This window comes from Giraffa tippelskirchi, chromosome 2, assembly GCF_054371585.1.
Source record: "Giraffa tippelskirchi isolate mGirTip1 chromosome 2, T2T-mGirTip1v1.2.pri, whole genome shotgun sequence".
Classification (NCBI taxonomy): domain Eukaryota; kingdom Metazoa; phylum Chordata; class Mammalia; order Artiodactyla; family Giraffidae; genus Giraffa; species Giraffa tippelskirchi.
In genome coordinates this window covers 164,356,930-164,487,344 of record NC_137276.1, presented here as the reverse complement: position 1 = coordinate 164,487,344, position 130,415 = coordinate 164,356,930, and the positions used below count along the sequence as shown (strand labels likewise).

General features: G+C 45.9%; 2 protein-coding genes and 1 pseudogene across 3 annotated transcripts; 1 reads left to right on the top strand and 2 right to left on the bottom strand.

Annotated features, from left to right (window-relative positions):
- Positions 1 to 6,316: 6,316 nt before the first annotated feature.
- MUC20 (mucin 20, cell surface associated) lies at positions 6,317 to 18,665 on the top strand. The gene is made up of 4 exons (XM_081571613.1): positions 6,317 to 6,423; positions 11,970 to 13,343; positions 15,709 to 15,800; positions 18,301 to 18,665. The coding sequence occupies exons 1-4, from the start codon at positions 6,345 to 6,347 to the stop codon at positions 18,367 to 18,369; spliced, it is 1,614 nt and encodes a 537-aa protein (XP_081427739.1). The 5' UTR covers positions 6,317 to 6,344; the 3' UTR covers positions 18,370 to 18,665.
- A 9,787-nt stretch (positions 18,666 to 28,452) lies between these two features.
- Positions 28,453 to 81,626, bottom strand: MUC4 (mucin 4, cell surface associated). The gene is given in 30 exon segments (XM_081573659.1): positions 28,453 to 29,027; positions 29,883 to 30,045; positions 31,700 to 31,935; positions 32,021 to 32,085; positions 33,558 to 33,631; positions 34,024 to 34,110; positions 34,113 to 34,199; positions 35,128 to 35,287; positions 36,805 to 36,986; positions 38,531 to 38,668; positions 39,777 to 39,986; positions 39,989 to 40,009; positions 40,650 to 40,751; positions 41,265 to 41,432; positions 41,850 to 41,940; positions 42,834 to 43,042; positions 43,595 to 43,714; positions 44,486 to 44,598; positions 44,759 to 44,960; positions 47,183 to 47,271; positions 49,157 to 49,287; positions 50,619 to 50,774; positions 51,497 to 51,661; positions 52,550 to 52,680; positions 53,715 to 53,863; positions 54,114 to 54,222; positions 54,505 to 54,753; positions 55,229 to 56,218; positions 75,798 to 76,014; positions 81,514 to 81,626. Coding segments are annotated over 29 exon segments (4,860 nt in total). The 5' UTR covers positions 75,880 to 76,014; positions 81,514 to 81,626; the 3' UTR covers positions 28,453 to 28,846.
- Positions 81,627 to 113,852: 32,226 nt separating this feature from the next.
- LOC145538843 (ferritin heavy chain pseudogene) lies at positions 113,853 to 116,190 on the bottom strand (annotated as a pseudogene). The gene has a single exon (XR_014077275.1). The product of XR_014077275.1 is annotated as a ferritin heavy chain pseudogene (transcript).
- Between the last annotated feature and the right edge of the window lie 14,225 nt (positions 116,191 to 130,415).

Here is a 130,415-nt window from a genome sequence, read left to right as displayed (position 1 = left end):
GGGCCCAATTCTCCCAGTTCTTCACTGCTGTGTGTGAGGGCTGAGTGGCCCCAAGAAGCATCCCAAGCCTCGGTATCAGGGAGGTCCTAGAACAGAGGCCGGATAGCACGTGGCAAGGCTCTTCCTGCTCACTGCTGGGAAGCTGGTCCCTGCAGCAGTGGCTGGAATAGGCAGCAAGGCAAAGAGGACTTGAAATGGTGCATGAAAGCTGTCCCACCTCCTGGCTCTATGGAACACATGCTTTATGCCTCAGCTCTTCCTGCCACAGATATCTTTTCCTGACCAGGGATGCAGGAACCTGAGGGAGAGACAGCCCTGGACCCTGTTTGGGAGAGCCCCACCCACACCTCCAGAGCCTGAGATCTCCCTTCCTTGCCAGGAAGAGTTTTTCAGGGCAAAACTCTGTGGAATGTGACCTCTCCAGTGGGGATCAGGCTGTGGGCCTCACAGAGAGCCCAACAATGCTTATTTGCAGGCTCTTTCTCTTTTCTTGAGAAAGGGCATTCCTTTCAAATGCCCAGAAACTCCATCTCCTTCTTTCCTGTCTCTCCTACATTATCCCCCACCCCAACCAGGGCCCCCACAGATGTTCCAGTACTGGCACATGTTCCTCGTTAGTTGAGTGTACAGGTGATGCACGTGTGTAGTATAAGTGGGCACAATTAATTTAGAAAACTGTTTGATGCTGTATACTAAAGCTAGACACGTGACCCAGCAATTTCACTCCTGGGTGTATGTATCCATACTCGAGACATATACAAGATTGTTGATAGTGGTATTATTCAGAATAGTGAAAGACTAGAAATAACCCAAAAGTCCATCAATAGGAAAATAGAAAAATTAATTGTGGTATATTTCTACAATGGATACTACCTAAAAACAAAAAAAGAATGAACCACTGTTATATACAACAACATGGGTGAATTTCCCAGGCATAATGTTAAGAAGCCAGATGCAAGAAATGTATGCATAGTCCCATTTATATGAAGTTCAAAAATAGGCAGAAATAGTTTATGGTGATAGAGGTGAGAATGGTGGTCCTTGGAGGGATATTGACTGGAAATGGACACAAGGGAACCTACTGAGATGCTGACAACATCCTACATCCTGATCTGAGTAGTGAATGCATCCTAGGTGTTCAGTTCAGTTCAGTCTCTCACGTCCAACTCTTTGCGACCCCATGGATTGGAGCACACCAGGCTTCCCTGTCCTTCACTATCTCCCGAAGTTTGCTCAAACTCATGTCCACTGAGTCGGTGATGCCATCCAACCATCTCATACTCTGTCGCTCCCATCTCCTTCTGCCCTTAACCTTTCCCAACATCAAGGTCCTTTCCAATGAGTCGGCTCTTCACATCAGGTGGCCAAAGTTATTGGAGCTTCAGCATCAGTCCTATCAAAAGAATATTCAGGATTGATTTCCTTTAGAATTGAATGGTTTGATCTCCTTGCTTTTCAAGGGACTCTCAAGAGTCTTCTCCAGCACTGCAGTTTGAAAGCATCAGTTGTCTGGCACTCAGCCTTCTTTATGGTCCAACTCTCACATCTGTACTTAACTACTAGAAAAACCATAGCTTTGACTATATGGACCTTTGTTGGCAAAGGAATGTCTCTGCCTTTTAATACGATGCCTAGGTTTTTCCTAGGTTTCCTTCCATGAAGAAAGCATGTTTTAATTTCATGGCTGCAGTCACTGTCCACAGTGATTTTGGAGCCCAGGAAAATAAAGTCTGTCACTGTTTCCATTTTTTCCCCCATCTATTTGCCATGAAGTGATGGGACTGAATGACATGATCTTAGTTTTTTGAATGCTGAGTTTTAAGAATTCACCAAGCTGTATACTACTTGAGATTTGGCGGAGCTAACTCTATGTGGGCTGTACCCTAATAAAAGAAATGAAGGAAGAGAGGTCTCCCTGGAAACAGAGGTTTCCGTGCTATAACTCAAGGAAATAGGGGTTAGGGTATGGAGGGGTCTGTTCTCAGGGCTTTGCAAACTTAGATGCTTCCTCCCACCTCTCTTTATCTACACATTTGGTACCTGTGGGGACTCACTCAGACCCACAGAGTTGGTATAAAGATTAATATTTTTAAAATTCATTTATTTGGCTGCACTGAGTCAGGATCTTAAGTTTCGGTATTGGAACTCTTAGTTGCAGGGATTTACTCCCCTGACCAGGGGTCGAACCTTGGGCCCCTGCATTGGGAACTTGGAGTCTTAGCCACTAGACCACCAGGGAAGTCCCATAAAGATTATTTCAAAGAGGAAACATTTGACCTACAAAAGATGCAGAAAGAAATGTTATCTGAACTTCTCTTATCTGACTAAAACAGAGCCTTCTAAAAATACAGCTGCCATTAATCCCTGTCCAAGGGATTTTCCAGCCAATTTCAGCTGCCATGGAGACAGACCACCAATGGTACTTTCCATATTTTCCCACAGAAGTGCTAAGCTCTGTGCCTTTGTTAAGGGCGGTGTAGAAACCTTTATCGCTGGTTATTCAGTGAGTTACTCTTTACTGAACAGCTCCGTGGTACACGTGTAAGTAAACTTTGTCTCTTCTCCTGTTCATCCCTCTTTTCTCAGTTAATTTGCTAGCCTCCAGTCACTGGACCCAGGTTGGAAGAGGAAAAAGGTTTGCCTCCCAACAAACACGAAACTTGTTTGCTGCGGCCTGTGGGGCTGTACTATAGCTCAGTGGCCTAGCAGATCTAGAACTTTATGTTTCAACGAAGTTTTACTGGATTAACTCTTTTATCAGACCCTTTGCAGGCCAGTGCTTAGGCTTTACTGGATACCCTTGTCTTGAGTCGAATTCATCCCTAAAATGTGTAGTGACTTTTTGAGGGGGAGGGAGTTCTAAATACTCTTGATGAGAAAGCCAGACCCAAATGACAACTCCATCCTTCCATTGGTTCAGGTTGAGAAATCTGTAGCTTTCTTGACTTCTCTCTTTCTTTGACAGCCCACATCAATCTAGCAGGAAATCATGTCAGCTCTACTTTAAAAACATATCCAGCATCTGATTGACTCTCACTACCTCCTCTGATAGCATCATGGTCAGAGCCACCCTCCTCTTTCACCCGGGCTAGGGCAAAACCTCCTAACTCTCAGATTCTGTTTCAGCACAGGGCTGCCAGAGTGGTCCTTCGAAATCCCAAGTCAGATTTCATCACTCCAGAGCTCAAAACTCCCCAGGGGCTGCTCCCATCTCACTCAGAGACCAGCCCCCGAGGCTGGCAAGGCCCTTTATCACCCCTGCCTTATCACCCTACTCCCCTGACCCCCGACTCTGCTCTCTTATGGGGCTCCAGCCACATGGGCTCTTTGCTGTTTCTTGATCTAGGACCTGCCTTAGTCTCTGGATCTTTCTCTATGAGTTCTGCTGTCTGGAGTGTTCTTCCCCATGTATCCACTTGACTAACTTTCTCACCAACTTGGAGTCACGGCTCAGATCCCATGGTGTTATTTAATACTGCAACCTGCCCCTCGTCTCTGCATGCCACACACACTAGGTTCTTCTTACCTATCTTTTCCCCCCTTTTTTCCATAATATTCATAATATTCCATAATATTCATCCCTATACCATTCACTTACTTATTATGTTTATTGTTTGAACTCTCTTGGTTCACCAGGGAGTTAGTTCCGCAAGGGCAGGGATCTGTTTTACTCAGTGATGTATCCTGGGTGCCTAGAACAGTGTCTGACATCTAGTAAGGTGCTTCACACATGTTTGCTAAATTAGTAAAACTAGCCTCCTATGCTGATTCAGGGTGAGACCTGAATTGGGCTGAACAAAATGTTCAGGAACTTTCTGGTTAAGACTGTTATGGCCTCAAGGTCAACAGTCATGTGTCCAGCCTTGGAAATTCCCCCAGGTACAGAGGAAGATGGACTGACAAAATTCAGCAAAACCCAAGAAAGCATTGAGTCAGGCTTCCCTTCTAGTAGATTTCTGGTTAGATCCCATCATAGGCAACTGGGCTGGAGCTGAACTGTTATTAGATAATGAAAAGAAAAAGGAAATGGAGAAGGAAATCCCATGGTGGGGGGGTGAAAAGGGCACCTGGAGTACCCTGGTCTGTAGTTTAAGCCACCAGCTGCTGGAATGAGGAAGTCTCGTTCCTTGCTGGGGTGGGGCAGACAGGTGGGTCAGGAGGAGAGGGAGGTGGCAGAAAGTAGCACATTTTTGCTGAATTTCTCCTCTGTTTTCTCAAGGGTGAAACTTTATACTAAATCACTCACTCGTTGCTGTGTGTGTGCTCAGTCACTCAGTCGAGTATGACTCTTTGAGACACCATGGACTGCAGATCACTAGACTCATTACTAGATCTGGTCAAATAGAATTCAGGTCTTTGCTGTGGCCCCAGGGCCTCCTAAACTCCCTCAAGGGGAAATTCATTCTCCCGTTTTATAAAGTGAAGGACTGAGGTTGAGCAGGATGGTGGAAGGGCTCAGCCTGGCAGGAAGATTCTACAGATTAACAGTGTGGTTGGAACTGGGGTCCAAGATCCCTGATCCCAACTGCTGGGCTGAGTCCCAGACAGACCCTCTTGGTCTCCTCTCGTTGAGTCTTCCTACCCACCCCCTTCACCCCAACCCCATGCCCTAGAATGACTTCCTTCTCCTTCCAGGCCACAGAGCCCTTTATCCCAACACGGGGGAGGTTCTGTTTTTAGTTTACTTTTAAAAATCTTTTGGCCATGCTTCATGGCATGTGGGATCTTATTTCCCAGTCACAGATCCAACTCGAACGCTCTGCATTGTAACTGAGAAGTCTTAACCACTGGACTGCCAGGGAAGTCCCCAGGGTGAAATTCTAGAAGCCAGTGTCTTACATGAAGCAGAATCTCAGCCGTCATGGCCAAGATGACCTCAGAGGCCCTGACAGAGGCCCAGAGAAGCCAAATAACTTGCCCAAGATCACACAGCCCCTAGGCCATAATTAAGGAAGGAGTTGGAAACAGAACCTAGACCTTCTGGATTCCACTTTAAAGTTCCTTCCAGCCATGAGATTTTTGTGGTTTCTTGATGCTTGTCCAACAAGCTTTCCTCTGCTCTAGAACTGCTTTCTCCACAAAACTCTGGCCCTGAGACCTCCAAGGTACCTTATCTGGCCTCTGGCTATGGCCATAAGAGCCTACGTCCTGGGCCCTTTGAGGGGATAAGATTCTCCACTGGGGCATTTGGAAATATATTCTGCAGCCTCATTCCCCTTCTTATGGCCAAATCCCCAAACTTCCCTCAGTCATTACCCTCAGTGTCCCCCTTCCCAGGCCTGGGGACTCAGACCAGCACACTTACCCTTTCCCTTCTTCAAGGTGTGCTCTCCCTGCCCTGCACCCACAGGCTGGCCCAGGACATGATCCTGCCTCTGGCTGGGATGTAGAATCCCAGGATGTAAAGACAGAAGGATGTTAAGGCTCAGAGTCCTTCCCCACACTAGAGAGTTGTCTCCTGCAAACCTCAGGGGGCTGTACCTTCTATGACTTGAGGATCTGAGTGGACATCAGGGTTCATTTGTTGAGCACTTAAAATGTATATGTTTTCAATAAGCACCAAGTATGTAGGCGCTATGTTAGAGCCTTTCGATTGCATGTGATCCTCAGAAAACAGCCCAGTATGGTAAGGATTAGACCCATTTTACAGATCAGGAGGTTGAGGTTCAGGAAGCTCTTTAGTTTGCCCTTGACCATAGAGATAATAGGGCTTCCCTGAGGCTCAGCTGGTAAAGAATCTGCCTGCAATGTGGGAGACCTGGGTTCGATCCCTGGATTGGGAAGGTCCCCTGGAGAAGGGAAAGGCTACCCACTCTAGTATTCCAGCCTGGAGAATTCCAGGGACTGTATAGTCCATGGGGTCTCAAAGAGTCAGACACTATTGAGCGAGACTTTCACTTTCATGTTCAGAGAGGTAATAAGTCCAGAATTAGGAATAAAACCCATGTCTCTCTAACTAGAAGTCAAGGTCCCATGCACAAGGGGAGAGGGAGGGGGGAAGCTTGTGGGAAGGGGGAGCGTGTATGAAACACTTTCTGCCATGGTTTCCCTGGCTGCAGGAACCAGGGGGTGAATATCACTGTGGAAAGGATTCCGTATCTTCAATTTTAGGGAGGAGGAGTCGGTGGGCAAGGAGGGCAGGAGGGTTGGCTCCTTGTCAGTCCTGACACACAACCTGCCAGCTCTCAGCCTGTGCACTTGTGATCACCTGGTTGCATCCTGGAAACTAGCCAGTCACACCTAGGCAGGTGGCCCGCCCATCCTCCGCAGGTTGAGGAAGCAGGAAAAGGCGGCAGTGAGAGGAGTGGGCAGAGCTGCTGGCAGTGGTGGCCGGAGTCCCAGCTATGATGAGGTTTCTCTGGTGCCTGGCTCTGCCCCTTTTCTTCTGCTGCTGGGAGGCTGGGGCCCCCAGGAGCTCTGCAGGTAAGGAGGTGAGAGGGTGCCTGTGGGCTTCTCTCCTGACTCTGGGTGGGAGTTCCTATACTGCAGCTCTTTGTGGGTGGGAGTAGCTCTCTTGGGTTAGTTACAATCAATCAAAAAGCTATACAGCCTTCCCAGGTGGTGCTAGTGGTAAAAACCCGCCTGCCAATGCAGGAGACATAAGAGATATGGGTTTGATCCCTGAGTCAGGAAGATCCCCTGGAGGAGGGCATGGCAACCCACTCCAGTATTTCTTTCCCATGGACAGAGGAGCTTGGTGGACTTCAGTCCCTAGGCTCACAAAGAGTTGGACATGACTGAAGCGATTGAGCATGCATAAAACTATACTTGAAGTATTGCGTGCGTGTGTTCTCAGTTGTATCTGGCTTTTTGTGACCCCATGGACTCCTCTGTCCATAGGATTATCCTGGCAAGAATACTAGGGTGGGTTGCCATTTCCTTTTCCAGGGCATCTTCTCAACCCAGGGATCGAACCCACGTCTCCTTCGGCTCCTACCTTGGCAGATGGATTCTTACCACTGAGCCACCTGGGAAGCCCCACTTGAAGATGACTGTCATTGATAAAGAGTACACAATGGCAAAGGGTCAGCTTAAGTGCATATGACACTGCAGTCCATGCAAAAGTGAGGTTGCTATGGGTTTGTCTTTATGCCTGTGGTGGTGTGAGTATGTGTGGAGGGAAGAATAGAGAGTCAGAGGGTGCAGGCTGGTGATAAATCTGATTAAAGCCAAAGAATGTGGCTTGACAAGATTCCTTCTCCTTCAAGTTAATGTTTTAGCACAGATTTCCTTTAAAAGTCCATTAAAGTTTTAAAAATTTTATATTGGAGTATAGGTGATTGAGAATGTTGTGATAGCTTCAGGTGCACAGCAAAATGACTCAGCCATACATATACATGTATCCATTCTCCCCAAACTCCCCTCCCATCCAAGCCGTCACATGACGTTGATCAGAGTTCCCTGTGTTCTACAGTAGGTGCTTGTAAAAACCTGTTTTCATTTGAAAAGTCTGATTGTCACAGACAGCTTGTGGAGGGTGGATTCTGAGAGAGGCAGGGCTTTTATGAAAGAAAAGAATGAACACTGACAGAACTGTTACAGAACCTGTAACAGAAACGGTGCCAAGCTTGTCACATGCATTATCTTTTGTAAAAATAGACTGTATTTTTTAGAGCAGTTTTAGGTTCACAGCAAAACTGAGCAGAAAGTACAAAGATTCCTAAAGAGGCCTTGTCTCCCACCTTCTCACCACCTCCTCCATTATCAACGTCTCTCACCAGAAGTATACATGTGCTACAACTGAGGAATCTACAGTGATACATCATTATCACACACTGTCTTTCGAAGCTTTATTTTTTAGAGCGGTTTTAGTTTCACAGCAAAATGGAGAGGAAGGTACAGAGATTTCGCATATACCCCTGTCATTAGCTTTTTAATCCTCACAATAACCCTGTGAGAGATACATTCTTACCCTCATCCATCCCCTGCCCCCCAAGTGAGGAGACCAAGGCTTCCTACCAGCATGAAGTAACTCCCCAGAGCCAGGATTTTATTCCACACACCATGCGTAACCACTGGACCACACTGCCTCCTGCCCTCATTATCTCCCAGGCGTGTGCTGCACATTTAATGTAGTGTTCCCAACCAAGTGAAATAGATATTTCAAGCTCCATTCTACAGATGGGACAACGCAGGCGTGGAGCCAGGAGACTTGGCCGGGTCACAAGTTTGGTAAGCGGCAAGCAAACAGCAGAGAGGGGACTGGAATTCAGGGTCCAAAGTCCACATGTTTTCCTTTCCCCAAGTTTGATTTGAGGAATGGTTCAGGAGAGCTGCAGCACTCTAGAGCTATCAAGGGCCAGGGAGGGCTTTGCTCTGTTTGAGAAGACCCTGGGCAGGTAAGAGAGTTGGGTTGGGGGTCATAAGAGCCCCGAAGACAAACAGGCAATGGGTTTGGGAAGGCTGAGGAGGTTCCACAGCAGGATAACACCACGGGGTTCCCAAGAAAGGAAGAAAATGTGTCAGGGGAGGTCAGCATCAGACCCCATGGTTGGGTTTCAGGCTGTGTGGGCTGCCGCAGAGAAGCTCTGCCTCCAGCTGTGGAGACTGAGGAGCCTCAGAGAAACTGAAGTGAGGAGAAGCAAGTATATTCCTGCAGAAGTGTGATTTGTGTGTGTAGGTAGACAACACTGAATGGGCAATGAGAATGAGGGCCATGACCACATAATCAGCACGTGGTTGCAACCTGAAACTCTCGCTGTATGAAAGCAGGTTGTGTGCTCTCAGGGGACTCCTTGAGAGGACATAGTCGGGGAGGGATGCTTAATGACTCCCGGAAGGCTTAGGAATGGAAGGGCTTCCGTATTTCCCTTCCTCTCCGGTGCTCACCCCCATGACAAGGCAGGTAGGAAACACTCACTGGTAGGAGACAGAGTCAGGATTTGCACCAGTAAATCATCAGACTCCAGCTAGCAGGCAACACAGCTATGACTAGAATGCAGTCTCTTGCCTCTTAGCCCGGTGTTCCTTCATCATCCAGTGGGAGACACAAGAGGACAAGCCAAGGGCCTGTTCTGATATCCTGGGTAGAGATGACCAAATGGCCCTGGCCCTCCTGTGGGTCCTTGGGTACTTCTGGGACAGTAGGTCTCAGAAAAGGTCATCTTAAACCATCAGAACCCCCCAAAAGTGTGCATATGCTTTTATCTTTTCCTTCCAAGAGTAGGGTTACTAGATAAAACACATGGTAAATTTGAATTTCAGGTAATGACTTTTTCAGTATGTCTTAAACATTACGTGTACAGGAGGCGGTGATCAAACCGTCCCCAAGAAAAAGAAAGGCAAAATAGTTGTCTGAAGAGGCCTTAAAAATAGCTGAGAAAAGAATAAAAGCAAAAGGCAAAGGAGAAAAGGAAAGATATACCCATCTGAATACAGATTTCCAAAGAATAGCAAGGAGAGATAAGAAAGCCCTCCTAAGTGAACAATGCAAACAAATAGAGGAAAACGATAGGATGAGAAAGACTAGAGATCTCTTTAAGAAAATTAGAGATACCATGGAAACATTTCATGCAAAGATGGGCACAATAAAGGACAGAAATGGTATGGACCTAACAGAAGCAAAAGATATTAAGAAGAGGTGGCAAGAATACACAGAAGAGCTACACAAAAAAAGATCTTAATGACCCAGATAACCACAATGCTATGATCATTGACCTAGAGCCAGACACCTTGGAGTGCGAAATCAAGTGGGCCTTAGGAAGCATCACTACAAACAAAGGTAGTGGAGATGATGGAATTTCAGCTGAGCTATTTCAAATCTTTAAAGATGATGCTGTGAAAGTGCTGCACTCACTATGCTAGCAAATTTGGAAAACTCAGCAGTGGCCACAGGACTGGAAAAGGTCAGTTTTCATTCCAGTCCCAAAGAAGGGCAACACCAAAGAATGTTCAAACTACCACACAATTGCACTCATTTCACACACTAGCAATTTAATGCTCCAAATTCTCCAAGCTAGGCTTCAATAGTAAGTGAAACATGAACTCCCAGATGTTCAAGCTGGATTTAGAAAAGGAAGAGGAACCAGAGATCAAATTGCCAACATCCACTGGAGCATAGAAAAAGCAAGAGAATTCCAGAAAAACATCTACTTCTGCTCCATTGATTACGCTAAAGCCTTTGACTGCGTGGATCACAACAAACTGTGGAAAATTCTTAAAGAGATAGGAATACCAGACCACCTTACCTGCCTCCTGAGAAATCTGTATGCAGGTAAGGAAGCAACAGTTAGAACCAGACATGGAACAACAGACTGGTTCAAAATTGGGAAAGGAGTACATCAAGGCTGTATGTTGTCATCCTGCTTATTTAAATTTTATGCAGAGTGCATCATGCAAAATGCCAGGCTGAATGAAGCATAGCTGGAATCAAGATTGTCAGGAGGACTATCAATAACCTCAGATATGCAGATTACACTACCCTTATGGCAGAAAGCGAAGAGGAATTAAAGAGTCTTTTGATGAAGGTGAAAGAGGAGAGTGAAAAAGCTGGTTTAAAACTCAACATTCAAAAAATGAAGATCATGGCATCCAGTCCCATCGCTTTATGGCAAATAGGGAAACAATGGAAACAGTGACAGACTTTAATTTCTTGGGCTCCAAAATCACTGCAGATGGTGACTGCAGCCATGAAATTAAAAGGTGCTTGCTCCTTGAAACAAAAGCTGTGACAAACCTAGACGACGTATTAAAGAGCAGAGACATTACTTTGCCTACCAAGGTCTGTATAGTCAAAGCTATGGTTTTTCCAGTAGCCATGTATGGATGTGAGAGACCATAAAGAAGGCTGAGTGCCAAAGAACTGATGCTTTTGAACTGTGGTGTTGGAGAAGACTCTTGAGAGTCCTTTGGACTGCAAGAAGATCAAACCAGTCAATCATAAAGGAAATCAACCCTGAATATTCATTGGAAGGACTGATGCTGAAGCTCCAATACTTTGGCCACCTAATGCAAAGAGCCAACTCATTAGAAAGGACCCTGATGCTGGGAAAGATTAAAGGCAGGAGGAGAAGGGGACACCAGAAGACAAGATGGTTGGATGGCATCACTGACTCAATGGATGTAAGTTTGAATGAGCTCTGGGAGATGGTTAAGGACAGGGAAGTCTGGTGTGCTGCAGTCCATGGGGTTGAAAAGAGTCAGAAACAACTGAAGAACTGAACAACAACAAATATTACCTGAGAAATACACATACTAAAAAATATTTATCATTAGCATTATTCCTTATTTATTTGACAAATTTAACTGGGCAGCCTGTATTTTTATTTGCTAAATTTGACAACCCTCCTCAAGAGATACCTTGGTCCCTCCCCCTTGACAGACAAGAGACGCATCTATCAGCTCATAAATAATCCTGCTGCAGCCTCCCCTGGGGAACAAATGGCTGCTGGCCCTCCACTCACATGACCTCAGAGGGTCATTCAAGCGAGCAGAGACGTTCTGTCTTATGGAGTTGTTGTTCAGTCACTAAATCGTGTCTGACTCTGTGACCCCATGGACCACAACATGCTAGGCATCTCTGTCCTCCACTACTCCTGAAGTTTGCTCAAAAGAATCAATAGGAAGGTGACAAGGATTCTTTCTGAAAGTTCTGAGAGTTGTGGTTCCTGCTCCACAGTTCTTGGCTTACTTGGATCTTCTGCTTTTCTTTGCTCCCCCTTGAATTGGGATCCTGGTCCACACATTCACTTTGATGGCTTCAGACCAATAAGCATCTTGATTCTGGGGCTGGCTTGCCTCAAGTGGGTCATCAGAGGACCTCAGCCAGGGCAATCCCAGTTCCATGACAGCTACATGGGGCTGTCTTCCCAATATTGTCTCCTCTTCCTTGAAAATATAGTTGAAAAATAAGGTCAAATGATCCCTCCTCCCTGCTTCCTCCCAGCAGTGCCTGGGGATAAATCTAAGAGCCTGTGTCAAGTCAGTGCCCTGGGCTTCACAGTTCACAGAGTTGTTCTTACCCAATACAGGCCCCAGTGGATCAGGCCACACAGAAGTGCCCGGTGTGACTCCGGAGGTCTGGACAAGCTCAGAGGAAGTCTTTCAGGCTACTGACCTCACTGAGCCCTCTGTGCCAAACCATGTCTCTTGGGAAACTCAAACCCTGAGCACCGAGACCTCTGATGATAGGACCTTCATCAGAGGCGGCACCGTTTCAGAAGCAGAGACCAGGGAAGACAAGACCATGGCTCTCATGACAAGAAAGCCTTCCAAGTTCACGGCTGTGATCACTACTCCCATGGTGACATCATCCACAAGTGGCAGCCCCCTGGGACGTGTAAGGACCACAGTTGACACTGTCACAGGCAGTGAGCTCTGGAAAGTTGTCTTTGAGAACCTTTGCACTTTTGACAGCTCTGAAGAAGCAAAAAGAATCTTGAAATTCACTCCCATTTCTGCAGAAGCCGAGGCCCTATCCTCAGAGAGCAGTGCCTCCTCTGACAGCTCAGTTCCAGGCATCACCACCTCACAAGCCCTATCAGCAGACATCACTGCTCTGACTAAAGCCTTGGTTACCTACATCACCAACATCAACTGCAGAGTTATAGAAACAGAACCAACTGCTGCCATCCCTGGGACCTCACACATAGATCACAGCTCCGCGGGAAGACAGGCCCTGTCCACCCCTGAGGGGTCAGCCTTGCTTGACTCCACTGAAGCAAAATCACACTTTACCAGGAACACAACCTCTGTTGAGACCTGGACAATAGCCCACGCCACGGAATCAGTCACGCCTGCTGTCACAGTCATCCTCAGTAGCACCCCAGAAAAGGAAATGACAGCAACCAAGGCCACCACCCCAAGTGGAACCTTGGTGACAGTCAGCAAGAACCTCTTGGAAGAAAGCTCAGCCCTCTCTGTTGAGACAACAAGCCACACCAGTATCTCAGGGATAATTACAGTCTTCTCAGAGGATGCGACAACAGTAAGCAAAGTGACTTCCCCGGCTGGGTTCTCAGCTGTGGTCGACAGCTTCTCCGAAGAAACCTCCACCACGAGTTCCACCTCCTCAGAGACTTCTACCACACACAGCACGTTCAGTGAGCCCATTCTCACTATCAGCAGGAGCTCTCTTCCTTCTTTCCATCTGCCTATGGTTGACAGCACCCCAGAAACAAGTGTTACCTCAGCCAAGACCACAGCCTCATCCGACAGCACCCCAGAAACAAGTGTCTCCTCAACCAAGATCACAGCCTTGACCAACAGTAGCTCAGAAACAAGTGTCACCTCAGCCAAGACCACAAACTCAGCAAAGACCTTGAAAACAGCCAGCGCAGGTGGAGGGAAGCCCTCAACAACCTCGGCCACCACTGCTCAGACAAGATGGACAGATATTACTCCAGGTGAGTGGCTCCCCCGTGTGTAATCTTTGGGAATTTGGAGTTTGGTGTCTGCGTGTTTAAGGAGATGGGAGAAAGGAAAAATGAATCTGGAGGCCTCTTCTGAGCCCTGTCTCAGATGTCACCTCTCCATGATGTTCTAGTAACAAAACCAGTAACAAGCAGAATTAAGGTAGGGTATGGAGAAAGTTCAGCGCTGGAAGTGTGGAGAAATGGTTTGGGATCTTCTCTTTGCCCTGAGTGATGTAGGACAGGTCCCGGCCCAGGTCCCTCCCTCTCTGAGCCTCAGTTTCACTGCCAGTAGCTGGAGGGGGTTGCAGTGAGGTCCTTTCCAGTTCTGCCATTCTATGAGGTTAACTGTTGAGTAACTACTGTGCACCAGGGAGGGGCCAAATTTTATTTAAAAGACACAGCCCTCATGCTCTGAAAGCCTCTGGTTCAGCCAGAGCCACACCAAGTGGAAATAAGGCCCAAGGGGCTGCCCTCTGAGCAGCTGGGTCCCCATGTGAGTTTGGCTCACAGGATGCACTTCATGGGATTGGTAATATAAATGATGGCGGCTTCCCAGGTGTCAAGCAGGAGAAGCAGGTTAGATCCCTGGGTCAGGAAGATCCCCTGGAGAAGGAAATGCAGCCCACTCCAGTATTCTTGCTTAGGAAATCCCACAGACAGAGGAGGCTGTCAGGCTACAGTCCATGGGTTCCAAAGAGTCTGACCTGACAGCAGTTAAACAGCACTTGCAACTGTAAATGATGACTTAAAAATCAATCAATAAATTGGACAAAGATTTGGGAGTTGAAAGCTACATCTTGAGACAACTTCTTTAGGGAAGAAGTCCCTTGTCAGCAGTCAGCCCAGCTTCTGGTAAGCCTGAGGACTTCACCTCCGCTTCCCATCATCTTTCTTCACGCCTCATCCCAGCAGTATCCTCTGCTTGCCAGGCCTTTTAGGGAAGGTGAAATAAAAATATTAATCACAACCACCTTACTGAATATCTTTTGGATTTCAGGCAGAGGTGATATAAAAACATTTCACAGCCAGTAAGCATGGCAGCAGCTGAAGGTTCTCTCTGATGGCAGGCTTTGGATGTTATCTCTTCTAACTAAACCTTCAAAACCGTTTTATGGAGTGGGTGTTCTTGCTCTACCTGACAAGTGAGGAAATACATTTAAAGACGGTTAAAAAAGTAGCAGTGGAATTCCAAATGAAAGTCTGTTTGATTCCAAAACTCAGGGTCTTCTGTTGTGCTTTTATTTTTAAAGCTTAATGTATTAATATTTTTCTTTTAAAAAATTTCATTTATTATGTGTTGATTAGATGATACATTGACATTATTTAAATTTCAATAAGTACATAGATTACATCTTAAAATGTCTTTCTTCTATTGCTGTCTTCTCATTACCCAGTTTGCCTTTCACACATATCTGATGGTATCACTTTATTGTGAATCCTCTTCTGGATATGCAATATGTGCATGGAAGCATAAAAAGGAAGAGGGACGATATCTTTATATTATAGCAATATAATATAGATATTGATACTGTATCATATAGCTATAGACAATATCTATCTTATTCCTTTGTATGCAAACGGAACATGTGATAAACACAGATCTCTTGAAACAAAGCTATCTTTTGGCATGGCTTCTCAGTATTTTGTTTTACCATAATTTATTTAACCAGTGTTTTCTGGATGGACATTTAGGTCATTTCCAGTATTTTTGTTATCATGAACAGTGCTGCAGTAAATAATACATTTTTCAGTTGTGTTATTTTCTGTAGGATAAACTTCTAGAAGTGCAATTGCTGGATTAATTCCAATAGTATTCTGATAGGAAGAATTGACTAAAAGGTGGCAGGTGAAGCTTAAGGCTCAAGGAAAGAATGAAGTTGTCTACAAAGCCTCTAAGTCAGGAAGGCTGGATTGAAAGACAGCTGCCACCTTACAGCTGGAAGAACTGGCCGAGCACATCCCCTCAGAGACCAGCTTTTCTGCGGCCTTTCTCTGGCTGGCCCCGTTCCCAACAGCTTCATCCAGAGCCCCCAGGCCTTCAGAACATTCTAGATCCACTTTCATTTCTCCTTCCTCACACTACTCTTTTGACTTCTCCACATGTGAAGGGGGCCTTTACTCCTCATTTTCTTCCCTCTTGTTGGGAAGACATTATGCTGGGTCCAATTACTGGAGAGAAGGAATCCTCTCTTTGTAATGAAGAGAGGGAACACTCTGTGTGAACACGGACACACTTATACATGACAGTAAGCGCACTTCTACAGAGCAGGGACAGAAGCTGGGGACCACAGTTCATATCTTGATTCTGGAAATGACTTACCCACGCTTTTGTCTTCTCACGGTTCTCAACTTGCAGGCGCAGACGGAGGCTTCCTGCTCCTGAGGCTGAGCGTGACCTCCCTTGAAGACCTCACTGACCCCAGAGTGGCAGAGAGGCTGATGCATCAGGTGAGCAGGCACTCTTTGTGCCGGGGAGTGGAGGAGAGCGAGAGGTTCGCGGAGATGCTGTGGAAGATCTGCGGGATACAGAAGAGCTGCTGCTACATTAGGGAGGATCTAGTTTCTTGTGGAGTATTAGGAATGTAATCTAAGAATCTCTCCCTAGCTTTGTTTCTGCCTTTTTTTTCTGAGTATTAAATTCCCCTCTCTGCTATATAAAAAAAAAAAAAATTCTTTGCCTCACTTCAATTTCCTTAGGCCCTAGGAAGATCAGGCAATGGCACCCCACTCCAGTACTCTTGCCTGGAAAATCCCATGGACGGAGGAGCCTGGCGGGCTGCAGTCCATGGGGTCACTGAGTCGGACACGACTGAGCGACTCCACTTTCACTTTTCACTTTCATGCCCTGGAGAAGGAAATGGCAACCCACTCCAGTACTCTTGCCTGGAGAATCCCAGGGACGGGGGAGCCTGGTGAGCTGCCATCTATGGGGTCGCACAGAGTCGGACACAACTGACGCGACTTAACAGCAGCAGTAGCAGCAGGAAGATCAGGCTTTCTGGCCCCTGGGAGAAGGTTAATGTTATTAATGGACAGATAGTCAGGACTTTAGTTGCACATGGCAGCAACCCAATGCATTGGAGCTTATTTAAAAGGCAGGGAATTGGCTGAAAAACCTAAAAGTGGCTGTCCAGCTTCAGTTCTGGCTGGATCCAGAAGCTCAAACAGGATCATCAGGATTTTCTTTTTCTTTTCCCCTTAGCTCTGCTCCCTTCATTCCTCAGAGTTGCTCATATGTAAGGAAAGGCAGCTGTGACAGCACCAGATTCACAAGGCACTTGTCTCTCCCAAGTGCCTCCTAAGGAAGGACTGATCTCATGGATGTGGAAGGGCTACCACAACTGATAGCCTGACCTGAACCACATGGAACGGAATGAGAGACCACAAAGGAAATAGGGATGCTAGACAGAAGGGGAAAAAAAAATCATAGATGTATGCTCTAGATGGACGTCAAGATTGTATTTGTAGAAGCTGGGAAAATTCTCCTAAAACCCAGATCCCTGGACAAAGCTTCTAGTGCTGGAATTCTGGGATTACAGTTTGGGGGGATGGTGTGAGTCACTGGAAGGTTAGAATGAGTCAGCTCAGCCTAACTCTTATGTCCACATCTTGCTGCCAAGGAATGATGGGAAGAGGGAATATTTGGGCCCAGTAGGTCTGTTAGTGGAAGGGGGGCCTTAGGACTCCCATAAGAAAGTCTCTGAACATGGCTTCCCTGTGGTCTGCAGTGAAAAATCTGCCTGCCAATGCAGGAGACACAGGTTCGAACCCTGGATGGGGAAGATCCCCTGGAGAAGGAAACAGCAACCCACTCCAGTATTCTTGCCTGGAAAATCTCATGGACAAAAGGAGCCTGGCAGGCTGCAGTCCATGGGGTCTCAGAAGAGTCAGACATGACTGAGCAACTAAACAAAGAACACAGCATGGGGTTTTGAAGAGGGGCAGCCAAATAAACGACAGATTCCCAGGGCACATGATAATTCAAGCAGCAAGTGTGAATCCAGCCAGAGCTATGTCAGATTTGAACCCCTCAAACTGGAAACTATTTCAGAGGTCAGAAAGAAGGTGTGGAGATAGGAGTAGATCAGTTGAAGTGTAGGAACCAGGCCATGCAGGTGTTGGGTATCAGTTCCTGTTGTGAGCTGGTTACTGGTGAAAGCTCAGAGGTCAAACAAGAAGTTTTGCAGTTAGGTAGATCTGAGTATGCGCTCCAGTTCCTAACTGTGTGAACTTCTGTAAGTTACTCCATATTACTTTCCTCCTTTGTAAAATGAGGCTAGTACTACCTGCTTTATGGGGCTTCCCTGATGACTCAGCAGTAAAGAATCCTCCTGCAATACAGCAGACACAAGAGACGCAGGTTCAATCCCTGGGATGGGAAGATCCCCTGGAGGAGGAAATGGCAACCCACTCCAGTATTCTTGTCTGAAATATTGTATGGAAACAGGAGTTGGTGGGCTATAGTCCAAAGGTTTGCAAAGAGCTGGACATTACTGAGCACATACACACACACACACGTGTGCGTACACACACCCCCACATACACATAGTCTGCTTTATAAGGTTTTTTGTTGTTCAATCACTAAATCATGTCCAACTCTCTTGCGACCCCCTGGACTATAGCCCACCAGGCTCTTCTGTCCATGGAATTTTCCCAGGCAGGAATACTGGAGTGGGTTGCCATTTCCTTTTCCAAAGTTTCTTCCTGAGCTAGGGATGGAACCGCGTTTCCTGCATTGGCAGGCAGGAGCTCCCAGAGAAGTCCCTGCTTTATAAGGTTACTGTGGGATTTAAATAGTAGGAATGACATAGCCTATGTCCAGCCTGCAAGAGGCTCAGGAAGTGCTACTGGCCTCTTCATACGTCCTCTGTCCCTTCCTGTCCTTAGCCTGTGGTGAGCTCACGGGCCACAAGGGCTGGAAGTACCTCCTTCTCCTTTTGCCTACCAGCTCAGCCATAAACTGCACATGCTTACGTTTCCTGTCCGAGTCTCCCTGCTGCGTGTCAGGAGTGGCTGAAGAACACCAGCTGCAACCAAGCACGGCTGCGTGCGGAAGGGAGCAGTGCTGCCTATGACCTGGGCCCCACCACATCTGGAGCCATGTTACCGAGCAGAGATGTACCTGGAAGGTTCCCATGTAGATCAGCAGATCACAGCTTTACCCAGACCCAGTAGTGGGACCCTGGCTCACGTATGCCTGGGGGTAGTGTGTAGGGAGGGGGTGGGGTCTGCCCCTTGTTGCAGAGATGACCTTGGGCTTCCGCTGGCATGTGTGTTGTGCTTCAGTAAAGAGTGAGCTGATCACCCATCTTTCACCTGTTGTGTGCTTGCATCCTGTGTTAAAAGTATATTCACTGTGGCTCAGGGATAACTTTATATGGTACAGGAATTCTGTGCACCTTCACCACTACCTCCCTCCTTCATGCTCATCTGGTTCTTGGCTTGAAATTTGATTACAGCACTGGCCCTGGAGGCTGCTGAACTGCGAGCTCCTTCAGAGCAGGAACCACATCTATTTATCTCAGGATTCCTTGAACCTAGCAGAACACCTGGCCTGGAGTAGGATCACAGAGAATGCTTGGTAAATTGACTTGAATTTCAAGTTCTCGACACAAGCAGTGTTCAATCATTCCTCCCCCATAACTCACAAGTCATACTGTATTTTAAAAATCAAATGTGGACTTTTTTTCTATTATAGAAGTAAAACATGCTTTTAAAGCTTAGAGAAATTCAAAAGGACTGAGGAAGGAGAAAAAAGAAATGAGAAGAGGAAGGGAAGAGAAAGAAAGAAAGAAGTGTCTAAAATCCCACCTCTAGTTGTCTGGAGTTGTCTAGTTGTATCTAACAAAACCATTGTTAATGTGTTTGTTCAGCCTCTCCACGTGCATGGTTCTGAGTAGATCTCCACCACGGGGCACCTTACATTTGAAGTACTCAGCTTACCCCTAAACCTGCTTTGCCTGCATCTTCTTCATCTCAGTTAATGTCAATTGCAAGGAACTCTTTCTTATTTCTCTGGGTTTTTTTTTTTTTCACATTATAAATCCAGTTCGTGAAGAAATTCTTTTGGCTCTAGTGTCATCAAAATGTGCTCAGCATGTGATCCCATCTTCACTGCTCTCACCCTGGTCCAAGTTGCCATCATCTCTCACCCGGATGACTAGTATCTTCCTAACAGTTCTCCCTACCTCTACCTTTACCCTTCACCCCTTGTCTAGTCCTAGAACATCAGCCAGAGCTGTCCTTCTATAACGTATGGCAGACTCTGCCACTCCTTTGCTCTAAACCCTCACATGTTATTCACAGAAGAAGCCACACTCTTACAATGGCCTGCAAAACTGTACGTGAGCTGCACACCTCCTCCAGCCTCTTGAACTTGCTCACTGCATATGAGCCCCACTGACTTACTTGCTGTTCCTCAAATGTGTCAGGTCCTGAATGCATGCTCAGTCTGCTTAGAACGCTTCTCCTCCAGACATCCACGTGGTTAACTCCTCCATTTCTTCCACCTTCTCAGTGGGTCTAACTGACCACTCTCCTCTGCTTTTTCTCTGTAACACTGATCACAACCTGACATAATACATACTGTATTTGTCTTGTTTATTACGTCTTCTTCAACTAGAATGAAGAGTTTATACATTGCAGTATCCCTGTGTCTAGGACAGTGCCTGGCACATAAAAGGCTCTCAGTAAATATTTGTTAAGTAAAAGAAGGAAATGTAACAACTAGGAAATGACTCTGAATAAGGGGTGTATGTGTACTTAATTGACCCACTTCCTTTTGCAGAGTGGAGTTTTACAAAGTAGATTGGACAAAAATAATGTAAACTTTCATTTCAGTGTATTTGTTCAACGCCAAAAACAGAAGAAAGACCTTGTTGTGTGCCTTGGGGAATTCAAAGATATGTCTTCCCACATGGATTAAAGTTAGCAGGGAGAGGAAAACTCCTATTCATGCTTAGAAGCCCAGTCCATCCAGTACCTCCTCATGGTGGCTTTTCTCAAATTCCCTACAGAGGAGTTAGTTTCTTAGTCTCTTCATTTCTTCTTAACACTTAACATGCTATGTCATGATTTATTTATTTACAGTTTTGTTAAATCAGGACAAAGCACCATATAGTACCCATCTCTGTAGCCACAGAACCTAGCACAGAGCCACGGAGAGCACTTAGATATTTGCTGAATGACTTAGGTGATGGGCCATGTGAGCAGATGACCTTGAAATATGAGCACTGGGCTTTAAAAGGTAAGAAAATGGCATTCAGTGTTGAAGTAAGAGAATGTCTATTTAATTTCTTAAATTTGATAAATTTAATGATATATTTTTTAAAATGATATAATTAAGCTGCACTATAGTTAAGCATGAATGGAGAGCAGCTTATATAACACTGATGTTGTATAAATCCAATTTTAAAATCTTTTTTTTCCCTCTCTTTGATACCTTTCTTTGAAACAGATGATACCTATTAAAGTGGATAATCTTAATTACATAAATATAAGGACATACATGTACATACAGTGGTGATTTCTAATATCGAAAGCCAAAAAAATCTGTAAAATATAGGCTACACCAACTATTGATAGACGTATTTAGGAATTAAGGTGTAAGAGTTTAATTATGCTTCTCTGTGTGTGTGTGAAAGAGAGAGAAAGAGGGAGGGAGAGAGAATTACTGGAGATGACCAAAGTTAGCAGAAGTAATGTTACCAAACTGGCAAGAACCAGCAGTGCCTGGAGAAAATTCTCCAGTTATTTAAGATTCAAAGGTGTGTATATGTGAGATGAAGATGCCACATATTTCATAAAGACAAGGGTGGGTGGGGACTAAACAAGACAGCTTGTCTAAAGTCTCCTGTGACTCAGCGCAGACTCAGAAGGCAAAAACGCAAGGCCACGATGAGGACAACAGCAGGTGGAACTTTTCCGATGAGAGACGTCAACTGAAGCCTCTGCCTCGGCCTGTCCTTCCTTCATCCCTTGTGGGGGGACCAGCCACCAGTCAGCAGAAAGCAGTGAATGGTAACTAATCCCGTGGATGTACCCCAAATTCCAATGAGTGGGCATGTTTTTGGTATCAATAAATAAGTACATTGGTATATCCTGTCTGTGATCAATCATGCATCATCCTGGTCATTAAAAGCTGCTTTCCTCAGGCCCACAGGGAGTTTTTGGAAGGTTCCTTGAGAGCAGGGAAGGCTGGGTAGGGATATCTATGCTCAAGCCTTTCCCCAGACAGCTTCCTTTGACCCCTAGTCCCCCCGCACTGAGAGTGTCTCAGCTGCCTGCCGCCAACCAGAGGTGGGGGTGAGTGGTCTGCTCCCTCTTCTCTGCCTGCAACCCTGAAGAAGACCCATCAGTTCTTTATTTCAGGTGTATAAGTGACAGAATCACAGAGCCAGGAAGCTGGTGGAAATGTGCAGCTGTGTCCTTGATCTAAACCTGTTCTTCCCAGGTGCCATCCTCCTTTGTCATGACACCCTCTCTCTACAAGCACAGCATCCCAGCCGTTTAGACCAGGTTGCCAGATAAAATATCGGACAACCAGTTAAAGTAGAATTTCAGATAAACAATGAATGCTTTTTAAAATATATGGATGTCCCAAATAGTTCACAGGCATTTTATGCTGAAATTTTATTTGTAAATAATTCAAATTTAAATCAACTTCCTGTAATTTTTTTGCTAAATCTGGCAACCCTACTTTTAATGCCTCCTCTCCTACCAGTGTCCCCACTTCTTCCCTTTTCCCAGTCTGTGAGTTTCCTTCTGCTGTGGCAAGCCCCCAACCTTCTCTTAGGCTTTGGACAGGACCGCTGCTTCTGATAGGATCATCCATCACACACATTCTGTCTTTCTTCTCCCTCTTCATCTCTCAGGGGGAGAAGAAGTTTGGTGTCTGAACATGGATGAGAGGAGGCAAGACTTTAGGTCTAGAAGCCTTGCTCCCTATTTCCACTTTGCTTTTGTTTTATCAAGTTTCCTCTTAGCAGGTTTGATGACATGTAGTAGCTATAACAATCATGTCTTGATGTATTTAAAATGAATAACGAGCAAGGATATCACATGGAACCCTGCTCAATGTTATGTGGCAGTCCTGATGGGAGGGGAGTTTGGGGGAGAATGGATACTTGTATATGTATGGCTGAGTTCACTATTCACCTGAAACTATCACAGCGTGGCTTGTTAGTCAGCTATACCTCATTATAAAATAAAAAGTTTAAAAAGGCAAAAAAAAAAAAAAGAAACCACTAACCCAAAGGGCTTTTCAGGTGCCCCTAGTGGTAAAGAACCCACCTTCCAATGCAGGAGACATAAGATCAGATTCAATTCCTGGGTTGGGAAGATCCCCTGGAGAAGGGCATGGCAACCCTCCAACATTCTTCCCTGGAGAATCCCATGGACAGAGGAGCCTGGCGGGCCTACGGTCCATGGAGTTGCAAAGAGTCGGACATGACTGAAGCAACTTAGCACGTAACCCAAAGATGGCTATGGGACAGATTCTGCTAAAAGTGATGTACAGAGTAATTTTCCTGCCCTAAATATCCTCTGTGCTCTGCTGATTCATCCTTCCTTCCCTCTTAAGCCCCTGCACACCACTGAATTTTTTTTAACCAATGCCAGTTTTGCCTTTTGCAGAATGTCATATATTTGGAATCACAAGGTACGTAAACTTTCCTTCATGTCTTCTCATGGCTTAATAGCTTGTATCTTTTTAGTGCTGAGTAGTATTTAATTGTCCCAAGTATCATAGTTCATTTATCTATTCATATCTATTCATATACCGTTTTGTAGACTGCAGCCATGAAATTAAAGGAAGAAAAGCTATTGCCAACCTAGACAGTATATTAAAAAGCAGAGACATTACTTTACCAACAAAGGTCTGTCTAGTCAAAGCTATGGTTTTTTTCAGTAGTCATGTATGGATGTGAGAGTTGGAATATAAAGAAAGCTGAGTGCCAAAGAACTGATGCATTTGAACTGTGGTATTGGAGAAGACTCTTGAGAGTCCCTTGGACTGCAAGGAGATCCAACCAGTCAATCTTAGAGGAAAATCAGTTCTGAATATTCACTGAAAGGACCGATGCTGAAGCTGAAACTCCAATACTTGGGCCACCTGATGCGAAGAACTGACTCACTGGAAAAGACCCTTATGCTGAGAAAGATTGAAGGCAGGAGGAGAAGGGGACAACAAAGGATGAGATGGTTGGATGGCATCACTGACTCGATGGACATGAGTTTGAGCAAGCTCCCGGAGTTGGTGATGGACAGGGAAGCCTGGTGTGTTGCAGTCCATGGGGTCGCAAAGAGTCAGACAAGACTGAGTGACTGAACTGAACTGAACTGATACCAAAAGACAATTTTGTGGCTTCCAAATTTTGTAATTATGAATAAAGTTACTATAAATGTACATGTATAGGTTTTTGTAGTGGATGTAAGTTTTCAGTTCATTTGGGTAAATACCAAGGAGTGCAGCTGCTGGATCATATGGTGAGAGTATGTTTAGTTCTGTAAGAAACTGTCAAACTGTCTTCCAAGGTGGCTGCACAATTTTGCAATCCCCAGAAGCAGTGAAAGAGAATCCCTTTTGCTCCACATCCTTATGGCATTTGGTGTTGTCAGTGTTCTGGATCTTGGCCATTCTCATAGGTGTGTGTTGTTTAGTTGCTCATCCATGTCTGACTCTTTTGTGACCCCATGGACTATAGCCTGCAGGCTCCTCTGTCCACGGGATTTCCCAGGCAAGAATATTGTAATGGGTTGACATTTCCTTCTCCAGGGGATCTTTCCAACCCAGGGATCAAACCCGAATCTCCTGCATTGGCAGTAGGTTTCTTTACCACTGAGCCACCAGGGAAGCCTCTCATGTGTAGTGGAATCTTATTGTTTTAATTTACAGTTTTCTAAAGATGTGTGATGCTGAACATCTTTTCATAGCTTATTGCCATCCATATATCTTATTCTGTGAGGTCTATGCTCAGGTCTTTTGCCTATTTTTTAATCAGATTGTTTTCTTATTCCTGAGTTTTAAGAGTTTTTTGTATATTTTGGATAACAGTTACTTATCAGATGTTATCTTTTGAAATATTTTGTCCAGTCTGTGGCTTGCCTTCTCATTCTCTTGATATTGTCACAGAAGTTTTTAATTTTAATGAAGTCCAGCTTATCAATTCTTTCTTTCATGGATCATGCCTTTGGTGTTGTACCTGAGAAGTCATTACCATACTCAAAGTCATCTAGGATTTCTCCTATGTTAACTTCTAGGAGTTTTATAGTTCTATGTTTTACATTTATGTCTTGATCCATTTTGAGTTAATTTTTGTCAAGGGTGTAAAGTCTGTGTCTAGATTCACATTTTTGCATGTGAATGTTCCATTGTTCCAGTACCAATTGTTTAAAAAGCTATCTTGTTTCACTGTGTTGCCTTTGCTCCTTAGTCAAAGATCAGCTGACTGTATTCATTTGAGTCTATTTGTGGGTTTTTTTATTCTGTTCCATTGATTTGTTTGTCTTGTTTGTTTGATTTGTTTCCTTTAATAATAGCACGCTGTCTTGATTACTGTAGTTTATAAAGTACTTAGCTTAAAAGTCTCAAAGTTGAGTAATAAAGGTCCTCCGTTCTTGTCCTTCAATATTGAATGGGCTATTCTAGGTCTTTTGCCTCTCCACAGAAACTTTAGAATCAGCTTGTCATTATCTATAGAAAATCTTGCTGGGGTTTTGATTGGGATTGCATTGAATCTATAGATCAAACTGGGAAGAGCTATTAATAACTTCTTGACAATATTGAGTCTTCCGATCCATGGACATGGAGTATCTCTCCATTTATTTAGTTCTATGATATCTTTCATCAGTTTTTATAGTTTTCCATATATAGATGTTGTACATATTTTATTGGGCTTCCCTAGTGGCTCAGTGATAAAGAATCTGCCTCCTGTCAACGCAGGAGATACGGGTTCCATCCCTGGGTTGGGAGGATTCACTAGAGAAGGAAATGACAACCCACTCCAGTATTCTTGCCTGGGACATCCCATGGACAGACGACCCTGGTGAGCTACAGACTATGGGGTCACAAAAGAGTCAGACACAACTTAATGACTAAAACAACAACAACGACATATTTAGTTAGATTTATACCTAAGTATTTAATTTTATTGGTTGCTAATGTACATGGTAATATGCTTTTAATTTCAAATTTTGTTTGTTCATTGTTGGTACATAGGAAAATAATTGTTGGTGCATAGGAAAATAATTGACTTTTGTGCATCTTGTATCCTATAATCTTGTTATAGTTGCTTCATAATTTTAGAAGAAAATAGTTTTAGAAAAAATTCTTTCAAATTTTCTATGTAGACAATCATGTCATTTATGAACAACGGTAGTTTCATTTCTTCCTTTCCAATCTGTATACCATAAAATTTTTGTGTGTGTGTCTTGCTGAATTAGGACTTCCAGTACAATGTTGAAAAGTAGTGGTAAGAAGGGGACAGCTCTGTTCAGTCGCTCAGTCATGTCCAACTCTTTGCGACCCCATAGACTACAACACACCAGGCTTCCCTGTCCATCACCAACTCCAAGAGCTTGCTCAAACTCATGTCCATCCAGTTGGTGATGCCATCCAACAATCTCATCCTTTGCTGTCCCCTTCTCCTCCTGCCCTCAATCTTTCCCAGCATCAGGGTCTTTTCAAATGAGTCAGTTCTTCAAATCAGGTGCCCAAAATATTGGAGTTTCAGCTTCAACATCAGTCCTTCCAATGAATATTCAGGACTGATTTCTCTTAGGATGAACTAGTTGGATCTCCTTGGAGTCCAAGGGGCTCTCAAGAGTCTTCTACAATACCACAGATCAAATGCATCAGTTCTTCGGCACTCAGCTTTCTTTATAGTCCAACTCTCACATCTACACGTGACTAATGGAAAAACCATAGCTTTGACTAGATGGACCTTTGTCTGCAAAGTAATGTCTCTGCTTTTTAATATGCTGTCTAGGTTGGTCATAGCTTTTCTTCCAAGGAGCAAGTGTCTTTTAATTTCATGGCTGCAGTCACCATCTGCAGTGATTTTGGACATTCTTGCCTTAGAGGCAAGAGAAGCTAGAGGGGGACATCTTTGCGTTATTTCTGATGTTAGCTGGAAAGTTTTGAGTTTCTCAGCATTAAGCTTGATGTTAGCTGTAGGATTTTTTGGAGAGAAAGAGAAAGGAGATTTTATCAAGCTAAGGAAGTTCCCCTCTATTCCTAGTCTGCTGAGAGTTTTGGTCATAAAATGGTGTTATGCTGTGTGCTGTGCTGTGCTAAGTCGCTTCAGTCATGTCTGACTCTGTGAGACCCCATGGACTGTAGCCCGCTAGGTTCCTCTGTCCATGGGATTCTCCAGGCAAGAATACTGGAGTGAGTTGCCCTGCCCTCCTCCAGGGGATCTTCCCGACCCAGGGATGGATCCCACACCTCATGCCTCCCGTGCTGGCAGGCGGGTTCTTTACCACTTGAGCCACCTGGGAAGTCCATAAAAAGGTGGTGAATTTTGCTGAATGCTTTTTCTGCATCTATATACATGATCATATTATTTCTTTCTCAGTCTTTTGACATGATAAATTACATTAATTTATTTAAAAATGTTGAACCAGCCTTGCAGACCTGGGATAAATTCCACTCAGTTGTGGTGTATAATACTTTTATTCATAGTTGGATTTGATTTGCAAATTTTTTGTTGAGAATTTTACATCTATGTTTATGAGAGATTGATGTATAGTTTTATTTTCTTCTGATGTGTTTTTCTGGTTTTGTTATTAGGAAAATGCTGGTCTTACAGAATGAGTTAGGACGACTTCCTCTGCTTCAATCTTCTGAAAGAGATTTTATAGTTGGTAGAATTTCTCCCTGAAAAGTTAAATAGAATTCACCAGTGAACTCATTTGAGCTATGTGCTTAATTCTTTATTTCTTTTGTTGACTGCACCATGCAACATGCAGGATCTTAGTTCCCCTATCAGGGATTGAATCCATGCACCTTCTAGTGGAGGTAGTGGAAATGCAGAGTCTTAACCACTGGACTACTAGGAAATTTCAGTGTGCTTAATTCTTGGCACATGAATGCTGTGATTAAATGAATGTGATTCTATATGGAGACTTGATTACACTATGGGGCATTTGAAGGTAAAACAACAGCCTTGTACATATTGGCAGGAGCTTCATCTGCTGGGAGAAGTCATTCTCTAATGAAAAGCAGTTTGGAGCCTTTGCTCAGATCAGAGATCAAGTTTCTCTGGGAACTTCCTTCAACATCACTCACACATCTACAAGTCTGAGTTTGAACATCAAGTTTGTATCATGTGACCACCTTTTGTACCCTATGCTACACTTGATTGGATCAGGGATGGATCACTGACATAAGCTGGACCAATCAGATTCTCTCTCTCTTCATGGGATTGGGATAAGACCAAAAGACAACTAACTAGTTTCCGCACAGAGTTGGAACTGAGGTGCTCTAGACACAGGAGGTGTGGACCAGTTGTTGTTGGAGTTGTTCTACCAGATATGGATAAAATTTTGCCTGCTGAGAGAGAAGGATGGGGTGGAAATTGATCAGGTTCCTAGGAACAAGCAGAATGAAGCTAAGGAACTATGGGATGGAGCAGCTCAAAAGCTCTGACTGGGGCCCAGGAAAGGACAAAGAAAGTGTATCATGGGTTGGGGACCTCAGATCTAAGGATGGAGTGGCTCCTGGAAAGGGAGCTGTCATGATTCAATCCTTCCTCCAGGGAACACAGTCAGCAGCAGACCAGAAAGGCAGGGAGGGGGTCCTCGGAGAGAGTTGGAGATACTCCTTGTTGGGATATCTTCACCATCCTCCTCAGAGGGCCAGGCCTTGGCTTGTGTTGTGGGGAGGGGAAGAAAGTGATGTGGAGGCTGAAGAAAAGATCCAAGTCTGGGCTGGAGCAACCCAACTTCCCACATGGGGTAACTGAGGGCGTAACTGAGGGCTGAAGCAGGACTGAGTCTAATTGCCCTCTGCTCCCTCCACCCTCAGTGCCAAGGTCTTCAGCCACCAGAGGAAAATCATGAATGAAATGCATGACTTTGGAAACACAAAAAGCCAGAGGGGTTTTATTTAAATAGGCTTTAATTAGAAGTGAACTGGAGAGTTTTGTATGCAAATGTTTTTGGTTTTTAATTTAGAGCCATCACCTCATCAACTCTGATATGTGACTGCTGTGTTTCTGTAGGTTGATGTCCTCTCTGCGGGTAGGTCTGCGTGAGAAGCCATCTATTTATATAGTAGATCTTTATGACCTCTTCCTGTCAGCCTCTGTGTCTTCTGCCCTGACAAGGTGTGGTCTTGACTTTATTATTCATTCCCATTAATCATTCGTCATCAGTCACCTTCCTTTTTCCAATATCCCAAAAGCACGATGCCTGAAAGTGTGTGCAGGTGAAGATAGTGTGGGTCCGGAGGTATCCTAGGCCACAGCCGCCCGTGTTCGTGTTGGGGCGAGGCCTCAGCTCTCAGAGTCCAGCGGGTAGGAGCAGCCCCAGAAACGCAGGACCACAAACACCGCGACCCCCAGCAGCAAGAGGGCGCCCAGGGTCCCGAAGAGGATCCCGAAGAAGGCTCCACGTTTCATGCTCAGCTGCTCACAGCGCTTGCCCCAGGGCGTGTAGATGGAGGAGGGCACACAGCTGGGTACAGAGAGAGGGGACGTGGTCAGCAGGGGAGGAGGCTGGCGCTGATCCTCCCCATCCCTCCTCTCCTGCCAAGGAGGAGGTTTTCCAGGCAGGCTGGGCCCCCCCTCTAGGGGACGAGTGGAGTCAGCCCTGCTGCTCAGCTGATGGAAGACCACTGGGCAAACCAGGCAGCCGTGGGGGTGAATTTACAGAAGGTCCGTCCTACCCGGACCGCAGGGAGGGGGCGGGGCTGGCCGCAGGTGAGCATGCGCAGACACAAACCCAGCCCTGCCCCTAGCCTGGGGCAGCGGAGCGGGCTGGGTGTATCTGCAAGTGTAGTGGGGACAAGCGAAACCGGAGGGCGCTCTTGTGCTAGAGGGCCCAGGTGGCGCTGCCCTTCTCCTTAGTAGGGCTTTGGCTCAGTGCGCTGGGCTCACTACTGGTGATGAAGCAACAGGACAAAGGGCGCAAGTTTGAGAGACCACCCTTGAGTGATAATCTTAAGGAGGGCCGGGTCTAGACCCAAGACAGAGGGTTCCATTTCCACCAGGAGACAGCAGTCTGTCCACCCAAAGAAGTAAAATCACGTGTAAGGGTTTGGCTTTGGAGCCCGGATCCTGCTACTTAACTTACTGGGTTTCTTATCCTCTCTAAGCTGCAGTTTTCTCATCTTTAAAATGGGCATAATACCCCCCCCCGCCCCCCAGTAGCTGGTCTGAGTTGTAGAGGTAATATACTATCTTTATATACTATCTTTATTCTCCACCCACTGTGGGCACTCACACATTTTTTTCCATTTCCCCTTTTCTCTGATCCCCGTTCTCTCAGTGGCAAAGGGAATCATCCTAATTTTCAGACACCATGAGGTACCTGCAGCGGGGCCCATCTGGCAGGTGCTGGCACTGGCCTCCGTGCTTACAGTAGCCCTGACTGCAGGAGGACACGCAGGTGAAGCCACCCCGGGGGCTGTAGACCAGGTAGTAGTCCTTGTAGCCATTGCATTGCAAGTAAGTTGCCAGCATGCTCACATTCACTCGGGTAGGACACAAATGAACATGGGAAACAACTGATTAACAGCAAGCTTATATCTTTTTGATGAAGAATTGCATGTTCAGGCACTTAATCCTGAGACATAACTGGAAACCACAGGAAAACTACATATGTTCATGAAGGTTCAGAGCAGCATGGTTTATAAGAGCAGCAATGTTTCATGAGAGTGGTTTTGTTAAACAAAGCATATTGTGCAACTGATAAGCTCTAGATATGCATCGGTTAAGAGCATATGCTTTGAAGTCAGCCAGACTGAACTGAAACTCAAACTCTACTGCTAACTAGTTGTGTGATTTAGAAGATATTTCTTAACTCTTTCAACCTCAGTTTCCTTATTTTTAAAAGGAAACTACCTTGCTTAGATGTTTAAATGAGATAATATATACAGAGTACTCAGTAGGTGCCAGACACAGTAACCCTCAATAAATGGTCACTATTAGTATAACATTCTGTTTAAAATATAGCATGTATGTTATAAAATATCAAATGGAATGTGTATACAATAGACAAGGCATTATGTTCACAATTACTTGAGTAACGAGGAGGTTATCAAATATTAGGCATGACTTGATCCTTTTATCGTAAAAAAAATAAATAAATTGCTATGTGTGAATGTTCCTACGCATACAAGAAAGTTCAAAAGAATATGTGCAAATGGATTTGTCTCTGGGGTTTGGGATTATAGGTGATTTTTTTTTTCTTTTTGTTAATCTGTGTTTCCTGAAGTTTCTATAATAAACATATTGTATTTGTATCATAAAAATTGTGGGGTTTTGTTTGTTTTTGGTACTAAAAGTCAATCAGGTCTGGAGTAGTTATTCCCTTATCCCCAGTCCTACTTCCTCCCATCCCCAAACACACACATAGTAGTTTGGAGGATTTCAAATTTTTGCTGCTGGGAGGGAGGAAGCTTAGCCTGGATTCTAGAAGAAGCTCTTGTTTGATCCGAGTAACAGCAGCTTCTGTTGGGTTTGGCATAGTCCCTGCCGGTTCTCTGCCTGACTTCAAAAGATAGGGTGAGCTATTTCTTTCGTTCTCTGGCAAGTTTGCCAACCTATCTTATTCCTGTTCCAGCATAATTAGGGGCTGTCAGAGTTGAAAGGGACCTCAGAAATCCCATCTCATTTTCCAGGTGGGAGTACTGAGACCTGGATTGGGGATGGCTTTTGTAGAGGGTCACACTTTTTCAGGAAGGGAGTCTCTCTGCCCCTGGGCCAGGTCTCCAGCTTTCAACTTACTATCTCCAGTTGAGGGGCAAAGGCAGAAAGAATGTCTTCATTTATGTTTATAAAGTGCAATGGCCTTTTAACCAAATCATTAACAGTTTTAGAGAGAGAAAACCCTTGGCAGCAATGGAAAGCAGCAGTTGGGGATTATACACATGGGGACTCACCAAGTAGTACTTTGTGCTCCTGTTCTTGAATCTAGAAGGCTAGTGGGTAAAATGTTCACAATTTCTCTTAAAAATTACAAACAACAACAACAAAAAAAACGAAATTGACTTGCTTCTTATCTGTGGCCCACTGTAGAATACATTTCAGCCACGGGTTTGTGTGGGCTGCAGACCTGTGACAGGCTCCCACTGTCTACCTTCCCCCTCACCTCTCCCAGGAGCTATCCCCCAAATAGTGACTCACGAGCCATCACACTGTACACGTCCTTCCTGGAGATGGAGTGGAAGGCCACGTTGTTCCTGGGCCCCCCACTCTTCCCCCTCATCTGGGGAGCCGGGTATAAGAACGCCTGCACCACTGCATCCAGCAGCCGGTTGTTCAGGAAGTCAATGACAGGGCCCTCAGGGTGGTACTGGAACTCAGAGCTGATGTTCCAGTGGTGATGAGAGCTTCCTGAGGCTGGTGCTGTTGAGGGTTTACTGTATGGGAGGGGCACAGTGAGGGGCCAAGGGGAGAGGAGTTTGGGGGAGGACCCGGGGACCAGGCAGGGACAGTCCCGCTTACATTTGATCCACTTGTCTGTTCCAGAGAAAGGCCCGCACTTCCAGGTTCTTCAGTCTATAGGCCACCTAGGGCAGAGATGGGGGTTGGGTGGGGAGTGGAAGCAAGGGTGAGGCCCAGTCCACAGAGAAGACCCTTCCCACTTTAATGAATTTATTCATCCCTGTCTCTCTCTCTCTCTCTTTTTTTTTTTTTTGCGGAGCCCCTCGGCTTGCAGGAACTCATTTCCCTGACCAGGGATTGAACCCAGGCCACAGGTGTGAAAGCTCGGAATCCTAACCACTACGCCACCAGGGAACTCCTTATTTCCTTCTTTGAATATGAGGACACTGGACCACCAGAATGTTTCTTATCGCTTCTTCATCCCCACACCCCAGCTTAGTCTGGTGACTGGCACACATCCCTGCTTAATAGAAGTTTGTTGGTGAGTGAAGGACTTTCAATGAAGAGCCCCTAACTTGCCTCTAATTCCTGACTTACCCATTCATTCTCTCCCCAAGTGTATATTGAACATCGATCATATTTAGCCAGACCTAGGGGACAGTCAGGTGCGGGGGATGTCAGTATGACTTAGGAACAGTCCATTCTCAAAGGCCATAGTGTGGCTCAGTAGACAAATGTCAACGGAGTTTACCAAACAGTGTGTAGAGTGCTGTAGTAGTAATAGCAGCAGTAATAATTATTTGGATAATCTTTTTTTAACACATTGTGTTCTAGGCACTGAAACGAGCACTTTACATAATCATTAAACCTTCATACAAACCATTGACCTAAGTACTATAATCATTTCTATTTTTACAGATGGAAGGTCAAACAATTTGTCTCATCATTATACCTGCTCTAGTGAGTGGTAGTACCAGGATTTGAGTCCAGCTAGGATTCTATATGGGCTTCCCCGGTGGCTTAGCGGTAGAGAATACATTTGCCAATGCAGGAGACGTGGATTCGATCTCTGGGTTGAAGATCCTCTGGAGAAGGGAATGGCAACCCACTCCAGAATTCTTACCTGGAGAATCCCATGGATAGAGGAGCCTGGCGGGCTACAGTCCATAGGGTCGCACAGAGTCGGACACGATGGAAGCGACTGAGCAGCAGTAGCGGCAGGATTCTAGAGCCTCAGTAATAACTACTGTGCTACTGTGCCTGTGATTGGGCAATGGACTAGGGCATGGGAGCCAAGAAGAGGAAGCCCCTCAGGGAAATCAAGGAAGGTTTCCCGGATGTGAAATGCCCTCTCTGTTTCTTCCATATAATATCCAAGTGCAGGTCCCGAGGGATGCTCAGAAGGAGAGGCTGTGTTGACCCGGTCACCCTGGACTCTACTCATTACGAGTTGGCCATTCCACCCTTCTTGGAAATCTTCATCCTGGGCCTTCCTGCCTTCCTCACCCTCAGGCTTCCCTGGAGCAAGAGGCTCCTGCCTCCTCTGGCAGTAGAATCCAGATGGATGTTGAGACTCAGAAGGCACAAGCCAGGGCTAAAACCTTGCCTGAATCTGCCAACGCCCACCCCCCACCCAGAACTGGCCTGCAGCACTGACCGAGATGTTGACATCTGCTTGGGAGGCATTTTCATCTTCAATGAGGGAGAGCTGGATGATCCTTAAAGGAAGTTCTGGAGATGGGAAAAGCAGATTCATAATCACCTCACAGGTTTACCCAGCCCAGGGAGACCACCCTATCATACACTGACAGAAGGTCACAGAAGAAGCGGCCAAGTCTGCTGACCCTCACCCTAGTGCATGCTGGACTACGGTCAAGGGTCCCCTGACTTGTGCTGAGCTGTGAGGTCACCTTCAATCTTTTCTCAGCAGACCGCTCAGGCGGCGATTCCCGCTGTGACAGTTGCCACACAGCCCACTAGCTCCCATATCCTACAATCTACCACCACCTGAGGGAAATCTGGAGCTCTGTCCTGTGGGTTTGAGGGACTTAGCCTGGCCTCTGGAGTCTCCCAACTTCACCCAAGGCGAGAGAAGTGGGAATGGCAGAGGATCTGGTCTTAACCTCGATGGATGGTTGGAGTGAAATTGTTCCCAGCAAGGAAGCAGCGGGCATCGGTGAAGGCTGGGGGGCAGGTGCAGACGGGCTGGCCAGAGTGTGGGAGATGGAGCAGAGGCCATTGTTGTAGCAGTAGTTGTCAGGGCAGGACTTGTTCTGACAGAGGAAGGGTTTTTCCAGAGCTGCAGGAGGAGCCGAGAGGTCAGCAGCACCACACTAGTTAGCAGGGGGCAGGCCCCAGCCGAGGGAAAGCTGCTCCCAGGACAGGCTAGGTTTCTTTCTCGCAAAGCCCGCTTAAACTGTGTTCTGTTTGTGGGCCACTCTGAACCCCAAACTATCCTTCTTTTTCCAGACATTTCTTTGCCAGGCAACCCTTTTTTTCTCTGCCAGGTAAGGGTTCTCTCACTTCCGCTGAGGGAATGGAGTGTTTATCAGACCCTCCCTCGGTCCCCTGAAAGGACCGTCTTTCAGGAAAGCCCACCAGCCCATTTTCTGCACCTCAGTCCCCTTTTCTGCAATTGTGAGGCTGTGGTTCTACCCTCTCTGGTCTTTGCTCCAAAGATGTAGTGGTCTCTAGATTTCACTGGGGCACTTCAGGGGCTTAGTGGAAGCCTCACCGTGATGTCTGTAGTGACTCTGGTGGCTCAGAGGTCAAGGAACAGATGGTGGAGGGAGGACTCAAAGGGAAGATGAGGCACCCATGCTGCCAGATGCCCACAGCAGCCCCTGCCCCTGACTGGGGAAATGCACAGACCCTGGGCCTGGCATATCTGAAAATTCCCAGGAGCCTGAGGGCCCACCCCCACTGGCTTCTGGTTCTCTGGATGCTGCTGGAAGTCTCCTCCCCTCTCCAGGCCATCTTCAGTTTCTTGCCCTGGGTGTCCCCCAACAGTACCTCAGAGCTGCTCTGCTCTGATGCTTCCCCCATGCTTGTACAACCTCTTCTCCTTCAGCTTCACACCTATAATACCCACCTCACCTCCTACCCATACCTACCTGCACTAAACATGCTAAAGACTCACTGGAAAGTTGCCCAGCTGTGTTAGGCCCACCGTCGAGACGTCACCCATCCCCAGACCTCCTCCTGCCAAGGCCTTGTTCCCAGCTCACATGCACAGTGACGTCCATCCCCCGTCAGGTTCGGGGGGCAGGCCTCACAGCCCTTTCCAGAAATGCACTTGACATTCAGGAGGCACTGCTCGTCACAGGGGTCCTTGGAGTAGTTGCAGTAGCGGCCAAAGGTATTCTCATCACATTTGCAGTCTGCTGTCTGGAACGAGTTGCTGATCACTGGGTGGCCAGGAGCTGGACCATTAAGGGTTTCTGGGGTGTTGCTGCAACCCATCCCGCTGGTCTGAAAACCCATGGATCCCGAGTCCTTGTCTTAATTATGTTGGTATCCACTGACCACCTTCTCAAACAGGCCCTGGGCCCACCCACCCTGTCAAAGGCAGGCTGTCCTCCAGGCCATGCGGCCTCCCTGGGCCATCCTGAGCTCTGTGCCCGGCCCCTGCCCCGGCGTCCCAGCCTCTTCCCTCTCACAGCAAATCCCCTTGCCTGAAATCCTGTCTAGAGTAAGACAGTGGCTAAAAAAATATTCCGCTATCTCTGGAATACTGGATCCCATGTAAGCCAGTTTGCTGCTCTCCCTTCCCTTGCTGACTCCCAACCGAGAAGACTTGTTGCTGAGCATGGTGAGAGCAAGCAGTAACTAGAACAAGGGCACAGGGAGGGGAACCAACCAGACTGTCATCAAGCTCACATCTGTCTTTTCTATCTCCTCTACTAGATGATGCTTAAAAACTCCCTGAAATGGAATCCTTCAACACTTTCTACTGCCAAGACCATGTATCTTGGGATATCTAAAATACTGTAGGGATTTTAATCTCTTTCCCCTCCCCTCCCCACCACAATCTGTATTTTTTTCTTCTTCTGCCTTCTGGACTCCTCTACCTCGGTCCTTTCAAGTGGGGATTCTCTGCTCATGCTTCAGGAGGAGGGTGTGTATGTGTTAAGACGTGAAAGAGATAGTGGGTGGTGGGGTATTGCCAGCCAAACACTTTCCTTTCTGGCTCCCCTCAAAAGTGACAAGAAAAAACAAAAGAGATGGGGCTAAATTCATGACTTAGGCCAGATATCTTGGCTAGAAACTTGCATGGAGAAGGATTTTCTCCAAACTGCAAAAGAGATGCTTCTTTCAATTGGAGGAAGAGAGTAAAAGTGGAAAAGAAGGGTTTGGGGGGACTAAGAGGGAATTTGTACTTCTCTTCCCAATATTGTGAAAATGACCCACCCCCCCAAAAAAAAGTGGCTATGCAGTGTTTCTATGCAGATGGGACCCTAAGCCAACTTACAGGAGATTTCTTGTGTCTGAGCAAAGCACAGAAGCCACGGAGCCTGAAGGGAGGGCCCTTAGAGCTGGGATCTGTGTAGACTCAGGCCCAGGGACTACATAGGCACCTTCCTACCTCATGTTTCACTGTCTTATTCCAGAACCATGGAGCTGGAAACAACTGGGAAACTCCAAGAAAGCTGGAGGTGGAAGTTTCCTACCAACCTGGCAAAATGAGAGCTGGGAGATAAAAATTCAGTTGAGCTACAAGCTTTAAAGAAAGTTCTTTCGAATACTTTCGTAAGTTTGTGACCCGAGATTGATATCTGCTCTACTTACTACCCCCCTCCCAACACACACCTGACACAAAGGGGCTGAAGGACAACATCCTTTCAATTCCTACTTCCTTTCCCCTCCACAGGGAAACCGCCCCTAGTCCATTCTCTAACACTCACCTCCAGGGAGGAGTTGCTCACCCAGCTGGTCTGGTTGTACAAACACTGGCTCTCTGCTTTGCACTCACAGACCACTGTCCTTGGCTTGAGTACAGATGACAAGCTGCCCTGGGCACTGCTTGCTAGAATCTCCAGAGTAAATGGTTCTAGCAGCTTTGGTGTCCATAGCAATGTCCCATTCTCTGTCCCAAGGAAGATGAGATCGTTGAGAGTTGGGAGCCCCATTTGCTCTGCTGTCTGATACCTCAGGTGCGGATGCTGGATTCCCCCACCCCTCTCAGACCACCCCTCTGATCTTCTCTGGCGTTTCCTTGAGCAAGGCTAGTTTCCTGGGGTGGTCCTGATTACACTCCAAACTGGAGTGTAACTCCAGCCCAACTCAGTGGTTGTGGGGCAGCACTCCACAAGGAGAAGGCAGTTGCCCCACCCCTTGAAGGGACCCCTGGGCTTGCACCAGAATGGTTCATCAGAAGGGGGTTGGAGGATGAAGGCCAGGATCCTCCCAACTCTTCCTCCCAACCTCCCAACCCTTCCCCAGGCTAAACTGCAGGCCAAACTGACTTCAGCTTCACAACAGCCCCACCCCCACCCTGATTTCACTGCCCTCATCCCCTAGAATTTTGGCCAGCCAGCTTTAGACAGCAGACTACAGTGAAACACTGCTACTTTTCAATAAGGACTCTTCTGATCCAACCTGTCTTGTGTTTTTAAGAACGTCTCCTGAAAACAGTAGATTGAGAAGAGTTGACAGCAGGGAACAGACAAGTGTAACTTCCAGGCCATCACTCTTCAGGACAGGAGCCAAGTGGACGGGAAAATTTCCTGGTGCCATTAATCTGACACCTGGGAGGATGCCATGTAGAGCAACAGGGTGCAACCAAAGCAGTCCCTTCTTAGGCATACAGAAAGCAAGTGAGTCAAAGAGGTGTTCAGAGTTCAGAATAAGGTCCCCAAGGGCTTTGGTTTAGCAAAGAACAGTCACCAGCTTAATTAGTGCTGGCAACAGAAGGCAAGCTGCATGCTGTGGGCTTTGACTCTTTTTGTTTTCCTTTGGCCACGCACAGCTTGTGGGATCTTAGTTCTCCAACCAGGTTTGAACCCAGCCCCATGGCAGTGAAACACCGGACTGCCAGGGAGTTCTCTGGGCTTTGACTCTTGAGCCAGATCATGGTTACAGGCCTGAAATGGGGTCTTCACACCATTCCGGTGAGAGAAAGATGAAGCTTTCCTTGACCCAAGCACAGAAAAGCAGACAAGGAGAGACAAAGTGAGGTAAACAGGGTTGACAAACATAAAAATAGTGAGAAATGGACCAAATAAAGGTTTTGTATTTCTTTAAATCTTGTTCCATATGATATCCTTCTTTTAATAGATAGGCAATGTTTTAAATTTAGTACCTGTTAATTGATATATTTATTCTAATAATTTGTTGATTACATGAAGATGATAACATATTTCAAGACTGAGATGAAATGAGTCTTTGAATAAGTTGTATATGCCCAGAGGCAATCTAGCTAGCTGGCCAAATCTCCATAAGCCCATCACTGTTATTCACTGGGGATGGGGGGTGGGGCACCTATCTGAATTACAGCCTCATTCCTAAGAAATGCTGGTCTTGGATATTCCAGTGAAGAAGTGACATGAAGTTGCACAGGATATAATAATGCAAAATTACCCTAAGTTTGACTCTGACCTTATCCGCTAACCCCCAGCCAAGCGTTCTTACCAAAGAGCTTGAAGTCCGTACAGTTTTCTCTGAGGGTGAATGTGATGTCCTTAGCATTGCTGGTGTAATTAACCAATGTGGTCTGTCCCATGTAGGCTTTTATCACATCAGGACCCTTGATAGAAGGTGGGTACCGATCTGAGACACAAAGAAGGGATGTGGGGTTTAAGGTGGGATACTCCCTTATCTTCTGGGCTATCTCTTTCCAGTCCTCTGGCTTGTGGGAGACATTCCTCGGGCTGGGACCCATCTACAGAAACAGGAGTTACTCTGTGCACTGGCTCACAAACCCGTGAAGATCAGGCTGCAGTTGTATTACCCAACCTTCTCCCCAAACAGGATTTATTTCAAGTTCTTTCCTGATCAGAATGCTATGCTGGGCGTGATACGAAGTGAATCAGAGGACAGGGTTGTTCAGACTATTGAGGAGTTTTACATTTGGAAGAGGACTGAAAACCATGAGGGTAACATCATGGGCATTGTGTTTGTAAGGAATAGAGAGGGAGTGTAACCTTTCAACTGGTCTCTGTGTTTTGGAGCCCTGCTATTTCCATTTCGTTGTTTATTCATTCATTCTTTCAGCCAGTCACTTAACAAATATTTATTGAGCACCTACCCTATGGTTGGCACTGTTCTACGTAGTAAGGATGCTGCAACAAACAAATAATAAAAAAAGATTCCTATGAAAATTAGAAAATATGTTATTAACTAATAGACAGTTATAGATGTTAAGGAGGAAAAACAAAACAGGGAAGGCAAATAAGAAGTGTGGGTGAATGTGAAATTTTAGACAGATTAGCCAAGAAAGGCACTGCTGAGAAGGTGACATTTGAATAGAAACTGGAAGGAGGTGAGGGGTACCAGGGACCTGGGGTAGCCTGCCAGGCACCCTGGGGCAAAGTGTTCCAGGCAAAGAGAACGGCACATGCAGTCTGAGTTGGTAGGGAGCCAGGCATGTCTGAGGAATACAAAGAAGCCAGTGGGGCTGGTGTGGAGGGAGTGGGGCTGGAAGTCCTAGGAGAAGAGTTCGGAGAGGCAATGGGGTCAGACTGGATAGGGCTTTGAAGGTCATCATTAAGGACAGAGTGAGCTGAGGAGTCATAGGAGGGTTTGAGTGGAGCAATAGCTTGAGCAAAAGAATCTGTTAAATTTTATGAATGTGTCGCTCAAAGGAGTGTCATGGAAGGGCGTCCCCTTATCTGTGCCCTAACTCTGCACATGCCTCCCCGGGCCTCACACCACTTACTCAGGGTAGTGTTCATTTGCTGGTAGTTTCTAAATATCGCCCTAGTGTCCTTTCCAAGGTTTTCGCTTCCTGTAGCCAGGACATCGAAGATGCATTGATCATCTCCATCACAAGAAGAGGTCAAATTTTTATTCAAGGATGTGTTTCGCAGCAATTGTGAAAGGAAGACAGGGGTGAAGCTGGAAGGCAAATGGTCGTCCCTCTTGCCAAAAGGCTTGTTCCGTTGATTTTCCCTAAAACATATTATGTGATTCAATAGTGGTGGCACCAGGGTGGGACTCCAGCTATATACTGTTGTGTCTACCCCTTGTGTGTGCTGTGTGCTAAGTCACTTCAGTCACGTCTGACTCTTTGTGACCCTATGGACTATAGCTCACCAGGCTCCTCTGTCCATGGCGTTCCCCAGGCAAGAATACTGAAATGGGTTGCCAGGCCCCTTCTCCAGGGGATCCTTCCAACCCAGAGATGGAACCCCCATATCTTACGTCTTCTGAACTGGCAGGCAGATTCTTTATCACTAGTGCCACCTATGTCTACCCTTACCCTCACTTTATATAGTTTGGGATTGGGGAGGACAGACTGACTTCCAGATTCTAAGTCTGGAAATCCCCTCTCTAGGGAGTGAGGGCCACCCACCTCCCTCATCTTCTCTTCTGGGTAGAAAGACGATGGGTGGGATGGGAATGGAGGGGACAAATCTGGGGTGGAGGGGACAAAGCTGAGGTGGCACCAGCATCCCGAGGTCTCTTCCCTTCTACTCCTCTCTCATGAAGGACAGAGGTCTCGTTTCCACAGGCCTGAGGGAGACGTACAGCAGCTTCCTTCAACTGAGACCCACCCCATCTGCTCAAAGACCCTGAGGCCCAGACTCACAGGTCATTCCATAGTGAAAAAGCATCTCCTCGGAGCTCCCTTTCGGTATGGTGGAGCCATTGGGCATCCTGAAGTCGTCATCTGGGTTGCCGTTCCAGAAGCCTGAGGGGCAGAGCAGGACTCAGCAACCCTGGGAGGTGGCCCTCCCTTCCCCAGGGAGCATCCAACAGGGCACAGGGAGATGTGGGGAGGAGTAGGGGGCCTGGGAAGCCTCTTTCGGTTGCATCTGCTCTCTGCTCAGGAGGAGGGGAGAGGACTATAACCTCAGAGCCTGCCCTCTGCTTCAGGGAAAAGAGGAAGTGGAGAAAGAAGGGAGGGAATGAGGGGGATGTAAGGAGGGTGTGAAGCCCGAGGGAGGGAGGGAGGGAGGGGAAGGGTGGCTGCAGGCCCAGTGCTCTCCAGAGCCCATCCTCAGTGGCCCCTCAGCTGCCCTGGGCCTGCAGCTTAGGGAGGATAGGAAGTGAGTCTCAAAGGCCCCTGAAGAGGTCCCACCTCCTCCTCCACTGAGAAAGGAAAACTCTACTCGGGATGTCCACAGGTGTACTGGAGGGGAAGCTGCCTGTGGGCTGGGGATCTGAGCTCTGCTGCAGAGGCAGAGTGCTGCCCTCTCCTTACCCATGAGGCCCTCAGTGTGGTTCTGATACTCCTTCGAAAGGCTGCAGGAGATGTGGAGGATGTTGGAGATAGCGAGCACGGAGACGGCCACAGCACCATCGAAACTGGCTGATACCGTGGAGCCGTAGTGGGTCATTATGACTGCAGAGCTGTTGAAGATCTCCTTGTCTAGAATGTTGGGAGACAAATGAGGAAAAAGCCAGCGCTGGAGCCCTAGAGGCACAGGACTTGTCAGCAGTAAAATTTAAAAATGCAGAGAGGAGACTGAAAACAGCTGGGAGATGCCCGGCACCATCCTTCTCTAGTGACCACAAAGCGCACTCACAGGACATGCTCGTGGCCCATCCCACCCTCTTCTCCCTGGGAGCTGAGGATGAGGCCCCAGAGGAAGGAGAGACATGAAGAGGGAAGTTTAAGGCCTAACTCCAATGAAGAAGTTGCTCCGGCACGGCTGCTGGAGGGACCGTGGGGTGATGACCATGCTGCTCCGCCCCAAGACCACTGCCTCTCCACCACAGCACCCTGCTCCGCAATGCTGGGCCCCCCTCGATCCTGACCCAGGGAGGCAGGAGAGGCCCAGCCTACATTTTGCATCTTCACCATTAGTCACAATTCCTACGATCTGGTTATTGAGCCAAACCTGGATTGTGTTATTGGGCTTAAGGAGCCATTGAACCTGGAAGGGAGTTGGTAGAGACCTCAGCCCAACCTTCACGGGGCCGGAAACAGAGGAAGGAGCCTGGGGTTTGGACAATGGGTAAAGTGATGGGGAGTGTGACCATGAGATGATGCTAGCTACCATGCATGAGGGTGTTTGGCTTGGGCCAGGCTCTGAGCAAGGTGCGTTTCAGAGATTAGCTTTTAAATCTCACAACAGCCCTGTGAGGTAGATAATATTATTATCCCTATTTTACTCTAAGGAATACAAGGTGCTGGACATTGTTTCTTCAGTCTCACAGGACCTTAAGCCTATGTTTCCAGGGTTGACTCTTTATTTATATTGAAATACAGTTGATTTACAAAATCATGTTAGTTTCAGGTGTACAGCACAGAAATTCAAACATACATACATATATAGAATATATATATATATGTAATTCTTCCGATTCTCTTCTCTTACAGGTTATTACAAAATATTGAGTTCCCTGTACTATACAGTAGGTTCTTGTTGGTTATCTATGTAACCAACTTTTGTGACCCCATGGACTGTAGCCCCGCCAGGCTCCTCTCTCCATGGAATTCTCCAGGCAAGAATACTGGAGTGGGTTGCCATGCCTTCCTGCAGGGGATCTTCCCAACCCTGGGATCGAACCCGCGTCTCCTGTGGCTCTTGCATTTCAGGTGGATTCTTTAACGCTGAGCCACCCAGGGAAGGCCTATGTTATTTATAGTAGTGTGTATTTGTTAATCCCAAACTCCTGATTTGAACCACTGTACTGGCAGGATGCGTCCTCACTGCCTCTAGCCCTTCCCTTCCTCCTTCTCTTTTTCCACCTGGGCCTCAGTCTCCAGCTGAAGGTCCCTGAGTTAAAGGCTCCGTGTAAGAGGAGTGACCCCGCTCCATCTCACCATGATAGGGTGCAGGCTGCTGGAACGGTATTCAGCGGCAAAGCCAATGAAGTTGGTGGCATTTGCTGAGCGGGTCTGGGCGGTGCGGCCCTGCAGCAGGAAGGAGGAATTTCTGTCCTGGGTCCGGACCAGCAGGAAGTCTCCCAGGCCATTGAAGGTGTAATTGACACCATCCAAGGTGGTGATGTGGGGGTCCCCAACCATCCAGGCTGGAAAAAAGGAGGTACTGCATTGGCGGGGTGATAAACAATCTGCCTGCAACTCAGGAGACCTGGGTTCGATCCCTGGGTCAGGAAGATCCCCCTGAAGAAGGGATTGGCTACCCACTCCAGTGTTCTTGCCTGAAGAATCCCATGGACAGAGGAGCCTAGCAGGCTACAATCTATGAGGTCACAAAAAATCAGACACGACTGAGCAACGAACACATTGGCGGGGTAGACAGGGAAAGAAGGGCCTGGGAGACTTCAGCCTGGGGAGGTGCTCGGGGAGCATTTAACTCTCCCCCAAAGTCCTCTTGTGCTTGTGTGCCCCTATCCCATCCACTTCTTCTCATTAGCCCCTGATCCACCACACCTCCCCCTTCCCCAAGGCCATGGGTGAAGTCCCTCCTCTGCCACACTCCGCATACACCTCCATCTTCCCTTGTGACTACAGCCCTGCCCCAGGAAGCTTGTGCTGTCCCCGTTCAGACTCCAAGAGTGTATCGCTCTCTAGGTCTTCCACTTAGGCTCTGCCCCAGGGCTGGGCCCCAGCAGCCTCACCGAGCCTTGAGGGCTGGTACCCAGCGCAGCTGACGGGGGGCCGCCTTTGCTGGTACAGCGCGCAGAAGGAGGGCTTGCTGTTGAAATGGCAACACCAGTTCTGCAGCTCCAGTTCTTGGTCTGTGTAGAAGAGCAGTGTGTTAGTGGAGATGGAGGACCTGCAGGACCCAGCTGGGAGGTTTGGGCAGGATGATAAGGGCAACAAGGATGTGGTTTGGAAGTCAGGCCCACATGAGTTCAGATCCCACTCTGCTCAATGACTTTAGGCCATGGACCAGTTACTATCTCCCTTGTGGGCTTGGTGGAGACATGTGTAGCAAAGCCCCTGGTGGGCAGGCACAGGGTCCTTCCTTTCTTGAAGGCTGAGGGCTGAGACCCACCACTCTCAAAGTGCTGGGAGCGAGAGGCTGTGGCTGGTGGTCTGGGGACTAGGAGGCGCTGTCTTTACAGGGAGGAGGAGGGGAGCACGCATGTTCGCCTGGGCCCCATCCCCACCCCCAACTCCATCACCTCTAGCTCCTTTGGAGGGTCTCCGCAGGAGATGACTCCATGTCTTCCCCCAGACAGCCTGCTAATCTGGATCCAGGTTGACGAGGTCAGACCAGGCCTCTGCCCCTTCTCTAGGAAGATGCCCCTACCAGCTGGGGCTATGGGCCAAGTGGAGACAGGGCAAGAGGAACTCAATCAGAAATCCCTAGGATGCCAGATGGAAGGGATGCTGGAAACTTCCTGGTGTTACAAGATCAGGAAATGGAGGGGAGGTAGAAAATGGGGACGAGAGGTTTCATCCTGCTAGTCCCATTGCTGGCATGGAGCCCAAGCTGGTCCCTGATAGGGAAGGACAGAAAGCTCCAGAAAAGGCGGGGTTGAGTTGTCTATGGACACACTTACCAAGTTGCCAAGGACTCCGCACTCTCCAGCCTTGGAGCAGCTCTCCCCAGGGTCCGTAGCGGCAGCACACGCCCCCACGCCAGGAGGAGGAGCTGCACAGCTGCCTGCTGCCTGCAACAAGCCCAGACATTCTCAGGTCCAGGATGCCTGTGGTGGGGGCAGCTATGGCGCGGGGGTGTTTCTGGGGAGGAACGGAGGGAGCCCCAAAAGGGAAAGATCAGGCATGGCCAGAGGGAGGGTGAGTGGGCTTATGGAGACAGTGGGAGTGCTGCAAGAGACCAGAAGGATCTGTTACCTCTGCTGATGGACTGAAATCTTAAGTCCAGTACTCCCTGGTTCCAGGAGCAAGGGCAGGAGACCTGGTTCCAGCCCCAGCTGGGCCACTGAGGCTGTCTCTTCAACCACTGCAGACACTGGAGACGGTAATTGGGCTTTTCTTCTCTGTGCAGCTTGTAGATCTGTAGCCCCCGGAGGCCTGGGGAAGCAAAGGAAGAAGGGGATATCCCAGGGCATGGGGCCACGGGCTGTTATTTAGCTTTAGGGACAAGCAAAACTCAGTGCATCCTCTGTGTGCCACTTCCTGCACTCCGGACAGTCTTCCAGGGATGGGCCCAAATGCAGATTGGCTGTGATTCTTCCCCAAAGGTCCCTCTGATGTGAGCTTCAGAACCCTAAATTTGGATCTTAGGGTGAGATCCTGGGACAAGTGCTGGGCAGAGAGACCTCATCTGTACCCAACTCAGAGCCAAACCCTGGCCCAAGCTTCAGTGTACTCCATTCTCCGCCCTCCTGCCTGCTACTCTAAGCTCCAGTTCTTCCAGTCCCCCTAGACCAGTTCTTCATTATACACCCTGTATCTCAGTTAGTGATGCCACCAGCCACACGCTCAGACACTTGCACAGACATACCAGTGGCCAAAGCAACCGGGACAGAGGCTGATGTTCAGAGGCCAGCTGGGCAGCCACAGGGGAGCTGGCATGTGAAGCAGACACCTGCTCCAACAATATGAAACTGGGGGAGCTTCCCCTGTGCCCAGATGCCATCCTTGGAAAGGGGAGGTAACTGGGAGAAGAATCCCTGAAGAGCATTTGAAATTTAAATAGACCTTTAATTGTGCACATGAGTGCTAAGTCACTTTAGTTGTGCCCCACTCTTTGCGACCCTATAGGCTGTAGCCTGACAGGCTCCTTTGTCCATGGGACTTTCCAGGCAAGAATACTGGAGTGGGTTGCCATGTCCTCCTCCAGGGGGTCTTTCCAACCCAGGGATCGAACTCGAGTCTCTTATGTTTCCTGCATTGAATGCAGGTTCTTTACCACTAGCGCTACCTGGGAAGCCCAGACATTTAATTAACTGTAAGTTATTTACTGCCCCCCTAGCTGCCATGAGTGAGAAACAGAGCTCCAGAATACAGTAGAATTCAATAGGACATAATGTATTAGATTTTGATCCTATTCCCACACAAAAGAAGAAATCATCAAGATGACTATAGTTTGATAAGGTTTTGAAAAGGATAGTCATTTTTTATATCTGTTTGTGTATTTTCTCCACAATCAGGAGAAACACACCAGATACTCTCCCCCAACACACACACACACACACACACACACACACAAAATCACATTACACCCCCTATGTCACAAGCAGAGGCATCTGGATAGAAGGCCCTTAATCTGATAGGATTAAGGCCTCATAGCTCAGTCAGTAAAGAATCCTCCTGCAATGCAGGAAACCCAGGTTCAATCCTGGGTCAGGAAGATCCCCTGGAGAAGGGCATAGCATCCCGCTCCAGTATTCTTGCCTGGAGAATCCCATGGACAGAGGAGCCTGGCGGGCTACAGTCCATGGGGTCACAAAGAGTCAGACACGACTGAGCGACTAAACCACCACAAATCTGATAGAACAGCTTTCTCCACCAGATGGCACCAATGATCTGACTTGGCTTATGTTTACCAGAATTTCTTGCCACAGAACAAACAGAACTGGATTTATGCTTCATGGTCCACATGGCTAATTTCTAATGCTAAATTTCTAATTTCTAATCTAATTTTTAATGCTAAAATGTCTTTTGTTCTATCACACTTTGGAAACTGTCATTTCTTTCCCTTTGGCGCCCCCAGACAGTACAAGTCATGGAGGAGGCCCATGGAGCCTAAATTACTGGCCTTCTTACCAAAGTGAGAGCTCTTTGAGAACAAACAGAGTTGGTCTTTTTCGAAATTTTTCATACTTCTGGCTCTTAGCACAGTGTCCAGCACACAGCAGGTACTCAATAAATGGTGATTGAATGGATGTCAGACCCCCTGGAACTCCTCTTGGTAGATCCATTAAGGGATCTCATGTGGTTCTCATCCAGCTCTGGGACAGGACACTTGGAGACTTGTCCTAACTGCCCATTCATGTCCCCGCCTCCTGCCATACCCATGTCCTCACGTCCAGGATCTGAGCCCCCACTCATAGTCCTGCTGGCTTTGGGCTGATTCCAGGGAGGACACTCTGCACTGGAAGAGGGTGCAGAAGGTATGCTGCTCCCTGGGCAGTGCCCAGTCCAGATCCCACCTGTGGGAGGTCAGATGGTGTGGAAACACCCTTTTGTGGACATGCACGGGAGCTGCCTTTTTAGGACTGTCATGGCACACAGAGTGGGAGACGGAAGAGGACTTGAGTCCCTCCAGTCTGATAAGGTGGTGCTTTTACCTGAGTTGGAATCCAGGAATTGGTCTGGACGATACTTCTCCCATACTGGATGGAAGGTCAACTGGCTGTTTTTGAAATACCCATCTCCACTGTGGGCAAAGAAAAGAATATCTGGCCTTCATCACACACAGAGTCCTTCCCCTTAGTTGGCCAGTTGCTCATTCATCCAGCAAGTCAACCAACCAGTCACCCACTCTGTCCAGCCAGTCATCAATCATCAGTTGGCCCGTCAGCTATCGGAGCCAGGTGGTCAGTCAGCCAGCCAGAATCACTGACCCACTGTGCTAAGCAGGAGAGGGGAGGAGGCACATGGGGCAGGGGTGGGAGGACCTAATTTATCCCACATCTGAGCTCAAACTGCAGTGAGCTGGTCCTGAGACAGGGATTGAAAGCAACATCTCAGGCCTCCTTCCTGTTAGTTTTCCTTCAACTAGATGTTGGAGAGACGGTGCTATAGGGGATGGTTGGTGGTGCAGATTAAGAGCTAGTCTTCGAGTTAGGAGGACCCTGTCAATGTGTGTGCCACCCGACACCCACACCACACCACCCCTCTGCCCAGGGGATGGTGCTTAAACCCTGCTCCAGGAAGGAGGAAACCCCAGAGTGGAGCCTGCAGACTCTCTGGGTCATGCCTCAGAGCAGCCACTCGGATCCTTTCTCCTCTTTGACATGGGACAGATGACGCAGGTGGGCATGACACCTTCCATGCGTGCCCTCAGAATGGTTCGAAATTCCTAGCTAGTTAGATAATTCCACTCCTTTCTCCTTCAGGGCACATTCAAAAGCAAGTGAAAGCAATATAATTATAGGGACAATCCTGAACACATTCTAGGAGAAAAGCGTATACAGCAATTACCAGTAACAGATTACATGGGAACTTCACAACTGACAGCACAAACACCATGGTTGAAAACTGTCATGTTAGAGAACGAGCCATCCCCACACTTGGGAACCCACGTCCGCAACCAGAGCCCATCCATCTCTCTGCTCTCCCTCTTTGCCACTGACCCCACACAAGCTGTTGGTGCTGTTGGGTGAGAGGTTAATTCTCAGCCCATCAGAAACTAGAGATTGTCATACTGAGTGAAATAATTCAGAGAAAGAAAAATATTGTGTGATATCACTTGTATGTGGAATCTAAAAAGAAATGATACAAATGAACTTATTTACAAAACAGACTCATAGACTTAGAGAACAAACTTATGGTTACTAGGGAGGAAGGATGGGGAGAAGGGATCGTTAGGGAGTTTGGGATCGACATGTACACATTGGTATATTTAAGATGGATAACCAACAAGGACCTACTGTATAGCACAGGGAACTCTAGATGGGAGTTCCTGGATGGGAGGGAAGTTTAGGGGAGAATGGATACGTGTTTATGTATGGCTGAGTCCCTTTGCTGTCTACCTGAAACTATCACGATATTGTTAATTGGCTATATTCCAATATAAAATAAAAAGTTTTAATGAAGTCAGGAAGGCAGATTTCAGCCTTATATTTCGTATTCAACGTCCTGCTTTGCCGCTTACTTTCCAGCTCTTTGGGCAATGACTCATCCATTGGTACCTCAGTTTCCTTACCTGCAGAATGGGTAATAAATAGTATCTCCTTCATGGGGTGGTTGTGATTGTCGAATGAAATAATGTCTGTTAAGTACTTGGTGTAATAAATGTTGACTGATACTTGACAAGTCAAGAGTGGTCAGCTAATGTCAATGGAAATCCTAGAAGTCAAAACTCTGGGATTTATTATCACCACACACAGGAACTGGGATAGGAAAGGGAATGGCAGGGTGAAGTGGGATCTTTTCATTTGAAACAGAAAGAAGTGGAAACCAGAATCAGCATGAGTCAGAAGCATTGGCAAGGAAGAGTCCTGCCCAGATCTGGGGGACAGAGTGAGTGCGCAGTGCAAGCCCTGCTCTGCACCACCTCCCATTATCTGCTCAGGGCTGCCAGCCCATCCCTGTCCTACCTGGAGAAGCCCATCAGGACGGGGTTGCCTGGTCCCCCAGTCGCATTCCACCGCATACCACCGCTTTGGTAGAGAAACAGGGCGTAGGACCTGCTCCCGTCCGTGGAAAGGATGGCCTGGTAGGTGTTGGTCTGGGGGTTGGTTGGAGACAAACAGGGATGCCTGTGAGAGATCTGGGGTGTCCCATCACCCATCCCACACCCCCGCTCCAACACCCACATCACATTTTCCTGACCTCCGAGAGCAAAGGCATGAGCTTAAAATACAGGCAAGTTTGGAATTCTGCAGAGATTCCACCCTGACTGTCAAAGCATCCGCTGTGGTGGATTTGCCTTCTTTGTGACTTCTTTCCAGGGAGGAAAGGTAAAGGATTCTGGGTTGGAATCCTGTTAGAAGAGGGACTGTCTGAAAAAGCTTCAGCAACCAGAGAGATTAGCCAAGACTTCAGAGAGCTGAGAGAGGCCTGAGGAGCTTCCTTTGGGATATTTAAGGATATCGTCCAAATGTCCCCTCACCCTGAATAGCATAGAGGACCATGCAGGTGAGACTGGAGATTCTCTGAAGGCAGGTGTCGAGCACTGTGCTTCTACACAGTGAGTAAGCAATGAACTTGCTGAGCCAATAAAGAAATGGGTGACTTTAGACCAGACACAAGGAAGAACTCTGTGACTGTCAGAGTGGTGAGGCCCCAGAGGGAAGGCTAGGGGGAGCACGAGGCATGGCCTCTTTCTGTCGTGCATTTCATTGGATGCTTTTCTGCCAAGAGCCAGAGTCTGGAGTCAGAAAAACCTTGGTTCCAGGCCTGGCTTTGTCATTTGCTAGCTGGGTGACCTCGAGCAGTTGCTTAACCTCTCTAACCATCATCTTCTTCATCTCTAATATGTGTATAATAACATTAGATTGAGCCATATAATATTGCCAATAGCCAGCCATTTGGGGGGCTTCCCAGGTGGTGCTAGTGATAAAGAACCTGCCTGCCAATACAGAAGACATAAGAAACGTAGGTTCCATCCCCGTATCAGGAAGATTCCCTGGAGGAGAGCATGGTAACCCACTCCAGTATTCTTGCCTGGAGACTCCCATGGACAGAGGAACCTGGCAGGCTACAGTCCATAGGGTCGCAAACAGTCAGACATTACTGAAATGACTTAGCACGGCCACCTTTTTACTTACAGAAATTGCATGCTCCGTGTTTCAGTCTTCTAACACCCAGTGCTCTGGCTGCTGTGAGGTACGTAAGCAAAGCCCTGACATGTGGTAAGTGCTCAGGAGACAGAGCAGGGGGGTTTGGAGGTGGTGGGGATGGGGGATAGGGAGCCAGGGAGGTGGGCTGGGAGGGAAGTGCTCTAATCAGCCATTGGTCCTTGACTCAGACAGGAGTTTAGAAGAGTGGTCCCCATTAGGATTCTAGGATGCCTGACTTCCAGGTGATTCACAGGACACTGCCCACTGGTCCACTCACCCTGATGGTCACCCGGGCAGGATAGGCGGGGACATGGACCCACGTGATCTTTAGTGTCCACCTGGCTTTGTAGTTTCTGGTCTTTGTTAACATATTAATTGAAGACTCCACCTTCTGCACTAGTGTGTTGTAGTCATCATAGAGAGTCTCATATTCCTAGGAAAAGAAGGCAGATATGGAAAAGGAAATAAGGATCCCATCTCAATACTCCTGAGGGACCCCCCATTTTCTGCTCACTTTAGTCCACCCATGTCTCTCATCCTTCCCCCGCTAGGCTTATGTTTTCAGTTAGTGACCTGAAGATCAATCTTCAGGGAAATCTGGGGTTTATGAAGTGAATAGTTAAGACCCAGAAACCCAAGTCTTCTAAACTTGAACTTGTGCATCTCTTAGCATAAACTGGCTCTGATGGTGCAACTACCTGCATCCATTTGTACCTCTCTGGGTCCAACAAGAGGCTCTTTAAGACAGGTGTGTGCTTCTCCACATTTGGACCTTCTACAGTGTCTTGTCCATGGCCAAGGCACAATCAGTATTCGCTTGCAGTAGCTTTCACTACATTGAGAGCTCTCTCTGAGAGGAATCATTAACCCAACCCAGGAGCACACGTAGGGGCCCTGCTTGACTTGGCCTTATTAGGATGAACCCCCTGCAAGCTCATTCTAAAATCAAACAGTGGATGGCCGACCCATACCCACCACCTGCAGTCTTCCCATGGTTGTGTCCTAATCTGTTTCCTCCCCAACCTCATATAAGCTTCAGTTCCCACCCACTGAGGGTTCTGACAGCAGGAACACTTGCAAGGCCCTCCACACACGCCTTTGTCTCTCCTTGCTGGCTGCTGGAAATCCCTGTGTGCTGAGCTTTGAAAGGCCCACCTGGTAAAATATGGTTCCCTGGCTGCCGGAGAAATCAGCATCATCCCAGAATGGAGCCACCATGGCCACAGAGTCCCAGCCTGAAAAGCCTCTAAGGGGAGGGTTGGGGTAGGAGAAAATCTGGTAGTCTGACTTCGGGAAAATGATTTGGCCATTATCGGTGAACTGAGCACAAAGGTTCCTTCGGTTAGCATTCAGGGAGGGAGCATCCCAGCCTTGGGCCAGCTCCTGGGATTCGTGAGGGTAGAACTTGGAGATGTCAACAACCCCTGGAAATGGATGGTCTCATCCATCTCCCTGCCTGCTAGGAGAGCCCCGGTACATAGTTTTCCCACAAAAACTCTTCATTCTTAGGCCAGTTCTCACATCTTAAGAGCTTCCTAAGGTGATAGATTTTGTCCTGCTTCAGTGGTAGACCCATCCATAGACCAGCCACCAAAGAGCAGAGGCCTCTGGGTAAATCCCCTTGGCCCCCGCCCCTGAAGCTTGTGCCATATCAGTTAGAGCTGAAAGAATTTATAGTCTCACTCCATCACTGTGTGGCTCTCTCATAGCGTGTCCTGGCTCAGCCCCCTCATTGAGGGCCAAAACTACCATTCAACCCTCTTCTGTGAGACATGAAGTACTTGGACCAGGGAACCAGGAAAATAATTACAGAAAATTTGAACAGCATCAGTCGAGTTTCCCCAAGTAGGGCTTCCTACTCAAAAAAAAAAAAAGGCGGGGGGGGGGGTGGTACCATGAAAACAGTGGAGAGATTACTGGGCCCCAGGACCTCTCTACTGAGGTGACAACACTCTGTCCACATGTGTGTGTGTGGCAGGGGTAGGGGGCAGGGTGTCGCCTTACTCCTTGTCTTCCTCAGCTGGTGCCTTGTCATTAAAGACAGTGTGTGTAAACAGAGCCAGCGGCAGAGACATAGGAGGGTCCTGACAAGCATCATAGTCATAGCTGGTCATGGTCACAGGGCCATCTTTGAGCCCTGTAGGGGAAGCAGGGCCCATGGAATGCAGGTCATGAGTCCTGTTCTTCGGGTTGCAGTTGGGGACTCACGTAGAGGGAATCCCAGAGAAAGGAGCCAAGGGGGAAGCCGATCTGGGGCTTGAAGAGTGGTGAGGTGAAGTCCACGGTCCTCCTGACAAACTCCTGGTCTCCAGCACTTGGCCCGTAGGGGAAGAGAACACCTGGGTCAGTACAAAGAGGAGCAGGAAGTTCTCAAGGGCTCCAAAGTCATTAAGGCTGGTAGGGCATTTCACCTCCAAGAAGCCTTCCCTGATGACCCCATGGACTGTAGCCTGCCAGACTGCTCTGTCCATGGGATTTTCCGGGCAAGAACACTAGAGTGGGTTGCCATTTCCTACTCTAGGAGATCCCCCCAACCCAGGGATTGAACCAGAGTCTCTTGCATCTCCTGCATTGGCAGGCAGATTCTTTACCACTGAGCCACCTGGGAAGCCCTACACTGCTCTCCTGGCCTCCAGCAAATTTCTTCCTGACCCCAGCTGTGATGGCATCTACACCGTCTGTTATCTACAAGATTCCTTCCCACATCAGCCTAGCTTCTCAGCACTTTTCACCTTATTTCTGGTAACCCCAAATTCTTTGGGGATCTCCCCCCCCAGGTGACACTAGGACTGCTTTTCCTGTCCGTGCCTTTATTCCAGCTGTTAGGCCCTCCTGCCTGCATGGGGAACTTCCTCTCCCCAGTTCCTATTTACTCTTCCCAGGAAGCCTCCTCTTCACCTTGAATCCACCCCTGACATTCCCTCAGGGCCTTCCAATAAGTGCACCTAATATCCTGGGCTTGTTCCTCTAATGGCATCTACTGAGGCAGAAGATACGTCTCTCTCGAAACAGCCCAGTGGTCATTTCTGTATCTCTAGCACCTAGCCCAGCACCATCTGCAAAGCCGGCCCTCAGCCCCCAACTCTGATGCTCATTGTCCCCAGTAGGGCTCTTCTGATTTGAAACTACATAGTCTGTGAGCAAGCAGAATGAGACTAGGCACTCAGTTACCCATCCCTATCAGGGGGATAGGGAGAGCAGCTGGACTTCCCATGACCCAGATGGAGCAGTGGAGAGATCCACAGAACCCCCAACAACTCACAAGGGCCGTCATTGGTAGATACAATCCAGCTGCGACAACTACAACCACCACATCTAGCTCCATCCTCTCCCTCCCGGGGCGGAGAGGCTCTAGCTCCATGGAATCACTTGCCTTTCCCAGGGTTAACAGGGACTGGTGCAGCTGTGGAGTGGGTACCTGTAGAAGTCCCAGTAGTGGAGGTGGTAAGGGTCTGGGAGGTTGTTGAGGATACTGATGCTGTGCTTCCCCCGCTGTCTGCCCTCTGTGAGGTTGTGATTTTTCTTGGACAGGCAAGGAAATAAGACTGGAGTGGGTCTGACAGTCAGAGAGTAGTAGAATTTAAGAGTCAACAGACTTTAGGAGCTGGGAGAGACAGCTAGAAACCTGTGTTCTGGTCATCCCCAAACCACCCCCTGCAGAAAAGCAGTTATCTCCTGGGGTAGAGGGAATGGTGAGCCTGTCACCCTCCATACCTGCCACTGACTTCATCTTCTCATGGACCTGACTCCCAGCCTGGCAGTGCTAGCTCACCGTCCTCTCTCAGGCACTCCTCTGGGCTGAACTGAGCCAACTGGGCCACTGTAAGAGACCAAGACCCCAGAGTCCCCCCTACCTGATGTCTCAGCCTTCATGGTGGAGCCTGTGAACGTTGGAGAAGTGCTGGTAACAGACAGAGGAGTGGGGTGATTTGTGAGTCGGGTGGTGGAGCTCCAGGTGACTGCAGGGCCAGGGGCTGATTGAGAGAATGAAGAATTAGTGGTGCTTGTTATGGAAAGTGAGGTGCCAACTGAGGTTCCCAGGGTGGTGTCGTGGTGGGTTGGTGCTGTCCACAGTCCTGTGATAGTGGTAGTGTACTGAGTTGTGTGACTGTCCCTGGAAGGTGCTGGGGTGAAGGTTGTCACTACATCTGTGGTGGATGTACCGTGAGGAACATTTAGGGAGGTTGAGTGTCCACTTGGTTTGAATGAAGAAGTTGCAGATGAGGCTATTTTGATTGTGTTCATCATGGGGGAGAATAAATTCATGGTTTTGGATTCTTCTGTCGTCTGTGTGCCTTGTGTGGAAACTATTTGAGAAATAGCTGATGATTCTTGAGGAGAGATGCTGGTAGACAGTGGGGTTGACTGCCTTGTTGGGACTATTACAGTTTGTTGAGATGTGTGTCCACCTCCTATGGATGAAGGAGATACAGACGTGACCGTTTTGAAGGTTTGAGTCATATTGGAGCTTGTGCTGCTGACAAGAATACCCCCAGTTGTCTGTCCCTAGTGTCCAATGAGTCTGGGAAAATGCCACTGTTGTCAACTGAGAAAATGTGCTCAGATAGTGGTATGTGGTTAGTTCTTCCTGTTTACCTATTGTTGAGGCTTTAGATGTAACCCAAGAAATACTAGCGGGGGAGGTGGATGCTCTTTCTGCGATCAATGTACTGGCAGCTACTGGTGTTGACAATGGCTCTTTTTCTGACTGAGTTGTGTGGCTGTGACTGAAGGATGAAGAAGTGAGTGTTATTGTTTTATCTGGAGTCAGTGTCTCATGAGAAACATCTGTAGAGATTGAACTTTTAGTATAGGGCCATCCTGTGGTCTTTGTGTCTTTGCTTTGGTGAGGATGGAAAACCATAGATGTTTGTGGAGTTGAAGAACTGGTAGAGAATGGAGTAGATTGTACTGCTGACTGCCATGGTGTAGAAACTTTAGAAGTGAACGGAGAAGAACTTCCAGTTACAAAAGGGGATTTGTCTATTGTGTTTCTTACAGTGCTGTCTGTTGACCTTTTTGTTCCCAATATTTTTGATGTTGCTGTAGGTGTATGCCTCACATAGGGTGGGAATGAAGTGGTTGTTGTACCTGAAGGGGATGTCCTCTGGGAAGTGCCTTCTGTAGATTTGTGTGCACGTGTCGATGAAGAGCGAGTTGATGTTCTCACAGCTGTGATGGTGCTGGTTTGTGTTCCTCTGGTGGTTTTCATGCTTGGAGTCTGGTGGTTCTGAGAAGACACTGATGCTTTCCCAGTAGAAGTTGTGGAAGGGGGTAAGGTTGATTGTTTCTCTGGTCCAGTTGTCATTGATGCTGGATGGATATGTCTTGGTAGAGTTGGTGATGTGTTCCTTGGGTTTCCTACAGTGGTGTCTGCTGAGAGTTTTGTTCTCCATATTTTTGATGTTACTGTATGTGTATGCCTCACATACGGTGGGAATGAAGTGGTTGTTGCACCTGAAGGGGATGTCCTCTGGGAAGTGCCTTCTGTAGATTTGCGTGCATGTGTTGATGACGAGAGAGTTGATGTTCTCACAGCTGTGATGGTGGTGGTTTGTGTTCCTCTGGTGGTTTCCATGCTCAGAGTCTGGTGGTTCTGAGAAGATGCTGATGTGTCCCGAGTAGTGGAGCTGGAAGAAAATGCCTCTGATTGTCTCTTTCCTCCAGCTGCCATTGAGACTGCTGAGGTGACTGGATCAAAATTGCTAGTAACAGAAGGTGATATTTTCTTTGCCAACATCACTGAGGTTGTTCCCGTCATCAGTTCTGATGATGTGGGAGGTGAGTGGCTGATGCTGGAAGGAGACAGGTCCTCAGTAACACGGCTTGTCAGACAGTGTCCACTTGTTGAAGATGCCCACTGGGTTTGGGCAGTGCCTGTAAATATAAGATACAAGGACTCATGAGACAAGAGAGTTTCCTTCTGTGAAGTTGGAGAGTTTATAACACAATTATTTTTCACATGTAGCACTCTATATCACATGTAGCACTCAATATCAGTAGCAAAAGTTTTATGATTGCACAACTCAGTTTCTTAAGTAGTTTTTGTTTGTTCATTGATAAAAAAAAGTAGTGCAGCTCCATTTCCAGCAATATCTCCAGAAGAGATAAGCCTTTACAAAATCTGCAAACGCCAGATAATGTATAAGAAATGTTTTCTATAAATTGAGAATCTTCTACATAACCTGGAACCCTCAGTGAAAACATGGCCTAGAAAAACCAGAAAGAACCTTATCAGGACCTTCTTCAAAAAGCAAGAAAAGGGAAATATTATGAACTTGTGTATTTGAATACCTAACATGACTAGATATATGTACTGCTGACAGTACATGTCAATTACTTGTACTGTCTCACATGACTTTGTTTATCAGTATAAAGCATTTGGGAAGCCACCAGGGAAGCCCAAGAATACTGAAGTGGGTAGCCTATCCCTTCTCCAGCGGATCGTCCCGACCCAGGAATCTAACCAGGGTCTCCTGCATTACAGGCGAATTCTTTAACAACTGAGCTACCAGGGAAGCCCAAACCATTTGGGAGTGCACCTAATAATACAAGAGAATTTATGAGGACTCAAGTGTATAAGTGACTCCCTCTTCTCTGGAATAATTTTTTTTTGTGGGGGGGGAGGACTCTCTTATATTCAGATATATATTTTTTATTTCATTTTACTGTCATCTTTTTGGGTGGTCCCTCTACCTACAATCCAGAATTTTCCCCACTTTTCTTTTTAACTGGGAGTAATATGAGTTCTGGTTGTTTGTAAAATCATGTGGGAGGTCCTGAAAACAGACCAACCTCAGCAAGCTGTTTTAACAAACCTCAGCAAGCTGTTTCTCAAGGCACCATTCGCTTACAATTGCCAGCAGGCTGGCAAATAGGTGAGGCACAGAGCCCACCGGACCTGGAGCCTAAGCTACTTTTAGATACATTCCTGTTACTTTCTTTTTCAATCAGAAGGGGGAAAAATCAATGTAATAATAATGAATATGTAATAATGAACCCACCTTTGATTGCATTAGTCCAACATAGTCATAAAATATACCTTTTAATTTTTTTTTTTTTTTAATCAGAGGAAGAAGCCCAGAAAGAAAAAGTGCCTAGGGCCCATAGAAGTCATTGGATGGCTCTTTTTATAGATGCTCTCAACAAAAATCTAGACCCAGTGTTAAAGAGAGAGGTATAATAGTAGCAGTTTATTGATGACAATCTAATTTCATTTTATATTTTACATTAGTTCAGGTATATTATCTGATTTTTTCTCCCAAACTACCTTTAACTTAAAAAAAATCTCTTTAAAAAAACACAGAGCTAACATCTTTGTGATTCAACCCTTAGGTTGACACTGAATTTTTTCCAATACAATTTGTTGTATACAACAATGAATCCAGTTTTAGTAAATTTGCAGTATTTAGTTCTTTACAGGAATACCTTTCTCATTTATCAGGAGATGTTCTCTTAGGTAATATGAACATTAAGGCTAAGACACTACTCTTTCTTTGAAATGAGCTCTTTTCTCCAAGGTGAAAGTAGCCAGTTTTTTTTTTAATTAATTAACTTTTTTATTGAAGGATAATTGCTTTACAGAATTTTGTTGTTTTCTGTCAAACCTCAACATGAATCAGCCATAGATATCTATATATATCCTCTCCCTTTTGAATAGCTGTTTTTTGAAATACTTAGCGAAGGGGGGGATATTTCATGATTAGCCAGATTCAACACACTCGGAGCATTAATAAGGTTAACATCTAGAAGAAAGTGCTCCTCTAGGTGGCTGAGGGCTCTGACATTCATTCAAGTCCTAAAAAGTAATTTTGTCAACTGTGAATGTGTGTTGTGCTCAGTCACTCAGTTGTGTCTGACTCTTGCAACACCATAGTGGTAGCCTGCAAGTTTCCTCTATCCAAGGGATTCTCCAGGCAAGAATACTGGAGTGGGTTGCCACTCCCTTCTCCAGGAGATCTTCCCCATCCAGGGATCAGATCTGAGTCTCCAGGGTCTCCTGCACTGGCAGGCGGATTCTTTACCACTGATCCACCTGGGAATTTGTCAACTATCTACACTAATTTTTAAAAAATCCTATAAAGGGAGTGTGCTTTTGAAATGAAAAAGCATCATCGGTTTTTCCCAAAAAATTTGAATAAAATCAAATTTTAATATTTTTTATTTGAAAGGGCCAGTCTTCTTGCTAAAGTTATCAAATGCTCCTTCCCTTAAGAGTGCACTGAGAGACAAAAAGATGAAGACAAGTTCCTTCACCGTGGAGAGTAAATAGTATCCTTACAGGAGGAAAGCATTCAGTCTCAAGCTGTGGTGTGCATTCCTAGGTTGCCAGGCATCACCAAGGCTAAATGAACCCAGGTTAGGTCTGGTCAATAAAACTTGTACCAGGTCAGAGGTTTAGACATGCTTGGAGGGAGGCTTAGAAAAATGCTACAATAAAGACTAAAGGATGGAGGAGCAGGATTCCCGCAGAGTAAGGTGGCCTGATCAGGGCTGCTTCAAACAGTTAAGAAAAAAAAAATCTCAAGAATATAACAACTTATGAGGAAGAAGGCAGTATTAGACTAGAGAAGTGACCAGACTATTTTAAACTCCATGGTGTAAAGGCGTGTTAACTCTTTCAACCGAATTATAGCATTTTTTAAAAAAGCAAATTAAATTTCTACCTTTTGTAATTTTTATTTTTACATTTCTCCCAATTTAGCAGAAACCTCATGAGTAAGTACACGTACTCTAGCCCTGGCCACATCATAACATGCTGCTGCTGCTGCTGCTGCTAAGTCGCTTCAGTAGTGTCCGACCCTGTGCAACCCCATAGATGGCAGCCCACCAGGCTCCGCCGTCCCTGGGATTCTCCAGGCAAGAACACTGGAGTGGGTTGTCATTTCCTTCTCCAATGCATGAAAGGGAAAAGTGAAAGTGAAGTCGCTCAGTCATGTCCGACTCGTAGCGACCCCATGGACTGCAGCCCACCAGGCTCCTCCGTCCATGGGATCTTCCAGGCAAGAGTACTGGAGTGGGGTGCCACTGCCTTCTCCATCATAACATAATATTAACCTAATTGATCATGGCTAGTTTTTTTTTTTAGTTTATTTACCAGGCAGAATGTTTAAATTTCAACCTGTTTTCTTTTAAATATTTGGCTGCACTCACACTAGCTACAGAAAAAGCCTCAGACAGCCAGGGGTGTGTACCATCCTCATGAATTTTATCTTTAAGGTCCACAAGTCTTCAAAACCAAAAAGAAACCAAGAAACCTCGAGTCTTTATTTTCCTCCCCCAGGAATATACTTTTTTTGGTTTCTATTAGCTCCCTTGCTGTTCTCAAAAAAAAATTTTAACCTCTGTGCTCACAACTAGTTGGAGGGATGTAGTTCACAGTGAGACAAACTTCTAAAGAAGAATATAGGTTTGAGTGCCATTCCTGGAGTTGACCACAACTTCACCACTTTCTCTTCTTAAGAAAGCAATTTGACGGATAAACTAGGTCCTACTGTATAGTAAATGGAAGTATATTCAATATCCTGTGATAACCATAATGGCAAAGGATATATATGTATAGCTGAGGCACTTTGCGTTACAGCAGAAATTAATACAACATCGTTAAGTCCACCATACTTCAATAAAATTTTGACTTCCAAGTGAGTGAGAGTGACTATGAATCATCTCTAATTAATTAAAAAGTGACTCACCTGTAGCTCTAATTTGTTGAAAGTGACTCACCTACTATTTACTGATAGTAATTAATTACAGGTGACATGCTTCTAAGCTGGTATGGATAAATGCACGGATTGAGCTGCAGACCTGTGTTAGAAAGTCCTTGGGTTTCTACTTCACCCAAAATGACTCCGCTTCAATTTTATTTTTTTTCAGTTACACAAGTATTTATTAAGCACTTATCTGAGCAATCTGCTTCAACTTTAAAAGGGGACTTCTTTTATTCAGAATAATGAGTAGATTGTTTATAGGACTCCATATTCTATACTTGCTCTCTCCTCAGTAAATTTGCAAAACTTGGTTTCTCTAGTTCAGATTGGAAAACATACACTCTGCAATTATTATCAGACATTATATTTCCCTAAGAACATAAATAAAAGCAATGCTCTGTCATCTAGCTTTGAGTCACCAGAGAGACGCTATTTACATACCAAACTTACTAAACTTATTATAGATTCTCAGCAATCAAACCTTTTCAGAACCCGCATCACCTCTGTTAAAATCAATATCAGTAGCAAAAGTTTTATGATTGCACAACTCAGTTTCTTAAGTAGTTTTTGTTTGTTCATTGATAAAAAAAAGTAGTGCAGCTCCATTTCCAGCAATATCTCCAGAAGAGATAAGCCTTTACAAAATCTGCAAACGCCAGATAATGTATAAGAAATGTTTTCTATAAATTGAGAATCTTCTACATAACCTGGAACCCTCAGTGAAAACATGGCCTAGAAAAACCAGAAAGAAAAAAAAGAAAAAGAAAGCTGAATGAACAATATAATTAAGAACAGAGTTTAGTGATAGAAAAACAGTTGAAAACAGAATTAATAAGGCCAAAACTTGGGTTTTTGGAAGACAAAATAAACACACTCCTAGCAGAAGGAAAGAAATAATAAAGACCAGAGCAAACATGAATAAATAGTGAATAGAAAAACAATAGAGAGAATTAATTAAACTAAAAGTTGGTTCTTTGGAAAGATCCAACATTGATAAACTTTCACCTAGACAGACTAAAGGAAAAAAAGAAAGAAGACTCAAATTACTAAAACTAGAAATAAGAATGGGGGCATTATTACCAATTCTACAGAAATTTGAAGGACTGTAAGAGATTACTACGAACAATTATACACCAACAAATTGGACAACCTAGATAAAATGATTAATGTGTCTCCTAGAAACACAAAATCTACCAAGACTAAATTATGGACAAATAGAAAATCTAAATAGACCTTCTTGTAAGGAGACTGAACCAACAAAGAAAAGCACTGGGCCTGATGGCTTCACTAGTGAATTCTACCAAACACTTGAAGAAGAAGTAACACCAATCCTTCTCAAACTTTTCCAATAATTTGAAGAGGAAGGAGCACTTTCTAACTCATTCTTTTAAGCCAGCATTACCTTGATACCAAACCCAGGCAAAGACACTATAGGAAAAGAAAATGATATCCCTTATGACAATATTCCTTATGAACATTGATGAAAAAATCCTCAACAAAACGATAGCAAGCTGAATTCAGCAGTGTATTAAAAGGATTATACACCATGACCAAATGAGATTTATTTCTGAAATGCAATATTGATTCAACACAAAAAACTTGATCAGTGTGATATATCATATTAACAAAATGAAGGGGGGAAATGACATGATCACCTAAACTGATGCAGAAAAAGCATTTGATAAAATTTGACACCCTTTCATGATAAAAAGCCTCAACAAACTAGAAGTAGAGGGAAACTACATGGATATAACGAAAGTCATATATGAAAATGCCATAGCAAATATCATACTCAATGGTGAAATCCTGCAAACTTTTTCTCTAAGATCAGGAACAAGGCAAGGGTGCCTGTTTTTGCCACTTCTATTCATCACAGTACTGGATATTAGTATTAGTCACTTAGTTGTGTCTGACTCTTTTCAACCCCATGGACTGTAGCCCTCTAGGCTCCTCTGTTCATGGGATTGTTCAGGCAAGAATACTAGAGCTGGTTGCCATTCCCTTCTCCAGGGGATCTTCCTGACCCAGAGATCAAATCTGGGTCTCCTGTATTGCAGGTGGATTCTTTACCATTTGAACCACCAAGGAAGCTATATAATACAAAAAAGTATAGCCCAAAGGTCAAGCAATACAAAATTTAATAAATATTGAGAAGAATCTAACAGTTAATAGAATAAAATTCTAGCCAGCATCTACTTTTGTGTAAGTAAAAGATTATCATATGGAAAACTTGTTCTATTAAAAGTATCTTCTAGAAAGGGAAGAAATTATAAAGAAACAGACTATGTTAGAGATCTAGTTAAGTGCCTTCCTTTTACAAATTAGAGACTGAGACTCAATAAGTTACTTGTCCAAGATAAGTACTGGGAGTTCCAGCCAAATCAATTACACAAGAAAAAAATAAATAAAAGTCATCCAAATTGGAACGAGAAAGAACTAAAATTATCCCTGTTTGCAGATGAAGATGTGAGATGATTGGAACTCTTGTTCTCTGTTGGTGGGAACATAAAATGGTATAGTCAGTATGGCAGGAACAGTATGGCAGTTCCTTAAAAAAAATGAAAATAGAATTACCATATGATCCAGTAAGTAAGTCCTATACATCAGCAAAAAAAACCAGTTTTTTGTGGTAGTGTTTTTGTTAGTGACAAATATAAAGTACCTAAGAATAAATCTAACAAATGATGCGGCTAATCTTTATGGACAAAGTTAAATGATATTGAAATATATTAAAGAAGACATTATATAAAAATTGTAAAATATAAATCTTTGAAAGACCAAACCCCATAATCTTACTACCCAAATAATCACATTGTTATGTGTCCTTCTATAATTTTTCTTATGCTTTAAAAAATACATAGTTACCTAGTATATATAACTTTGCATTCTTTTAAAAAATTTTATCTGATATAATAAGCACTTCTTCATGCTTTTATTCTTTGTACAGATACCCTGAAGAAAGACAGACCTTTTCTATCTTGGATGGCAGTTCTTTGTCTTCCTCCGTTTGTAGGCCTGGAAGAACTTGCTCAGGGGGATTGGGCCAGCTAATGTCAACAGCAAGATCTTGGATGTCGTAGGTAAACACCACTGACTAGGCTCTGGAGGCTTCCCTTTACTAACAAAGCCACTCCCTCAACCTGAATACTTGCATTATTACCATTCCCATCTCCCTACAAACAGCAGCAGCACTGAGGCAGGTCTCTCTCCTAGAGCACTTCCTCCATTGTGTCCTGCTATAACCACCTCTCTGTGAAATAATGGGAGCTCAAGGATCATGTACCCTTTGCTTGCAAGTTTTTCCTTACTAAACCTTACTTTATGTTCTTTCCATGTGTTGCTAGTGTGTTGAGGGTGGAGGGGGAGGGAAGAGAGAGAGAGAGTCTGTGTCCCTTGTGGGACACTGGACATCATTTTTACATCAACTAATATTCCCATATTAACTTATTGTTGGACACTTAGCCTGTTTCCAGTTTATTGCTATTATAAACAAAGTTTTGATGACTATCTTTCTGAATGATATTTTGTTTTGTTTTCTTTATTCAGCTCATTTCCTCAACATAAATTTTTGTAAGCAGAATGACTGGTTAATGCTTATAAAAGTCTTCATGTCATTAATGAAAGCTGAAAGAGTTAGTCACTCAGTTGTGTCTAACTCTTTGCAACCCCAAGGACTGTAGCCTTCCAGATTCCTCTGTCCATGGAATTCTCCAGGCATGAATACTGGAGTGGGTAATCATTTCCTTCTCCAGGGGATCTTCCAGACCCAAGAATTGAACCCGGGGTCTCCTGCGTTGCAGGCAGATTCTTTACCATCTGAGCCACCACGGAAGCCTCATGTCATTAATACATACTGCCAAATTTCTTTGCAGAAAATTCATGCCAAACTACAGTCCCATTGACAGTAGATGAGCGAGAATGGCCCAATATCTTCTTCCTTTGAGAAAAATCTTGTCAAACAGGGCTGTGTCCTTTTGAATCTTTAGAGAACTTGCTAACTATGAGGTGAGTTGATTAGGGTCTCCTGCTCCAGTGTATCACCCACAAAGTTTCAGTATTCTGCTCTTATTTCCTGATTTGTGGGGATCTTCGCCAGCTGTGCCTAGGGCGGTGGAGAGCCAAGGAAATCACCCAACAGCCAGATTCACCTTGAAGAGAAAATTGACTCACCGATGGGCAGCAGTGCCCTGAAAGGTGTGTAGAAGTTGGAGGAAAGAGACAGAACCATTCGCCTTGCCATCCTGTGCAGGGAGCCCAGGCCATTTGTGCGTGTGTCAGTCTCAGAATGGGCACAGCCCCCATGCTCATGTGGATGCAGCCACGGTCCCTCTCACAGAGGAGGAACAAGGACGTATGACTTGTTGCTCACAGAGAGCTGTCTACGCTTCCCAAGTCAAGGATGAGGATGTTGTCCTCTCAGACATTCTTGGTGACTAAAGGCTTCCAGATGTTCAAGCTGGTTTTAGAAAAGGCAGAGGAACCAGAGATCAAATTGCCAACATCTGCTGGATCATCAAAAAAGCAAGAGAGTTCCAGAAAAACATCTATTTCTTCTTTATTGACTATGCCAAAGCCTTTGACAATGTGGATCACTATAAACTGTGGAAAATTCTTAAAGAGATGGGAATACCAGACCATCTGATCCGTCTCTTGAGAAACCTGTATGCAGGTCAGGAAGCAACAGTTAAAACCAGACATGGAAAGAGGGACTGGTTCCAAATAGGAAAAGGAGTACATCAAGGCTATATATTGTCACCCTGCTTATTTAACTTGCATGCAGAGTACATCATGAGAAACGCTGGACCGGAAGAAGCACAAGCTGGAATCAAGATTGCTGGGAGAAATATCAATAACCTCAGATATGCAGATGACACCACCCTTATGGCAGAAAGTGAAGAGGAACTAAAGAGCCTCTTGACGAAAGTGAAAAAGGAGAGTGAAAAAGTTGGCTTAAAGCTCAACATTCAGAAAACTAAGATCATGGCATCTGGTCCCATCACGTCATGGGAAATAGATGGGGAAACAGTGGAAACAGTGCCAGACTTTATTTTTCTGGGCTCCAAAATCACTGCAGATGTTGACTGCAGCCATGAGATTAAAAGACGCTTACTCCTTGGAAGGAAAGTTATGACCAACCTAGATAGCATATTAAAAAGCAGAGGCATTCCTTTGCCAACAAAGGTCCATCTAGTCAAGGCTATTGTTTTTCCTGTGGTCATGTATGGATGTGAGAGTTGGACAGTGAAGAAAGCTGAGCGCCAAAGAATTGATGCTTTTGAACTGTGGTGTTGGAGAAGACTCTTGAGAATATTTGGACTGCAAGGAGATCCAACCAGTCCATCCTAAAGGAGATCAGTCCTGGGTGTTCATTGGGGACTGATGTTGAAGCTGAAACTCCAATACTTTGGCCACCTCATGCGAAGAGTTGACTCATTGGAAAAGATCCTGATGCTGGGAAGGATTGGGGGCAGGAGGAGAAGGGGACAACAGAGGATGAGATGGCTGGATGGCATCACCGACTCAATGGACATGAGTTTGGATAAACTCCGGGAGTTGGTGATGGACAGGGAGGCCTGGCGTGCTGCGATTCATGAGGTTGCAGAGAGTCAGACACGACTGAGCGACTGAACTGAACTGAAACGCTGAAATTTCTGAGAGCTTTCTTTGTTGTGGTTAATTTCAGGCTTCTGCCCCTCTGTGGTCAGGATTCGATAGCTGAAGACTTTCCAAAGCTGTCCCTCAGAGATGATAGGTTGGTGTTAGATGAAGGATGTGAAGGCCACTGGAGTCCCTGCTCTAGGAACTGTGACAATGGAACTGGTGGCTGTGGTCTGTGTTCCTGCTGTTATTTTAGAGGAAACAAACTGTGACCACTGTTGTGTCTGCTGGGTATTTTTCCTTCACTGTTCCTAGAATTCAAGTTGAGGAAAGATGCTAATTCCAAATGCCCTTAGGATAACTGATCTCATGATAGAGCCAGTACCTGGAATGATGGCTAGCATACAGGAATTACTTCACAGACATCTGTTGAAAGGATGAACTCAAGATATCCTCATCCCCTGGTTGGTTCCTTCAGCTGAGGTTGGAGAGAGGGTGAAATGGCACCTATTTCTCCTGTGACTGTCACAGTGGTCCAGGAGCCAGGAGGAGAACAATACAATGGCCGCAGTCTGGGAAGTGTGCACACGGCTGTGGCAAAAGGTAGCCAGACTCCTGAGGCTTCCCTAGGCTAGGAAGGTGTGCCTGCCTCAGTGGGGGTCAGGGAGAGATGAGCTCCAAGACCAAGATGGTGGAAGCTGGAGATGGGGGCATTGGGGAAAAGGAAATTTGGAGTGGTGCTGGTAAGCTGATGGTCAAAGCTGGATTGTGACACTTTTTGACTTGGTTCCAGAGCTTCTGGGATTATCATCAAGGTAACTTTGGTATTGCCACACCAGATGCTGGGAAACATTAAATTAAATAACTTGTGGTGATATCCAAGGTGAAGAAATGGTGGTCGATAGGCATTGTTTGGGATATGACTTCATTGAGTATAGTTGGAAAGGAGAGACAAAGTTCTTGCTTTGAAGCCAGCTATAAAGATGAATTCTAAATGATTTTATTTGATGTTATTGACCTAATTTTTTTTCAGTCAGCTCTAAGAAGGTGGCTCCATTTACTGATGAGGAAAAGGAAGAAAGGCTTAAGAAATCTGTAACAACATCAGTGATTTTTCCATTGTCCTGGTTCCCTCAGAACACAGGTCAGCTGGTCTTTGACTTGAAGGAGTAGAGAATGAAGTGGGAAAATGATATGGTAATAGCTATTATGATTCAGTGTTTGATTGGTTGTTTTAGCTGTGATTCCAGACAAACTGTGGTACCTCTGATGCCCCCAAACAAGGTCCTTTCTGAGGCTGACAGGGACAAGTCAACAGAGACAAGGCCACAGAGTAGTTAAGAGTGTGGGTTCCACAGATTCACAGACACAGAAAACAAACTTATGGTCTTTATAGGGGAAGAGGGGAGGGATAAATTAGGAATCCAGGATTAACAGATACACACTGGTGGTGGTTTAGTGGCTAAGTTGTGTCCGACTATTGCGACCCCGTGGACTGTAGCCCATCAGGCTCCTTGCCCATGAGATTTTTCAGGCAAGAATACTGGAGTGGGTTGCCATTTCCTTCTCCAGGGGATCTTCTGGACCCGGGAATCGAACCTGGTTCTCCTGCATTGCAGGCGGACTCCTGCATTGCAGGCAGATTCTTTACTTACTGACTGAGCAAAGACTGAGAGAAGCCCAACAGACACACCCTTAGTTCAGTTCAGTTCAGTTGCTCAGTTGTGTCCAATTCTTTGCGACCTGATGGACTCCATCATGCCAGGCCTCCCTCCATCACCAACTCCTGGAGTTTACCCAAACTCATGTCCATTGAGTCGGTGATGCCATCCAATCATCTCATCCTCTGTCATCCCCTTCTGCTCCCGCCTTCAATCTTTCCCAGCACCAGGGTCTTTTCCAATGAGTCAGTTCTTCATATCAGGTGGCCAAAGTATTGGAGTTTCAGCTTCAGCATCAGTCCTTCCAATGAATATTCAGGACTGATTTCCTTTAGGATGGACTGGTTGGATCTCCTTGCAGTCCAAGTATTCTCAAGAGTCTTCTCCAACACCACAGTTCAAAAACATCAGTTATTCGGCGCTCAGCTTTCTTTACAGTCCAACTCTCACATCCATACATGACTACTGGAAAAACCATAGCTTTGACTAGATGGACAGATACACACTACTACATACAAAATAGATAAACAACTAGATCCCTCTGAGTAGCACAGGAAATTATGGTCAATGATCTTGCAATTAACCATAATGGAAAAGAACATGAATATATATTCTTTATATAACTGAATCACTTTGCTGTATACCAGAAACTAACACAACATTGTAGATCACCTATACTTCAATTTTTTTTTTTTCAAATTTTTTTTTTAAAAAGTGTCAGTTTCAGAGTTGAACTAACCAACATTCACAGTATGACTTGGGCAAGTTACTTGACCTCTCTGAGTCTTGAGGTCCTTATCTATAAAAGTGGGATGAGGGTAGATGCTAGTAATACCAGGGGGTACTGTATGGAAAATAGTTAGCCCAGTATCTAAACTTAATAAAAGGCACTCTGCACTGCCTGCTGTCTTGGTCTCTACAAAGTCCTGCATGCGTACTCAGTCGCTTCAGTCATGTCTGACTCTTTTAAACCCCATGGACTGTAGCCCATCAGGCTCTTCTGTCCATGGGATTTTCCAGGCAAGAATACTGGAATGGGTTGCCATGCTCTTCTCCAGGGGATCTTTCTGACCCAGGGATCGAACCCACATCTCTTGTGTCTCCTGCATCGGCAGGAGGGTTCTTTACCACTGGTGCCACCTGGGAAGCCCTGAGAGCCTGGCAAAGGCAGCAGTCCTTGTGACCGTGTCCTTATTAGGGCAGAAGGTCTACCTGCTGATGATTTTACAATTACCCACTCCCTTCCCAGATCTTTGCTGCTACCACCAGACCATGCCATAGCACTTTCTGCTGGGACTCCTACCACCAGTTTCTAACTGGTTTCCGACTCATCCTTGCCCCCTTCCAATCCATTTCCCTCCAGGAATCCAGAGCAGCCATTCCAAAGTTCAAACCTGATCATATCACTGCTTTACCTATAACCCTGTGCTGTCTGCCCATCTTTTGCTAAGTGCTAAGTCGCCTCAGTCATGCCCAACTCTTTGTGACCCTATGGACTGTAGCCTGCCAGGCTATGCTGTCCATGGGATTCTCCAGGCAAGAATACTGGGGTGGATTGCCATGCCTTCCACCAAGGGATCTTCCCGACACAGGGATTGAACCCTAATCTCTTACGTCTCCTGCATTGGCAGGCGGAATCTTTACCACCGGCGCCACTAGGGAATCCCATGTCTGTCCATCTTAGTTCCTTAAAATCCACAATCCATTTCACCGTTTACAAGGTCTTACCTCATCGGGATCTGCCTACCTCTTTCAAGTACTCCTAAGGGCCAAGGTCTTTCCTTACTCTGTACATCTTCCCCTGCCTGGCTCATGCTCCCTCCCCCTCCTCTACCCCCCCTCCCCTCCCACAATTTCCACCTCATTTTATTACTTAAACTTGGGTCTCAGCTCATATGCACAGCACTTCCTCAGAGAGGCCTTCATGGACTTATTAATCTAAATGAAGTTTCCCTACTTTGCTCTCATCATAATACTTGTTCAACATAACACCACATTTGAGGAATTTTTCTGTAATTTTTTCATAACTCTCTGCACACTAGATCTTAGCTCCAGGAGGCTAGGCCTTGGCTGTTTCATTCTTCTCTATGTTCACACAGCGATGCCCTAGAACAACGTCAGGCACAACTCCTTAAATAGTTGTTTAACTAACAAATGTATGAATGAATGAATGAACAAATGAATATCTCAGCATGAGGCGTGGGTGCTTCTGTTCATCCTCCATTGATGAGCAGGGCTGGTTTACAGAGCTTGTGTGTCACAATACTAATGCAGTGGCCCACCTTCTAGGCCCAGCTCCCCGATTTATGGACTGCATGACCTCACACAAGCTTTGGAGGCAGAAACCATGACTTCATTATCCTTGTTTCTAGAACATTTGGCATGAGTCAAAATGCAGCAAGTGAATGAGTAACTCCTCACTCTTTTCTGTTCTGAATTCCCCCAAACCCACTATCAAATTCAAGCTGAAATTTTAGTTGAGGGCTTCTATACAAATCAGAGATGTCTATGCAGACCTTAAAAGTGCACATGTGGAGAATCTGGCTTCCTGTTGCACAAGCCAGTGCCCTCCATAGGAGCATGGCCATGACTCTGGAGGCTGCATGTGCAAACACAGACACCTAGTTTCCAGACCCACTTTGGAATCTCAAGGAAAATGTTGAGTATTTAAAGTTCTATGAAATGCCAAAAATGGAGTTCATTTCAACTCAGCTCTTTAATGCTGTACTGGGAATGAGGACACAACGGTGAGCAGGTGTCTGCTTGCCATGAATCAGCCTAGTAGAGTGTGAAAGGTGGGAACTAGAAGGACAGATGACCTGGAAAGTCTGCAGTCCTATCCTTGGGAGAGATGGCTTGGCGGGCTCCATCAGTGCCTCTCTGAAGCATTCAGAGGTGTCACAAAACCAGAGAACAGACATGGTAGCAAACCACTTGTTTGAGCACATAAAAGGCCAACTGTTTCTTGGCCTCTCCTGGCAAGGGAGACATAAATTACTGGTATGTCAAACTCTGCGACAACAGCCACTGCATCTGGAACAGAGCCCAGTAACCAAGGGTGTAGAGGAGCTTGCTGTGCAAGGAACTGTGCAGCCGCCATGTCCGGGAGCGGGGCGTCTGGCCCATGGCAGAGCTGCATTCAGCATCAGTTCATGCAAGAAGCCACATTCTCTCTCTTTTTTTTTTTCAGTGTACTGTGTCATTTGGTTTTTGTTTGTTCGTTCATTTTTTTTAACTTTTTATTTCGTATTGGGGTATATAGCCAATGAGAACTGACTCATTGGAAAAGACCCTGATGCTGGGAAAGATTGAAGGCAGGAGGAGAAGGGGATGGCAGAGGATGAGATGGTTGGATGGTATCACTGACTCAATGGACATGAGTTTGAGCAAGCTCTGTGAGTTGGTGATGGACAGGGAACCCTGGTGTGCTTCAGTCCATGGGGTTGTAAAGAATCAGACACAACTGAGCAACTGAACTGATACAGCCAATTAACAGTGTTGTGATAGTTTCAGGAGAACTGCGAAGGGACTCAGCCATACATATACATGTATTCATTTTCCTCCAAATTCCGCTCCCATCCAAGCTGGCACATAATGTTGAGCAGAGTTCCATGTACTATACAACAGGTACTTGTTGGTTAACCATTTAAAATATAGTAGTGTTTTTAAGCAGTGTTCCCTAACTATCCCTTCCCCTCTGGCAATTGTAAGTTCGTTTTCTGTGTCTCTTTCTGTTTTGTAAGGTCATTTGTATCATTTCTTTTTAGATTCTATATCTGAGGGATGTCATATGTTATCTCTCATTCTCTGTCTGACTTACTTCACTCAATATGACACTTTCTAGGTCCATCCCTGTTACTACAAATGGCATTATTTCATTCTTTTAATAGCCAAGTAATATTCCATTGTATATAAGTATCACATCTTCTTTACCCATTCTTCTGTTGATGGACATTTAGTTTGCTTCCATGTCTTGGCTATTGTAAACAGTGTTGCAATGAACATTGGGGTGCACGTATCTTTTCGGGCCATGTTTTTTTCTGGATATATGCCCAAGAGTAGGATTGTAGGGTCGTATGTTAACTCTATTTTTAGTTTTTTAAGGAGCTTCCACACTGCTCTCCATAGTGGCTGTACCAATTTACATTCCCACCAATAGGGTACGAGGGTTCTCTTCTCTCCACACCCTCTCCAGCATTGATTGTGGATTTTTTAATGATAACCAGTGTGGCTGGTGTGAGGTGATATCTCACTGTGGTTTTGATTCACATTTCTCTGATAATTAGCGATGTTGAGCATCTTTTCATGTGCCTATTCGCCATCTGTATGTCTTCTTTGGAGAAGTATCTACTTAGGTCTTCTGGCCATTTTTTGAGTGGGTTGTTTCTTATTATTATGTTAAGTGTCATGACTGTTTGTAAATTTTGGAGACTAATCCCTTATCGGTCACATCATTTGCAAATATTTTCTCCCAATCTGTGGGTTGTCTCTTTGCTCTGTTTATTGTTTCCTTTGCTGTGCAAAAGCTTTTGAGTTTAAATAGATCCCATTTGTTTATTTTTTGTTTTTATTTCTATTATTCTAGGAGGTGGATCGAAAAAGATGTTGCTGTGATTTATATCAGAGAGTGTTCTGCCTATGTTTTTTTTTTCCTCTAGGAGTTTTTTAATGCCCAGTCTCACATTTAGGTCTTTAATCTATTTTGAGCTTATTTTTGTGTATGGAGTTAAAGAATGATCTATTTTCACTTTTTTACATGTAAGAAGCCACATTCTGAACAAACCAAGTGGACACTTGCAAACCTACAGGAAAATGGGAGGTGTTTTTTAAAGAGATCAAAGATCTTTTGGATGAATGGGAATGTCTCAAAGACAACAGAAATGTCCTTTCCATTCTGCCTCTATCACCCTCCTGCCCTAGTCTCCCAGCTCTAAAATGCAGTGATCCCGAAATAATGCCATTTGCAGCAACATGAATGGACCTAGAGATTATCATACTAAATGAAATAAATCAGACACAGACAAATATCACATGATACCACTTACATGTGGAATCTAAAAAATAATACAAATGAACCTGTATACAAGACAGAAATAGACGCAAAGACATAGAAAACAAACTTACAGTTACCAAAGGGGAAATGAGGGGCAGCAATAAACTAGGAGTATGGGGTTAATAAATATGCACCACTATATACAAAACAGATAAACAAGGACCTACTGTAAAGCACATAGAACTATATTCAATATCTTATAGTAACCTATAATGGAAAAAAATCTGAAGCTGTACACTTGAAACTAACACAGTATTGTAAATCAACTATAGTTTAATACATTTTAAAATAAAATAAAAATGCAGTGGTCCCTCTCTCTCTTCTGCTTTGTACTGTGTCTGTGTGTGCTAAGTCACTTCAGTCATGTCTAGCTCTTTACAACCCTATGGATTGTAGCCCGCCAGGATCCTCTGTCCATGGGATTCTGCAGGTAAGAATACTGGAGTGGGTTGTCATGCTCTCCTTCAGGGGATCTTCCAGACCCAGGGATCGAATCTATGTCTATGTCTCCTGTACTGGCAGGCGGGTTCTTTACCACTAGCACCACTTGGGAGGCCCCTGCTTTGTACTAGTACTACCTTATTTTATCTTCACCACTACCCTGAGTAATTGCACCTTTTCATTTCACTAATTTTGCCAATGAAATCTGTGAGCTAAATGTTCTATTCTCCTAACCCCTGGGTTGGTAAGTGGCAAACTTGACATGGGGTCTTTTGGTTTGAACTTCCTGCTTTTTACTCTACATTTTGCTGAGCCATTGACCTAAATTTGATGGATTTTCCTATCAGGACCTCTTGTGCAGGGACTTTCTCCTTTTGAATGTGCCCAAGCACAGGGAGGGTTTCCCAAGGTGGGGCAGACCCCAGTGGAGGGTTCAGATGCCCCTGGTGGTAAGTTGGGTGGGCCTCTCCTAGACAGATTAGAGGTTCTTGGAGAGAAGGGGACAGGAGAGCCCTCCCCTGGGGCCCTCGGTGACTGTGGATCTCCCTTGTCCTGTACTTGTTACAGTCTCATCCCCTCCCAGTGGCTGCAGAGGGTGGTGGCCCTTCGGTTACTAGGCCATTGAGAGTATGGGAGACTGAGGCTTATTTTGACTGTTTTCTTGCCAGAGGGTGTGGAATTAGGGTTACCAGGCTTCCTTCTGAGCCATTCCTACCAGAAGCCACCAGTAGACACCAAGTCTCTGCTGGCTCCCTGTTCAACCCACCTCTGTCCATCTTTCTCTTCTTTCCCCTTCAAAACCCAGGGCTTTTTCCTATGGAAGCCCTTACACTGTAACACTTTCAATGCAAACCCCAGTGTTTCTCCTTCCAACCTGGGGTGGAGGCTCAGACACCTGCTCCAGGGAGGACCCAGGCCTGGATGAGGGTGCTGGCACCGTGTGGAAGCTGACCCAAGGCTCAGACATAGGCAGGTCACCTGTAGGCCCCCTCTCATGAAGCCAAGAGAATGGGACTGACCAGTTTCCACTTCTCCAGAAACCCCCACCCTGGCAGATGTGGGGGGCTCACTGCCTGACCCACAGAGACTACTTTTCCCTCCAAGGTCCTCTGGATGCTCCACCACATGCCTGGGAGTCCAACTCCCAGCCCACTCCCCCGCTTTTCCTGGCCCTGTTCCATCCTGTGCCCTTTCCCAATGCGCGGGACTCAGATGTAGGGCACCTGTGCGCGGCTTCAGGACAACCTTCCTCCTTCAAGGTCTGCCCCTCATTCACGTCCCATCACTCCCCACCCGTCTTCTCTCTCCCACTCCCACTCCATTTCTTGCCCTTTCAGGCTCCTCTCCACACAATTCCCGGCTCCTCTTAAGCTTGATGACCCTAATGCAAGGCCGAGTGTAGAGCTGGTACTAAACATCTTTGTGTGTTGATTTTAAATCACAGAATGCTAAAATTTAAGGACTTAACAATCCAGAGGTCATGCTTTTTGCATCGGGAAGTGGAGGCCTGGAGAGAGGTACAATGGGAACTGGTCACAGGACCAGATCACTCAGCGGCAAAGCCAGGACCACACCCAAAGCCCCTAAATCCAAGACCATTGCCCACAGCCATGACTTCTACAGATACCCCTCAGTCTACACCCAGGAACACACCCTGAATGGCTGGTAGCTGCAGGCTCTGCAGGCTCCTACTGGCCTCCATTTCCTCACTGTGATGAGTAGAGAGGATGAGGGGGTGGGTGTGAGGGTGGTAGAGATTGTGGGGGTTCCATTTGCTGCCAAGCCCTTAAATGTGGCAAGGAAGATGGAATCTTCCACATCCCTGGCATTGCGCCTCTCATTATCTCTAAGACATTGTGTTCCTCTGACCCACCTTGTGAGGAATGAGTCCTCGGGTGAGGTGAAGTCTTCCTCAGGCTTCCTGAGGAGGCAAGGGAGCTGTGATTACATCTTTGCTGAGGGCTATTGGCCCCTTCCCCTGTGGCTCAACTGGTAAAGAATCCGCCTGCAATGCGGGAGACCTGGGTTCAATCCCTGAGTTGGGAAGAACCCCTGGAGAAGGGGAAGGCTACCCACTCCAATAGTGGCCTGGAAAATTCCATGGACTGTATAGTCCATGGGGTCGCAAAGAGTTGGACATGACTGAGTGACTTTCACTTTCTTTCTCTTTCACTGACTCCTTGCCCTCTCATGGCCCCAGAGACTTTCAGAAGACTCAGACACCCAGAAATACAAATGAAACTTGGCCCTCGGACCGGGGGTGCAGCTTGGAAAGTGGTGACGAGGGAAGAGAGGGTCCGGGGGAGCTTCTCCAACGGGTCTTAGTTCTAGTTCTACACACAGCTCCAAACAGAGGGAAGATTCAGGGTGTGAAGGAGCCCAAGGCCAACACCGAGGACTGCAAGCCCTGCCCTAGGGGGCCTTAGCCCAGGAGGATGCTTGTAAACCCAAGATCTGGGACAGGAAGCCCACTGCCCCGTCTCAGTCTCTCTCTAGTCTTGCCTTGTTTCTCCAAGTGCTCCAATAGTTTCTTCCCTGGTCCCTTCCTTTCAGTACTGCTTATCTCCTCTGAGCTCTTCCACCTCCCTCTGTATGTACCTTGTTTTGATTCATCTCTTTCTCCCTTGTCTTTCCCTCTGACCCTACATCTTTCTGTAAGTTTTTCTTCTGGCTCGGTCACGGAGCTTTCCTGTTTTTCTGTGTCATTCCCTCTCCTCAATGCTCTCTCTGTCTCTTTCCACAGTTCTGCTTACCTGGTTCTCCCTGTGAGTTTCCGCCAAGCCAGGCCGTTCCTCCCAACGTCTCCCTGCTTCTTTCAGACTCTCCTCCCTCTTTCCTCTGTCTGTCTAGCATTCTTCTTCTTTATTCCCTCATCTTGTGCCCTCTCTGTCCACTCACCTCTCTCCTTGTCCCCCCACGAAAGACCACAGATCCTCAGAGGCTCAGTGAAGTCAGCCACCCCCAGCCCCAAATGATGCCCCAAGTACATCACTTACCCAGGACCTCTGGCCCAAGGATGTAGGAACACAAGCAGCTCAGGAACATGCAGGGGAGCCTCCTCCAGTGGGCACCCCTCATGGCTCCAGAAAGAGTCCCTCACGTTCCCCCAGGAAGATCCTCGGCACAGAAGCGGTGGTGTGAGGAGCAGAGGTGAATCTGTCCCCACTGGCTGCTGGCCTTAAATAAGTGTATTTCCCTGAGGGGCCAGGGTACCTGGAGAAGAGGACAAAAGAAGGTGTGGACCCCAGGCCAATCATCCTTGCCTTTCATCTTTTCTTTCCTCAGCCTCCACCCTCTTCCCCCACCAGGAAAAAATAAAAACACCAATACACCCATTTCTGCATTCCTAGGCAGCCTGAGCCAGGTAGGGGGAGGGTGGGAGGGGCACATAGGGGAATAGAAACCTGGACACCCTGAAAATGAGGGGCCCACAAATGAGCCCACCCTTCTGCCTGGTGTTTTGCCTGGGTGGCACGTGTCTTGCCAGTGCTTTGGACTGCCACAGCGGGAGCAGCTAAGTCATTTCAGAAGACAGAGCAGGTCGGAACGGGGAAGAGAGGGGCCAAGAGGCAGTGAGTTTGGGGCTGTATGCCTAGGAGAAGGAATGAAATTTGAGAAGATCCTAAGAAACATAGAAAGTGGGAGGAAAGATGTGGGGTGAGAGGCAAGAATCAGAAACACCCCATATGCAATTTGTGGGGTGGAGTGTTGGGCTCAGAATATCTGCTCAGTCAGGGGATCCCTGGCAATCCTGTGGTTGAGATTTCGTGTTCCAATGCAGAAGATGTGGGAGCTAAGATCCCACATGCCTCATGGCCAAAAAACCAAAACAAAAAACAGAGGCAATATTGCAGCAAATTCAATAAAGAGTTTAAAGTGTCCCACATTAAAAAAAAAAAAATTCTTAAAATAATATGGGCTCCATGCCAGGAAAAGGGTCCACCCTCACCATATGGTGAATTTCCTCTTTCCACTAGAGGGTGTAACAGAGTTAGAGTCTTTAAAGCCTGAGGCAGCCTGGGGAAGCAAGCTTGAGGGATCTGAGGTGGGTAGTCGGGTTGAGAGTAGAACCAAGGGAGAAGGAATTGTGACCCCACGAGGAAGTGGGGGCTGCTTCTGGAGACTTTGGCACTCAGGTCACCTATTTTGACTTCTTGGGACTTGCAGGCATAACTAAGAAGGAACAGAAAGCCTCATCTGGGTGTGCCAAGAAGAGTCTGAAGGTGAGAGAAGGTAGCTAGTTAGTTCTGCAAAGGACAGCAATGGTGATCTTCCCCTGCTCTTTGCCACATCTAGAACCTTTGCTTCTGGTTCCTCCAGACTTGATTCCCTGAGCGTGGAATCTGTGGAGTGATTGGTCCCTGAGCAGGAAGCTCAGGCTTCCACTGCACAGCCCAGGATGAGGAATCGGCATGTCCACATTCCCAGCCAGAACTTGGAGTCATCCAGAGAGTAGTGGAAGGCTACACTGTGGTGCCATCTCAGAGGACCAGGAAGGCTCCACCACCCTGCTGGCTACTTGCTTTCTGAAGCTGAAATTCCAGTTACAGCTGAAGTCCAAAGCCTGGACCATAGGTATAATGCAAATACTACAGAGAAGTAGCATGATCCCCCCAACAGTACTCCCACCTCCATATGGTCCAGTTGATCCCTTTCTTTCCCAAGGAAATTCACAAAAGTAAAGAAGAATTTTAAGCATAAAACAGTGGGACAGGATATGAGGAAGATATCACTGAAACAAATTTACACAGACACCAAGCTCAACTTGGCCTTCTTGATCATTTTGCTGTGTCAGTTCTTGCTCATGAGTTCTCTCTATTTACTCGTGACATGTTTTGTTTGGTGACATTTTTCTGGACTACCGTTTCCAATTTAAAGAGGAGAAAAAAGCATTCAGGTTAGACCAAAGTAAGAGCTGGATATCTTGTCAACCTAACACAGCAAACCTTCCACTTCCCAATGCAAGGAGCACTGGAGGTGCAGAGAGTTCTCCAGAAGCTACTGTGGTGGTCAAGACTTCTACTGGGCTCAGGCACCTGAACCTGAATCCTAGCTCTGCCACCCAAGGCAAATCATGTCCTCTTTGAGGCTTATTTTCCTCATCTGTGAAATAGGGATATTATGTCAAAGAAAAAAGTAGAGCTGAACAATAGTTAAAGCATAAAAAAGCAGATTTTATTCAGAACTCTTGCAAAATGAGAAAAGGGACCTCAGTATAGACCTGGGCTTAACTCCAAATGATCATGGACAAGTGGAAAGCTATAGTCAAGAAGCAGAGAGTGGAGTCAGTGGATAGAAAATTACTAAGAAAAAACAGGGGGTGAGTGGATTCTGGCTAAACCAACTTAACAGGATTTTTGGCAGAAGACAGACCAGGGTGATTAAATATCACCTGGGGGGATGGTGGAGGATAAGGAAGCTGATCAGACATTGAGAGTACCAGATATTGAAGATGGGCCTTTTTTTGCTAAACCTACTGGGCAGGGCTCTTGCTAAATCTAAATTTTATAGAGAAGTGCACAGATGGGCCTAGAAGGAGGTTTAGGAGTCTGAATAAAGTTCAGTCAAGCAAAAGTCTTTGTCAAATAACACCTATGCAAAAGGTTGTGGGGGCTTCCCAGGTGGCACTAGTGGTAAAGAATCCACCTGCCAAACTGCCAGTGCTGGAGACATAACAGATGTGAATTCAACCCTTGGGTCAGGAAGATCCCCTGGAGGATGGCATAGCAACTTACTCCAGTATTCTTGCCTGGAGAATCCCATGGACAGAGGAACCTGGCAGGCTACAAGTCCCATGGGGTCTCAAAGAGTCAGATATGACTAAAGTGACTTAGCATGGCATGGCACCTGTCAGCTTGCCCCTTTTCCAGAGTTGGGATACTTCTAGATCTCCATAACAAATGCCCTTCTTTATCTGCTTGTCCTTCCTTCTCCCCTCCCAAGGTGTCTGATGGGGACAAAGAGGGGTGAGTGAAAAGGGAGGAGGTGAGTAAATGCCCTGAGGTCTGTCTGGTGGAGACCTCCTGGACCCGGAGACTGCTGGACATTCCTGGGGGCGGGAATCTGAAACTAAGATTAGGTTGATAGTCTATGGATTTGGGGTATAAGTGAGTTGGAGCAAAGATAAGATTATGATGTTTTCACAGAGAAGGAAGACACAGATGTGGCTTGAACAGACTTAGCCTGGGTTATGGGCAGTCCTGTCAAGAATTTTAAAGGTGATTTTTCTCCTAAGCTACCCAAAATGGGAGACTTTCATCTAGGGGTGGGGTTAAAATTGCTTCCCTCCATATAACTGATCCCCTGATAGACTCTCATGCTGTTAAAAATGTTGTGCTTAGTCGCTCAGTCGTGTCTGATTCTCTGCAGTCCCATGGACTGTAGCTCCCATGGACTGTAGTCGCAGGACTGTCAGGCTCCTCTGTCCATGGAATTTTCCAGGCAAGAGTACTGAGGGGGTTGCCATTTCACACTGCTAATAAAGTTACTCTTACTAATAAAGTTGCTCTGGGTCAGCCTTGAGGCACCTAGGCTGAGATGGGGTAGGAAGTGAGATATTTATTAAACTTGATTTATTAAGTCTTAAGACTTGAACTAGAGTGCCAGGCCCTGTGTATGTCCCCATCATCCTGCAAGGTACATATCATCATCCCCATCTCACATCTGAGAACCCTGAGGTTCAGGGAGATGAATATGCACCCTTGTCATTACTGAGTCACGATTCAGGCTGGGTGGTCAAGTGGAATTGCAGTATGTCAACTGCCCTGAATCACACCTGCCCAGGTCACACAGGAAATCCCAAAGCTGAAATTCAAGCCTAGGTCTGTCTGGCTCCAAAGCTAAAAAAGGGAATTAACATGAGCTGAGAGTTTATCCTCTGCCCAGTGGGCACCTGTATACTGAACTGTTATTCCTCAAAGGCACAGAGATGCACCTTTAAGAATAGATTCACTGTTGGCTGCAAGGAGAGTGCTTAGTTGCTAATGCCAGGTGTTAGCTCTTTCAGATGCACCTCAGCATTCATGCCAAGACCACATACTTCTCATGGCGACCCCCATGTCAATGACTGAGCAAGGCAGTGGTGCAAGGAATTGGCTAGTTCCAGTCCCACAAGACTCCTTTATTTTATTTTATGGCTATGAGGCTTAATAAAAATTCTTACACATACTTCCAATTTATCATCAAATATTGAGAACACAGTTGCCATTGAAAAAGCTTTTTTAAAATTAATTTTTATTGGAGTTGCTTTACAATGTTGTGTTAGCTTCTGCTGCACAGCAATAATGAATTGGCCATGCATGTACATAGATCCCCTCCCCTTTGGACTTGCTTCCCATTCAGGTCACCACAATGGATTAAACAGAGTTCCCTGTACTACATAGTGGGCTTCCCTGGTAGCTCAGCTGGTAAAGAATCTGGCTGCAAAGCAGGAGGCCTGGATTCAAACCCTGGGTTGAGAAGACCCCTGGAGAAGGGATTGGCTACCCACTCCAGTATTCTGGCCTACATAGTATGTTCTCATTAGTCATCTATTTTATACCTAGTATCAATAGTGTATATGTGCCAATCCCAATCTCCCAGTTCCTCCCATCCCCTTTCCCCCTTGGTATCTATACATCTGTTCTCTTTGTCTGTGTCTCTATTTCTGCTTTGCAAATAGGATCATCTATACCATTTTTCTAGATTCCACACATATGTGCATTAATATATGATATTTGTTTTTCTCTTTCTGACTTACTTCAGTCTGTGTGAGAGTCTTGAGGTCCATCCTCACCTCTACAAATGACCCAATTTCATTCCTTTTTACGGCTGAATAATATTCCATTGTATACATGCACTACATCTTTATGCATTCCTCTGCTGATGGACATTTAGGTTGCTTCCTTTAATAGGCAGTCTGCACCCCAGAGCATCCCACAGAACCCGTAGGGACTGTGTGGCTTTGTCAGTTGTGCTGACTCCCTCACCCAATCCTGCCTCCTCCCTTTTCCTTTCACAGGTATTATTCCCCAGTAAACTTTTTCATTTCACTCCATCTCAATGTTTGCTTCCAGAAGGACTTGAAAGAGGATGGCCAGTTTACAGGTGTAGACACTGACCATCTCAGCTGGGTTTCAAACCCAGACCTGCACAACTCAAAGTTCTCAGTCCACGTCTCTGTACTCAACAGTTCAGTGAGGGGGTTGTGGGCTTAGTGGGTCTGGCTCCTGCTCTGCAGAGGAGGGCAAAATCTGTTTGTAAGGAAAAGATTCTTATACTGCAAAAGATACAGACCAAGGGGACTGATGCCATTGTGGGGCACAGGGGGAGTTCTCTTCTGTGCCCGGACCCGCAAAGGGAGTATGTTATGTGTCGGTGTCAGTCCACTGCAGAGGAGTGACCCCAAGTGATGAAAGAGGAGCTCTGCTCATGAGGTCGTGGCTCCCAGGCCGTGACAAAAGCAGGGGCCCTGGTGTTTGGGCCACACAAAGGCCCCTCTCATTCTCCCAGGATTGGGTTTCAAGCCCCTTTTTCTAAAAGTGTCCTGTGTTTTCACGCTAATTAGCTCCTTTCTCATTTCCTTCTGAGGCAGAGGGGGAATAATGCCTCCCCAAGTAATGTCTTCCAGATCTGGCATGCCCAAGAAGGAGGGGCCATGCTGAGTGCGCAGACAGGGGTGAAGGGGCAGGAGTGATGTGAGGCTCAAGAATCTAAATGTATCCATTCACTCACCTTTAAGGAGAAGAAAACTCAGCCTGGAAACTAGCAACAGTGCTCAAAAAGCCAGCACCCAAGGGTCCAGATTTGCTATCTCAGACCTGTGTGTAGGCTCCCCCTTTCAACTTCTGAAAGAAAAAGAGAATCTCAGCATAATTTTAGAACTGGAAGAACCTTGGCAAACATGGGGTCCACACTCCTCCTTCTACCACGGAAGAGATGCTGGCCCAGGGAGAGGGGCGGTCACGCAGTTGGTCAGTGGTGGATGCGGGCCTTGTCCCCACGGCTCCATTGCTCCTTCTGCTCTGCGCTTTGCCCTCCATGGTTATTAGATTGTCTTGTGCAATCCTAGCACCCCAGTCAGAACCACTACCTCTCGCCTAAACCTCTGTCCACAGGCAACGCTAAGTGCTGTAGTTACGGGGATTGAATGACACAGGCCTGCCCTCTCAGACAGGGTGGTCCACAGAGACCTCCAACACATGGTTTTCACAGACAGTCCAGGCCTTAAAGACTCTTCTAAAATAAAGTTTACCATTGCTGGGGTTTTTTCCCCATTATGAAAGTAATATATGCTCATGATACCAGATAAGAAGAATATTTTTTAAACAGAGAGAAGAAAAACATCATCAGTATGTTTGGAAAACTCCTCTTAATCACTGATAGATTTCTGGCTGCTTCTCCAGGAATAGCTCATATACATAGTTTTAATCTATCACATCGTAGATGATTGTGGATTCTATTTGACCACGCAACTTTAAACCGAAACGTTTCCTCTTGTTGTTACAAAACACTTCGCACACATGTTTTTGTCTGCATAATACTCCGTTGGGTGGACTGCCATATAATTTATTTAATTACATTGGACACTTGGGCCATTTGCTTGTCCCTATTACAAGAAATGCAGATGATCTCATTGTTGTCGGTCAGTCACCACATCGTGTCCAACTCTTTGCAACCCCATGGACTGCAGCACACCAGGCTTCCCTGTCCCCCTTCTCCTCCTGTCCTCTATCTTTCCAAGCATCAGGGTCTTTTCCAGTGAGTCAGCTCTTCGCATCAGGTGGCCAAAGTATCGGGGCTTCAGCTTCAACATCAGTCCTTCCAGTGAGTATTCAGGATTGATCTCCAGTGAGATTGACTGGTTTGATTCCATACTTAAGCTCATTTCCTTAAGCTAGAATCAGGACTGGCATATTTGGCTACTCTGCTCTGACTTTCCTTTTCCTACAGCAAGAAGTCAATTAGTGTGAATTAGTTACGTCTACACAAAGTCAGTATATTCTTGGACACTTAGGGCCCATTAAATCTCTGATGCTGAGGGTCTAATGGTAGAGGCAAAACCAACCATAAAATAAGATCATTACTCAGGTGAGGTAAAACCGTGGGTGGATTAAAGACTCTGCAGGTAGATTGGGAAACAGATCAAGTCCCTCAGGCTTCCCCAGTCGCTCAGTGGTAAAAAATCCGCCTGCAATATAGGAGTCTCAGGAGAGGCAGGTTCAATCCTAGAGTCAGGAAGATCCCCTGGAGGAGGGTATGGCAACCCACTCCAGTATTCTTGCCTGAAGAATTCCAGGGACAGAGGAGCCTGGTGGGCTACAGTCCATGGGGTCGCAAGGGATCAGATACAGCTGAAGCGACTTAGCACTCACACGCACAAAATCCCTCAAGGATGCCTTCCTGGGGTGAGCTCCCAACCCTGATCCAGGGCCAGCTGCCAGGCCTCTCATGAATACCTGAGCCTTGATACAGAGGTGATATTCTAGAGAAAGTAATCCAGAAGAAATTTGAAAGAGCAGGGGATGGGGTGGGGGAAATTAACCGGAGGGTCAGAGCAAAAGAAAATGGAAGTAGTCCTGCAGCAAAACCTAGCTGGGAAGTGTGGTCCTCTCCTCCCTGGCTCTCCGGGGAGAGGAGCTAACTGAAGCTCAAGGGAGAGGTCAAAGGGAGGGAAGGGGAGCAGAGCCTGGGAACCCCAGCAAGCCCTGCTCCCTGGGGTACAATGGAGACAACAAAACTCAGGGTCAGGCTAGCACTCCAACAGCACTGCTAAACTGTGAACCCATGTGGCAGGCACTTCACCTGCCACAGGGGATGCTGAGATGAACAAGATTCAGCCCTGTCTCACACGGTCACAATCTAGAGGGTTTAGACATGGAGGGGAGGGGCATTTACTGACAGGCCTTCTGGGTTTGTGGCCCTGAGATCTCGGAGTCTATTGGGCAATGGAGCAAGCTCCCTGAGGGTGATCCAAGAGGATCTCTTGCTTGCAGTAGATTCCTAGGGCTGCTGTGACAAAGGACCATATACTTGGTGGATTGAAACAACAGAAATGTATTCTCTCCTGCCTCTGGAGTCCGGAAAGCCTGAGTCAAGGTGTTGGCCAGAGCACACACCCTCCAAAGTCTGCGGGGAAGAATCCTTCCTTGCCAGCTGGTGGTTGAGGGCGTCCTTGGCATTTCTTGGTTTGCAGCTGCATCACCCCAATCTCTGCCTCCGCCATTACATGGCCATCTCCATCTATGTGTCTCTGTTTTCTCTTCTCATCTCATAAGAACAAAAGTCACTGGAGTGCTGTCCATGCTAATCCAGTATGACCACAGTGTAACTTGGTTTCACTAAGTTACTAAGCTGATTACATCTGCGAAGACTGTTTCCCATCCAAGTACTAACCAGGCCCGACCCTGCTTAGCTTCCGGGATCAGATGAAATCCGGTGCTTTAAGGGTGGTATGGTCATAGATGAAGACTATTTCCAGGTATAGTCACATTGTGAGATGACCTGAGTTTGGGAGGGGACACTTATCCAGTCCAGTAACAACCTATTTGAAGAAAGTTTGTGCAGGTTAAGTGTGAAAGTGAAAGTGTTAGTCGCTCAGTCATGTCTGACTCTGTAATCCCATGGCTTCAAAGAATCCAGATGCATAGCCTGCCAGGCTCCTCTGTCCATGGGATTTCCAGGCAAGAATATTGGAGTGGGTAGCAATTCCCTTCTCCAGGGGATCTTTCCAACCCAGGGATCAAACCCGGGTCTCCTGCATTGCAGGCAGATTCTTTACCATCTGAGCCACCAGGGAAGTCCTTAGGGTAAGTGTGGGACATTTTAACAGATCATGGCCTCTGCAGGGAAGCCGGGTAGGTGAGCCCACTTCCCCTGGGCTGGCTCAAAGAAAGTTTAGTCATTCAGTTGTGTCCGACTCTTTGTGACCCCATGGACTGTAGCCTACCAGGCTCCTCTGTCCATGGGATTTTCCAGGCAAGAGTACTGGAGTGGGTTGCCATTTCCTTCTCCAGAAATCCTCAAATGCCTGTTCTTGTCGCCACTGAGCCATGGCTGAGTGACCCAGGGAAATGGGCAGGGCAAGACTAATTGCCAGATCAAATTTCCCAGGGGAGGGGGGAGGGGTGGGCAGTAGCCCCAGGAGCTCCCAGTCTGGCCACCTCCTGCTGTGCCCAGACCACCCTCCACTGCCCAGGAAAGTGGTGAGAGCAGGTGAGCAGGGCCCCCTGGAGCTGACCACACCCTCCTCCACACCTCAATTTCAGCCTTGTGCTCACTCTCAAAAGTGGGCTTGCTATAGCTGGGTGAAGGTGTCACACTTCCTGAATGTGAAGAAGAAAATAAGGGTAGGCAAGGAACAGGATAATATATATTGAAAAAACAACCCCACCCTGTCCTTGGGCATTCCACAACTGGGCTGGTCAGCCAACCCCCTACCCCCCACAGACACACTGCTCATCAAGGGTGGGGAAGAGCTAGACTCAGACACTTTCTCTTTCATCTACACAAACCCAGACTCTCCCTTGACGGGGAACAATAACTTCCAACTTTGCCCAGCTCCCTTGAAATTACTTCTTTAGGTGTGATTAGAATGTTCTCTCTTCTCATCCCTCATTTTCCACACATACTCCCCAGAGCCCTGAAACCCTGGGACAAAGGAGGAAGAGAGAGGCAAAAGAATTGCAATTGATAAGTCTGCTCCCCTCATGGCTACAAGGCCTGCAAGAGACCCAAGGTCCAAGAGACAAGCCTGAGGAAAGAGTTACTCACCAGCCTGCTCTCCTTTCAGGAAAGAGGGTGTGAGCCCCCCAAGGGAGTGAGTGCTCTAGGGGAAAGGGCAAGGACTTTGGAGTTGCCCAGCTGCTTCCTAGCTGAACCTCAGTCTCCCCATCTGCACAATGGGAATAATAATATCATTCCTATGAGCTCAGCACATAGAAGGTTCTCAGCAAATGTGACTGTCTCCCACAGGGCAGGTGGACGTAGAAACAGAGTCAAAAAGTTGTTTCTAGTGAGAGTCCGGGGTTGTGCTGGGTGGAGAGGCCAGCTCATGGAAGTGACAGGGATAGAGCATGATTCTTTCTGTATGAATCACTCTGGAAGGGAGATGGGGCATGGAGGTGGGCAAGCCCAGCCACAGGGCTTACATGGTTACTATCCCCACAAGAGTCCTGGTAAACTGAGAGATGGTCAGCTTGGTTAGATCAAGTGAATTGGTGTTAATCATATGCAGATAAGCTCATCTTATGCAGTGATTATGCTTAAGTCAGTAAGTTCTTCAAGGACTATGGTTTAGAGGCTGAGAGAGGGGCCTGTTTGAGAGAATGAGGTTCTGAGAATCAGAAGCAATTATATTGAATCCAGCTACTAAGAGGCATAATATGCAAGGGCAGGGAAAAGGCGAATCCCGGAAGGATATTTTTGAGGGTTACTTTCTTATTCTGACACTAGACTATCTCACAGAGGAGTGAAACGTTGCAGGTCCTGGAAGCAACCTGTATGTCAGGACTTCAAATATAGGCTCCAATGTCTTCTGATAAATAATATATATTGTTAATCATTAAATTATTATGATATGTGATGTAATGGTATATATTATTTATACTTATTTTATTAGCCTAATTTAAGTGTGAGATTGGCTTTCTAAAAATGCTTTAAAAGGTTTCATGACTGTTATTGCCTGGAGAGCCCCTGACTGTCTAACTGCTTTTAACATGTCTGGGCATCCAAAGCCTAACCACTGGTCCATTTGGACAGTTAGGCCACTGCCCTTGCTTACTTTTCCCCTCTGCCAAGAGCAGGCACACACCTACAAGGATTTAGCTCTCAGAGGACCCACCCCACCCCTTACCCCATGTCATCAAAGTAAAGATCACTATAGTTTGCTGTAAGGAAGCATTTAACAGGAGGCTTCCTGTATGCTGTTTTCAGTCTCGCATAAATCCTTTGTTCCTCATTAGCACCTGAATGCAGGTGCTAGAGGAGCCGCAAGCCACACCGGGAATAATAGGAATTTATGTATCCCATTGGTATGGAAAGTAGCCTTTCCATACAGTGAAAAGTAGCCATTTACAACTCTTTTCCCTTCTGATATGGAAGGTAACTTTTACAATTCCCTCTCTTGAGAATGATCCTAGCCTCAGGCTTCCTGGATAACTTGTAAGATTTTTTGATCCCTATCTCTGCTGAAAAGGCTATCTGGTAAGACAGTATATATATGCCCACAATATGTTGAATAAATGCCTTTGTTCCATCATAACATTGGTCCCCATTTCTTTCTTCATTTCTCTCTCTCTCTCTCCCCCTTTCAGGCTGCTTCCACGGAGCACAGGTGTCCTCTGTGTCTACTTACTCGCCTGGGCTTTCAAGACCTCCTAGAGAGAGCGCCCTGTGCCTATGTAGGCAGAGCTAACTCTTTGTCTAGAGTTATATTGACATACTGTGTAAACCAGGGAACATCAGACTCTTTTCCTCTTTCTTTCACTTTCTTATCGTCGACTCTGTACCCCCAGGTTCCGGTCCATTAAAGGACCATAAGAGTTCGCCTAAAGGATTAAATACATGAAACTCATGGTTTCATGAGTTTCATGAAACCATGAAACTGGGCTCATCACCCTAACCATCTGGCTGCTCCTTTTGGCACTCCTCATCTAAGGGCAATGAGAGGCCATTGCAGGGATTTAAGCAGGGATGACACGATCAGACTTTTGACTCAAACAGGACGGAAATCAAGTTTCGAAACAGCGAGACTAGATGAAAGAGGAGGCTTCATGGTAGAGCCCAGGCAAGAGATGATGGTGTATGGAGAAAGACAGTGGCAGGGAGGTGGGAAGTGCTTCATTGGAGAGAAAGGTTTCAGAGATAGAATCCACAAGGCCTGTTGGGACATGGTCATTCTTCTCCCCCACTTTGAGCCACAGGAAGGAGGGTGGTGCCAGTAACCGAGAATGGGAACATCAGTGGAGTAGTAAGTTAGAGACATGGAGGAAAGTTGTAAGAGGGGAAAACATGAGTTCCTTTTTTGTAGGGTGACCGTATTATAATTGGTCAGACCAGCACACATTTGAAAATATAAGGAGGCACCATTGGAGCAAATGGATTGTTCAGTCGCTCAGTCATGTCCAACTCTTCGAAACCCCATGGACTACAGCATGCCAGTCTCCTCTATCCTCCACTGTCTCCCAGAATTTGGTCAAATTCAAGTCCATTGAGTTGGTGATGCTATCTAACCATCTTATTCTCTGCTGCCCCTTCTCTTCTTGCCTTCAGTCTTCCCAATATCAGGATCTTTTTCCAATGAGTCAGTTCTTTGCAGCATGTGACCAAAGTACTGGAGCTTCAATTTCAGGATCAGTCCTTCCAATGAGTATTCAGGGTTGATTTCCTTTAAGATTGACTGGTTTAATCTCCTTGCAGTCCAAGGGACGCTCAAGAGTCTTCTCCAGCAGTTGGGACAACAACATAAATTGAGCCTGTACCTGGCGAATCAGCCCTCCAGTCATTCTAGTTTGGGCCTGTGTTGAGGTGGGAGGTACCGATGAGATACTCAAGTGAAGAGATCAAGCAGACGACAGACATATGTGTCTGAGTTTAGGCGAGATTTTGATCAAAGCATTTTCCACCAGTAAAACAAGCGAGTTGTTTCTTTCCAATTGCTTTGTAGTATTTAATTAAATCACATTTTATAACTGTTGTCACTACAGATGCCAAAATAAACAGGAAGCAAAGAAAAAAAAAAAAAAGGAACATGAAACCCAAATCCTTATTCTCTGTTTAGAGCTTCTCCTTCCTTCGCCACCAGCCCTGGGCAAGAATGAGAGGCAAAATTAAAATTCACTTGTGTTTTATCTGTACTCGTGAGTGTGTGTTTCCATATAAATGACCAATGCCTTGAAAACAAACTCAGGACCTAAAGGACAGCCTTTCATCAGACGAGTACAGCAGTGGGGAATGTAAGGAGAAAATGGAGAGGACAGAGCAGGAGTACTTCTTAAGGACTTCCCTGATAGCTCAGTTGGTAAAGAATCCGCTTGCAATGCAGGAGACCCCGGTTCTGTTGCAGGAAGAGTGACCCCTTCCAGGGCCCGAAACTGGGCTCTTGTCTATCACTCGGAAATGAATTGTCCGAGGAGACACATGTGCTGACAAAGCAAGATATTTATGGGGAAAGGGCACCCAGGTGGAGAGCAGTAGGGTAAGGGAACACAGGAGAACAGCTCTGCCACATGGCTTGGGTTTTATGGTGATGGGATTAGTTTCCGGGTTGTCCTTAGCCAATCATTCTGACTCAGAGTCCTTCCTGGTGGTGCACGCCTTGTTCAGCCAAGAGGGATGCCAGAGAGAAGGATTCTGGGAGGTGGTTGGACATGTGGTGTCTCCTTTTGACCTTTCCTGAACTCTTCCGGGTGGTGGTGGCTTATTAGTTCCATGTTCCTTACCAGGACCTCCTGTCGTAAAACAACTCATGCAAATGGTTACTATGGTGACTGGCCAGGGTGGGTGGTTTCAGTCAGTGTGCTTCCCCTACCAGTTCAATTCCTGGGTCAGCAAGATCCACTGGAGAAGGGATGGGATACCCATTTCAGTATTCCTGGGCTTCCCTTGTGGCTCAGCTGGTAAAGAATCTGCCTGCAATGTGGGGGGCCTGGGTTCATCCCTCGGTTGGGAAGATCCCCTGAAGAAGGGAAAGACTACCTATTCCAGAAGGCCTGGAGAATTTCAGGGACTGTATAGTCCATGGGGTCACAAAGAGTCAGACATGACTGAGTGACTTTCACTTCACTCAGAGCAGGAGAGCTGAGCAAATGGACAGGTTTGATGCATCAGGTACCCAGGCCAGACCTTGAAGTACTGAACCATGGGGAAGGGCCACTGTGGGGAGAGACCCCAGCACACAGGAAGATGGTTCTCTGACAGAGGCAGATCGGGAGTCCAGCCCCTGTGGGTGCAGCCCAGGTGTGCAGGTGAAAGGAGTGGTAATAAGAATAATGATGCAATGAAACCAGAGCTCCTACAAGGTGTTGGTAGTTTGCTGCTGTCAGCCTGCATGGTCCTATGAGAAACGTGAGAAGTACTTGAGCCGACCCACCCACATTTCCTAGAACGTAGGTGAAATCCTTTGGGTACTTGGCTGGAACCCGGAATAACTGCCCTGAATCGGGGGAGATTCAGAAAGAAGGGGGATTGCTGAGAAGTTCTGAGGAAGGAGGGGAATTGCTGAGAAGCCCTGAGGAGACTCCCAGCAGCCAGCTTTGCGAGGAGCACCATCTCCCATGTTGGGAGGTGTGGTGGGGAGAGGGGTTTGTGCAGAAGGTGCTTGTGTTTGGGGGTTTCCTTGTTTTCTCCCTGGGATGGAGGACTTTGAGTTCGTGGAGGGGAGGGAGAGAGAGAAGGTGAGTGGGGACCAGGCTGTGAAAGTCATCATCTCTAGAAGGAGGCGCTTTCTGTGGGAACAGACTTGGCCCCGACTTCCTCCCAGCTTCCCTCCAGTGCCCAAAGATTCTTTGAGACCTCAGACCCTTCCTCACTGGCTTTGCTGCCATCTCCAACCCCCAATCAGGAAGCTCTGACTGCACCTCCAGGCAGCCCACGCCTGCCTGCTGAGGAGGAAGCCCTCCTCAAGTTGCCCCCAGGGATTTCTGTCTGCTCCCTTCTCCCTGCAGCCCCTTTGGTTTCCCTCTCTCCCCGGCTGGTTCTCACAGTGCCTCAGGGTTCAGCTGAAGCTTATTCATCAGATCTTTGCTGAGGTTGTTTTCCAGACAAACCTTATCTTCCTTACATGCCCTCCTGCTCAGGTGTTTCCCAGGAGTCTGTGTCACAGCCTGGTCTCTCCTCCTGGTCCTTCCTGGACTGGTCTGCACAGTCTCATGGATTTAGGCAGAAGACAGGAGACTCCTGGGTCAGAGACAAAGGACTCTATGACTCAAAGTGCAGCAGGAAGCCTGGACTTCCTGTTCGCATTTTCTTCCCTTGCGCTCACAGTCCCACAGGGCAATGCAGAGGCAGGCCTGAGTGGGTACTGACGACTCTGATCTTAGGAAATCCCAGTCTCTTTAAGGGGCTTCAAGAAAACCTACCCAACCTTTCCCCCGAGGCAGACCTTCTCATTATTATACTGGACGGCAAACAAAGTAGCCTTCTGTCCCAGAAGAGTCTCCCAGAGGGAGGGAGACATTACCTCTGCCTTCTAAGGCAGTTCACACTTTGTAAACATCCTTGAAAAGGTAGTGTAGAACAGGGGTCCCCAGCCTCCAAGATCTAATGCCTGATGATTAGAGGTGGAACTGATATAATAATAACAAAAATAAAGTGCACGATAAATGTAATGCTCTTGAAACCATCCCCACCCCCACCCCGTCTGGTCTGTGGAAGAATTATCTTCCACGAAGCCGGTTCCTGGTGCCAAAAATGTTGGGGTCCGCTGGTGTAGGACAAAAGGCTATCAACGGCTCTGCTCCTCCTGAGACCTGCAGAAACAGGAGAGACTGATGGAGAATTGTCTACCAACATCCGACACCAGGGGAAGCCCAAGTCCGACTGGCCCAGCTTGTTGGCTCTTTCCCCTTCCTTGGGTTTACTGAGGTGACACATTTAAGTTTCCCCAGGTCTCCATGCCCAGCACAGTGCCTGACTCCTACTGATTCTCAATAAATGTTTGTCAAATGGATGAATAAATGACTGGGTCTTTACAGAATTTCTACTTCAGAGTGTGAAAATAGCTCACACATTCAAGAAACCACGATAGGAATGGCAACATTTATCGAGTACTTACCACTTGTTAGTGGAGGTGATGGAATTCCAGCTGAGCTATTTACAATCTTAAAAGATGATGCTATTAAAGTGCTGCACTCAATATGTCAACAAATTTAGAAAACTCTTCAGTGGTCACAGGACTGAAAAAGGTCAGTTTTCATTCCAATCCCAAAGAAGGGCAGTGCCAAAAAATGTTCGAATTACTGCACAATTGCACTCATTTCTAACTCTAGTAAGGTTATGCTCAAAATCCTTCAAGCTAGGCTTCAGCAGTACATGAACTGAGAACTTGAAAATGTACAAGCTTGGTTTCTAAGAGGCAGAGGAACCAGAGAACAAATTGCCAACATTTGTTGGATCACAAAGAAAGCAAGGGAATTTCAGAAAAACATCTACTTCTGCTTCACTGACTATGTGAAAGCCTTTGACTGTATGGATCACAAGAAACTGTGGAAAATTCTTAAAGAGATGAAAATACCAGACCACCTTACCTGCCTCCTGAGAAATCTGTATGCAGGTCAAGAAGCAACTGTTAGAACTCAACATGAAACAATGGACTGGTTCCAAGTTGGGAAAGGAGTACATCAAGGCTATATATTGTCACTCTGCTTATTTAACTTATATGTAGAATGCATCAAGAGAAATTCTGGCCTGGATGAGTCACAAGCTGGAATTAAGATTGCCAGGAGAAATATCAACAACCTCAGATATGCAGATGATACTATAATGGCAGAAAGTGAAGAGGAACTAAAGACCTTCTTGATAAGGGTGAAAGAAAAGAGTGAAAAAGCTGGCTTAAAACTCAATATTCAAAAAATTAAGATCATGGCATCCAGTCCCATCATTTCATGGGGAATAGAAAGGGGAAAATTAGAAGCAGTGACAGATTTTCATTTCTTGGGTTCCAAAATCACTACAGTCAGTGACTGCAGGCATGAAATTAAAAGACGCTTGCTCCTTGGAAGCAAAGTTATGACAAATCTAGACAGCATATTAAAAAGCAGAGACATCACTTTGCCAACAAAGGTCCATATAGTCAAAGCTATGGTTTCTCCGGTAGTCATGTAAGGATGTGAGAGCTGGACCATAAAGAAGGCTGAGTGCCAAAGAATTGATGCTTTCTAACAGTGGTCCTGGAGAAGACTCTTGAGAGTCCCTTGGATTGCAAGGAGATCAAACCAGTCAGTCCTAAAGGAAATCAACCCTGAATACTCTTTGGAAGGACTAATGCTGAAGCTGAAGCTCCAATACTTTGGCCACCTGATGCAAAGAGCTAACTCATTTGAAAAGACCCAAATGCTGGGAAAGATTGAAGGCAAAAGGAGAAGAGGGTGGCAGAGGATTAGATGGTTAGATAGCATCACTGACTCAATGGACACGAATTTGAGCAAACTCCGGGAGACAGTGGAAGACAGGGAAGCCTGGTGTGCTGCAGTCTATTGGGTTGCAAAGTCAGGCACGACTTAGTGACTGAACAACAGCCACATGCTAGCATAGTCAGTTCTATTACACCCAGAGCTGGCTTCATGGATATTTCCCTATGTAGGCAGACAGGACCTCAGGCTTAGGAGGGCACTAAGCTTGGTTGAATGCTCTACTGCCATCATGTTGAAATTCTTAGTTTTTTACAAAGGGCCCTACATTTTCATTTTGCAATGAGCTCCACAAATTATGTAGTTGGTCCTGGCTATACTAAAAAACAGTGCTCTGCAAAATCATGGCATAAAAATCACAGGGCTTATGGAGGAAATAGGGTTGGGGCACAACACACAAAAACTTTGTCAATGACACACAAAAAATACACCTAGTAAAAATGATAGCACAGTTTTGCACGTTGAATGGTTAAGAAATTCACTGTGCTCATTCAGTCGTGTGTGACTCTTTGCAGCCCCACGGACTGTAGAGAACCAGGGTCTTCTGCCTATGGAATTTTCTAGGCAAGAATCCCAGAACAGGTTGCCATTTCATTCTCCCTGACCTAGCGATCAAACCCACATTTCTTGCATCTCCTGCATTGGCCGGCAGATTCTTTAACACTGTGCCACCTGGAAAGCCCAAGAAATTCATTAGTACTACAATAAGAACAGCCCTTTTCCTTGAGAAAGCTGTGAAGTTGGCTTCTGGGTGTAGGTGTTGGAAGGGATGTTGACTCCTGGACATGGCACTGTGTGTTATAGTGAATGGTAGAGGGAATCAGTTATCTGATACCAGATGTGGAAGGATGTGGTAAACTGAGGTAGCTGCAGGTGTCTGTGGTGTGGCCATGTGTGTGTGTTTTATAATCCTAGGTGGCTTGGTTCATCTGGGTGTGATTTTCTGCTTTCACCTAGTGTTTCCCAAAGATGAAATAATTCCTCTGCAAATGTGAAGTTTGCAGTAGGTTCAATTTGTTCCCTCATATATCAATGCATTGAAACAAATCAGTATTTCTGAGACAAACATTATAGCTTGACCCGAATGCACTGTTCTAATGTTTAAGGTATTGACTCATAAAACCTTCACAGTTCTAACTGGGAGGTGGTTCCTAGGAGAGATTCCCATGAGTAAGTAGTGAACACCTGGCCTACATGAGGGGCATGGTGGACCTCCCAGAGTCTGCCCTCCTGTACACCACATGGTAAACTCTCAAGCTTCCCAGAGAATCCATAAACAATGAAAACTTTTCCCTTCTAAGGCCCAGCCAGGGCTTCCCTGGTGGTTCAACAGTGAAGAATTTACCTGCAATACAGGAGCCACAGGGGATACAGGTTCAGTCCCTGGGTCTGGAAGATCCCCTGGAGGAGGGCATGGCAACCCACTCCAGTATTCTTGCCTGGAGAATCCCATGGACAGAGGAGCCTGGTGGGCTACAATCCATGGGGTCACAAAAAGTCTGAATGACTAAACAATAACAAGCTACCTAAGTGACTCTGGGTAGCTCAGAGGTTAAGCAATTTGTCCAGGATTTTGCAGCTAACAGGGACCAGAGCCAGATTTAGAATGCAGGTCTGTCTCTCTCCACAGCTTTTCACTTTTGCTACTTAACCTCCTCCAATGGCAAATGCACCTACAGTTTCTTCTCAGAGTGGAAGAAAACGTGCGGTGGAGAGATCAAGGCTGGAATGGCAGGTGCATATTGGCAGCTTGAGAGAGGCCAGATCCCAGACAGGAGTGGCTGTGCCTGGCCCAAGAGGCAAGGCTCCGAAAGGCCTTTCCACCCTGAAATCTTCTTGATGAGCCCATGGGGGTAGCAGTGAGGACACCAGGGAGAATGCTGGCCAACGCTCCTTGGTCCCACATGGGGCAGAGTCAGGATGCCAGGCTTTGTGCCCAGGAAGGAAATGGGGCCAGAATCACCAACATGGGTGAGTTTGAGATTATAGGGACAAGTAATCTAGGACACAGAGTATCCACAGTTGCCTTTTCTCCCATGATCCTTCTGTTTAACTGTATGGTCATAATCTGACTATGACCTGGAGAGTGGCAGAAAAAAATGAGATAAAGCTCACCAACCATGAGGAGTTCTCACTTATTTTCTTCTGGAGTGTGCATGGTGGAAGGGAGGAGGCAGAGGGGGCAGTGAGAAGGGAAGAATAACATACAATATCATCATTTTGGGTTTCAAATACATTTCACAATATTTTAACAGTAGGTTAACCCTGTATGTAAAATGAAAAGCATAAGTCAACTTGCAAAGCAATTATAAATAATTGAAGAAAAATATTTGCACATTTTGAAAGATATCCTTAAAATATAAGCATAATATTTGTGTAGTTAAAATGTGTAATGTGTGTGTGTCCGACTATTTGCATGTCTGACTCTTTGTGACCCTTTGGACTGTAGCCCTCCAGGCTCCTCTGTCCATGGAATTTTCCAGGTAAGAATACTGAAGTGGGTTGCCATTTCCTTTTTCGGGGGATCCTCCTGACCCAGGGATCAAACCTGCATCTCTTGAGTCTCCTACATTGGCAGGTAGATTCTTTACCGCTGCACCATCTGGGAAGCCCCAAACAGTAATCTCCTGGCCTATACGTGTGTTGTAAAATATATGTTAATAAAAATATGTATTTACTATTTATATATTAAATATTATTTATAATATATTTATTACAAAGTAATAATGATACTTTAAAATAAAATAAAGATGGAACAAAATGCATGAATGGAGAGGGAAATGGCAACCCACTCCAGTACTCTTGCCTGGAAAATTCCATGGACGGAGGAGCCTGGTAAGCTGTAGTCCATGGGGTTGCGAAGAGTCGGACAATACTGAAGCGACTTAGCAGCAGCAGCAAAATGCATGAATAAACTAAGAAATACACAGAGGTTTTCAATCCCTCTAGTATTTAAAGAAATGCAAAATCAAAATAAGATATAAGATACCACTTATAAATTGATATATTTCTGGAAAGTAATTTGTTAATACATAATGAAAGTCTTAAGACTATTTCTCTTCTTCAAAAGTCACTTCTAGGAATTGATCCAAATGAAATTGCAGGCCAAAGATACTAAGACATACATACACAGCAAAAACTGGAAACTGCCTAATGGGTGACCATGAAAACTTTGTTAAATTCCTATGATTCAGTAGTACAGTGGAATATAATGCAGTCGTTAAAAAATAATCTGGTAAAAGAATATACAGCAATCAGGGAAAAAGATGGTTTATGCTATATTATTGCAAAAGTTTCTTTAAAGAACTATTTACAGTGAAGAAAAAAAGCCTGAAATGAAATACATCCAAATAGTAACATTGGCATTTTCTGAGTAGTGGGTTACTTTTACTCTTTTTGCTTGTTGGTATAGTCAACAGTTAAGTTGACTTTCTTTTATAAAAAGGGTAAATATTTTGTGAGTTTTGTTTTGTTTTTTAAATTTATTGATTGATCGATTTTTGGCTGAACTGTGTCTTCGTTGCTACAAGGCTTTCTCTAGTTGTGGCTAGTGGGGGCTACTCCTTGTTGTGGAGCACAGGCTGTAGGGTGCGTAGTCTTCAGTATTTTCAGCACATGGGCTCAGTAGTTGTGACACACAGACGGCTTAGTTGCTCCGGGGCATGTGGCATCTTCCCAGATTAGGGATTGAACCTGTGTCCCCCGCATTGGCAGGCTGATTCTTATCTACTGTGCCTCCAGGGAAGTGCAATGTTTTGTGAGTTTTTAAAATGAAGATTTATCTTCTTAAGTGAGTTTTTCTCAGATGATATTAACAGGAGTTAGAATTCCTTGAGAAGACTGCCACAGAGTCCCAGACCTGACACGACCCTGGGGCCAAAAAGTGTGATGTTTTCCCCAGGCTTGTGCTGAGCACTGGGCAGTAGGGCCTCCTGCCAGTGGAGTGGGTCAGGAGTAGCATTTTAAAAAACTGTGGGTGCATGTGCTAAGGACTACAACATGAACTACACGTTTATATGGGTTGTTGTTTGGAAAGCAAAAGCTTTGAGACACTACTCTCTAGAAGCCCCACCAAGTCCTGCCCAGCCCTGGCTGATCCCTTCCAGTGACCGGGAACTCACTACCTCTGTGCTGGTGTTTGACAGTACAAATTTTAGACAGTTTTCCTTATGTTAATGAACTTTGGCTTCTCATCCTGCTCCATCACCCCGCTAGCTCCCTCCTCCTGAGCAGTATTTCAGACGTTTGAAGGCAGCCACCAAGTCATCCTGAGTCCAGGCCTGCCTCCCCTTACTCAACTCCTTAACAAACCCCACTCCCAGTTTTGAGGCCCTTGCCTTCCCTCCCTCTTAAGTCATCTTCTCTCTACCCACTGGTCCATTAAAAAGTCACACACATACACACTGTCCTTTCCCAGGACGAAGGCCACCATGCCAGGCCATTTTCCTCATTAATGAATCCATGGATTCATTCAATATCATTAAGGGAACACCTACTGTGTGCCCAGCTCTGTGCTGGGTGCATGGGAGTCCCCCAGAGAATAAAACCCGCAGACACCTGGTGCCTAGTCCCTCAGTCACAGCTCCAACTGCAGCCTCTGAGCCACTGCCTTCACCTCAGTTGCTTGCTTCATGGGTCGTGAGTGGGTCCCCCTGGCACACGGGCTCCAGCTGCCCTCCGAGCACTTCAGACCACCCAGGTCTCCTCTCTCCACCTGATCCAACCCGTGAAGCCCATGGACCCCGATTAAGTGGTGCAGAAGCCAGGCTGGTGGAGCAGGCAGAGAGATAGGACAACAGGGTGGCGGCCATGAAGAGGACAGAGCTGAATAAGCCAGAGTCCAGTGAAGAGGGAAACCTTCTCTGCGTGCCCTATAAGAATGTAGTTGGGGCACGCCCCTCTTCCTGAAGGGGCACTAGTAGCATTGAGCAGAAGACATCTGCAGATGGTAACCATCTCTTTTGTGCTGGTTATCTAATTTTTCTGGTCATTTTTATTTATTTTTTTAAGATATGATTTATCAAGTATCCACTGTGTTTGGCATTTTGATGTATTATCTCTAATCACTGAAACTTCTTGAAGTAGGTGTTCTTGTCCTGTTTTACAGGTGGGAAAATTAAAGATCAATGAGAGTGTTTTGTATAAAGAATGTCTAGGGACATACAGCAGGAGTACTTACTTTAGCGGGTGTGGAGGGTGCAAGCAGAAGCTAAAAGAGGAACAGGAGTTAGCCAGAGAGGAGGGGTGGGGCAAGACAGCTGTGAGCAGAGCAATGGCATGTGCTAAGGCCCTGGGGTATATAGAAACTTGGCTTAATCAAGGATCTGAAAGAAGGCCAGAGGGGGATTGGGACCAAGGCAGGAAGATGAGTGGAATGAGGCTATTAGATAACCGGATAGGAATCAGATTCTTCAGGTTTTCAAACTCTACAGGCATAAGGATTTCCTGGGGGAGCTGATTTCAAGGCAAGCTCTGGAGCCCACCATCCACCAAGTCTCAGCCAGAGCACCTGCACTTTTACCTATTTCCAAAAGTGATGCTGAGGCAGGCGGCCAGAGGTGGACATTTCCAGGAGTACAGATGTAGATCTTATCAGCCATCTGAAGGATGTGGGACTTCTAAGAGGAGGGGAAGCTGTTGAGACCAAGACCAAGACCATGCAGCAGGCTGGCTGGCACAGATTCGAACCCAGTTCCATCTGATTTCCAAACCAGGGGACATTATGTCTTCCTAAAAGGAAGGTGGTATCCAGCAGGCTCACTGAGGGCTGAAGGAAGAACTCCCCAGATGAGGGAATGGGTCAGCCAGAATCTGTGGGTTGGAGGTGGATGGGGCCAGGCAGCCACAGAGCCACTGGCCTGAGCAGAGCCATGATGCAGATCTCCTTTCCCTATCATCTTATGGGGGCCTCACATGTTCCTGCCCCAAGTACTTTTGCATCTGAATTTCATTTTGACTTTACAAATACTGAACCACTGTGAAGAGGAAGAGTCAAGACTATTCTCCTTCCTCAATGAATACACTGAGGCTCACCAAGGTGAACCCATTGTGAAAATTTCAATCTATCAATATAATGGAACCTGAAGGTATAACATGGAAAATCTCATGCAAGTGCCATCAGAAAAATAAAACTTAAAGACTAGGAAACTGATTTTTCATAAATGCCTGATTAACAGAAGACTGGTAATATTGGATTTTTCTTAAATGATAGGGAATTGATCAGGAGTTGCTTCATATCAACCTTGGGAAATTTTGCTTATGGTTTCTTGAGGCATGAAGAAGAAACGACCCAGGTCAGGTTGGTCTCATAAAATGAGCTGAGTTGAGTTTTGAATGACTAGACTGGCTTTGTCTGCTCAAGGAATTTTCAAAGCTGGTCTCTGTTTCTTATTTTAGCTAACTCTAACTGAATATTCCCCTCTCTGCATTCCTACCCATAAATACAGACTACTCAAAACCCTCAGCAGACTGTAGCTTGCTGCAGTTTACATGTCCTGAATTGCAACATTTCTGCTATTCTGGAATAAACTCATCCTTTTGACAATTTTGAGCTTCCTCTTTTTATCTTTTTATTTAAATCAACATTCCTTGGCGTCAGAAGTAAGATCCAAAGGGAACAACCTGTGAAGGATGATGACCTCAAAAATCTAGAAGGGTGTCTAAGCTGAGCCCCTTGTATTCATCATTTCCACGAGTTTCCAGTGACTTTAAGTTTGACGAGTCTCCCCTCCTTCTGGTTCAGCTCTCTAACTTTATGACCTTATTTGGGATCTATTTAAATGCTTTGCCCTTTTTTGGTGAGTACTCTTTGGTTTCTTATTGGAAGCACACTAGAATTTTGGCATAATCCTTTGGAATTCTTGAGAGCAAAAATGAATGAATAAGTAAATAAATAATCAGTGGGAACAGGTCAAGCAAATAAACTACTAGAGCATTCCTGCCCTTTGTTATGAGATCGATTTTGAAGCAAGACTTCCATGAGAGGATAAGTTGGTCATGGACAGGTCACACTGTCATTAGGTGACCTGCCAATTGCAAGCTGCCTGCCAGGCATGAAAAAAGAGAGAGAGAGAAAATCCCATGAAAGTCACTCTGTGAAACAAAACACAACTCCCAGCTCTGAAACCACACCCTTCAGGCTATTTAGAAATTTTTTTTGCTCTGAAGAAAACCTCTGAGATATGTGATCCCATTCACCTGAGCGCTCTGAAGGTGGCCCTCCTTCAAGAACCATTTTTGACTAAACGGACCAAAGTTACTAAAGATAATTTAAAACTTCAATGGCTATTATGGGGAACCTTAGATCTCCCCAGACTTGTTTTCCCATGGACTAAATTAAAAGACTGACTCTGTCAATAGAACTGAACAATATGAATGGAAAAGCTATTTTAATTGGTAATTAAAGGCTTCTAAAGTATTCAAGGAGAAGGCAATGGCACCCCACTCCAGTACTCTTGCCTGGAAACTCCCATGGACGGAGGAGCCTGGGAGTAGGCTGTAGTCCATGGGGTCGTGAAGAGTCGGACACGTCTGAGCGACTTCACTTTCACTTTTCACTTTCATGCATTGGGGAAGGAGATGGCAACCCACTCCAATGTTCTTGCCTGGAGAATCCCAGGGACTGGGGAGCCTAATGGGCTGCGGTCTATGGGGTCGCACAGAGTCGGGCACGACTGAAGCGACTTAGCAGCAGCAGCAGCAAAGTATTCAGAATTCTAAAATTGCTTCTTTACAAAATAGTATTTCTAAGTTAATGGAAGCAAATAACTGAACAGAGATTTTAAAACTTTTTTAGATTTATGTTTCTGAGATAATTGATGTACAATATTATGTAAGTTATATGTATATAACATAGTGATTCACAATTTTTAAAGGTATACTGCATTTATAGTTATTATAAAATATTGGCTACATCCCCTGTGTTGTACAATATATCTTTGTAGCTTATTTTTTTTATACGTAATAGTTTGTACCTCTTAATCCTCTATCCTTATTTTGGCCCTCCCTCCACTTGTCTCCCCCTGGTAACCGCTAGTTTGTCGTTCTCTTTACCTGTGAGTCTCTCCTTTTTTTTTAATATTCACTAGTTTGTTGTATTTTTTGCGTTCCACATATAACAGTGATATTATACAGTTTCTGTCTTTCTCTGTCTGACTGATTTCACTTAGCACAGGTTTTTACAAAGCATCTAAGGCCTCTTTCTCAGCAGCACCAGCCAGTGTTTCCCCTAATGCCATTGCTCCACCTCCTCCGCATCCGCCTTTGCCCTCTTCTAACCTCCTGCCTTTATCCGAGTTCCCTTTCTTCTCTAGTGCTGAAACTAATCAGCTGAACCTGTTACGACTCTCCTTTTTATTTGTTTATTTATTTATTTTTTAATAAATTTATTTATTTTAGTTGGGGGCTAATTACTTTACAATATTGTAATAGTTTTTGCCATACATTGACATGAATCAGCCATGGGTTTACATGTGTTCCCCTTCCTGGACCCCCCACCCACCTCCCTCCCCATCCCATCCCTCTGGGTCATCCCATTGCCCCGGCCCTGAGCCCTTGTCTCATGCATCGAACATGGAATGGTGTTCTGTTTCACATATGATAATATACATGTTTGAATGCTATTCTCCCAGAACGTCCCACCCTCACCTTCTCCCTCAGAGTCCATAAAATTGTTCTATGCATCTGTGTCTCTTATTCTGTCTCGCATATAGGGTTATCGTTACCATCTTTCAAATTCCATATGTATGCATTAGTATACTGTATTGTTGTTTTTCTTTCTGGCTTACTTCACTCTGCATAATGGGCTCCAGTTTCATCCATCTCAGTAGAACCGATTCAAATGTATTTTTTTTAATGGCTGAGTAATATTCCATTGTGTATATGTACCACAGCTTCCTTATCCATTCGTCTGCTGATGGACATCTAGGTTGCTTCCATGTCCTGGCTATTGTAAACAGTGCTGCGATGAACATTGGGGTACACGCGTCTCTTTCAATTCTGGTTTCCTCGGACTCTCCTTTTTAAATTAGGCTTTCTTATGGGATTAACAGATAAGAACTACTACACATAAATCAGATAAGCAACAAAGATTTACTGTATAACAAAGAGGACAATATTCAGTATCTTGTAAAAACCTATAATGGAAAATAGTCTGAAAAAATTATATATATATATATATATAACTGAATCACTTTGCTGCACACCTGAAACTAACACAACATTGTAAATCAATCATAAGTGAAGTAAATGAAAGTCCATCAGTCGTGTCCGACTCTTTGTGACCCCATAGACTATACAGTCCATGGAATTCTCCAGGCCTAAATACTGGCGTGGATCTCCTTTCCCTTCTCCAGGGCATCTTCCCAACCCAGAGATTGAACCCAGGTCTCCTGAATTGCAGATGGATTCTTTACCAGCTGAGCCACAAGGGAAGCCCTGTAAATCAATCATACTTCAATTAAAATACTCAGAAGGTCTGATTTTATTAATTTCATTTATCTTTCTGAGGATTTCTTAAGTCCCATGGACTAAAGTTGAATTTGCTGCTAAGTCGCTTCAGTCGTGTCCGACTCTGTGCGACCCCATAGATGGCAGCTCACCAGCCTCCGCTGTCCCTAGGATTCTCCAGGCAAGAATACTGGAGTGGGTTGCCATTTCCTTCTCCAGTGCATGAAAGGGAAAAGTGAAAGTGAAGTCGCTCAGTCGTGTCCGACTCTTAGCGACCCCATGGACTGTAGCCTACCAGGCTCCTCCGTCCATGGGATTTTCCAGGTAAGAGTATTGGAGTGGGGTACCATTGCCTTCTCCGAAAGTTGAATTTAGGGCTATAGTAAAAGATTTTCCCAAGGTAACTGAGGATTTTCATAGACTTGCTGAAGAATTCAGCATTGCAATTCAAATTTTTCAGCCTAGCTTCTCTGATCTTTGTCAATTAGTCCACATGCTTACTGGAGGTCAAGCCTAGAATTGGATGAAAATTGCTAATTGGGAAAGCCCTGAAAAAGCTCTAGAATTCCAATTAAAGTCAACCACCAACTCTTCTATATGACCAAGCTTGTACCATAGCCAAAAGGTTACATCTTGACATTCTGAGGGCTTTTCTCTAAACTGATAAATTGGAACAAAATTCAGGCATGCACCCAAAAGCCTGCTAAATATGTTCAGGATTACTACAGCAGACTCCAAATTGTTTTTTAAACAAAATTCTGGACTCCCTATAGACACTGAATCCACCAAGGTGGCCTTTAATGTAATGCTTACAAATCATTTAAACATCATAATCAAAAGAACCCAATAGAATGGGAAGCAATATTTACCTCTGACCTTGTCAATCTAAGCTGACTTGAACTTTGTTTATATGACTGTACTGGTTTTGTCTGCTCAGACAAATACAAATTGCTGCTCCAGTTTTCAAAGTTGGTCTCCATTTGTTTTTTATTTTAACAGACACTAACCGAATTCTCCCTTCTTTATGTTCTTGCCCATGAATGTCCCGAATTGGAATTCATCTGCTTGAAAACACTCATGATTGAAAAAACTCATTTTTTTGAAAATTTTTATCCTACCTCATTTTACCTTTTTATTTAGATTAACACCATTTACTCAGTGGCCTATCTTAAGTCAGTGCTGGGGCCTGAGGAGGGAGCATTGGGACTGGATTTGCCAATGAGCAGCCAGGGTCATCCTTGCACATACCAGAGGTTATGAGACAGTAGAAACCCCTGTTGTCATCAACGCCTTAGAGGCAGGAGGCTGGACAAAATAAGCTCTGGATTTTGATCACAGGAGTTCTCTGTGTGGGTGCTGCTTTGGTTCAGGGAGGTCATGGAGGTACTGAAACCTGGACAGTCTCACCACTGTGTGACTTTGGGCAGCTGCTACCACTTTGTGCCTCAGGTTGCTGTCTGTGAAACAGGTTGGACTAATCAGTTGCTATAGCTCCTTTCAGCTCGGACGCTGTGGGACTCTGAGTCGGCTGGGGTGGCTCCCTGACTCTGGAGTGTGCTGGGCATCACAGATGTTTAGAGCTCGGACAGCAGTGACCCCTGTGCCAAGAGGAACAAGGAAGTAGAGGAGTGTTTCCAATTCAGTTTCAATCTGGGCTGTTTTGAGAACTGGGTGGGGAGTGACGTGCAGGGTGGGGATGTCACAAGCAAAGGGGGGTGGCCATGGCCACAGGCCCCTGGGCCAGGTAGAGGAAATGGAATTGGCAGCATGGTATCCTGGCAGCAGTGGGGGCAAAAGTGGAGGGTTCCCTGTAGATGGGTTCTGCCAGTCTCCACAGGCCCATAAGAAGCTCCCTCTCCTCTTATAATCAGGTTGGGTCAGAAGAACAGGACCAGGGCCATGGCCTATGAAAGGGAAGATGGAGCATGAGAGGCTTTAACTGTTCAGTTCTCAATTTTCTGGCCATCACTCACCACTCCAGTCAAGCCCTCACATGCCCCTTCTCCCCGGGGAGAGCTCAGAGCAGATGCCACCCCTCAGGGATGGCCTCTGCACTCTATCCAACCCGCAGAACTCTGTGTGGCTGTGCAGACCCACAGCCATCTCTCACCCTTCCCACGTCTCCTCCTGGCTTGTTCTCCTGGGTTGAACCTGAAACTGTTCTGAAGCCCAGGTCACAGCAGCCTGGTTCCTCTGCCCTCCTGTTTCCTACACCTTGCCTCTCCCCACTGCCCTGCTGTGTTGAGCACCTACCAAATTCTCTGTCTCTGTCTGATCGTGCACCTCCCTGACTCATATCTCCTCTTCTTTGCCATCCTTCCCCCTTTTCTCAGTTTTCTCCTTCATATATCTTAAGTCACTAGCTGACCTTTTGCCCATTGCTAAGATGGCCCACCCACGATGATTCCTAGGTCCTCAGCATATTTAGCAGTTATGAAAGATCCACAGTTTCCAAAGTCCATAACTTTAGAGTTGGAAGGTGCTCCATGGGAGGCGACAAGGAGCCTGCTGGTCACTTTGGCCTGGCCCATCCTCTCAGCCCAGCAGCCAAGGGTGAAGTCTTGTCAGTGTCCCAGTCTCTGGGGAAATGGTTCCTGCTAACCACATCCATTGGAGGACACCTGATATGTAAACCAAAACACAGTTAGTTAACTGAAAATATAAAACTCCCACTGTGGCTAAATGCTTGATATCTGTCGATTTATTTTCCCTGTTCTGATCTGCTCATCTTCGGTGGGGGCCATCCCTTTGCAAGGATTAGAACACTTGGGTCTTATGACAGGGTGTTTCTTTCATAACTTGTGGGTATCTGAAGACTCAAATTAAGTACCTTGGTGAGCCTAGAATCAGAATTAGGGGAGAGGGGAGTGTAAGGTTGCATTTCCCAAAGAAACTGCATTTGGAGAAAACTGAATACTTCAAACCCTTCCTGGAAACTCACAGTGTGTGTTGGCCTATTCAAGGCTATGAAAAGAACAAGTTTACAATAAATTTTCCAAATTTATTTGACCATGAAACTGTTTCCCCCATACTCCCTATTACTATTTGATGGCTAATGCTGGACTGCTGCTGGTGATGATTTCTAGGAAGTAGAGAACTGTGTTCCTGTTCCCAGGGCCTTTCCCTTCTCATCAGGCTGCCCCACCCCAATCAGCTTCTTGAGGTATATGTGGAGGCGCTTTTTTGTTCTCTTTATTGACCAGCTTCTGCTGGTAAATTCTTTCTTTATCTGTGTGATTTGCATTGTCAAGGCTCTGACAGCCCTTTTACACCCTGATGATAGCTTGGGAAGCCTTTTTGTGTTTAACGTGACTGCAATACCAGACACAAGGGGTGAAAGTGCTGTTTAGAAGAACCAGATTGAAAAAATTCAAGGAAAAAAAAAACTAAAACAACCATAAATGGCAGGTGCACTGAGCTAATAAGGGAGCAGATGTCCTTGAGGGATTTAGAAACACAGACATGGATCTGGGCTGACTCTGAGGATGAGGACACCAGAATCGCCCCTGACTTACAGAATAACTAGAATCTGGAGTGTCGGGAGTGATCTTAGAGAGATGGGTAAACAGAAGCCTTGGGAAAGGAGAGGAAGCTAGATTTCATGAATAAAACTACAGAATGTCCAGGAAAATTTGCATTTCACATGAACAGCAGATAATTTTTGCTATATCCCATTCAGTACTGGGGACATATTTCTACTGAAGATTATTTGTCATTCATGTGAAATTCAAATTGAACTGAGCATCGTGTATTTTATCTGACAACTCTGTGGAGCAAGAAGGGGAGACCTGGGTGGTTGGGGGTGGGGGAGCTGCAGGCCTGCGGTGGGTGACAGGAAGCTGCCCACCCCTCTGTGACAGGCAGCTATTTGCTGTGCAGTGAGCCCAGTGGCCTGGAGACCACAGTCAGTGTTCTGCTACTTGGGGAGTGGGGTGGGGGGCGCTCATGGAGAGTGGGGCACGAGGCCAGGATCAAGGAGAGGAAGGCTTTGTCTCACATTTGGGTTGGCACAGGCACAGAGGAAAAAGAAGAACTGCTTGAACAGAGTAGAGCCCCAACAGCCACCAGGCAAGAAATTGGAGCAGGGGTCAGCGGGTGGGAGGGCTGGCACATGAGCATCTGCCCCGACCCCCTACCGCTGAAGCGTTCTTAGTGTCTGGGTAGAGCACCGAACTTGATGCGGGAGGTGTAGGTGACTTGATCCAACCTCATCTCTAGACTCCAAGGAGAGGATGGCTACAGTTGACATTCGGGACACATTTATTCCTATATGTACACATGTATATGTATCTGTGAGTATGATTTTACCTATTAGATGTACTTGTTATTAGTCTAACTCTCAGAATTCCGGAGACACCTTATTGTTATCCTTAAAAGGGACCTCAAAGACCAGTTATTTCTGCACCCTTGTGGTTGACATGAAGAAACTGAGGCCCAGAGGGTGAACTGGCTTGTCCAGAGTCACACAGCTGACCCAGAACTAGTAGCCCCTGCAGTAACCACAGCTCTTTCTGCTATTCTAGGTTCTCTCTCCACATTCATAAGAGTTAATGTCACTGTACCTCAGTTTCCCCATCTATAAAATGGGGACAGTGATAGTATCTCATGGGATTGTTGTGAGGATTAACTAAAATGATACATGATTAGAAGTGTCCACCACTGTTACCTGCTTTTATTGTCAACAACACCTATGTTGCTTCCATCTTCTGAAAAGCCGATGCCATGGCTTCAGGATTAGACATGCAAAAGACCAACTAGAGGAAACACCTCTGAAGGAAGGGGAGTATAATGGTTATCTATTGCTGCAGATCAGATTATTCTAATCTTTGGTGGCTTAAAACAATAAGCATGTATTATTTCTCACTGTTTCTGAGGGTCAGGAATCTGGAGAGACTTAGCTGTACGGTTCTGGCTCAGAGCTTCTTGGAAGGTTGAACTTGAACTATCAGCCCCGGCCATAATCAGCTGAAGGCTTCCAGGTTTACTTAAGTGGCTGTTGCCTGGAAGCCTCAACTCCTCACTGCTCAGGCTAGAGCTGCTCAATGACATGGCAGCCGGCATCCCCCAGAGTGAGTGATTCGAGAGAGAGATAGACAGGGAGAGAGCAACCAAGACAGAAACTTCAGAGCCTTTTATAGCCTTATCTCAGGAATGACCTACTTGTGCCATATTCTACTGTCACACAGCCCGACCCTGGTACAGGGTGAGAAGGGACTGTATAGGAACACAAATCCTGGGAGGTGGGGATCATCTGGTGTTATCTTAGTGACTGGCTACCATAGTCAGGGAACCAGAGAGGGTGAGAACAGCCTTCAGATCATAAGGCAGGGAAAGAGGGAAGGAAGGAGGACTGAGTAGGAGATCACAGAAGATTCCCATCAGGCCAGTAGGGTGTCCTCCAGTCAGAGTCACCCACTGGAGAAGCCCCATGGTTTGCTGAAATGTGCCTGTGTTATACCCTCACCATGCTCAAGCATTGGTTGGGAGGAGCCCAGGGTTAGGAATGGAGGAAGGAATGGCCTCTGGGCAAAGGTGGTGGTGGACACAGAGGGGCAATAGCTGAGTGGTGAGTCAGTTATGCTCTTGCAGCAGGAGAACTGACCAATGCATTTTCATGGCTATCACAAAACCAAAGTGTCCTCACCCTGCCCCACAGTTCACAAATGTAATCAAAGAAGTTGTTCTTCAAAAGATAATATGTGTGGTGGGCCCAGAGAGATGTGAGGCCAAGGGCCATGTAAACTACAGGCAAGTGATTTTCTTTTCAGTGGACAAATATTTTCTAAGTTTTGGCTCTGCTTTAGCCTGGAAAGACACAGTCTCTGTCCTCCCAGCATTCCCAGCAGAGCCAGCCTGAAAGGAAAGCACATATCCGGGAGGGCTTCCTGTAGGAAGTGATGCCTTAGCTGAAACTTTTAAGACTATAGAGATTAGCCAGGCAAAGAAAGGAGAGGGCTCCCTGGCAGAGAGAGAACAAGGTGAGGCCTGTGCAGCCCTGACAACCAGGACAGTCTGCAAATCCCCTCACCAGGGACACACACTTGTCATGTCCTAGAGGAGCAAAAAGTCTTAGGCCAGTTTGGATAGTGTTCCTGACCATAGCACAGCCAGGAGGACAATGTGACACAGATGCTCATAGATAGTGAGGCAAAGCCAAGAGTGGGGCCTGAGGGGCAAGTTGAGGCTGGCTCAAGAGCAGAAGCTGGAAAGATGCACAACAGACTGGAAAGTTAAGTGAAGGTGGCTCAAGGCAGGCTGCAAGTGATGGGAAGTCTGGGAGGTCCATTGAGCTCTGGTGCCAGGGGCCAGGGATACACATGAGCACCAGTCCACAGAGCACCCAGGTCCAGGGAGTCACTAAGTAAGATAAATGGAGGGGACATGAGAGGTGGCGGAGTGGGGGCGGAGGCTGGGGAGCAGCAGAGGCTGACAGGAGTGTTCATCTGTCTCCCACTGGGAGGGACCACACGAGGGAGCAGGTATGCATAAAAAAAGTGTTGAGTCGTCCTGGGTGCCCAGAGTGACAACCAGCAATTAAAGAAAGCTTAGAGTAGACAGGAGGGAGGGGGCGAAAGATGGCTTCGAGGCTGTACCAGAGGAGGAAGGCCATGGAGATGTCAGTCTTTGAAATGGGGTGGAAGAGGCAGAAACGGGTGGAAAGAAGGGAGAAATGACACAGCAAAGACATAGAGTAAGAGCAGGGTGGCAATGAGTATTGGAAATGGGCTGGTTGTAAAGGTGCTTCTGTGCCCAAGTTCTTGTATCTTGGAGTCACATCACATCCAGGAGGGACCGTCCCTTCCCTAACCTCCCTCTTGGATCTGGGAAGGGGGCACTGGAGGGTGGGAGGCAGGGGAGCAGCTACAGGGCTTGGGGGATGTAGGCAGAGAGTGGATGCCTTCTCGAGGGCCCCAAAGAGCACATGAGGAAGCTGCCCTCGGGTCCTACCTGGTGGTCCAGCGGTTAAGACTCCTACATCTCACATGCTCCAACTAAAGTCCCAGCACAGCCAAATTTATAGATAAATATTTTTAAAAGAGAGAGAGAGAGAAAGCCTCCCTTAGTTATGGGTCTGCTCTATGCTCTCCAGGAGAACCTGCTTAACCCTCCCTCATGACAATCCTTGGGAAGGGGATTACTGTCCTATGTCACCCAAGAGGAGACTGAGGCTAAGAGAGATCTACATGGGCACTTCCCAAAATGTAGTCCACAGGCTCTTCCTCCTCACCTTGAGGTAAAAACAGGAATTGAGAGGAGGTGTTTGGAAACTTCTATAGGCTTCCCCAGTGGCTCAGATGGTAAAGAATCTTCCTGCAATGCAGGAGACTCGGATTCAATCCCTAGGTCGGGAAGATCCCCTGGAGCAGGGAATGGCTACCCATCCAGTGTTCCTGCCCGGAGAACTCCGTGGAGAGAGGAGACTGGATGGCTACAGTCCATGGGGTCACAGAGTCAGACACGGCTCAGCGACTAACACTTTCACTTTTTTCACAGCATTTTGACAGAGAAGCTGTTTGTTTTTATATTTTTGCTGAGCTATAGTTGGTTTACAATGCTGTGTTAGTTTCAAACGTACAGCAAAGTGATTCAGTTATACATATATATAAATATTTATTTTCTTTTTTTTCACATTCACTTCCATTATAGATTATTACAAGGTAGTGAGTATCTTGTAATTTGTTCCCTGTGCTATACAGTAGGTCCTTGTTGGTTATCTATTTTATATATAGAAAATGGCTTCCCAGGTGGCACTAATGGTAAAGAACTCACCTGCCAATGCAGGAGATATAAGAGATGTGGGTTCAGTCCCTGGGTCAGAAAGATCCCCTGGAGGAGAGCAAGGCAACCCAGTATTCTTGCCTGGAGAATCCCCATGGACAGAGGAGCTGGGCAGGCTACAGTCCATAGGGTTGCAAAGAGTCAGAAACAACTGAAGTGACTTACCGTGCATGCCTATTATACCCCTAGTACTTATTTATATTATAACTGGAAGTTTTTGTCTTTTGGCTACCTTCATTCATTTCCCCTTTTCTCCATCCCTACCCCCACCTCTGGTAAACATAAATCTAATCTTTTTTCTATGAGTTTGTTTCTGAAGTATAGTTGACCCACAACACTATGTCAGTTACTGGTGCACATTGTGACTCAATATTACTTCAAAATAATCATCACAGTAAGTCTAGTTGCCATCTGTCAGCATACAAAGATGCTACATTATTATTGATTATATTCCCCATGCCTTACATTTCACCCCCGTGATTCACTTATTTTGTAACTAGAAATGTGTGCTCCTTAATCTCCTGCACCTACTTCTCTCATCCCCTCTCCACCACCCTCTCCTCTGGCAGCCACCCATTTGTTCTCTGTATCTATGACTCTGATTCTGTTTAGTTATGCTCATTTGTTTTGTTTTTAAGACTCCACATATAAGTGAAATTATACAGTGTTTGTCTTTCTGACTTATTTCACTTAGTATATAATACCTTCTACGTCCATCCATGTTGTCACAAATGACAAGATTTCATCCTTTTTTATGGCAGAGTAACACTCCATCTTGTGTGTGTTTGTATTCACCACATCTTCTTTATTGATCTGTCTGTTGATGGGCACTCCCTTACTTTCTGCATTTCTACAAGATGCTCCAGTTCATCTTTTGTATTTCTTCCCTGAGTCCTAGAATTAGTCATTTCTCCAAAGAGCCCAGGCTCCTTTTTATTGGAGAATAGCATTAGAAACCAAGATCTTGATGCTAGATTTTCCCATTGCTACCACAGTATTTCTCAGCTGAAACAATAAGGAAATACAGGTATATACTGACCCACATACATACACAAATATAAGTATTTTGTATAGAATCATCTGTATCTATATGAAGCTAAACATGAACTCATGCTGATGTCTCCAATGCCAATCCATTTCCACAGATCAATCTAGCTTCCTCCTCTGCTTACCTGTAACCTCCCATTCCTACCTCTCACCTGGTTGCTGTCATCACTATTTACTTTATTGCTCAATGTCAGTATGCATCAGGGTTGTTAATCTGTACCTTCATGGAAAACAACTTGGTATACAATTTTTTTGTATATGCTAAGCTCATTTGCAGAGTTCCTCATGCCAGCACCACTTCCTCCACCCCCTTTAGTGAGATTGTTCATACATTTGTAATACAGTTAGATTGTTTTGTCACACTTTGCATTTTGTCCTGGGATTCCTAACCTCTTAAATGATTACTTTTTCATTTGCACACATTAAGGTTCACTCTTTGTGCTACAAAGTGTGTTGACATGTGCTAAGAATACACAGAAGAACTATACAAAAATGATCTTCACGACCCAGATAATCACGATGGTGTGATCACTCACCTAGAGCCAGACTTCCTGGAATGTGAAGTCAAGTGGGCCTTAGAAAGCATCACTACGAACAAAGCTAGTGGAGGTGATGGAATTCCAGTTGAGCTATTTCAAATCCTGAAAGATGATGCTGTGAAAGTGCTGCACTCAATATGCCAGCAAATTTGGAAAACTCAGCAGTGGCCACAGGACTGGTAAAGGTCAGTTTTCATCCCAATCCCAAAGAAAGGCAATGCCAAAGCATGCTCAAATTACCGCACAATTGCACTCATCTCACATGCTAGTAAAGTAATGCTCAAAATTCTCCAAGCCAGGCTTCAGCAATACGTGAACCGTGAACTTCCAGATGTTCAAGCTGGTTTTAGAAAAGGCAGAGGAACCAGAGATCAAATTGGCAACATCTGCTGGATCATTGAAAAAGCAAGAGAGTTCCAGAAAAACATCTATTTCTGCTTTATTGACTATGTCAAAGCCTTTGACTGTGTGGATCACAATAAACTGTGAAAAATTCTGAAAGAGATGGGAATACCAGACCACCTGAACTGCCTCTTGAGAAACCTGTATGCAGGTCAGGAAGCAACAGTTAGAATTAGACATGGAACAACAGACTGGTTCCAAATAGGAAAAGGAGTACGTCAACGCTGTATATTGTCACCCTGCTTATTTAACTTAAATGCAGAGTACATCATGAGAAACACTGGGCTGGAAGAAACACAAGCTGGAATCAAGATTGCTGGGAGAAATATCAATAACCTCAGGTATGCAGATGACACCACCCTTATGGCAGAAAGTGAAGAACTAAAGAGCCTCTTGATGAAAGTGAAAGAGGAGAGTGAAAAAGTTGGCTTAAAGCTCAACGTTCAGAAAACTAAGATCATGGCATCTGGTCCCATCACTTCATGGGAAGTAGATGAGGAAACAGTGAAAACAGTGTGTGTCAGACTTTATTTTTGGGGGGGCTCCAAAATCACTGCTGATGGTGATTGCAGCCATGAAATTAAAAGATGCTTACTCCTTGGAAGGAAGGTTATGACTAACATAGACAGCATATTTAAAAGCAGAGACATTACTTTGCCAACAAAGTTCCGTCTAGTCAAGGCTATGGTTTTTCCAGTGGTTATGTATGGATGTGAGAGTTGGATGGTGAAGAAAGCTGAGCGCCGAAGAATTGATGCTTTTGAACTGTGGTGTTGGAGAAGACTTTTGAGGGTCCCGTGGACTGCAAGAGGATCCAACCAGTCCATCCTAAAGGAGATCAGTCCTGAGTGTTCATTGAAAGGACTGATGTTGAAGCTGGAACTCCAATACTTTGGCCATCTCATGCGAAGAGTTGACTCATTGGAAAAGACCCTAATGCTGGGAAGGATTGGGGGCAGGAGGATAAGGGGACGACAGAGGGTGAGATGGTTGGATGGCATCACTGACTTGATGGACATGGGTTTGGGTAAACTCCGGGAGTTGGTGATGGACAGGGAGGCCTGGCGTGCTGCGATTCATGGGGTCGCAAAGAATCAGACACGACTGAGCGACTGAACTGAACTGAACTGAACTGAACTGAACTGAGTGTCATGTATCCAAACCATGTCATACAAAACAGTCTCACTGCCCTAAAAAACCCCAGTGTTTCAATTACTCAACTCCTCCCCCTCCTACCCCTTCCTCTTAGCAATCACTGATCTTTTTACCACCACTCTAATTGTGCCTTTTGCAGAATAAAATATTTTTATACAATATTTTATACAATATTTTTTGTATAAAAATATTGATGATGAAGATTTCCCTGGTGGCCCAGTGGTTAAGAATTCACATGCCAATGCAGGGGATATGTCATTTTGTGCGTGCACTTAGCCTCCTGTGAAAAAAAGAAATCTACATAAAAAGAAGACTAGCGATTAACATGAAGGGTAACCTGACCTTTGTCTCGGTGGGCACAGACTGAAGCCATGAGCAGGAGCCCCTAGGATGGGCCAGAAGAAGAGCATCTTGAGGCTGAAATGGCTTCTCTGTGGCTCTATGTGTAGGTAATTCCACCTGAGACCTCTTTCCTGAGTTGAATGCTGCAACTATCTCCTGGGCATTTCCCCCAGATATCTTTCAGACACTCCAAATTCACCTCTCCCAAACCAATCATTGTATCCCCAACCTGCTCTTTTTCTTTTTCCTGTTGAGATAAAATTCATCATTTTAACCATGTTAAAGTGTGCAATTTGGTGGTTTTAGTAGATTTACCATGTTTTGCAACCATCACCACTAATTCCAAAACATTTTATCAGCTCCCCAAACAACCCTATACCTCTTAAGAAGTTGCTCCCCATTCTTCTCTCCCCCAACCCCAAGCAATCACTCATTTCAATGGATTTGCCTATTCTCTGGACATCTCACATAAATGGAACCACTAAATATGTGGTCTTCTGTAGCTGACTTTTCACTTAGCACAAATTTTCAAGGTTCATCCACATTGTAGCATGTATCAGTACTTCATTTCTTTCTATTGTTGTTCAGTCACTCAGTTGCGTCTGACTCTTTGCGACTCCATGGACTGCAGCACACCAGGCTTCCCTGTCCTTCACTATCTCCTGGAGTTTGCTCAAACTCATGTCTATTGAGTCGATGATGCCATCCAACCATCTCATTCTCTGTCACCCCCTTCTCCTCTTGCCCTCAGTCTTTTCCAGCATCAGGGTCTTTTCCAATGAGTTGGCTCTTCACATCAGGTGGTCAAGTATTGGAGCTTCAGCTTCAACATTAGTCCTTCCAGTGAATATTTAGGGTTGATTTCCTTTAGGATTGACTGGTTTGAACTCCTTGTTGTCCAAGGGACTCTCAAGAGTCTTCTCCATCACCACACGTCAAAAGCATCAATTCTTCATCATTCAGCCTTCTTTATGGTCCAACTCTCACATCTATACATGTTGCTTAGTCGCTCAGTCATGTCCTACTCTTTGAGACCTCATGGACTGCAGCATGCCAGGTTTTCCCATTGTTCACCATCCCCCAGAGTTTGCTCAAACTCATGCCCATTGAGTCGGTGATGCCATCCAACTATCTTGTCCTCTGTTGTCCCCTTCTCCTCCTGCCTTCAATCTTGCCCAGAATCAGGATCTTTTCTAATGAGTCGGTTTTTTGTATCAGGTGGCCAAAGTATTGGAGCTTCAGGATCAGTTCTTCCAATGAATATTCAGGGTTGATTTCCTTTAGGATTGACTGGTTTGATCTCCTTGCAGTCCAAGGGACTCTCAAGAGTCTTCTGCAACACCACAGTTCAAAAGCATCAATTCTTCGGTGCTCAGCCTTCTTTACGGTCCTTACGTGACTCTCATATCCGTACATGACTACTGGAAAAACCATAGCTTTGACTATATGGAATTTTGTTGGCAAAGTGATGTCTCTGCTTTTTAATACACTGTGAAGGTTTGTCATAGCTTTTCTTCCAAAGAGCAAGCTTCTTGTAATTTCACGGCCACAATCACTGACCGCAGTGATTTTGGAGCCCAAGAAAACACAGTCTGTCATTGTTTCCATTGTTTCCCCATCTATTTGCCATGAAGTGATGGACTAAATGCCATGATCTTCATTTTTTGAATGTTGAGGGTTTTTTCTTTTTGGGGGGGTGGTTTACCAAATTACTTTATTTGAAGGAATGGTACTAAAGAAAGAACTTAAGTAGATGTTTTGTTACAACTTATAGAAAAGGTGAAGGTAACCCAAATATGCATGCACTGCCTTGGTGACCAGGGAAGTCACCTCTGTGGTGTGGGAAGCCAGCCTGAGTCTTAGCTCTCACTGTGTCCCAGGGTGTGCTTGTCAAAGAGGTACTCTGCCATGCCAGATCCAGGGGCCCCCATCTTGCGCAGTTTGGTTATGTGGTCACCCAATTCTTTAATGGCTTCCACCTGCTCATTCAGGTAATGAGTCTCAATGAAATCACACAGATGGGGATCATTTTTTTCAGTGGCCAGTTTGTGTAGTTCTAGTAGTGACTGATTCACACTTCTTTCCAAGCACAGCGCACATTCCATTGCATTCAGCCCATTCTCCCAGTCATCACGGTCTGGTTTCTTGATATCCTGAAGGAAGATTCGGCCGCCTCGCTGGTTCTGCAGCTTCATCAGTCTCTCAGCATGTTCCCTCTCCTCATGAGATTGGTGAAGAAAGTATGTGGCAGAGTTCTTCAAAGCCACATCATCGCGGTCAAAATAGTACAACATGGACAGGTAGACATAGGAGGCGTAGAGCTCCAGGTTAATCTGGCGGTTGATGGCGGCCTCCGAGTCCTCGTGGTGGTTCTGGCGCACCTGCGAGAGGGATGCGGTCGTCAAGGCGGGCAGCTGAGAAGGGGCCGTGGTGGCGGCGGCGGCGACGGCTGCGCGGCGCTGGAGCGGCGGCGGCGACCTTGGGCCGGTCGGAGGCGCTGTCAAGTGGTGACGAGGGCTGGCTCTGAGTGGCCGGCCGGGGTCGGGGGAGGGGGACGAACAGCCGGGTTCCGTTCAAGCACTGTTGAAGCAGGAAACCGCGGCGACTCTCCGCAAAGACTGTCGAATGTTGAGTTTTAAGCCAGCTCTTTCATTCTCCTCTTTCACTTTCATCAAGAGGCTCTTTAGTTCTCTTCAATTTCTGCCATAAGGGTGGTGTCATCTGCATATCTGAGGTTATTGATATTTCTCCCGGCAATCTTGATCCCATTTTGTGCTTCATCCAGCCTGGTATTTCACATGATGTACTCTGCATGTAAGTTAAATAAGCAGGGTAACAATGTACAGCCTTGATATACTCCTTTCCCAATTTTAAATCAGTACGTTGTTTCATGCCTGGTTCTAGCTGTTGCTTCTTGATGTGCATGCATATTTCTCAGGAGGCAGGTAAGGTGGTGTGGTATCCCTATTTCGTTGAGAATTTTCCACATGGACAGGTAGACATAGGAGGCGTAGAGCTATGTTGTGATCCACACAGTCAAAGGCATTAGTGTAGTCAATGAAACAAAAGTAGATGTTTTTCTGGAATTCTCTTGCTTTTTCTATGATCCAGTGGAATTTGGCAATTTGATGTCTGGTTTCTCTGCCTTTTCTAAATCCAGCTTGTACATCTGGAAGTTCTCAATTCATATATTGCTGAAGCCTAGCTTGAAGAATTTTGAGCATTATCTTGCTAGCTTGTGAAATGAATGAGTGTAATTGTGCAGTAGTTTAAACATTCTTTGGCATTCCCCTTCTTTGGTATTGAAATGAAAACTAACCTTTTCCAGTCCTGTGGCCACTGCTGCATTTTTCAAATTTGCTGATCTATTGAGTGCAGCACTTTAATAGCATCGTCTTTTAGGATTTGAAATAGCTCAGCTAGAATTCCATCACCTCAACTAACTTTGTTCATAGTAATGCTTCCTAAGGCCCCACTTGACTTCACAATCCAGGTTGTCTAACTCTAGATGAGTTACCACACCATTGTAGTTATCCGTGTCATTAAGACCTTTTTTGTATGGTTCTTCTGTGCATTCTTGCCACCTCTTTTTAATCTCTTCTGCTTCTGTTAGGTCCTTGATGTTTCTGTCCTTTATTGTGCACATCTCTTTGCATGAACTGTTCCCTTGATATTTCCAGTTTTCTTGAAGAGATCTCTAGTCTTTCCCATTCTATTGTTTTCCTCTATTTCTTTGCATTGATCGCTGAGGAAGGCTTTCTTGTCTCTCCTTGCTATTCTTTGGAACTCTGCATTCAGTTGTATATGATGCAGTTATATATGATGAGACCATTAGAAACAATGAGACAGCTCCATATGTATTGACTTGGGACAATTTCCACAATGTGGAAAAAAAGCAAGATGTGAAACAGTGTGCTGGGCGATGCTGTCCAGGAGAAATATAACACAAACCACACACATGATTTTAATTTTCTAATGGCCACATTAAAAGTAAAAAGAAACATGTGAAATTAATTTTAACAACATAATTTATTTAACCCAATATATATCTAAAGTAATATCATTTCAACATAATATGAAAAAGTATGAATGAGATAGTTCATGTTTTTTCTCATACCACCACTCAGTGAAATTCAGGTGTGGGTGTGTGCTTAGTCGCTAAATCACGTCCAACTCTTTGTGACCCCATGGACTATAGCCTACCATTCTCCTCTGTCCGTGGAATTCTCCAGGCAAGAATACTGGAGTGGGTTGCTATGCCCTCCTCCAGGGGATCTTCCTGACCCAGGAACCTGAATCTATTTCTCCTGCATTTGCAGGCGAGTTCTTTACCACTGGCGCCACCTGGAAAGCCCAAAATCCAGGTGTACTTTATACTTATTGTATTGATACATCTCAGTTGTGTCCAGCCAGGTTTCAAGTCTAGTGGCTGCCGTATTGGACTGTGCAGGTGTCCCCTTTGAAGAGTATGTGCATGGCAAGCACACAGCAGGAAATGCCTACACAGCACATCCCAGAGAAGCATCCTTCATGTCCTGTCATCTTTCCTCCTTCACTGCTGTATGAGACACTAGTGACTGACTGACTGGGTTGCCAGATTGGCTGGAGGTCCCTCCTGGCAGTGGCCACTCTAGATCCCTCCCATGCCCCTTCCTAGATTTCTCAAAAGAACAGCCATTCTACACAGATTCTCCTGTCATTTTCACCCAGAGACCATGTATCTCCTGAGAAGAAAATTAGCTCTTCTCATTCCAACCCCATTCTCACCTTCCTTTGCACAGCCCCTCTAGATGAACTTGTTCAAAAATCAATCAGGTGATTGATTGATCAGTCAATCAACATTAAATCAAGTGCTTTCTACATGCCAGTTGCTTGCCAGGAGGACATGAGGCAAACCTGGCTCCTGCCCTCATGGATCTCCCAGTCTAGTGGGAAATCCCTCTCCATCTCTCCTCACCCACTCCTTCCTGCTTCTCCCTGGGCCTCAGCTCTCTCTCCTGGCACCCACGGTCAGTGACAAGGGGCCACCCAAATTGCAAACCAGATGCCTTTAGGCTTAATTTCCATTTCGGAGGTCCACCTGGCCTTGTTCTTCCTGGGGAGGTTTCTGTGCATTAGTCACTTGGCTCAGAGAGCACAGGATGGCAGAGAGGCTGAAGTCATGAGGAGGACAGGAGGAAGTTTGGCACAGTGAGGACTCGGCTCCGGGTCTCACAGCCCCTGGGCTGCTCTGGAATGATCAAGGCCAGGCTGTCCTAGAGTGAACGCAGAGGCCCCAGCAGGCCTAGTTGAGGCCAGAGCTACATGTGGGGTCCCATCGTGCACACAGCCAGAGGAGAGAAGGGCTGGCTGCCATGAGGGGTTCCGTCCTGGCTGATGCTCCCCTCCCCTGCAAATCTGTCACAAATCAGCACACTTCCTGCTCAGCAAGATGGCTAAGCCCTCAGACCTGCTCCCTGGGGCCATGCAGGGGCCTCCTCCCTAATCACTTCCCCGCCCCCTGGCTCCCCAACTCCAGTTTGCCCACCACCAGGCACCCAGTCCTTCTGAGCAGCCCTACATAGCGCACTACCCCAGCCTCCGGGGTGACCACAATCACACCTGCCTAGACATTTCTCCTAAGCCCACAAACAGCGGGCAAGACCACCATTCTCACCGCACCCCGAACTCAAAGTACACCAAAGTGGGAGGCCACCAATGGTAGCAAACGAAAGGGTTGCTGGTTTGTGGATGTGCTTTTCTGGCTGGACAGAGGGGCTGTTTCCCTTCATTTTCTCCTCCTCCTTGTACGTACTTCTGTCATCTTTTTACCAACTCCGGAAAAAGGAAAATCTGACAGAGTCAAGACACTGAGTTGATGGAAACTGAAACTGTTAGTTGCTCAGTCATGCCCTGTTCTTTGCCACCCCATGGTCTGTAGCCCGCCAGCCCCACTGTGAGATTCTCCAGGCAAGAATACTGGAGTGGGTTACCATGCCCTTCTCCAGAGGGGTCTTCCCAACCCAGGGATTGAACCTGGGTCTCCTGCTTTGCAGGCAGTTTCTTTACCATCTGAGGCTTGATGGAAGAGCCTAGAAAACCCAATGGATTGTGTGTGTGTGTGTGTGTGTGTGTGTGTGTGTATTGTAGGAGGGGTCCTTGGGGTCATAGCAGAAAGCCCCCAATGCCCCCAACTCCCAAACAATGACTGACTGTGGTAGGGATGTTAACCCACTCCTGAGAGACACAGGCTTCAGGATTCCTCGATGGCTTTGTCAAACTTTCCACAGACTACTCGACAGGTGGTGGGTGGGATGGGGTGGGGGGTTGTCCAGGACGCCTCATTTCACACTCTCCCTCTCTCCTTCACTCAGGTTCGGACTCGCACGGCAGCCTGGAGACTCAGAGTCTCCAGCTCCTTCCTTATTTTCTCTCACACAATCACTTCCCCAAATAAAGACCTTGGGTGTTTGATCCCAACCCTTGGTGATGGCTTCTTGGGGGATCTGGGACTAACACAACAGGGCTGTGCGTTTTCTGGTACCACCTCAGGTGCTGCTGAACCCAACTCACTGAAGAAGTCGACCTCGATCCCACCAGCAGGGGGTACAGGCGCACAGAGCCAGCGCCCCTCCGCCCTCCTCCACCAGGCCCAGTGAGCAGCTGGTTGAGAACTTGCTCCCATGTTGGCCCCTCCATGACTTGTCAGCTCCCCCTTGTCCCTGCTGAACAGCTGTTCTTCAAAGTCTCACTCAAGGTCAAGTGAATTCCAAGTGAAGAGCGTGGCATCCCAGCTGGACACTGCAGCGCTGTCTGCTCTTCTGGGACGAAGGCATGGAGGGAGGAGGGACCCGCAGAGACACTCTGGCACCTCCTGGATCTGGGCCTGCTGGTGTCTCTGGGGGTCTGTTTGTGGTGTGTGGGGCAGACAACCACATGGGGTGCTCCTTGAGGAAGGGAGTCTGGGTCATGGTTCTATCTGCACACCCAAGCTTTGAAGGCACAGAGCAGTTCAGGTGGGGGTTCCCTGGGGAACATGGGCTTTGGTGACAAGCAGACTTGGGTTCAATCTTGCCTGCTCCCCCAGTTACCAGTTGTGTAAACATGGACAAACTGCTTAACGTCTCTGAGCTTGATTTTCTTAGCTCAGGAGAGGGAATAACAGCACTGACTTCCTAAGCTTACTGGGAAGGGTGGATGAGTAACACATACATGGCCAAGTCGGAGTTTTCTCTAGGGGACCAGCGGTAAGGATGGTAATGACCCCTACAGGACAGTTTGGGAAGTGCTGAGGTGTTTTCAGTGGTCACCGTACCAGAGGCCCCTGATGTAGAAGGCAAGGGCCAGGGATCTACCCTACACGTGCAGTAATACACAGTGAGGAAATGTCCCTGTTCTGTATGTAGCGAAAGAGGGGTTTTTGCATGATATTAAGACATACTGCATTTTCCAGGAATGCAACCATGGGATGAATTGAGGGAATGTTATTTCTTTTGTTTGGCACTTTACCAAGAATTGTTCACTGATTTAGAAAACCTCACCACTGACAGCACTGCCAATTGGGGTCTTTCAGCAGGCATGAGATATTAATACCTGTGTGTCAGTGTCCGTTTGTAATCACATCACATGTCTCAATGATGTATTCTGATTGTGCATACACATGCCCTGTGGACCATGCTCAGCTGCAGAATGGGATTCTAGCAGGTCTGACGCCAGCGTGTCTCACAAGCCCCCAAGAAAGGCCAGTGCTGCAAGGTCTTGGCGCAGTCATGCCTGAGCAGTGACATGCTTCGTTATAAATCATAAAATTCCACTTCCTCCTTTGTATGATGGTCAGGGCATTGTCTTAGGTTAAGCTTCACAGGAAACACCCTGAGAGGAATATTTCCATGCAGGTGGTTACCTGAGACGTGTTCTTGGAAACCCCTGTGAGGGGTGGGAAAGGTAGGCTTGGGCAGAGGGACCTGAGCTGGGAAGGCGATCACAGCAGAGGGCTCAGTGGGTCCCTCGGGAAGCTCAAGGTCTGGATGGTCCTTCAGAGAGGTCTCAAATTGACGCAGGGAGCTGGGCTTTCGCACTGACTCTGAAGGATTTGAGCCATTGTCTGTGCATCCTTGCATTCATTCACCCATCCAGATAGTCATTAAATTCTTACTGAGTCCCTGAATTCACTCTGGGTGGGGTTCTTTCCCTCTGTGACACCCCCTCTACCAGGTCTCCTAGCATCCAGACCCCCACTGACTCGGTCTTGCAGAGATGTGCAAAGACTGTGGCCAAGGAATCTGTGGGTCAAGGAGGGGAGGGGAGGGGAGGGGTGGGTCCCAAGCAGGAGGCTCTATGGTCTCTCCACAGTAGCCTTGTCCTAGCCTCCAACTAGGAGAGAGCGTCCCTCCCAACCCAGTACCCTCTTCTGAACCTGATTCTCCAGTTTATCCAGGCTGAAAAATGAGACACAGCTGTTTGTGCCAAAGTGCTTTACATTCTTTTTCTCAAAAAGTCCTTACAACCACCTTAACATTTATGTTTTATGATGCCCATTTTATGGATGCAGAAACAGAGGTTCAGACAGTCTAAATATTTCACTGGAGGTGGCCAGTAGAGGACGGAACTCTGGATTTCAGAGCTCGTGTCCTTTGCACAGCAGCGTGCAGCTTGCCAGAAGCCCCCTGAAGACTCTCCAGGCTGGAGAAGAAGATGCCAAGGGAAGACATAGGAAGCATCTTCTGGCCCCCGTGGTGATTTAATCAGAGGATCTAGTACGTGTCCTGTTCTGAGAACAAAGCTGAGCAGACTCAGAGGCATGGCTGAGCATCCCCCAGTGGCAGGCTGACACTACTGTAATCTAGGGTCCACACTGCCACACCTCTGAGAGGGAAAAGCTATGCCGCTAGCAATACACAGAAGCAATGGGTATAAACGGGGATGTGCCAGAGATCCTGGGATGGTCACCCTGCTCAGTGCAGGAGGAGGGTGGCAGAAGTACTCTCTAAGAGGATTGCCCAGGGTGGCCAGGATACACAGGCTCCCCCTCTCAGGTGGGCTGTGAACATCAGGCAAAGTTCTGAGCAGTCACATGGTTTCTTCAGGTGACTCTCTCATCCTGGCTGCGTTCTCAGGACCCAGGTTGGCAGCCATGGAGGGGTATTTATGTAACAGGAAGCTATGTGGGTGCTGGGATCACCAGATCTGAACATGGATTTCAGTGTCCTTGCTTTCCTGTGGCTTTAGGAAAATTACCTAGCCTTTCTGAGACTCAGTTTCCTTGCCTGTAAAATGGGACCAAGAAATTCCAGTTTATGGGGTAACTGTATTATATAAGCTAAGGCCGATGAAAGTGCTTAGTAGATGCTCCATAAAGATAGTGTTTGCCTTTGAGGTGGGATTGATGTGTGGGTGGGACTGGGGTCATCAAGGTGACATTAATTAAGTGTCAGAGCCAAGTTTTCTTGGCCGGGGTAAATCCCTGATTGGCTGGTGGCTTTCTCCTGTGTGCACACCCTCAGGAGCACTAGCCTGGGAGGCAGATCCCCATCCTAGGCTGAGGTCTGCTGTTGGAGACTCTGGGAAATAAAGGGTGGCAGGTGGATGGGGAAGAAAACCAGAACCTGAAGTTCCATCAAACCAGCACAGAATTTTCCTTTTGTTTCCCTTTGGCATCTCCAGGCTTGGAGTATATGACAGCTGACCTGGAGCTGTGATCAGAAAGAGCTCCCAAGAAGCTCTCTACTACTGGTCGAAGGAGAAGAAAGGGGGCTCCTATGGGTTAGAGTGAGTGGAGGACATGTACATTTTCTGTGGTTTTTTTCACTCTCTTCCACCCCAGTTCCCCAGCAAACCTATAGCAGCAGTGGCAACAACTAGACAGCTACCTAAAGCTTCAGGAGAGAGAACTCTTCTCTCTGACCAGAAACTCTGGCCCCCAAAGTATGGGAGGAACCACACTGCTTTCTCCAGTCCTTCTGTATTCTCTGTTTGTGTGGTCAGAGGTGGTTGCCATCATGCGAAGTGTTGGGTAGGGCAGGGAAATTAAAGCCCTGGCTTTCTACCCAGAGAACCTGGAAGGAAGGTCTCTGGGAACCAGAAAGTGCTGAGGAGTTGGTGAGGAAGGGGAGGCTCCAGAAATCAACCCTATAAAATTGTAGAGGAACTCCTGGGCTTGTGCCCAAACTACACACCAAAGGAAATAAACAGTCTGCCACCCATGTCCTAAACTGCCCCCGGGGTGATGCTCACATGGTCAGATCTGAGTAACATTACAAAGCACCAGCAAAGTCTTGAAAATTGAACTGACGTTGGAACTGCAGCTCACAAGGCAAGTAGGAATTTGTAATTGTACTTCAGTTGCCTGCTCAAACAAACAAAACCAACATCCTCCATAAGCATTAAACAAAACTAGTCTCACAGCATATTCAGTCAAAACAAAAAGTTTACTGGATGGCCACAGCATGATGAATGGGCTACAGGCAGCCCAAGGGCTCCTTGGTTTTAAGAGACTAGGGATGGGCGGAGCAGTAAGGCCAGCACCAAACCAAGTGGCTTTGGCCCCAGAACCCTCAGTTCTGCTGCCCTGAGGTCTACATGTGTTTAAATCTGCCCAGTTCTTCCTAGACCAGCCACCCTAGCTCCCCACTCAGACCCTGGCTCTGCTTGCCCTCCCCCTCACTATCGCATTTGCTTAACCAACTCCTCAGAGCCCTCTCCAGGTATAAGCTGCCTGTGGAAAGGGACTGGTGGTTTCTCTCTCTCTTGGCAGTGCTCTGCACATGGCAGGAGACACAGAAGGAGGACTTGCCTCCAGCTAAGGCTGAAGAGATGGGGAAGCAAAAGTGGACAAGTAATCAGATCTCACAGCTGGAAGCCCTGACGTGTGACTCCCTCACAGTAGCTCACTTCCATTTCAAGAGGGGGAAACGGATGCTCTTGAGGGATTCAAAGACAGGGATGAGGGGGCATGTGAGAAGCAGAGCTGGGATTCAAATTAGGGCTTCTGCTTATAACCTGGGGCCCTTTAGATGGAGAAGACAAGAGGGACAAGGGAGAGGCTCACAGACAGCAGCTGTGGGCAGAATTCAAGCATCTGCCTTCACCTCCCAGGATTGGAACACAGACTAACAGAGGCAGGGGATAAGGACCCTCTTCCAACCCCTCCTCTACAGTCTGTGAAACTCAGGACCAGGAAAGGACTGGGATTTGCCTAAGGTCATACAACCAGTGGCAGAAACACTTGCTGTCCTGAACTTTCTATATTTCTGGAGAATTCAGTACTCTAAGGCTTCTATAAATTTCATTAATGAGTACAGTTCAAGAAAAAAAAGGTGCCTATATTTAGATACCCTTAATAAATAATTTGCTAAAATAACATAATAGATAATTATTGCTTTTTAAAGGAATGCATCAGATGAAATGCAAAGCACTGGGAGGAGTTGGTTAAATAGTAACAGATTTAGCACAATTAGCTTTGGCAGTAAGAATTATGGAAGAAAAGTAGGAACTACCTCTATACTCAACCAAAGGGGAAGGATTAAAAATATTTGGCACATGTACTCAGTGAAATATACTTATGAATCTATGATGAAGTGAACTGAATACAGTAAGAGCCAAAAAAACAAAAACAAGACAACACCAAGATGTTTACTACTGGTTGTATTCAAGTGTCAGGCTACAAATGAGCTGAAGATTCTATTTTCCTGTGTTCCAAAAGTTCTGTAATGAGAATGTTCTTTTAGCAAAGGAAGAAAATGTTTTATTTAGGGGGGGAGGAACCCACTATTTTGGTTTAGCAGGAGGACAATAGCTGGAACAATTTCCATGCCTGGTAACCCATTTCTGCTTTCCTCATAACCTCTATCTCTAGGAATGCAGGAAATATTAGTTGGTGAGGAAATGAGTGGATGGATGGATAGATGGATGAAGGACATATTTGGAAATATTTAACACTTGAAATTTAACACAATGAAAGCAAATAGGAAGTCCAACTGACAAGCTCTCCTGGAGCACACAAGGAAGAGCAAGATACAGGTCTGCTCTCTGGAACTTAAAATCTAATCACCGAGGGACTTCCTCGGTGGTCCCATGGCTAAGACTACACACTCCCATTGCAGGTAGCCTGGCCAGGGAATGATCCTGCAGGCCACAACTAAAGATCATCCAACAGCTAAGACCCAGCACAGCCAAATAAATAAATCAATAATAATAAAATTAAAAAAAATATTAAAACCTAATCACAGAGACAAAGCCATCCCTTGAGTCCCTTTGTCTAGCATTTCCTCTGTTCTCCCCCGTGCCTCCCCACCCCCCTGTCCAGCCACCATTTCTACCACACGAGCGCTTCTGTGATTCCATGTCTTCGTTTCTCCTAACTTCCCTCTTCTGTGCTTGGCAACTGCTCATCCTTCAAGGTCCACACATTTCTTCAATTGTTCAATTGTGGTGCTAGGGCCCCTTGTCTCTGTCGCATCAGAACTCTGGGCTCCTTATCCCCTCATTCACTGTGAGCCCTTACAAGCCTGGTAACCACTCCAGAGGGCAGCTCACACAGATGGGACCCCTGCAAATGAACCATAGGGGTGGGGCTGCGGCCATGGGCGTGCAGAAGAGGCAGCCTGGGCTGGAGGGGCCTGGAAGGACTTGGGGGAGGCAGCATGTCTGGAGGGGCGGCTGCCGTCAGCCGGACTACAAGACGTCTGCACACAGGGGCAGTGCCAGCCTGGCAGGGATGGCAAGAGTAACAGGCAAGGGGCTGGCTGCTCCTCCAGAAAGGGAGGATAAAGACACCCAAGAAAAGGAACAGTCAGGACAGAAGGTGCTGGTGTGTGTGCGTGTAGGGAGAGCCAGGCCCACCTCACGTGCTTGGAGAGAGGAGAAAGGCAGAAAGCAGGATTCCTAAGGCCGGTGAAACTAAATGGTGGGAGAGGAGGTCAAGCAATAGGGCAGGTCAGACAGCAAAATACCAACAAACCAGTTAAAAAACGGAAGACAGATGACCAACAAGCACATGAAAAGATGCTTGGTGTCACTGATGCAAATCAAAACCACCTGCTCCTCATTAAGATAGCTACTATTTTAATAAATAAATAAATTTTGTTATGTGTATTTTACCACAATAAAAAAAATTGGGGGAAATTCCTTGGCTGTCCAGTGGTTAGGACTCTGTGCTTTCACTGCCAAGGGCCGGGTTCAATCCCTGGTCAGGGGAACTAAGATCCCAGAGCCATGTGTCATGGACCAAAAAAAAAAAAAAAAAATGGGAAAAATAGTATAACAGAAAGCCATTTTCCAATAGAACAGAAGTCAAAAAAAAAAAAAAAAAGCCAGCCACAATCCTATCACTAAGAAATGATCGATTTTAATATTAATTGAATATCAATTGGACATTCTTTTAAGGATGGTTTGATATGCTGTGCTGTATCCAAATCTTTGGAGGAAATAAAATATGATCAACCAATCCCTTATTATTGAATATTTTGATGGTTTCCAATTGTTAACTATTATAAACGATGTTATGATTAAATTCCTTGTATATATTTTTTAAATGAATGGTTTATTCAGAGAAGGGAGGCATTAGAATGAGTGATAGGTCATGGGGCGAGCAGGGCAGGGAGCACAGTCCATGTTGGGAGAGGACCAAGGGCTGGGGAGCCAGCAGGGCCACCTAGCTCTTTGGAGTGAGAGCGGAGCTTGCCTTACTTCAAGCCTTTACACAGCTGAGCATGTCCAAGGATCCTTTGGAAATGTTGCTAGAATGGAAATTCCAATTCAGTATGTCAGGGTGGGCCCAGGCTCTGCATTTCTAGCAGGCTCTCAGGTGATGCTGACACTGCTGGACCTACCTTGTGCCACCCTTGAAGTAGCAAGGATAAGGATACCCTTAGGATAAAGGGTCACACACAGGGTACAGGCTGTAGTAATGGAGATATTTCCCTCAGCATTCGGTCCAGTGGCTTGTAAAAACTCCACCTGATCTCCATTTCATAAAGACCCTCAAGAGAAGGGGATTCTCTGCACCTGATGCCAGAGCCATAAAGGGGGAAGCCAGGAACAGAGTCAGAAACCTCCTAGGGATAGCTGGACCCATGGGAATGTCCCCGCCTAGAAAGTGCGTGGATTTCTGTTTAGCTTTTAATCGTGGAACGGTTCATTCACTCTCTTAAGTAGATGAGCCCTTTTATTCCAACACTAAGTTATACAATTATCAAGTCATGGCTCATTTCCTCCAACCATCTGGACCATTCTCAACAGATTACCTCATTCAGAAGTATTTTAAAACAAAGCTCCAAAATAGAAATACTTTCTTTAAAAGCATATAGGCTTTATTTCTATAATTCAAAAAGATACATGCACTCCTCTGTTCATAGCAGCACTATTCACGGTAGCTAAGACATGGAAACAAACTAAATGTCCATTTACAGATGAATGGATAAAGAAGATGTGATATATATATATACACAGTGGAATACGAAAGGATACACACAAAAAAATGAAATAATGCCATTTGTAGAAACGTGGATGCAAGTAGAGGTTATCATACTAAGTAAAGTAAGTCAGAAAAAGAAAGACAACCATGCGGTATCACTTATATGTGGAATCTAAAATAGAACACAAATGAGCCTACCTATGAAACAGAAACAGACCCACAGACACAGAGAACAGACCTGTGGCTGCCAAGGGGGAGAGGGTTGGGGGAGGAATCAAATGGGAGTTTGAGGTTAGCAGATGCAAACTATTATGTATAAAATGGATAAACAGCAAGGTTCTACTGTACAGTGCAGGAAACTATGTTCAATATCCTGGGATAAATCATATTGAAAAGAATAGGAAAAAGAGTGTATATATATTTATGTATAGCTGAATCACTTTGCTGTACAGCACAGATTAAGACAACATTGTAAATCAACTATACTTCAATTAAAAAAGAAATGAAAAAACATAGATTTTGTTTTAACAAGGGGAACAAATATTTCTGAAAAGCCATTTAGCAATATCTGTTAAAATAATTTGTTACAAAATAAAAATGTTAGCAAAATAATGTGTTAATAGAGAACTTCTATTTTCCACTTCCACAGAATGAAAAATATGCAGTGTTTAAATATCCTTCGAGAAGATACATTTAAAGATACAGAAAACTGGTGGTGTCAAACATTAAGTAAAAAACATCAGGTACATAAGAATATAAGCCAGATAACCTTATTTTTATAAAACCACAATGCAGACATATATGTGCACAGGAAAAAATATATCAAAATTTCAAGTGGTTCTGGGCAATTTTAATTTTCTCATTGTGCTTTTCTGAATGTTTCAATTCAACAGGAAGTACGTATGACAATCATAAAAACAGCGTAAAAAAATACAGTGATGGAAGAGATCACAGGCAAAATATTCTCTGATATAAATCATACCGATGTTTTCTTAGGTCACTCTTCCAAGGCAATAGAAATAAAAACAAAAATAAACAAATGGGACCTAATCAAATCTTCAAGCTTTTGCAAAGGAAAAAGGAAATCATAAACAAAACAAAAGGACAACCTACAAAATGGAGAAAATATTTGCTATCTAACAGGGCTTAATTTCCAAAATACACAAGCAACTCATGTAACTCAGCAACAACAAAAAACCCAGTTGAAAAATGGGCAGAAGATCTAAATAGACATTTCTCCAAAGAAAATATATAGATCACCAATAGGCACATGAAAAGATGTTCATAATCACTATTATTAGGGAAATGCAAATCAAAACTACAATGAGGTATCACCTCACAACCATCGGAATGGTCATCATTAAGAAGTCTACATATAACAAATGCTAGAGAGGGTGTGAAGAAAAGGGAACTTTCTTACATTATTGGTGGGAATTTAAGTTGGTATAGTCACTATGGAGAACAGAATAGAGGTTCTTTAGAAAACTAAAAATAGAATTACCATATGATGCAACAGTACCACTCCTGGGCATATATCTGAGCAAAACTATAATTCAAAAAGATACTTGTACCCTTGTGTTCATAGCAACACTATTCTCAATAGCCAAGACATGGAAACAAACGAAATGTCCATCGACAGAAGACTGGATAAAGAAGATGTGGTACATATATACAATGGAATACTGCTGCTGCTGCTGCTAAGTCGCTTCAGTCGTGTCCGACTCTGTGTGACCCCATAGACGGCAGCCCACCAGGCTCCGCCATCTCTGGGATTCTCCAGGCAAGAATACTGGAGTGGGTTGCCATTTCCTTCTCCAGTGCATGAACAGGAAAAGTGAAAGTGAAGTCGCTCAGTTATGTCTGACTCTTAGCGACCCCATGGACTACAGCCTACCAGGCTCCTCCGTCCATGGGATTTTCCAGGCAAGAGTACTGGAGTGGGGTGCCATTGCCTTCTCCATGGAATACTACTCAGCCACAAAAATAGAATGAAATAATGCCATTTGCAGCAACATAGATGCAACTAGAGATTATCATACTAAGTGAAGTATGTCAGAAAGAGAAAGACAAATACCATATGATGTCACTTATATGTGGAATCTAAAATATGACACAAATGAACCTCTCTAGAAAACAGAAACAGATTCACAGACATAGAGAAGAGACTTGTGGCTGCCAAGGGGGGTGGAGGATGGAGGAAGGATGAACTGGGAGCTTGGGATTAGCAGATACAGACTATTATATATAGAATGAATAAACAACAAGGTCCTACTTAACACAGGGAACTCTATTCAATATCCTGGGATAAATCATAATGGAAAAATATTTTAAAATATAAATAAAAAAGAATGGATGTATATGTAAAACTGAGTCACTTTGCTGTACAGGAAAAATTAATACAACATT

Excerpts from the sequence above, each read along its gene's own strand:
- MUC20 (XM_081571613.1), top strand. The coding sequence starts at position 6,345 with ATGATGAGGTTTCTCTGGTGCCTGGCTCTGCCCCTTTTCTTCTGCTGC. Across the intron at positions 6,424-11,969 it reads GGCCCCCAGGAGCTCTGCAG|GCCCCAGTGGATCAGGCCAC; the intron begins GTAAGGAGGTGA and ends TACCCAATACAG. Across the intron at positions 15,801-18,300 it reads CAGAGAGGCTGATGCATCAG|CTCAGCCATAAACTGCACAT; the intron begins GTGAGCAGGCAC and ends TTTGCCTACCAG.